Source organism: Podarcis erhardii (genome assembly GCF_964252035.2).
Source record: "Podarcis erhardii genome assembly, chromosome: 4".
In the NCBI taxonomy this organism is placed as follows: domain Eukaryota; kingdom Metazoa; phylum Chordata; class Lepidosauria; order Squamata; family Lacertidae; genus Podarcis; species Podarcis erhardii.
In genome coordinates, this window is record NC_138508.1 from 43,659,009 (window position 1) to 43,803,187 (window position 144,179).

Genomic DNA, 144,179 nt, shown 5'->3' on the forward strand with positions numbered 1-144,179 from the left:
AGTTTTCCAAACTTGCTGGCATATTGAGTGTAGCACCTTAACAGCATCATCTTTTAAAATTTTAAATAGTTCAGCTGGAATACCATCACTTCCACTGGCCTTGCTATTTGCAGTGCTTTCTAAGGCCCACTCTCCAGGATGTCTGGCTCAAGGTCAGCAACCACACTACCTGGGGTGTACGAGACATCTATATCTTTCTGGTATAATTCCTCTGTGTATTCTTGCCACGTCTTCTTGATGTCTTCTGCTTCTGTTAGGTCCTTACCACTTTTGTCCTTTATTATGGTAATCTTTGAACGAAATGTTCCTTTCATATCTCCAATTTTCTTGAACAGATCTCTGGTTCTTCCCATTCTGTTGTTTTCCTCTATTTCTTTTTATTATTATTATTATTTTTTAAAAAAATTCTTTTACAAATTGTTCAAACACAACCATATTCAACAATTTGCAAGTTTTTGACTTCCACAGCTCCTCCCACAATCCTCATGTTTTTATATTTGTTCCGCATTTCCTTTATAATATATTGCCAGTTTATAATATCCTTACATCTCATTTTCTCTTTACAATACCCTTTCTCATCACAAAGCCTCTTTAAATCCAACTAGCGTTGTCTCTTCATCACAAATATTTTCCAGATAAATTGTAAACTTTCTCCAGTCCTGAGTGAACTTGTGATCTTTCTGGTATCTAATTTTCCCAGTCATTTTATCTAATTCTGCAAAGTCCATAAGTTTCAGCCTCCACTCTTCCAATGTCGGTAATTCCTCTTGTTTCCATTTTTGGGCCATTAGGATTCTTGCCGCAGTCACTGCATATTGAAAAAGTTTATAATCACTTTTGTTAATTTCTCTTCCTGTAATTCCTAACAGAAAAGCTTCTGGTTTCTTCACAAATGTATAAAACGACCCTACCTTTTCTTTACATTTCCAACACTTGTTACATGTTTTATACATTTTTGCAAGTTTAACTGGGGTAATGTACCATCTGTATACGATTTTCATAATATTTTCCTTTATCGTCATACATGCAGTGAATTTCATATTTTCATTCCATACTTTTTCCCAATCTGCTAATTGTATATTATAACCAAAATCCCTGGCCCAATGTATCATAACCGATTTAACTTCTTGGTCCTTTGTTTGCCACTCCAATAACATTTTATACATTTTTGACAATATTTTACAATCTTTGTTTATTATCTCTTTTTGAAATCTAGACTCTCCTTCGATATATCCCCTCTCTTTAAAATCCTTTTTAAACATTTCATTTGTTTGAAGATAGTGCAACCAATCATATACATATTTTTTAACTTGTTCGTATGGCTTCATTTTCCATTTTCCCCCTTCTTTAATAACTATATCTCCATAAGTCATCCAATGCTCTCTCATATTTGTCTTTTTAACACTCATGACCTCCAGTGGGAACAACCAATGTGGTACTTTAGGTTCCAAAATATTTTGGTACCTATCCCATATTTCTATTAGGGAACCCCTAAAAATATGATTCTCAAAACCTTTGTGGACTTTCTTCTTTCCCAACCATAAATAGGCGTGCCAACCAAATCTATTATCAAAACCTTCAAGGTCCAACAACTTATTATTTTTTAATGTTATCCAATCCTTTAACCAACAGAGACAAGATGCTTCATAATATAGCTTCAAATCTGGCAGGGCGAAGCCACCTCTTTCCTTCGCATCCGTTAGTAACTTAAATTGTATTTTTTGGCTTTTTGCCCTGCCAGATATATCTTGATATCATTCTTTGCCACTCTCTGAATATCTTTGTCCCCTTAATTATTGGGATCATTTGAAATAAGAACAACATCTTTGGAAGCACGCTCATCTTGATCGTTGAAATTCTGCCCCAAAAGGATAGTTTCATCCTGCCCCACACTTCAAGGTCTCTCTTTATACCATTCCAGATTGTTAAATAATTATTCTGATATAAGTCAATATTTTGGGGGGTTAACCATATTCCTAAATATTTTACCTTCTTAGCCACCTCCATTTCTGTTTCCTTTTGCACTTCTTCTATTAAACTTTGATCCATATTCTTCACCATTAATTTGGTTTTTCTTTTGTTTAATATAAACCCGGCCACCCTTCCAAATTGATCAATTTCCTTTATAACCTCATTTAAACTGCTTGCCGGGTCTTCCACCGTGATTACCGTTTTCCTCTATTTCTTTGCATTGCTCGTTTAAGAAGGCCTTGTCTCTCCTTGCTATTTTTTGGAAATCTGCATTCAATTTCCTGTATCTTTCTCTATCTCCCTCACATTTTGCTTGCCTTCTTTCCCCCACTATTTGTAAGGCCTCATTGGACAGCCACTTTGCTTTCTTGCATTTCCTTTTCATTGGGATGGCTTTTGTTGCTGCCTCCTGTATAATGTTGCGAGCCTCCATCCATAGTTCTTCAGGCACTCTGTCCAGCAAATCTAAATCCTTAAACCTGTTTCTCACTTCCACTGTGTATTCATAAGGGATTTGATTTAGATTGTATCTTACCGGCCCAGTGGTTTTTCCTACTTTCTTCAGTTTAAGCTTGAATTTTGCTATAAGAAGCTGATGATCTGAGCCACAGTCAGCTCCAGGTCTTGTTTTTGCTGACTGTATAGAGCTTCTCCATCTTTGGCTGCAGAGAATATAATCAATCTGATTTCGATGCTGCCCATCTGGTGATGTCCATGTGTAGAGTCGTCTCTTGTGTTGTTGGAAAAGCGTGTTTGTGATGACCAGCTTGTTCTCTTGACAGAACTCTATTAGCCTTTGCCCTGCTTCGTTTTGCTCTCTAAGGCCAAACTTGCCAGTTGTTCCTTTTATCTCTTGATTCCCTACTTTAGCATTCCAATCCCCTGTAATGAGAAGAACATCCTTCTTTGGTGTCACTTCAATAAGGTGTTGTAAGTCTTCATAGAATTGGTCAATTTCAGTTTCTTCAGCACCAGTAGTTGGTGCATAAACTTGGATTACTGTTATGTTAAAAGGTCTGCCTTGGATTCGTATCGAGATCATTCTATCATTTTTGAGATTGCATCCCAGTACAGCTTTTGCCACTCTTTTGTTGACTATGATGGCCACTCCATTTCTTTTGCGGGTTTCTTGCCCACAGTAGTAGATATGATGGTCATCCGAACTGAATTTGCCCATTCCTGTCCATTTTAGTTCACTGATGCCCAGGATGTCAATATTTATTCTTGCATCTCACTTTTGACCACATCCAACTTACCCAGGTTCATGGTTCTTACATTCCAGGTTCCTATGCAATATTTTTCTTTACAGCATTGGACTTTCCTTTCGCTTCCAGGCATATCCGCAACTGAGTGTCCTTTCGGCTTTGGCCCAGCCTCTTCATCAGCTCTGGATCTACTTGTACTTGTCCTCCGCTCTTCCCCAGTAGCATGTTGGATGCCTTCCGACCTGAGGGGCTCATCTTCCAGCATCATAACTTTTATATGCCTGTTGTCTTTGTCCATGGAGTTTTCTTGGCAGGGATACTGGAGTGGCTTGCCGGTTCCTCCTCCAGGTGGATCATGTTTGGTCAAAACTCTCCACTATGACCTGTTCATCTTGGGTGCCCTGCTCGGCATAGTTCATAGCTTCTCTGAGTTCTTCAAGCCCCTTCGCCACGGCAAAGCAGTGATCCATGAAGGGGTTTTGTGCTCGTAGTTTCTGTTAATTGCACCAGGGCCCAATGATTGAATGCAAAAGAGTTGCCATATTTGATGATGAGCATGCTAGATTTGAATGGACTCCTTTATAAATTCTATGTTAGCTGTAGGGGGGTTGTGAGCTTCTTGGCAGTTGACAGAGAAATGCTGAAGTGTCTATACTTCACACAGCAGGAGACAACTGGTTTTGATCACTGTAAATTTAATTTGTCAAAATTTAGTTTTTCTCAGTATTGCTGAGAAGCCTTCCATAATTATACCTCTGATCAAGTATAGCCAGAGACTGATGAAGTGGTATTTTAAATCTACTTGTTCAATTTTTGTGAAAGCCCTCCTTGTAGATCCCAAAATATCCCTCTGCTGCCTCTTTATTTATGCTATTCTTCAAACTCTTTTTGCATTGCTGACACAGTGGTAAATCATAATAAAGACGAATAACAAGTCAATTTTAATTATATTTTATTAGTGTCTAATTACCTAAAACAACTCTGTAGGGTTTTTGATCTCCTGTGGGCTTTGCAGTAGTTCTGCTCTCAGTGTATTAGGCTCTGATCCTAGAAGCATTTTTAAATTTCATTGTAATCAGTAGGGAACATTTATCAGCACTTTGATTCCCCCCTCTACAATAGCACATTTAATATTTACTTTGAACTTCCTATGCAGTTCTTGGAACTACTACAGAAGAAGAGGAAGAAGAAATCCTATTGTGAGACAGTCCTTTCAAACACAGGCCTTAGAAAGACCTAACATAAATGAACACTGTATTCCATACCATTTTCCATTCTTTTAGATTTCATCCAAAAAAAGAAAAAGGAAAAGGAAATATAAAATACTCAAGAGCACAAGCCTTTTGACTGAATCCAATCCAGATCTATTTACATAATAGTCTTGAAAACCTTGTATGAACATGTATTGTGATGAGCAATAACTGGGCCAAACGTGCAGTCAAATCAATGCACCTGAGAGACAATTCAGTGAAACTGGTGAGTGGCCTGGTTAGTCTGCACTAAAACCCCAAATAAGTTATTTACCACCTTTCTGGAAGACAAAAATTAAATAATCTGTTCTAGGACCTTTCCTGATACTGATGTCAAGGTGATTGATCTGTAGTGACCTGAGTCTTCTCCTGAGTCTTTTGAAGAGGTGGACAACATCTGCCCACCTCCAGTCTTCAGAGACCTCACCTATTCTCCAAGAATTCTCAAAGATTATGATCAGAGGCTCTGAGATTACATCTGCAAGGTCCTTTGGTACCCTTGGGTGCAGCTCATCAGGCCCCAGAGATTTGAATTCATTTAAAGTAGCTAGGTGTTTCCTTCCTACCTCTTTTTCTGTCTTGGGCTGTAGCTCCCTCCTTGCATCATGTATTCTGTTATCACCAGGTTGGGCACTGCTTTCCTTTTGAGTAAAGACAAACCTTCAGAATTGCATACATATTAGCAGCTACTTGCATTCATCTTCCAAGGTCCTGTTCTCAGTTTCACTGCACTCTGAGATGTGCTTGATGGAATGTGTGAGAGGTGTTCACCAGTGTTTGCACCAAGGTTGTAGAATTCCCTCACAAGACATTTGCTGGAGGGGCTAGAAATGTCCACTGCCTGAAATCCTGTAGAGCTGCTGTCAGTCAGTCTGAATGTTAATAATTATTATTTATACCCCGCCCATCTGGTTTCCCCAGCCACTCTGGGCAGCTTATGGCACATATAAAAACTTAGTAAAACATCAAACATTAAAAACTTCCCAATACACGGCTTCAGTTGTTTTCCAAAAGTTGTGTAGTTCTTTATCTCCTTGACATCTGATGGGAGGGCATTCCACAGGGAGGGCACCACTGCTGAGAAATCCCTCTACCTGATTCCTTGTAACTTCACTTCTCACAGCGAGGGAATTGCCAGAAAGTCCTTGGAGGAGGACCTCAGGGGCTGGGCTGAGCAATGGGAGTGGAGACACTCCTTCAGTATCCTGGGCCATAGTCATTTAGGGCTTTAAAGGTGAGCACCAACACTTTGAATGGTGCTTGGAAATAATAATAATAATAATAATAATAATAATAATAATAATAATAATAAATTTTATTTGTATCCCACTCTCCTCAGCCAAAGCCAGGCTCAGTGGGAGCTAGTGAAGATCCTTTAGGACTGGTGTTATATGGTCCTGGCAGCTGCTTCCAGTCACCAGTCTAGCTGCCACATTCTGTATTAGTTGTAGTTTCCGAGTCACCTTCAAAGATAGCTCCATGTACAGTGCATTGCAGTAGTCCAAGCAGGATCTGTTAAGCTAGATGGGCCAGTTGCTCGACTCAGTAGTAGGTCACTTCCTGTGTTGAACTTCCTTTCCTTTGAATAGCTTTTCTTCATCCCACATCATAAAGTGTTTATGATATTCCTTCAATATTCCCTGTGGCTTGTGGGGACACTGTTCAGGAAATGTCCAAACGTCATTCATACACATGAAACTTGCTATGCATTTGCATGGATGTGCACCACAATGCTTTTAAATAAATTGGTAGGAAGAGAAAGAACTAAAGCTTAATTTTTATCCCAGGGAACATTTCCCCCATCATAAAGCAATCACATTAAAGACTCCTGCAAAATGAAAATGGCTTGCCTTCCAAATCTCACAGCCTGTATATTTCGATGCAGTGTGGCACAGCACAGTTTTTAGATGCAGGCACACATTCTGTTTTCTCTTCCCTTTCACTGGCTCATGATAGCCATCTCCCCCTGTTTATTCACAGGCATTTTCATTAGGCTGAGAAACTCTCTTTTGTCATTGGCCTCTCCAGGATTCCTTTTATGAGTGACCTTGATGATCCTATGTTCTCTTCTTTGTTTATTGGTTTCTGCCCTACTTTAACCTTCTTTCTTAATTGGGTATTTTTCCTCTAATCACAGCTCTCATTGTGCAGCCACCAAGCAGTGCACCACTAGGGGAATATAAATAGAGTGAAAGCAGTAGCATGTTGCTTGACAAACAGCCATTTTAAAATGCACCATTTAATGTGTGTGGCTTTCCACAGGGCAGCAGGAGGAAGGCTTCAGGAAAAAGAAAGGGAAGGGCTGCTGTAAATTCTAAGCCAAGAAATTTGGTTGACAATTACTATATGGGGATTCATTTGGGATACTGGCAAAATACGTATTTGGGTTGTTTTCTTTTGTTTTTGTCTGTGAGAGTGTGTCAAGGTGAAGATTCACAAGTACTAGCCTGTTGCTGGCTTATTAGCCTTGAATGTGACTCTTAGATCTGATTTTCAGGCAACATCCTTTGCTTTGAAGTACGTTCTTCCCTGCCACAAGCTGGTCTTCAGTGAAGCAAAATGTACTGGGGATGATTGAGATAAAGCGTAATGCTACACTTTTTTATTTTCACCATCTTTTGAGAATTCATTAAAATACTATGTTATGGAATACAATGTTTATGCTACAGAATCTCTGCAGGAGGAAGAAAGAAGAGAAAAAGCAGTACTGTCCATGGTGCTGAATCCTTCTCTAACCCCTGCTTAGAGAAGAATGTTATTTGTATGTAGCCTGTCAGATAACTTTATTTGTAAATGCTGAGTGTATAAACTTGAATGGATATCTAGCTGGCTGATGGGGCAGTAATTTTGTGGCAAAGATCTGTCTCCTTTCTTGAAAACTGGAACAATGAAGTTTAATGGAATTTGGGCTGTGTTACTTTATGCGCAAATAGCCTGCCAAAATAAGTAACCACCAGCCCGACCGAGTCTCGAAGAGCTCTGGTGCCATCATGTCTTCTCCTGGGGCTTGGTTTGCTTTTAAGCTTTCAATGATATGTTTTATTTCATTTGGGGACACCTCTCACCATTTGGGTAAATCTGATGGGTCAGTGTTCGTACCCATCTTATTTGGGAGCCTTGAATGATCACTAAAAAGCTTGCTGTAGTATTCAACCCATTTCCAGGCTGGGATTATGGCATCATGTGTTGATTTCACATCTTTCATTCCTCTGGACACCAATTCCCAATATTTGTCCTCCCTTCGGTCAGCTGTCACTTGAGCCAGGTCTTGCCACTGCTGTCTTTTTTCTTTTTCTTTTTTCTTTTTAGCAGGTTCTTATATGCTGTTCTCTCTTTACTGAGTATCCCAAGAGCTAGAGCACTGGGGTTCTTTCAAAATACTCTAATAGACCCTGCCAACCTTTTATTTGCATTTCTCTACTCTGTGTCGAACCAGTTCTGCTGTTCTACCAGAGAATTTTTAGGTTCTTTGGTGTTAATCAAGTAGAGTTTGATTTCTGCTGTTATTTGTTGGTAAATCTCCACCTGGTTAGACAAGTTGCTTTCAATGGATTTGTGTAGACGCATCAGATATTCAGAGGCTAGGGTCCTTTGGATGTTGTCACTTAGTCTCAATGGCCACTTTAGTCCTTTTGCACCCACTATCTCTCCAGAAGCATTCGTTGGCTCTGGTGGAGAGGGGAGACATTCTAAGTGTAAGGGAGATGCAGAGATCTAAATAGAGACCATTATTTGTGGCACGACACCCCTTTTGCTTGTATTTATTTTTGATTCAGATTTGTCATGGCCAATTGCTAATACAATAAAGTTATTTGGATTGGAGTACTGAGATGACAAAAGTACATTTTAAAAGAACAGAAAAGCTCAAGATTCATGTTGAATCACCTTCTTCTAATAGCAGACCCTCCAAGCGTCCCTATTTTCCAGGGACAGTCCCAGATTTATAGTAATTATCCAGGTTTCTGATTTGATCCTGAAATGTCTCACTTTTCCTTAGGACATCCCTATTTTCATTGGAGAAATGTTGGAGGATATGGTAGGAAATCCTTATTTTCATCCGATAAATGTTTGAGGGTATGGAGTTATGTGACCCCCGAGCCAAGGAGATAAGTAACTATACAACCTTTAGAAGAGTTCTGAAGGCAGTTCTGTATAGGGAAGTTCTTTAATGTTTAAGAGGGTGTCCGAGAAGATGGGTTTCCAGAATTTGGCTTCCAATTACATGATGGGCGTGCAAATCATGGGAGCATTTGTACTGCCACCACCGATAAAGATTTGTTAAATGTTCAAACCGGCAGGTCAGTCCGTGTGTATTGAGGCAGGAGATGGGAAGTCAGTTAAAGCGATACAGGGGGACTTTGTGGCCCACTTTAGGAAACACTGTGTCTTGCATCAGACCTGTAGTAGCCTAGTAACTGAATTTCATCATCTTCTGTAGAAGAAGACTTGGCCAGCTGGGTTTCTTCTTCCTTGGCCAGCCTAGAGAAAACTGCACCTGTTGAATTTCTGTCTGCCCTTTGGTGCATAAAAGGAACAGGAGCCTCTGTCAAAAAGAGAAAAAAGCTGACAAATCCTACACTGTTGCATTTAGATGACAGAAGGCATCAAAGCCCTGATTTGTTTGCACAGTGTTTATTTTTGCAGGCATAAATGAGCCTGGTCTTAATAGGTTTCAGTTCTATGCCATTATTTAACCAAAATACCTAGCAGCAGCTTATTAGCTCTCAGTGTTATCTCTCTACATAAATTCATGCAGAAAGAGAACAAAAAAAGGTTTCCCTCCATGTAACCAGTGAACAAAATCCACAAGTCTGATGTGTTTTTTAAAGCATAATTAAGCCTCCCCCTTAAGTGTATGAATACTATATTGAATTAATGAATTGAGACATTACATTAAAAATCCATTTTGAAACCCTAATTCATGCAAAAAATGTAGCATCTTCCATGCACTATTTCAGAGCTGAATGGATTCTATTTTAATTATTGTTCGGATGATATTTTAATTATTATTCCTCATAGCTCGCAGGGGTTTGACCTTTGCTACTGCTCACTGTCTGAAAGAAGAACATACAATGTGTTCTCCCTTCCTATTTTTAATATATGCATCTTCAGCTATTAGCATAACTTAGTGAGCAGAAATGAAGAGGCTGGCAGATTAATAAAATTTGTTCCATTGAAACAGCCTCCTCATGTTTTCTAGTTTCATAATAGATGAATGAGTGCAGCAGGACTGCCTGCTAGGACCACACTAGATGTGACAGCAACACATCGATGGGCTTAAACACAGATTGGCCCTTATCACATTGAGAGAGGATGCGGGCAGCTGTTTTGAATAGCAAAATGGCTTCATTAGTGAGGAATACAGAACCCTTGCCATGCCTGAAGCATTTCAAAGTCAGCCTTCCCCGTGAGCTTTTCTCTTCAGCAAAGCTGCAATCTGGACACTAGCAAAACCCAGAAGGTCCAAGGCCAGTGTGTTGTTTTTGAGAAACACAACCCTCGTCATCCAGATACAAATGCCTTAATTTTGCACATTGGGTCAACACAATTTCCTTCCTCTGCCTTTTCTGTCCATTCAATTTCTCTTGGGTCTTTTCTTGCATTCATGTATAACCCTGTGTTATTATTTTATGAGTCTATTTTATGAGCCTATTAAAGTGTATGGGAGAGGGGGGGTTATTGGTCTGTTTTGGTCTTGTTTTTATTGTGTATTTTGTGTTTTTATCTTGTGAACTGCCCTAAGATCTAAAGAAGGATAGTTAATAAATAATAAAGAAATATTTTTGAATAACAAAAATCACATTCATACAATGCCAGCTACCAGCATTGTGCATTGAATTTTTGTTGCTGAGTTGATATTGTGGGAAAAAGTTGTTGTTAAATATTTTGTTCAGCTAATTTACACACTTTCAATTTTTTTTAAAAGAATGCAAATTGATTTGTTGTACATAGTATTCTTCAAAAAACTAAAGTGAAATATTTACAAAGCATAAATTACAGACTAGTACAATTCAGCATTGAAGAGTTTGCTAATATTCATGCATGTATAAACTTGAAGAAAAGAAAAGCACATTTGTATGAATAATTAATAAATATAAAATATACACCATTACATAATTTTGCAGAATATCAATATTGCAGCTGACACAAAAGGATGTCTGATTGGATTTCAGTGGGGCTTACCACCAGGTACGTGGGTTTAGGATTTTAGTCTTAAGCCCTAAAAATGCCAGGACAAACAGGTAAACCTTAAGAAATGAGCAATATATTGACGCCAACACATTTTGAAGGGGAGGACATTCCACACTTACTTCAGCAGTGGCACTGCTATGTGGTTTTAGTTGCTCTTCATTATTTACAATTAATTTTTATGGTTTATTACTGTGTTGTATGTGATTTCATAAATAATATTTAACACAAATAGTCTGAAAAGCAGGATAAAAATATAATAAGTGAATAAAGCAAACCTGTTTTTTCAGCTGGCATCTGCTGTTGTAAAAAGCAGGCCTGGCCTCGAATTAATAGAGCGCTCTCTTTTCCAGCCCTCTTAAAGTGAGTGATTTTGACATGACAGGTGTGGGCATGAATAGGCCACGCTTTTGCAGAGAAGTCTGCTTAATGCTGGCTCAGCTTTCACTCGTGGTTCACCTGATAAAAAGGTATCAGCTAGATCTCCCCCTCCCTCCTTTCCAAGTTGTGGCGACCCTCTGGTTCTTTCGTTAGCGCTGTGCTCTATTTTTGACGCTGCGAGTTCTTCATGAATGTATCTAGAGCTCTCTTCCACAAAAGAGAATTATTATTTCATCACACAAATGGTAATCCATTTGCTGGAAACCAATAATGTCTAGTGCAGCCGCATTCAGGTAGATTACAGCTCTCTTGCCATTAGGCCACTCAGACAGTAAATTGTCCCTTGCACGTTCTGTTCTCAGAAGCCCAGCTTCCATTAAAAAGGAGAAACAAAAACAAACCCCTAGCCTTCTCGGACTGGCTGCACAGATTGTATTCACTTTGTTATTATCCCCATCTTCTTCCCCAAGGAGCTGAAATAATTATTTGAGCCTCACAGACATCCTGTGGACTCCACGGAGGTTTGAACTTGGGGTTCCTACATCCGAAGCACAACCCCGAAGGGTATTCTTGCATTCTCAGAGCATTAGGCTAGGCTCATTTGCTTGAGTCACCTGAAGCAACCATGTTGCAGGACTTCAAAGATTATGTGCTGCTGGTGGGATACTGAGGTCAGGAGGATTGCATGGGCAGATTGGTGTTGCCATATGCCCTTGTACATACATGTTTATCTACAAGCAAGGAACATGTGTTGAGATCTGTTACCTACAGTCATCGTGTGCCACAGTAAGAAGGATGTTTCTAGAAGGACGCAATGAGCAAGAAGCCCCAAACCAGAGTATAAGACGGCTGAAATACCAAAATAGATGCAGGCTTGCTGCATGTGGTGCATTCCTATTAGATGAGCAGCAATTGGGTTCAAACAACAGAAGAAGCAGGCCCTTTGGCAGAGCAGGCAGGAGAGGAGACCCAGTGGTAAGTGCAGAGAAATTAGAGGAGGAAGAGGATGAAAGAACACGAATCAGAAAATCAACTGTCTCCCTCTCCCCAGGAGAGATGAGAGAGCAAGGAACGACTGAGGAGAAAAGATAGTGTGGCTGGGCAATGAACCTTCAGTGTGAGAGAAAGGCAATAAAAGACAGAAATGAGGTATTGAAGTTAAAAAGCAGGGTGAAAAATGGAAAGAGGCTCCAAGAAAAGAGAGAGAGAGAGCAATGGTGTGTTAAAGCAGCTATAGATTTGAAGTCACAGAATCATAGAATTGTAGCGCTAGAAGGTACCTCGAGGGTCATCTAGTCCAACCCCCTGCAATGCAGGAATCTCAATTAAAGCATCCATGGTGGGTAGCCGTCCAAACTCCACTTAAAAGCCTCCAAGGAAGGAGAGCCCAGCACCTTCTGAGGGAGTCCATTCCACAGTTGAACAGCTCAAAGATGATAGAGGCTCTGAGATTACACCTGCAAGCTCCTTTAGTACCCTTGGATGCCGCTCCAACAGGCCCTGGAGACTTGAATTCATTTAAAGTATCTAGATGTTCCCATACCACCTCTTACTGTCATAGCCTGACTTCACATGTAGGGGAAGTCCCTAACTCACCGAGGGTTTGAGACCCATCGGCTGCACTTACCTGAGTTAGCTGGACAGTTGGATCCCATTCCTGGGGCATGACCGCTGTCACATGCTGACAGCTTCTATGAGCCATAGGTGAGAGGTGAGTGCAGGGTGGGGACCCAAGGTGGACAAACTACCCCAGAAGGAGCATGATGTGTCTCCCACCAGAGGTACTATTCCTCTCCTAACACCCCATACACCACAGGAAGGAGCACTGTCACCATGCAAATACAGTGGTACCTTGGTACTTGAAGGGCTTGACTCCCGAACAAATTGGCTCCCGAATGCCACAAACCCAGAAGTAAGTATTCCGGTTTGCGAATGCTTTTTGGAAGCTGAACGTCTGACGCAGCTTCCGCTTGAGTGCACAAAGCTCCTGCAGCCAATTGGAAGCCGCTCCTTGGTTTTCAAATGGTTTTGGGAGTCAAATGGACTCCCAGAATGGATTAAGTTTGAGAACCAAGGTACCATTGTATTGTATACAGTAATAGATTAAGAAAGGAGTCCCCAAATGTATGGGTTAAAAGTGGGTTCTCGGTGTGAAAAGATTTATGATGTCTGATGTGCACCATCTTGAGCTCCTTGGTGGAAGGAAAGGGATATAAAGGGATATAAATTGAACAAATAAGTTAAACACAATGTACTCAAATGGAGTTCTTACTAGAACCTGACCATGTAGCCTTTCACTCCATTACCGGAAACCCTGCAAAAGGGAGAGTCCTCACTTCTGCATGCAGAGTCTCTACGCAAGCTCAGAGGTGTAGGAAGGGGTGTGTGGTGGGTGCGGTCCTCCCTGAGTGTCATGACTGAGGGGCTTGGCAAAATGGCAGGCGTGTGGGTGCCACACCTCATGCCCGGCAGCAGCAGCAGGAGAGTGAGCAGCAGCTTCCCCGCCTCTCTCATACCCTGAACTGTGGTGCATGGGAAGGCACCCTTGGGAGCATGCCCCCCCCCTCGGGAGTGCGCCCCTCCGCCCTGGACAGCGCAGGCATATGCTTCACCGCTGTTGTAGATGTGGTGGAGTTGTGTTTAGATCTCTGGATCGACATGTGGAGGTTAGGCATTGGACAGTGGGTTTAATCCCAGTTCCATTGCTCAAGCTCACTGAACTTATTCAAAGAGCCTATGTAAAAGAAGAAACTTGCAGCCTATGCTATGCTTCTTTATTTATTTGGAATTAAGTCCCACTGAATTCATTGGAGCTCTTCCCGAACTAAGTCAAAACTGAATTTCCCCTTTGAAAACTTTATAACTTTGATGAAATTGTGTTCTGTGGTTTTCTCTGTCAAACGCATTAATCTGCATAACCATAAATTATTATTTTTCAAATGGCATTGTCAAGGGTACACGCTGCTTTAAAAAGAATAAACGCTGATAAATTAATGGGACAGAGTTACAGGAAATGAAATAAAATTTACTGATATCTGTCAGATGCATCAACTCTGTATGGAACCTGATTGACTGCCAAACTAATCAAATGATCCTAATGGCCTCACAGTTAGGAGATGTTTATCTCAATATGATTTGCCATCATTTGGATAAATTAATACTATATTTCTTCCTTCCCAGCTGGAGTCACATGTTAGCAGAGAATATAGGCAATGAAATTCTAATAAAGTGGCCCACGGTTTCAACAGATGTTGACAAAGAGAACAAATGCAACCTAACAAGGTTATGCTATAATGAGTTGTGCAAAATTAGGCGTCGCCTTTATATCTATTTGGAGGTGAAAAAGTGACCCTCCTTGATAACATTACAAAACTTAACTGCAGCCCCAACAAAGTTACAGAAATTGTTCCAGTATTGAAGTAATCTGTAAATTATATATTTAGTAGAGCTTTTTTTTTTGGACAGATATGTTGCCTTAGTGACATTCCACTCACCCCTGCATATCGCCAATGACAGTCCACTCCTTCAGTTTCTGTTATATGGCTCGACATGAACACAGCTTTCAAATGAGTGGCTTTAGCTTTGACAGCTTTCTGGTTTTGATCCCTTTTTATCACATCCAGTCTGTTTGACACTAATGAGCACTAAGATGAAAGTGAAATTCAGATTACACTACAAATAAACAATGCATTAAAAGGATGTGAGCGCTGTAGATTCATAGTGCTGCAACCCATGTATCTATTTTCACCCCTCGCTTGCCAGCAACGGGCTCACTCTTGCTGTCAAGTGCCTTAAGTTCATGTAAAGGTGATCAATGATAAGCACAAGTGGGTGTATTATTATTATTCCCAAGTTGATCCAGATGAGAAGTGGATTTATGAAACCTTTTAATGTGCGTGCATTCAGGTTCCAAGATAATTGGGACACTGTTCAATGGTACACCTCCATTAACAGCATGGAATGCTTAAGCAAGAGGCTGCTTTTAAGATGATTGCTTTTGAGAAGGGAATGAATAACTACTTTTAGCACTATGGCCATTTGTTGTGGTACAAATTACAGCCAAGCACAACTTCACACAAACACAAGATCACAAAATAATCCATGTTCCCTGTGAAATGAGGAGGGGATTGAAGGCAGCCACAGCGGCAAGGGGTCTGGCAAATGGGACTGGCTTACAAATCAAGTTAGAAGTAATTTGGTCTTGTAAAGGCTTTATTTGCTTTAACAATTAGATGTCAAAATAAAATTAACCTTGACTTTTAATGGCAAATGAGATTACTTCAGAGCTCCAAAGACTCCATCAACATCCTGGAGAAGCCATATGGCAAGTATGTTAGACTATAAAGGACACTTTTTTTGGAAGTGCAAGTACAAAGGCGACACTTCGTGCTGGCCTTAGCCTCTGTAACTCTCTGCTTGGCATCATGCCATTATTCACTCTAATGAGATAGTGTAATAACACCCATTACTGGATATGTATGCAATATAGAGATTGCAGAACATGGAGGCTGCACTGCTTCTGTAAGAAACTGTGCTGCTACAGTGATGCAAACAAGGAAAAGGAAGGAGGTGAATGGTTCTATATTGATTTTGTTGGGACTGTAACATTGCCCAGCATGCTGCAAGAAGCTCTTGGCAATGGTTTCTCAATACGATGTTTAAGAAAGCCCTTTCTAATTAATATGTAATCAGCCACCTCACCTTTATATATAGTGTTGTACATACCCCAATCTTCAAGAAGTGGGAGACCCCAGGGGTGTCTGTGCTTACACAGAGTTGGATTTCCTTGAAACAAAGATCAACAGACACTGTGGTGCCTTTAGGATATATAGTGTTATATACAACCTGGAAGAGCTCAAAGGATTAACACCCCAACAGAACTTGCTTCCTTATTAGGTTTCCAGGGAAGATCCCCTAAGATGGAAAGATGATAAAGTCCCTACCAGAGAAGAATGGCAGATCAAGTTGATGGATTGTGCTGAAATGGCTAAAATGACTGGAAGAATCAGAAATCAGGAAGACCAAAATTTTAATATGGAATTAGGAAAATTTATAACTTATCGTAAAAACCATTGTAAACAGTTAAAATTGTTAGTAGGATTGGAATAACACTTGTAGTTTAATGTTGAATTTTGGATACAATGGGGAGGTAAAAGATTTGGATTATTATAAAAGATGCAGGAGGAAATGATCAACAATAGGACCCACAAAGAGGAGGAGGAATATATATATTCCAGGGAAGATCCCCACCCCACCCCAAAGCTATAGTTTTGGTTAGCCCACATAGAAAAATCAAGCTTCTCTGCCCAACTTCCAACCCAACTAAATCTCACACACTCTTTCTCATACAAACAGTTTGTTTTTATTTTTCTACTTCCTAGGAGGATTTGGCATCCAGCCAAGTGAGATAGGGAGAGACCCACCCTCTCTTCATTGGGAAGATGCTATTAGAACTGGAAATAAACAAGGATTTTACTGTGATGCTATGGAAAGAATTATAGTAGAATAACTCCCATTCCAGTCAAAAATATATATTTACCCTATTCTATACTATCTACAGTGGTACCTCGGGTTAAGTACTTAATTCGTTCCGGATGTCCATTCTTAACCTGAAACTGTTCTTAACCTGAAGCACCACTTTAGCTAATGGGGCCTTCTGCTGCTGCCGCGCCGCCGGAGCACGATTTCTGTTCTCATGCTGAAGCAAAGTTCTGAACCCGAGGTACTATTTCTGGGTTAGTGGAGTCTGTAACCTGAAGCGTATGTAACCTGAAGCGTATGTAACCCGAGGTACCACTGTATACTCTTTCCTTCTCATCGGTATCTTATCATGAACCACTTGAAACTGGACACGTCGCCTCAATATCCCATGTTCCAATTGTAGTGAGATTTTTAAAAAGAAGATACACATCCGATTGTCAGATCTGAAGTGTTTCCAGAAGGAAATAAATGGATCAGGGAGAAGCCTTCTTTAAAATTACTCTCTATATCCTTTTGTAAACTCCATTTTAAAGGGGTTTTCTGGCTTGCCTACACCAGGGCTCAAACTATATTAGAGTTATATTAGTTTTGACCTAAAATCTCTGTGGGCTGCAAAATAAGCCTTCTATGGGAGCAGAATAACTTGCTGAAGATTTGGCTGGAAAGTTGATGCCAGAGATACAATCAAATCTATCACACTTGTGGGTAAGCAGGCACAACAAATAGTTTTAAGAATCTCGCACTAGTTGTGCAGAGCACAGAAGTGCTGGCTAGCATTTCACACAGCACATAAATGATGGGATTCACTACTACAAGACGTAGTAACAGCCAGCAACTTGGTTGGCTTTAGAAAGGTGTTAATGGAGGACAATGGCTTTCAATGGCTGCAGTATTGGAGACAGTATGACTCTGAGCACCAGATGCTGGGTGTCACAAGCGGGAAGAACACTGTTGTGCTCATGTCCTGCTTGTGGGCTTCCCATGAGCATCAAGTTGACCAACAAAACATTGGGAAGAACTTTCTGGCATTAACTGCTGTTCAACTGTGGAACAGACTCCCTCAGAAGGTGGTGGAATCTCCTTCGTTGGTGGTTTTTAAGCAGAGGATGGATGGCCATCTTCAGGTATGCTTTAGTTGAGATTCCTGCATTGCAGGGGGTTGGGTTGGATTACCCTTGGGTGTCCCTTCCAATTTACATAAGCCTAGGACTAGATGTGCCTTTGGACTAATCTAGTAATGCTAAATTTTTTAATAGTTCACACTAAAAAAGCACCACACAAAAGCCTCCTTAACAATAAAGTAAATAGAGCTTCTCCACAAGAATATCAAGGGGTTTTGTCAAAAGCTTTACCAAAATCAAGATATATTACATCCACACTATTCCCCTAATCCACCAAACTTGTAACTCTATCAAAAAAAGAAATGATATTCATCTGGCACTACTTGTTTTTGAGAAACCCATGCTGCATCTTCGTATACACAGTATCCTTTTCTAAATGCTCACAGTCTGATTATTCAGTTATCTGTTCTAGGACCTTTCCTGGTATCAACGTCAAGCTGACCACTTGGTAGTTACCTGAGTAGTTTTCTCCCTTTTTTGAAGATGGTGAAGACAACATCTGCCTGTCTCTAATCTGCTTCTAAGTCACCTCCCATTGGAATCTGCAATGAGCTGATAGCTCAATTGGCTATAATCCCTAAAAGAGTGGGTTGTGAACATAATAAAATGCAACAGCCAAAAGTTATTTCCCTTTCATTTTCAGTCATTCTGTATTACCACCACTCAGCCTTGAGGAGTGCCAGGTTCATAATTACATTTCTCTGAATACCACCAGCAACACTGGCATGTATCTCTGGTGCCTATGAAAAGGAAGGTGCAGTAAGTAGAGAAGTTTAGAGAAAATTAAGAGCTTGGGCCAAACTGTCTTCTGGTTCAGATGCAATCCAAATAGCTTTTCTTTGCTTGCACCACTTCTTAGCTTGGGCCATTTTGCCTGCAATTTGATTTATGAAAAGGCAGCCTGAGAGCACAACTTATTTGCAATTCAAATTTCATCAATTCATTCTTGCTTGATTTGAATGGGCAACATGGTAAGAAGCCTGTTCTGCCCACACAACTCCGTGCACTGCAGGATAATCCTTTTCAGTGGCTGCCTTTCCCCACTCAGATGTCTATTTAGGATGTGATTGGTTTCAATTTCTGTGGGGGCCAATTTTTTCATAGGTTCAGTCCCACACAAGCACATGTATGAACATACTGGAGAAAAATCACCTAGATAATCAGAATAACTGTCTCCAAAACTGAAGACACAGCTTGAGTTTTCAGCCCCCTTTCTCTCCATGTTCCCCAAATACCTAGTTATATTTTTTTGAGAACCACAACCCATAAACCTTTGGATTATCTACCCTGGGAGCATTTTCTTAAGCTAACATCAATTTCCAGTATCTGTGGCAAGACTAAGATGCAGTTCTGCCCAACATCTTGAAGAAAGATGAACGGGGCAGGGGAAGTTCCCAGGAATAATTCTCTTAGGAATTACAGGATCAGTGATCTTGTTGTCCTCTTGTACATCCCATTATCTTGAGCGTTTCCTTGGATGAGTGGTCCTGTTCCCTCAAGAGTCCCCCTTCAAGGGTTTTCCCCATACCCTTATCAGCAGGAGTTCTGTCTCTATCCAAGGCTTCCCAAGGCTGAACCCAGGGAACTTGGCAACTTGGACTTGTTTGGAAATAGCTTAAGATGGGGGAGATAGTCAGACTTGCTTTAGGATGCCACATTGATGTCTTCTTTAAAGTCCTCATCCTTCCTGAGGCCAGCCTGCTTATGTTGGCAATCTACCCAGAAGCTATTTTAGAAAAGTGACATTGGGGGTTTCCTGTCCTCCCTAACTTTCCCAGCTTCAGCCTTCCATGGTATCAGCTCCACTGCTGCTGCAGACACTTCTCTACCTGAACTGCACACGCCAGCCACAAAGACCTTCTGACTGAAGACAACACTGTGACTGCCCTCTTACATAATTTCAGCTGGGACCCTCTGACCAATAGTTTTTGGTTACTGCAGTATCTGCCATCCCATTGGCCAATAACTAGGAGCCAATGAGATACAACAGAATGCTCATTACCTGGGTCTCTCAAACCATGACCTTTTGAATCTTTCTGTCTAAAATAAAAGCTGATAGGAGGCGTATAGCAGCTTCTTTGTAACTGGCAACTGACAGTTAACAGGCTGCAACCAAAGTCATATGCTTAGATACATTTTTTCACCTCTTTTCCACTTATAAAGGACACAGCATTAATAACCATTCTTAATTCTAATACACACACACATATTTTTACCGCAGGCTTCTTGATTCTCCACAGCCGCTGAGGAATGATGCTATTGAATAGCTTCATATAAATATATAGTACATAAATAAAGAAATAATAAAATACCAAGAGCTAGAGATAGGTAGAATCCCCTGAAAATTCTTTGGTGGTCTTCTCAAATAAAATGTTTGCTGCTTTTGAAATTCCCAGTATGCTTTTCCTGAGCAGAAACTTTGCAAGCCGCCTTGAAGAGTCACTTAAGCTAACAATTGGTGCCAGGTCTATGGCCTGCTGAGTGGTGAATTTCTACAGCAGCTCTTCACATCTACTGCTGGTAAGAGGATAAATGGACATAAATCTGACATCAGGAACCACAAGACAGAGAAACCAGTAGGAGAACACTTCTATCTCCCAGGACATTCGATACAAGATCTCAAAGTAGCCGTCTTATTACAAAAGAATTTCAGAAATAGACTGGAAAGAGAAGTTGCTGAATTGCAACTTATTACCAAACATAAACAGGATGTGGGTGGCGCTGTGGGTTAAACCACAGAGCCTAGGGCTTGGCGATCAGAAGGTCGGTGGTTCGAATCCCCGCGACGGGGTGAGCTCCTGTTGCTCGGTCCCTGCTCCTGCCAACCTAGCAGTTCGGGAGCACATCAAAGTGCAAGTAGATAAATAGGTACCGCTCCGGCAGGAAGGTAAACAGCGTTTCTGTGCACTGCTCTGGTTTGCCAGAAGCGGCTTAGTCATGCTGGCCACATGACCCAGAAGCTGTACGCCGGTTCCCTCGGCTAGTAAAGTGAGATGAGCACCGCAACATCAGAGTCATCCACGACTGGACCTAAAGGTCAGGGGTTCCTTTAGCTTTACCTTTACCAAACTTAAAACCATGGAGAGACCTGGTCTGAACAGAGACATTGGATTCTTATCTCATTATACATGATAAAGCTATTTTTAGCCATCTCACCCCTTGCTTTTTCCTGTAAGACCAATTGCAATCGTTAACAGTCATCAACAGGTTTACCACACCTATCAGCCAATCACCCATTCCCACTACCTTTCTGAGTAATACCCCTCCCCACCCTCTCACTATATATAAGGGTCTGGTGACTTCTGTTTCAGTGTATCTGAAGAAGTGTGCATGCACATGAAAGCTCAAAGCAATAACAAACTTAGTTGGTCTCTAAGGTGCTACTGGAAGGAGTTTTTTTTTTTTAAATTTTGCTGGTAAGAGGGTTAGATTAATTCCTCCACATGGGGCTCAGATAAAGACTGCAGATGCTCCTGAGAAATTATGTTAGTCTTACTGATAGTCTCTCTTTTGCTCACCTTGAAATCTTTCAGGTATAATAAGCAGGAAGGGGCAATAAATGTTGATTTAAGAGAAATTCAGTAAGAAGAATTAATTAAGCTGCTTTGCAAGTGCATAAAGAGCTACAAAACAATAAAGCAGGGAATGCCTCTAAATTTTGGCTTTAGAAATAGTCCTTAGAGAAGAATGATATTCACACCATGAGTCATAATCAATAGCTGTATTGTTGTGAGTCTGGAAGGGTTGGGGGTTAAGATGTATGCCTGAGTCTCTTTTAATTCCTAAATCTAGCAAAGATTCAGTTGTTGGAATAGTCAGCTGCTTGGTAATGGCTGTCTAAACATGGGTTGTTAAGGTAACAAAGGAAGTGGCTCTGTGCCAGAAATCAAATAGACATCTCCCCCCCCCCCAATTAGTGGTTAGTTAGAAGTACAAAATCCAGAGTTGAGGTGTGCATGTGAACTAGAGGCTAGAAGCAGGCTGGGCAGCTGAGAGACAGAGCCATGCCCAATTTATGCTGGGATCCAAGGGATCCTTCTTGAAGTGTTAATGCTGTGAATCCCTTCATTGTAGGCTCAGGTTGTATATATGTGTAAATAGACCATATATCATAAAAACACCACAGTCTCTCCTATCCCTCATTCCAAGGAAACTGAACCCTGGGTAAGTGCCTTGGAACCACTGGAACCCCTCAGAGATTGAGGGGTTAAATAACATAATCATAATTTTCTTTCCCTCTGACCTTACCCCAGCTATGTACTGTATACATACCTGTAACATTTCACAAATCTGATGAAGCGGGCTGTAATCCATGAATGTTTGTGTTAGTATTTTATTAGCAAAGTTACTTAAATTATACAGAGTTTAGAGAGAAAGGAAATCCTGATGGTATTTTCCTGAGCCAAACAGAACAAAAAACAGTGAGGTCTTGTTTTTCTGACTTCAGGCCCTGTACATACCAGGAAGACATTCAACTGAACATAGAGAGGAAAGCTCCCTACGAACTACACAGCCAATCAGGACTCAACCAACATCAAACCACTCTGCTTGCTTGGTAAGCAGAATATTCCTCTTGGATAGTTGATTTTAACACGGAAATGTTACTTGTACACAGAATGATCTCTGATTTTACACTTCCAACTTCTTTAAAGGTGCCACAAGACTCTTTGTAGCTTTTGCTGCAACAGATTGGCATGACTACCTTTCTTAAAGTTCGTGCACAATGCTTTTTGATAAAAAAGTAGATAAATTGCTATGCTTGCCAAGATGTATTAAGGATGAAATAATACAGGGCTTTCTTGGGAAGCGTGTGTGTCTTCTTGGGGGGAGGGCTGTTACAATTTAACCCATAGCCAATGTGGTGCCTACCAGATATAGTTGGACTACAACTCCCAGTAGCCTTAGTCAATATGGCCAGTGGTCAGGGATAATGAGAGGCACTGGCTACTGTGGCTAAACCATTTCATAGGGTAAAGGGGTAAAGTAGGAAGAAAGTGAAGTGTTATCAGTGCCTTTGCCAAGAGCTGTTTTGTTATGGAACGTTGAAAGATGGAACACTGTGTGTGCGACTGCATGCTAGCATAATGTTAGCACTTACAAAGCACTGTGAACTTTTTCACGTTACCAGTAAAACACCGTGCTCACAATGCTAAATTGGTAATTTCTGGTTGGTTGACTTTATGGCAAACCACTCTAAACTCATGAAAAAAGGCAGAGTTTATGGGCAAGGTATTTCTGCTCTAAATATTTGCTGGAATAGAGCCTGTTACAAAGGGCAGTAAAAAGGAAATTGGTTGGAATAAAACACTGGATCAGCCATTGTGTAAACTGTAAACCGGGGGGGGGGGGGGGAGAGAGAGAGAGAGAGAGAGAGAGAGAGAGAGAGAGAGAGAGAGAACGAATTCATCTAGCTTTGTACTGAGAATGCTAAAGTCTGTGGAATATCATGAATAGCAAATGCTGCCATCTCGTGTTCGCTGATGGCAGCAAAAGTCAAGAGTTAACCTTTGTTTTGATAACCACAGTACATACTGCAGTTCCTCTCACCAATGCAAGATTGTCTATGAAATGTAATAACTACCAAGCACACAGGTGCAAATATTTGAAAGAAAGTGCACCTCACCATCTGCAAGTTACAGTGATACCTCAGGTTACAGACGCTTCAGGTTACAGACGTTTCAGGTTACAGACTCCGCTAACCCCGAAATAGCACCTCGGGTTAAGAACTTTGCTTCAGGATGAGAACAGAAAATGCGCGGCAGCAGCAGTGGGAGGCCCCATAAGCTAAAGTGGTACCTCAGGTTAAGAACAGTTTCAGGTTAAGAACGAACCTCCAGAACGAATTAAGTTCTTAACCCAAGGTACCACTGTAATTGCTTTGGATTCAGGGAATGTTTCAAATGATGGACCAATGCTGGACTAGATTAAGGTTACCAGATGTCCCCGTTTCCTGGGGACAGTCCCCAGATTTACAAATCAGTCCTCTGACAAAATCCTATCATTCCGACTCATTTCAATGAAGTATTCCCGGATTCATTAAAAAAAAGCTGGTAACTTTAGACTAGATGGGCCAGTGGCCTGACGCAATAGGCTCTTCTGAAGTTTTTATTCTTATCTGCATTTAAGTCCAGAAACTCTAAAATTCAGAATGCAGGCGGAATGGAATTCCCCTCTATCCCTAGCTGCTTGCATCACAATCCTAGACATTTTTACTCAGAAGTCAATCCCACTGAGCTCCAAGGCACCCTACTCCCAAGTAAGTATTTATGAGATTACAACTTTAGTAGACAAGGAGAGCGAGAGAGTTCTCTTTTCCATGGTATAGAATTTGGATGTGAAACTATCTTCAAGTGAGAACAGTTAATGGAGGGGCAATTTTGTAATCCTGTGTTAACTCTTGTCTATTGGCACTGATTGATCACATGCAATAAAATATGAATAATGAATAGGAAGTAGTCTATGAGCAGTACATGAACTGCCTTCAGACTGAAAAATGTCCATACCTCCTATCTTGCAATGAGCGACTAGAGTGACAATCTCTGTGATTGGCCAGCAGAATGATTCATGACAGCAAAAGGAGAATTTGTTTGCCCAGAGTATTCCGAATGAATAATTCATCTAGCTTGACATTTCTCAATCCCTCCCCTTTTGTGTTTTTATTGCACCTAGATAAAAGTCTCACTTTGGTTTAAAAAAGGTAAAAGATATTAAGTTTTATATTTTTCTCTATAAACCTTAATAAAATGTATTATTAAAAATACATTGCTATATAGGTATTCTCTGACTTGTCTTCATCACTAGTCCAATTTCAGTTGCTTCTGCTCCTGTGACAGAAAAGCTCTAAGTTTAAAAACTTTGGTGGAAAAGTTACATACTGGAATGAGCTTCCTTATAACAAGATATTTGCAAAATATCTTGCGAGAGAAAGAGAAAGAGAGAGAGAGAGAGAGAGAGAGAGAGAAAGCAAGAAAGCAAGAAAGCAAGAAAGCAAGAAAGCAAGAAAGCAAGAAAGCAAGAAAGCAAGAAAGAAAGAAAGAAAGAAAGAAAGAAAGAAAGAAGGCATGGCCCCACCTACACCACTGGCTTAGGCAGCTTGTGGCCCATGAGATGAGGGAACACAGCCCTCAACAAATAAAAGATTTAGACAACAGCAATCTCCATTCTTGTAGCAAAACAAAAGAATGTTTCCTACTTTCAAAAAGCCACAATCCCAGTACCATTTCCATGCTTGCTTCCACTGGTCCTTCATCCAAATATTATGATTTCCTTAATCATATATCATTTTTCATCAATACTTAGCTCCATTTTCTATGATCCATGGGATTTACGTCTAAGGAACTTAATGGTACAATTGTAGAAATGGATTTGCTGCTTTTAGTTTACTGAATATGTAATCTTTTGTATTTAGCAAGGCTGGGAAGCTACAAGTGCAAGCGCTGCAGCAGCAGCCCATCTGCTGCCCAACTCTCAAAGCCAGGAAGGTAATGATGGTGTGTTTGTGCTAAACCTGCACCATTCTACAGGCAGCAAATTAGTGTGGGTAAAAGAGAAAAGGAGATATGTGATTTTGAACACCAGGGATTCTAGAGAATAAGCACAGAGATTTACCTTTCTGCCTCATTCTCTCAAGCATACTGCTTATCGTGTTGTTGATTTTTCAATGATTCCTTTGATACAGAGGCTGGGCACCTTTCCCTTGGGCCACCGACAATGTCTGAATATCATGATGAAGAAGGAACCATCCTGTGCTACTCCATCACTGGGAGATGCGATAGTCTGCATCAGCACAACAATGATATCATGTTGTGGTACAGGGTAGGGGATTGGAGCCTGTGCTGCCAACTGACAATATTACAGAAAGAGGGAATGGGGAGAGTAAGGAGGAGAGGTGGAAGAGAGAGAAGACTTGGGCTCTCATGGCTTTCCTTTCTCCAGGGATTTTGGGGGTCCACCTCCTGGAATCTCTTCTTGGACCACATTAAAGCTGTCCTCTCAGCATCTTTTGAAGAATATTATGTAGACCAGGCAGGAGCAAACACTTTCCAAAAAAGTAGAACTTTAACAATTAGAAAAGCTGTCCCCATCAGCAGCAAGGATAGCAAACCATCTCATTAATATTCAGAACAAGCTTGTAAGGTCGGCTAGTTTTATCATCCTCATATTGTAGTGGAAGGCCAGTAGGGGCTTGCTGAAGACAAGCTGGTGTCTTTGAGGTAGACCTGAACCAGAGACATATCTGAGAATCATTTATAGGCTGCTCTTGCACATCAGATGAGTTGACACACTATACCTGGGAGTGGAAGATATGAACTTCACCACACTGAAAAAAGTATGGCATCCGAGTTAGGGCATTTTGTGATATAAGCAAACGTTTGTGATAATAGATTGCAGCTGACTCTTTCACACATGCCAGTCATCACTTGATGTTGCAGTCATAATGGGATGAGCTTGCATGTTGAACCAGACCTTAGGCTGAGAGGGTTGCTCAGTTAACAGAATTTTTTTCTGGAGGTTCAGCTGTGCATATGCCCCTCTGCATCCACAGCTGAGAGTGGAAGGGAGCTGAGTCATGTGCAAATCCCAAAAATAAGCATATATTTCAGCAGAAACTGAATCATCCATAAGGCCCACTGCATTCCCATACATAGGAAGCTACATTCTATCAAGTCAGACCAGCTGTTAACCAGATGTTTGATGGTTTGTGGGACAGCTGTGGGCAGGAGTCCTGCAATGGACTAGATGACCCATGGGATCCCTCCCAACTCAACAATTCTGTGATCTTATTTTATTGTGCAACGCTGTAGTGAAGCAGCAAATAAATAAATACCTAGTACCAGTTCAAACCACTGGACCTTCTGCTGTAGAATTGCCTACAACACTGAGTAGCAATGGCTCTCCATCCTTCACTTGGAGCTGTGAAGGATTGAACCTGGTACCTTTTGCATGCAAAGCAGATGCTCTGCCATGGAGAAATGATACTTTCCCTATGTTTTGTGAACTTGGGTAGCAAAGAATCCCCACCTGAGCCATCCACATTACATCACCGAGCAGCAGCAGCAGCAGCAGAAGAAGAAGAAGAAGAAGAAGAAGTGCCACTTTCATTTCAACATTCCACCAGGACCATTTGTAAGGGTCACGCCCTCCAGGAGCTCTTGCCAGCTGTTGCTTCCTGTTGAGGAACAGATGACTGGCATGGAGAGCCTGTAGAGAGGCTGGTGGGAGTCTAACAGCATCTAGGCGGCCACAGATTCCCCACCAATAATCTAGTCGGATGAAGAGCTGTGGAGAATTCACACACACACACACACACTCTCTCTCTCTCACACACTCTCTCTCACACACACACTTTTTGTGACATTTTGGTATTGCCCTACTATGGATTTTGGATTTTCCCCCCCTTACAGGCCAGCATGGCTGCCTCAACTTGATGTGTTACTTAAATGGGTTTCATATGGATGGGTAATTCACACAACCACCAAAACCATTAGACATTGCTTTGGTAAGTTCCTAAGGAAAACTATCCTTACATCCTGGCAAATGGGTATTCAATGCTGTAAAAAGTGGTCCCGTAGGGCCCTGAAGGATATTCTTCTAGTGAAAATCTCCACTTTGCTGGTCAGTGCTGTTTGCACTTCCAGCATGTATATGAAGAGCTAAGACATTACAACATGGATTCTTGGAAATGCTTGAAATTACACAATGGCTCTTTGCCAATGACAATGAATAAGGAAGTTATGGTGGTCTCTTTAACATGAAGTACCTGCGATGCTATTAATATCCTTAAGTACTTGTCAGTAAAATCATAGTGATGAAAATTGTACATTCTTTCTTACTAAGAGTTTCTATTTTCTTTCCTGGCAGGACTGTTAAATATGATAGGAAAGCTTCATCGGTTGAATTTCTTCCTATCATCGCATCTCCATGTTGGGGAAAATTGAGCCTGTAGTGCAGCTGCTGAAGATTGAAGCACCCTGCTAGAATAAAGGTGGCAAAGCTGGTAACAAAATATGCAAATAAAATTGATGTACAATGTGTAGTTTATAGACCTGATTTTTTTCAAGTTCAAAAAATCAGCAATTTTATCATCAGCAATACAGTACCTACAGCAAACTATGTATTTGTCTGAAGTATTATGGGAATTAAGGCTGAAATACTATACCTCCTTGTTTGTGAGTGATATCCATTGAACTCAATGAGACTTACTTCTGAGGATTAGATTGCTCTCTCTCTCTCTCTCTCTCTCTCTGACTCTCTCTCTCTGGGGGTGGGTGGGTATGTATGTATGAACCACTAGAACTTGGAATATTTTCCTGAGCTGGCAGCATCCTACTAGGCAACATCCTATTAGCTGTGTGCATTTCAGTGAGACTGGGGCAAAGTAACTTACTGGTAGATTGTATCTTCCAGCTCTGGTCATGTGAAGAAGAGTCCATTCTTCGCTAAGACCCACTTACATGAAAGAATGTTGTATGGGACATAAGATCCCACATCCATCAAGAGGGTTGTGCTTGGATTCTTTTTTCCTTTGACCTTACTAGTAATTTGTCTTCAGGAGTATACAAATTCTCAAGCCCTGTAGCTTGCCTGGTGCTGCTTTTGCCCCTGTATATGAAAATATTTGCACAAAGGCCAAAAAGTATCAAATGAATTTTATAGTTGCTGACCCAGTGCTAAATACTGATTATTACATTAACCAAAACACACACACACACAGTTTGTTTGGAATTCTGTCTGGCATTTGCTGTCCTGGGCATAATTTGAATTCCAGAGCTCCTTGACTTTCAATTTTTGGTATAATTGGTTTTCTAAAACTTTGAAGTGCAGATGAGAGTTGATAGTCCATGTTATTAGCTTTACATGCCATCTGTCACATGGCACTGCCATTTTGCTTGGGGTAGGCAAATATGAAACAATACCCTAAAAGAAAGTATGATGTGGGAGAATGCATTAACATTAATGTAAAGAAGGGGGAAAAAGAAGTGCTTGACTGCAGTAAGGCAATAATAGGACAATTCATAATTCATAACCCACTGGCAGTATTTTATAATGAATGTCAATATCCATAGGGTTATCTGGATCTGCCCGAGTGCTTTCATTAAAAGATGTGGTATGATAGACAGAAGTGTTTTTTATGTGTAAGGTCAGTCTATGCTACTGTTATCCATTTATTGTAGCTGCTTATTGTAGCTGTGATCTGCAAGCCAACTGAATGGATGTACATACTGTAGCCTAGACTGTTGCTTGAAAAAAACATTTCATTTTGAGAACCTGGTTATCTGGATTGTGTCAAACACATATACCCATACCTTCAAATGGAAATGAGCATCGGTTTACATCTTCCACTGACATCCAAGAGTCTAACATTGTGTATGCCATAAAATGCCAACAGTGTCCTTCAGCTCTCTATATTGGACAAACAGGCCAGACCTTACGCCAAAGAATAAACGGACATAAATCGGACATCAGGAATCACAAGACAGAGAAACCAGTAGGAGAACACTTCAATCTCCCAGGACATTCTATACAAGATCTCAAAGTAGCTGTTTTACTACAAAGGAATTTCAGAAATAGACTGGAAAGAGAAGCTGCTGAATTACAACTTATCACCAAGCTTAAAACCATGGAGAAACCTGGTCTGAACAAAGACCTTGGATTCTTATCTCATTATACATGACAAAGCCATTTTTCACCTTTTCACCCCTTGCTTTTTCCTGTAAGACCTATTGCAGTCGTCAAGAGTCGTCAACAGGCTCATCACAGCTATCTGCCAATCACCCATTCCCACCACCCTTCTGAGTAATACCCCTCCCCACCTTCTCACTATATAGAAGGGTCTGGAAACTTCTGTTTCAGTGTATCTGAAGAAGTGTGCATGCACACGAAAGCTCATACCAAGAACTGACTTAGTTGGTCTTTAAGGTGCTACTGGAAGGAATTTGTTTTGTTTTGACTATGGCAGACCAACACGGCTACCTATCTGTAACTGGATCCAAGAGTTGTAAGTGTGTTTCCTTTTGACTGGATCATGTCCCTCATTGTTAATTCTATGTTGGCAATCCCATTCTGGATTTTAAATACTATAATTTTATGATCAGCAGGCATTTACATTCAGGAGCAGAACTTGAAATGCTGGGAGACTATTTCTCTCCAATTGCATTCTTACAACAAACAGTATTTGGAATAGCTCTACAGTCCAAGAAGAGAAGATTATCTCCAAAAGCAAAAGCAACTGTAATTAATTGATAGGAAGAAACTCAAAATGGAGTTAGAGCTAAAGGCTGATGCATGTAAATGGATTAGCTTTTAAACCTCAGATCCATAATAGCAAAGGAGAGGGAAGCACACCAACTAATATTTGTGTGATGTTGAGCCATGTGCATTTTTTTAAAAAAGCACAAGTGTGACTTATGCATCATTTATACACATGATGCCAACTCGCATACTCCTCGGCATAATTCCACTCCTGTTGTTTTTTTGCAAATCTTTTCAGAGAGGGCCAATTTAAACACAATGCCTTTTATGCGTGGCCCTGCCAAAAAGCTCTCCCTGATTGTGGCATTGCAGCCTGCCAGCATGGCAAAAGAATCAGTTCATATGCAGCACTGGCACCAGTAGGCTATGTCCAAAACATTGACCATGTTGGTAGCTAGGCGATGCTAGCTGGTAATAATGGGATGGCTGTCTACAGTAGAAAGTTCAAAGAAAGCTGTGCAAGATGCTTCACATAGGCATGAGCATCTGACAGTAGCTTCTTCATGGTTTTTCACTTTCATTGCCAATTAATTTTACAGCTATTTCCAGGCAAGGAGGGCACACCAGGCAGCCTTTAAAACTTTAAAACATTATCTTTTGACAGCGCCTTCTGTTCTTCGTCTGTCTTTCTCCTTGCTTTTGTCCTGTTTTTATTATATTTCTATGCCACTTTCTATTCAAATGAATCAGAAATGCAGCACTATATATATATAACAATTAACAAATTGTCATTAGAATAATTACAATCCATAAAACACCAGTCACTGGCCAGCACAAAGTCTTTCTCCCCCCTTAGCCTTTCCTTATGTTTCCTTTCTGGGCATTGTTGAATTTCTGGTTTTGTGGCAAGACCTCAGAGATTCTGGAAGGCAAACTTCTAAATCCAAGAGAAATAACTGCAGCTCTTAGGATATAACAACATGCAGGGGTCCAACATATTCACAAGAAACTTCACTTCTTCTAAGTCATCCTGGAGTTGAAGAGTTTGAAGGAACTCAAGACACAGAGGCATAATGACTGTGACAGGTGATGAGAGGCCACCAGAATGAAACAGGAGACTGGTATTGGGTTCAATTAGGCCACAACTTTATTGACTACAGGAAAGTGTAGGTTTGGCTAAGGTATTGGGCATGTATCCTGCATCAGGCAGCCCACCTGCTACCTGATAGGAACCTGGTTGGGTTGAACTTGTGCTGGGGAGTTGCCCCCATCATAGACTGGGTGGCACGACCCCGCACAGGTCACGACTGGGAGAGGTATATTGGCCCATCTGTCCCCCAGTGGACTCCCAGAGAGAGTTACTGCTCCTGGACTCCTCTAATAGGGTACCCCAGTGACTAAGAATCCATCCAATGCTTTATCTGCCAAAGCTGTGACGGTTGCTATGAGGTAGGCGAAAACCTGCAGGCTGGCCAATTTGCTTGCAGGAGAAAATGCCTCCCTAGCCCCAAATATGGTGACTAAATAAATCATAGCAAGGTCCATAGGCTCCACACACTTCATGTCCACTCCACACACACCCCAGACAGCCCCTAAAGACAGGGTGGGTGGGTGGAAAATCTCACAACCATCAGCCAAGAGGGCGGCCTGCTCCTGGCAACCCCCTTAATAGGCTAGGGGCAGGTTGGTTGCAGCCCCCAAGCCCCTGCCTCTGATTGGGTAGGCGGGCACTGCCCGCCCATACCTGAGAACATGACGTGACTGGAGGTGGGCAGCAACAGGTGACCATCGCCTCATCCAGCCACGCTGAAAGATGGCGGCCACCCATCATGGCCATGTCATGCGGCAACAGCCGCCCACCCAGAGTCCCAACTGAGCGGGACTTCCGGGATAGCGCGAACGGGTAATGGCGGATTCCCTCCGAGCTCTGGAGGGAATCGGCTCCGCTAAGGACGGGTCTTGCCGTGCCGGCGACACGGGGACCCTTAGAAACCGCAGGCGCTGAAGCCTGCGGACATGGAGACTCGGCGGGCACCTTAAGCGCCCTCCCCGATCCGCGAAGAGCCTTTTTAAAGGCTACGGAGGGGACCGGAGAGTGGCGTGGAGCTGAGAGTCGATCGCTGCCTTGGCGGAGCGAAGCCGCGAGCCATGACCGGAGAGCGCTATCTTTCTTCCTGAAATTTGGACTGAAAAAACAACTCGTGAGTAGAAGGAAATTTTGGCACTAAAAGTTTTATCATTGAATTTGAGTACGAGCGGGGGATGTGTTAAAAAGGAAGTCCACACTCCCCCCCCCACCAAAAGACTTAAAGCAAGGAGAGGAGCACTAAGTCGGAAAGACTTTGGTGTTGAAAGGAGAAAGAACACTTTCATAAATTGGTTGAAAAAGTTACTTGTGCTGGAGTGAAGAGAGGGGAATCCCAGAGGTTTTGCTTTTGGCGGACCCCCCCCCCGAACCCGGGCAGTGCCCTGCTTGGGAACCCGAGAGAAAAAACAAGGTGTTTGACAGCTGTCAAAAGAGCTGTCAAACGGACGTCAGCTTGGAAATTGAGTTAAAACTGTGTTATAACTATATTGTTGGGACTAAAAGTGTTACATTAAATTGACTGGAAACAAACTAATTCTGAATAACAAAGTAACGAACTGTTGGAAAAGAACTATGATGGAAATCCCCCTGGAGGGAACTAAAGACATTGCAATGGCTGCGGAAGGAAAACTACTGGCAGAGATAAAAAAAATGTTTTCCCTGATGGGAGCTCTGCAAGAGCAGAGCTTAGCCATGAGAGATCAACTGATGACCTTCAATCTTAAACTAAACAAATCTGTTGGTGGAGCTAACCGGATGGAAAAAGAATCTGCAGCTGCAGAAAAAGAGACAACTTCAGAACTGGGGGAAAAAGAAGAAAAAGAAGAAGGAGTTCAGGAGGAAGAGAGCAATCAAATATCTGTAACTTTTGGGAGGAAAAGAAGTGAAAAAGACAACCAATGGATCATAAATCTGCAAAGAGAGAGAAAGATGGAAGTCCCTGGAACAACTGAAACATTAAGCCACGAAAGAACGAATAAGTATGATGGAGACTTCTTCTTTAAGCTGCAACATGGGAGATCTGTTGATCCTGGACAAAGACTGTTTTTGTTTGGAAAATATGAGGAACTGGTGACAGAATTCCTTCGAGAAGAGAAGATCAATAAAAAGGACTATAAACAAAATTGCTGGAGAGTGATTAACGGGGGCCTAAGGGCCTCTGATGTGAGAAATCCGGGTTAAATCTGTTTTTTTTTCTTTGGGATATTAATGTGGGAAGGGGCAAATACCGGGACAGAGGGGGAGGGGAGTGCAGAGTGGTAAAAGTCTGGGGTTTAGAATAGAAATATTATTGTTTTTTGATTTAATATAAAGAGTAAGGAATTTGTGGGAGAGAAACTAGGCCGACCTTAGAGAAACAACTTAATATGTATAATGGGATTTAAAGTAAAAATGGATAAAGGATAAATTATAAGAAAAGATATGAATAATATTTAAGAGATTTGAACAAATAACTTGCTGAGATATTTAATGAAATGGGAAGGTGGCTGGGGGGGGTGGGGGGAAGTCACTGAAAGAGGGTAATGATTGTAAGGGTATGAAACTACAGATATTCTGTTTTGTGTTTTGTGTTTATGATATATGTTTGTGTTTGTTTAAAAAAATTTTGAAAATCCAATAAAAATATTAAAAAAAAAAAAAAAAAAAAAACAGAGTCCCAACTGAGCGGATATTCTGCAGGACATGACCCCACACCCAGCAGTACATACAAGTATTTATAAGTAGTGAACATGGAAAGGAGACTAGCAGAAAGTGACACGTGATCCACACACCCCTAAACACCCAAACAATTTGTCTATGACTCCAAATAGAGCAGTTTGGAGCCTGACTCTGCTGTCCCGACTTATTGGATTAGCCCCTGATCGGGTCAGCCTGAATTTACTGTTGAGATTGGTGTTGTTTGAAGGTGTCACGTGGACTATGCAAATTACAAGGGACTGCAAACACACAGAAATAATAATAATAATAATAATAATAATAATAATAATAATAATAATAATATATTTATACCCCGCCCATCTGGCTGGGTTTCCCCAGCCACTCAGGGTGGCTTCCAACAGAACACTAAAATACAATAACCTATTAAACATTAAAAGCTTCCCTAAACAGGGCTGCCTTCAGATGTCTTTTAAAAGTCTGGTAGTTGTTTTTCTCTTTGACATCTGGTGGGAGGGTGTTCCACAGGGTAGGTGCCACTACCGAGAAGGCCCTCTGCCTGGTTCCCTGTAACTTGGCTTCTTCTAGTGAGGGAACGTCTTCAGGTATACTGGACCGAGGCCATTTAGGGCTTTAAAGGTCAGCACCAATACTTTGAATTGTGCTCAGAAACGTACTGGGAGCCAATGTAGGTCTTTCAAGACCGGTGTTATATGGTCTCGGCGGCCACTCCCAGTCACCAGTCTAGCTGCCGCATTCTGGATTAGTTGTAATTTCCGGGTCACCTTCAAAGGTAGCCCCACATAGAGTGCATTGCAGTAGTCCAAGCAAGAGATAACTAGAGCATGCACCACTCTGATGAGACAGTCTGTGGGCCGGTAGGGTCTCAGCCTGCATACCAGATGGAGCTGGTAAACAGCTGCCCTGGACACAGAATTGACGTTTCCGAGCACAATTCAAAGTGTTGGTGCTGACCTTTAAAGCCCTAAACGGCCTCCAGTATACCTGAAGGAGCGTCTCCACCCCCATCATTCTGCCCGGACGCTGAGGTCCAGCGCCGAGGGCCTTCTGGCGGTTCCCTCATTGCGAGAAGCAAAGCTACAGGGAACCAGGCAGAGGGCCTTCTCGGTGGTGGCGCCCGCCCTGTGGAACGCCCTTCCAGCAGATGTCAAAGCGATAAACAACTACCTGACATTCAGAAGACATCTTAAGGCAGCCCTGTTCAGGGAAGTTTTTAACGTGTGATATTTTACTGTATTTTTGCTTTCTATGGAAGCCGCCCAGAGTGGCTGGGGAGGCCCAGCCAGATGGGCGGGGTATAAATAATAAATTATTATTATTATTATTATTATTATTATTATTATTATTATTATTATTATTATTATTATTGACCTGTGCCTCCATGGACAGCTGTGAGTCCAGACCAGGCTGCGCACCTGGTCTCTGATGTGGACAAGCCTTAAGTAACAGCCTTGTGAAGTAAATTTGGTAAAGTCTCTTCAAAGGATTAGACAACTACCTCTACCCAGTCAATACAAGCGACATTTTCTTACTGCTCTAATGCAGTCAATGTATTACTTTAGCAGTATGAAGATTTTTTAGCTCTGCTGGTTCCATTTTTCTTTTTGTGTGTACATGGCCCAGTCTAGCCCTTATTTATAACAGTACTGCTCACAGTTCTATTAAAAACTCCAGGATTTTCAATCTGTCTTATACCTACCCCATCATTATCTCCCAGAATTAGCAGCATTCTGGTAACTGGGTTAAATTGGACCATTACCCGTTACTATAGCAGCCAGAATTTCTTCTCTGGGTTGGTTAAGGCTATCGTCACAGGTAGAAGAGATAACCTTGGCATGTCATATTTTGTGCTGTAATTAGTAAATAATAAAATCTCCCTTGTTGCACAGGGTTTGGCTGTTTAGGAAAGGGCCAGTATTTATCACTAGGCAGAACTATCTATAGAGATGCACACTTATTTTGATTTATCAAATATCTCCATAGATAACTTTATTGCTCTCATTCCTGCATTCGAAGGGAGTTATTTTCCTAATTTACTTGATGAAATTGTGCACAGAAGGTAATTTGGATGTGTGTTTCTTCTCAATCTAATAATTTGCTTTTGAATGGAAATAATTTCCTTCACAGCTTTGTTCTGAGGAAGGTCAGGTGATTTACCTGCTTCCCAAATAAAGATCATCAACTGAGATGAAATACAAGTCCTGCGTAGGTTAGAGAGCAAGGATATGAATGATAGTTATTGGCTAGTAGCAAAAATGTCTGTGAAACAATGAAGTATATTCGGTAGCTATGTTATCAGTCACTTCTGTATGTCTACATTTATTCTTGATAGTTTGGTTGACCAGTTAAACATGGCATTCCTTGCTTTCTTTGTGAGTGGCTTGCTAGGCCTGCAAATAGATCTGAGATGATGAGCACCCTAAAGCAAGGGCAAGCATAAAATTTACCAATCCAGTTTTTATGGCATACATTTTTTTATGGCATACAGACATGAAACACCTGGTAGTGCAATGCCGATGCAGAAACATAGTAAGATTCTCAGGGTCTTGCTATGTACACTTTGATCCTACCTATATTTACTTGCTATATTTCAGTGGTACTTACTCTGAAGTAACTGTGCACAGGACTGTAGAATTTGGTGTTAAAATAAAATCAAAATGTTAATGTAACCTGATTGTGGATTTTTTCATATGTCATTATTGCCTCTTTGATTTATTCCAGAGCTTATGGAGCAGATTTTGGCTAGACCATGTGGAAGTCGGTTTCTGTAAACTCTTCAACTTAGCTTAGTTTACATAGCTACTCCCCTCTTTTTTATAACCAGAGGAAGCCACTTACAACTTCCTTAAACATACAGTGTTCAATAGTAATAATAATAGCTTGTCTTGGCATGGAGACATCTCAAATGGAGGGGAAAATGCCGCTTCTCTAATTCAAGAAGTTAAATCCATCCTTATTTGAATTGCCAGAAATATAGGGAGCCTTGTTTGCTAACTGTTTAGCAAGTAAGCCCTGATTTAGATGTCTTTATTATTGGAATGTTCTTCAGATGCTCTGTGCTAGCAACAAGTAATCATCATCTGTCATTAAATCAGGGCTTATTTTCAGCTGGAACGCAGTTCTGTCGCCTCTCAGGTTGGCGCTGTTGCCATTATAAGAGAAAAAGGGAAGCGTTTATGGTGAGTTCCGCCACCTCCTCTGTTATTTTAGCACTGTATAAAATAACAGGTTTACAATATATACAACATGCCTCTGTTAATTGTAAGAACAAGTTGGGAAGTTGCTGGAGGCTTCAGTTTGCTTAGCATTTCTTCCATGCAAGTTTCACTGGAATTGATGAGGGGAAGCAGAAGATGAGGGGAAGCAGAGAAAAAGAAATGGTTGAGTTATTGCCTCCATGTTTTAGAGATCGCTTGCATTCCTTTGGTAGCCTACAAAGCCAGTGATTACACTGGCAGAAAGTTTGAAGCTTAACTAAATGCTAATTTGTGTTCATTACTTGTGATATTTTAGGAAAGATATTTTCTTGGACTTAACTACTTATAGGAAGGGACTCCCCACCACAGGCAAAATAATCTCTGTTTCCCTTGAAGGCACACAAGCATTCACTGCCAGAATTTTAGAGTCATCCACAGTCTGTTGTCATACTGAAATAATCCATGGATGAAATGTTGAAGCAGACTCATTTAAGGGCATGACTGTCCAGCGGTAATTTCATACTAGGGATGGACAAATTTACTTCTAGTGATGTCCCAGTGTCACCCTGAGGTGGACTCATCCTTATCATCTAATTCGCATGCCACCTTTCCAGAGTTGCAAGCTCAAGGTGTCTTACAACATGAAAGGATTTACATAATTATAAACATAACAAAAGTAGCAATAAACAATAAATAAAACACATCAAAAAGTATATAATTGAACAATTTTAACAAGCATTGTAAGATCTAAAAATACAAATACAAAAAATATAAATAACAGCAGCAAAAACAATACCCTACCTTAACCCAATTGTTCCCCTCCTCTGTATGGCCCCAGGAAGGGAGAAAGGCCTCATTGTCAGAGCAGCAGACTAAAACATTTCCATGTACTCACGGTAGGTCAATAGTATTGTCCTTGCAGGGTTAGCTTGCCTAGGAGCGTTAGAAAAGTCAACTTGACTTCTCTCTTTCAAGTTCCAGACCTTGGACCAGGGATAGGAGATGCTTCAACCATGCAAGAGGTTTGCATCCATAAACCTCTGGATAGAGGAAGCTTGCTTGCTCCTGTTTTTGGTGTCCTAACATCTGTCTGTTCAAAGACTTATAAAAATACTTCCAGGATCAGACAAATATCCCCCCCTTTTTTTCAGTACCATGGGCCAAGTCAGCATTTTATACTGCACTAACCCTGGCCTTGCATGTGAGCCAGAGTGAAGAGACAGATCCTTCATAAATATGCATAGCCTTCTTCTCTAAGCCAGTGGCCCTCGCAGTCTCCAGTAATGAATTCCATAAGTGTGTTTTGCCTGATGGAATACTTCCTTTTGTTTACCTTGTCAGTCTTTTGAACACCCCCAAGCTTTAGTGATCTTGGAAGGGACAATTTCTGTCTCTTCCAACAATCTGTACCATTCATAATTTATTAATCTTCTAACATGTCTCCTATCTCTTTAAGACAGACTGAAAATCCATCACTGCACTTGAAGTTAGAACAGTTTTTCCTTAAGTTATTTTCTGTGAACCACCCTGAGACCTCTGAGTGTATTGCGGTATTCAATAAATTTAATTATTCAATAAATAATAATAATAATAATAATAATAATAATAATAATAATAATGGATTCAGTTGCCTTCCTGCAAGGAGCCAGGGGCTATTTTAATTGTTCTGTGGATTCCCTAAAAAGAGACCGTTTATTATTAAGTGTTATGGGTCAGGAGTCAGTTTCACCAGCTGAACAGCAGCCTGAAGGGGGAGAAGGGGGAGTGACTCCCCATGCAGCTGATCAGCCTTCAAGGAGACAGAGGAGAAGGCACTGATGAGAACCAGCTGGCTTCAGCCTTCTTAGGCAGAGCTTCCAGCAGCAGTCAGATACTGGTAACAACACTTGTATTTCCTGGCCCTTCCTTGCTGCTTCCTGCTTGTCTTGACCCTTGACCCCATGATATTAGGATTCCCAGATCCCTTGACCGTCCGACAACATGGATTGCTGTTCGCCTCACGCTAGGACTTGGCCTGACTTCGGATGCTGACTCTGCCTCCATCATTATCATCATCATCATTATCATCAACCTCATCATTTTATTTGCATGTTGCCTTTCCATAGTTGAAACTATGCTCAAGGGGGCTTACAGCATGACACGATTTACATAATTACAAACATAACAGAAGTCATAAACAATAAATAAAACACATCAAAAAGTACACAACCTAACGGAAACAATTTCCACATAAAACTAAAGATCTAAAGATCTAAAGATCTAAAGATTTAGTTCTAAAGAACTAAAGATCTAAAACTAAAGATACAACAATAATATCAATAACAGCAACAGCTCTCTCAATACTCCAGCCCAAGAATCTGCTCAACAGCCTCAGCTTTTGTAGCTGGAGTCAGTCAGCCCTCCACTCTCCCAGGCCAGATGGGAAAAGGCCAGTAAGGCAGGGTGCAGGTCTTCCAAGGCTCACAGCCAAGTTGGTCTCATTTAAAACAACACAGATAAAAATTAAAAACAATTTAAAAGAGGAGCCCTCAGTGTTAAGCAGCAGTCACAGTCATTGTGAAGCCTGTCAAACCCCTCTCCAAGCCAGGTGGAAAGAGGCAAGGGGGGGCCCTTCAGGGCCTCAGCAGGCAGTCCTCCTCCAGGCAAGTACACCTCAGATTCTTCTAGCTGGCTGGTCTCCCACTCCACTGAGCTCTGAACGTTGTTGCTTGGCAACGAGACTATGGTATTAAGCACAGCTAAGGCATGGGTGAATTTATCTACAGTACTTATAAGACCATAAAACTGCTGGATCAGGACAACGGCTCATCTATGAGAAACCGACAAGCAGGACTCAAGGGCAAGTGCGCTCTTGCCTCCTGCAGTTTCCTGTATCCAACCATGGAGGTAGAGCATAGCCATCATCACTGGTAGCCATTGATAGCCTCAGCCTCAATGAAAATCCCAATAAAACCAGAGTGGTCTACTGGGAAACCGTAATTGTCATGTGGAGAGATGAATCTGGACTTCCTGCTTTCTTAGAGCTGAGCCAAAAAATCTCAGGAAAGACTATTCTGATAAACACTCGGAGAATTATTGGAATGGCCGTCCACAATTTACACACACAAGTAAATGGCTAAGCCCTACACTTGGTGGAATGATTCTTCCAGGCCCTCCACCATTGAGTGAAATTGTAGATCCAACCCAATGTACTTTAATATTGTTGAGTGAAGTAACTGGCATGGTCCCCACTACTACCAATCCTCCTTTCCTAGCCGTGTACCTCCTTCACCACCAAAGATGAATGGACAAGAAAGTTTCATTTGACGCTAAGTGAGCCAACATTTCTCAGAAAGGAGTTTTCTGAGAAATTTTATTTCCCACCATCACTCAAACTGTTAGATAATTTGACCACCCCACCCTACCCCACCCCCAGTCCTCAAGAATATTCAGCAAAATTCTTATCAGCCCCATTTTGCCACCCTCAAACAGCATGGAGATTTACTGTTAATTGCACTGTAAATGACTTCATTAAATTTAAAAAAATGCCATCGGTTTATTAAACATGACCACAAAGTCCCCCGTGTGTTAAGATGATTTCCATATAAATGAGGAAATGCAAGGAATGCAGAGTGGATGAAATCAAAATGCTCCCAAGATTAATAATAATAATAATAATAATAATAATAATAATAATTTATACCCCGTCCATCTGGCTGGGTTTCCCATTCCATAAAGGTTAAACCCACTGGGCCAAAAAGGAAACCATGTGAAAATTCAATATCAATTGCACCTATGAGGTTAAACATGCATTGTTCAAATCAAAGACTTTTTATTTGCAGTTTCTCTCTTTTTTTTAATAAAGTTTTTTATTTATACAACAAGAAAAAAAACACACACACACAAATACCAAATTACACACAAATTACAAAAATAACCATAGACACATAATTTTCTTAGCAAACAATAAAACATCTATTGGTCTTAACACTAAAGACCCAACCTCCCGTCTATTACATATTTCAAATTCATATTACTTATTGCCAATACACACTTTAATCATAATTAAACTTATTCTCAATAAATCTAATTTCTTATATCTACCTTGCAACTATGCTGCAACAGAATTTAAACTACTATATTTATTTTTCAGCTATTCTTTGAAAACCTCCCATTTTGAAACAAATTCCTGTTTTGATTTATTCTTTATTTTTTCTGATAAACCATCTAATTCAGCATATTCTGTCAGCTTTTGGATCCAATCTTGTATAGAGGGGATTTCATTACTCTTCCATTTTGCTGAGATCAAAACTCTTGCTGCCATTGTCGCATTTAAAAAGATACCCTTCCTCTTTTGTGGAATATCCAAATCTGTTATTCCCAGGAGGTAGGCCTCTGGTTTTTTATTGAAAGACATCTTTAGCATTTTTTTGCAGTTCTGCATGTATACTCTCCAAGAATACCTGTATTTTCCTACATATCCACCACATATGGTAGAATGTTCCTGAGTCTCCGCATCTCCAACAATTACTTGACACATTTTTATACATTTTTGAAAGCTTCCATGGTGTTAGATACCATCGATGTTGCATTTTTCGAAAGTTCTCTCTAATCGTGTAACAATTTGCGAATTTCCAATTGATCTTCCATAAATTTTCCCATTGGGCTATGGTTATTGAATGGCCAAAATCCTGGGACCACCTCACCATTGCCACTGTTACCTCCTCCTCCTTGACTGTCCAGTCAAGGAGGAGTCGTTAAGTTTTGGAAAGAGTTTTTCTTTTAGAATTTACAAGATCAGATTCGAATCGGGAAATATCTGTTGAGAACCCCTTTTGTTTGTCAGATTTAAATTTTTCAAATAACTGATGGTATTGGAAACAGTCTGAAATGTGTTCTCTTATTTCCTCAAAGTTTTTTAATTTTATTTGGTTATCTTCATTTTTTAGAAGTATTTTATATGTTGGCCAGCTTTCCTGAATATTTCTCCGTTTTACTGCTATGGCTTCTATTGGAGAAGTCCACCACGGGACTTTAGGCTCCATCAGGTCTTTATATTTTTCCCATACAGCAAAGAGTGACTTTCTTATTATATGGTTAGTAAAAATTTTATGAATTTTCGCTTTTCCATATATCAGGTAGGCGTGCCATCCCCAACGGTTTTCAAAACCTTCCAGGTCCAGGAGGTCCAGATCCTGCAAAGTGCACCAATCTTTTAGCCAGGTGAAATAGGCTGCCTCGTAGTAAAGTTTTAGGTCGGGTAGGGAAAAGCCTCCTCTCTCTTTTATGTCTATTAAGATCAGGTGTTTAATCCTAGGTTTCTTCCCTTCCCACAGGAATTTAGAAATTTCTCTTTGCCATATCTTGAGACAACCTGCTTCGCCCAGTATTGGAATCATTTCAAATAAAAAGATTAATTTTGGAAGCACATTGATCTTTATAATGGAAATCCTACCCAGAAATGTTAATTTTAGTTTACTCCAGGCTACAAAGTTTTTTCTAATCTATAACCAAGTTTTGGTGTAATTATCCTGAAATAAGTTTATGTTCTTGGGGGTGATCCAAATACCCAAGTATTTCGCTTTTGAGGAGATTTTCAGGCCCAATATTTTTTCTAAGTCATCCTTTTCTTCTGTGGTTACATTTTTAACAAGCATTTTTGTTTTTGTTATATTCAGCTTAAAGCCCACCACTTCTCCAAATTCTTTATTTGCGGTTTCTCACTGTTCCTTACTGCTTTAATAATTATGAACTTATCTGTCAGTCAGTCTTTCATCAACTTACTACAAATTTTAAAACATGCAAAAGAAATGTATTTCCCCCCCCCAAAAAAAATGGAAGATAGAAATAAGCATAACAAAAACCAAACAAAACCAATCTCTAAAAGGAACAGTAAATTACAATAGTAACTGAGAAAGCAACCTCAGCATATAAGTTATAGAACCTGTTTTTATCAGCCAGGATGAGCAAGGATCCCACACACAGGTTGTTGCACAAATCTGGCCAGGAACCTTGTCTACATCCTCAGGCTGCATCAGTGGAAATTCATCCAACACTGGGCAAGACTGTGCAATAGACACCGCAGTGGAGTCAACTCCTGTAATAGTGAAGGCCAAGTCCTGGTGGATGCAAGCAATTTTATCCTCAAAATGCCAAAGGAAGTGTTTAATGGTATTGCTGGCAAGTGTTCTTGGTAAACCATGATAAAGTTAAGCTGCAACTCATTTCATTTTAAAAACAAGCAACGAACCAAATTCATAATTGGAAAGAAATAACTTGACAACTGTAGTTGTCCAAAGATCTCTCTCTCTCTCTCTCTTTTTTTTAAGTACACTTTCCAATTGTGCATCAGGATTGTATACAGATGTCTCAGACAAGGACAAAAGAATAATAGTCAGCCTTGGTATAAAAGCATGTTCTACAGAATGAAGGAGAGGGGAGCACAATGGGGTAACTATGGAAGCATTTATTTTAAAGCACAGCTTTGAAAAGAAATGCATTTAGCTCTTAGAATCTGAAGGCATGGCCATGGCAAGGTAGCTGGAGAAACGCACTGCCCATTTACAGTGCATCTAACATATTGCCTGCATCACAACCATAATGGAATTTTTAAACAACAACAACAACAACAACAACAACAACAACAACAACAACAACAACAACAACAACAACAACAACAAGTCTAATAACAGACCTTCTGTGCATGTATAAAATCTACATCAGGAATGGGAAACCTGTGGACCTCCAGACATTGCTGGGTTCAAAACCCCACCACTCATGACCTTAAGGCATGCTGGGTGGGGCAGATGAGAGCTGGAGCCCAACAACGTCAGGAGAATTTCTAGTCCATATACTATGGCTTGAAACAAATAATTACTTGATAAAGTACAGCTGAATTATGCAGAAAACTGTAAGTCCTCTTCCATTAACAGACCATCCATTATTCACAAGCAAGCCATACCATATTCAACAGGCTTATTTCTCAAAAGGCATGTATAAGATCAGACTTGCATGTCTTCCTTTAATTTTCACTGAAACCTTGAAAGCACTGGCTTCAGGCCAACACAACTAGATTGTGGTCATATAATCACATGGCAACCCCCTCCCCCTACCCACACATAAAGTCCACTAATAAGCAGAATCAGAAGTCTTAAAGAGTTTGTGGTTGACAGCTCGTCATCTTCTTAAAATACTATGCTCCTGGTTCCCCCATGTGATGCCCTCCAAAATACATTGCAGTTGGTGTGCTCCGTGGGAGGCAAAAGAGCTTTTGTGATGCTAATCATGTCATTAAATCATACTTAAAGGCAAGTAGCTTTTAAGTGCAGCTTACACTGTATATAGAATTTGAATGCAGTGTTTCCCACATTCTAGACACCTCAGTTAATATTTTGAAACCCTGCAGGCAGTGAGCATTTTCCCATCCATTTGACATTGCAGCAGCTTACACATGTTCCCAGAGCATCACCTGACAAGGCAGTGGCAACATGTGGAGACAATGGGTGGCACCCTCGAGACCTTCACGGTCTGCCCCTGTTGTCATGAGTTGGTGGGGGTGGGTTCCCCTTCTCTTTCTCTATTCTTTCTTAAAATAGAGAATCTCAGGCTTGAAAATATATGCAGGTGAGAAGGCACAGCTGGAGGGAGGCAACTCAGCCATATCTCCCATGACTAGGAGGTACAGATTCAGAATTAGAGTCTTCCAGTGTACACCAGTACGATATATGCAACACAGGAACCAGAAGAGAAGGGGGGAAATGGATTTCTGAAGCATAGACAACAGTGCTAATGAGGGTTATGCAGCTGCAAAGTAAGGGGTGCATTTCAGCAGTTTGGATGCTAAGTAACCAGCATGAACTCCAGTGAGGCTTGAGTAGCTCACCTCAATTTACCATTACCACATGACAGGAATGGTGAACTTGGAATCCAGGTGTTGTTGGATTCCAACTCCCATCTACCCCTGCCAGCATGGAGGGCTACAGGTTCCTTATCAGAGTTGGCCTTTAGTAACTGGGGATTCCATATCCCATATGCATAAATGTGGCTGGCTGCTTAACTGTACCATTCTATCATATGACGCTACAAGGTGGACTTGTTGCCAGTTAGTCCTGCTTGCTCCAGGAAGGCTGGTGTTGTTGCACCACTTGTGATAAAAGGTAAAGTTAAAAATAGGTGGGGATTGCTTGGCCAGGGATGAGATGCTGCTTGAACTGTGGTGGCTCAGGCTACAATTTTTTAGGTCCCCCCCCCCCAAGGAAAGGAGTGATTATCTATATTCAACCTCCAAAGTGGTCTAACTTCCATAAAAAGCCTGCCAACATCTCCCAGGCAGCATGAAATGATCCGACTATTCTACTTGCAGCAGAGGTCATTAAAGAAACAATTCTTTGCAGTGGGGAACCACCTACTATTACAAATACCGTTCTAATGAATAGGCGGATCTATAAAAAAATGCCGCCAACCCAGCTGGAAACCTAAACTCTTTTTGTAAAGGCACAGGATAGATCAATCTCTCCCTTTCTTAAAAATGAGATTCTGCATTTGATTTTTCTACTAGGCAAAGGAAGTATACAAAGGCACCTGCTTCCTTTTGCATTCTTGTACAGAGAAAATTGAACATGTGTGTGGCAGTATATATGATAAAAGCAAGTTACTAGTCTCTGTTGTGGTTTGAGCAAAAGGTTTTTTGCAGCCTGATGCAAAGCTGCAATCGAGCGAAGAGGTGGCTGTGCCATTAAGGAAACAGCAACTGCCTTCAGGTGGTGCAGTGGGTCGGTGCTTTCGGCTGTTAACCAGAAGGTTGATGGTTCAAACCATTGCAGAGGGTTGGACTAGATGACCCCCAGGGTCCCTTCCAACTCTACAGCGTTATGATTCTTTGCTAAACAAGCAACAACCCAATTTCCATTTTTAAAAAACACAATCCCAACTTTGCTGCTTCTAGTGCTAAGCAGGATTCTCTTTATGGCCTTTGAGGTCATACTTCATTCTTTTGTCTATGCATTTCTAAATGTTATATGCTGTACCTTCGGTGACAATTTTAACGTAAAAAACCAATAAAGCCCACCATATCATATAACAGTAAAAGGCAACTGCCTGTGTCGTGTGCCCCTTACCCAGCCTGCTCCACCCACTGCACCAAAGCTCAGCCTACCCTGAACCACCGCGATTGCCACCCCCCAACCCAGTGCTGTCCCCAGCTCCTCTCCTCTCAAACACATCTCCCTTCCCTCAATAAAATGATGACGACAACAAAACCCACACAAACTAAAAAGAGTTAAGCACCTAAACAACACTACAGCCCAGCTGTCAGTTCAGCTTTTGTAGCTGGAGTCAGTCAGGGCCCTGCCCTACCAGGCCAGGTGGAGAAAGGCCTGCAAGGCAGGGGGCAGGTCTTCTAGGATTCACAGCCAAGATGGCCTCTGGCCTCTTCAGCAGCCTTAACCTTCATAGCTGGACTCAGTCAGGGTTAGTCATGTTCATTAACATTGAAGAGGTGTAGCATTTGATACAGCCCATGGAGTCCACCCCCCACCCAAAGAAAGTGCTGAACATGCTAAAAGAAGCAAGAAAAGGATATGTGCACTTTGCTGTCATTCCTCCTAATATCAATAATAATGTCCTATTGATTTCAGTGGTCCTCGCTTCAAAGCAAACTCACAGCTACATGATCTATGCATTCCTCAATCCAAAAAGTTAAGCAGCTTATGTAGCATTTATAACACATGGCTGTTCCTGCTTACAGTCAGTGTCAGAGTATGTTCATGTTGATGAGTAATGCAACCCTTGCACCTAGTAGCAAATGCTGAGATGGGATAAAATACCTGTAACGGTGCCTTAGTGTGCAACTGGATGAATGGGAAACAATACCAGTTTGGACAATGAGCACTCACACTTTGCATTGTGGGTGCCCTTTGCGGGATCACACGGTGCTACAGTTCCCAGGGAACTTACTGGCAAACAGGGACTGGCCTGCCTCTCAGTGTTAATTTTTGGAGGTTCACGCCCAGCCTCAGTAGTCAAGTTTCATTGCTGGGAGGTGCCCATATATATAAGGGGAGTCCCATATATATAAGGAGGTGGAGCCAACAGTAGCCAGGCAGTCAGCTTAGGAGATTCACCCGCCCTACCCTCCCTTAGTTTAATGTTTTCTTGTTTGCAGGTTAACTTTTTTCTTTCTGTTTAGCGGGCGCTGCTATGGCCTATGACTGGTTGCTGTTGAAGGACTGAGAAGAAATTTTCCTGCATTAGAATCCTTTAGTCTTTTCTTCCCTATAAGGGGAGGGGGCGTGAAGTAGTGACTCACCCCCCTGCGGCAGTGATTCCAGGGTCGCCTCCTAAAGGGGTTATATATATGGGTGTCTCTGGCCATACACCGAAAGGTTGTCAGTGAACTACCCTGAGTGTGGGAATATGGGCTGGGCTACCTGCTACACTTACATCTCGCAGAGCACCCCTATATCCCATTTACCCTGATGTGCCACAGTTCCCCTGGCTGGGGGCCTGGGACGGATACACGCCCAAGGCCTAAGCCAAGGTCTTCCTACATTTGGAAGTTTAATAAAGTTGTGGCCTAATTTTAATTCCATAGGTGTACAGTCATTTTTTAAAAATTAGAACCTATTTTTTTCCTCATGCGATATGAATTATTAGGTATACTTACTAATAAGAATGTCTTCTTGAGTCTCAAAGCTTCCTTTTTAAAACACACAGAGTCTTCATTACTTAGACTCTCACCTTCCAGTTCTTGAATGTAGTGATCTACCCAAAGACACACAGATAAATCACCTGCATATTCAATAATGCACTGTTAGCTTTCCTGCCCCCAGCTGATTGGCTGCAATGTCTCACTAATATTTTAATTCTTCCATGCCTCATCTCATGGAATTAAATGTGGCTGATTGTAATCTGGGTAGCTGCTTAATTCACCGCTGCCACCATTTCGTAGCTCTGAAACAATTATTGTTTTTGACAGCTTAATTGCCTGATTATACATATGTTGTGGCATTTTAAGTAGCATTTGACTAAGTTAATTAAGATTTCTGGTAATTGTGTGGGTTTTGTTTAGGCCGTTTATGAGTGCAGAAATGAAATATTACCATTCAGTTATTGATTAGATTTTCTGTTAGGACTGTATATACTAACATTGTCTCTGTAAGAATGGAGTTACAGTGGTACCTCAGGTTAAGTAATTCGTTCAGGTTAAGTAACTTAATTCGTTCTGGAGGTCCGTACTTAACCTGAAACTGTTCTTAACCTGAAGCACCACTTTAGCTAATGGGGCCTCCTGCTGTCACCGCACCGCCAAGCACGATTTCTGTTCTTATCCTGAAGCAAAGTTCTGAACCTGAAGCACTATTTCTGGGTTAGCGGAGTCTGTAACCTGAAGCGTATGTAACCTGAAGCATATGTAACCTGAGGTACAACTGTATAAGAATGTTTAGTTCCTGGGTATGTGGTCTTTCCTTCTGTAAGTTATTGAAGGAAAAAAATGAGAAACATGCGGGGAGCAATGCATTATAGAAACAGGAGAGAGGTTGTAGGGCGAGATTAAACAAATTCTATGTTTTAGTTACAGGGGTAAGAACTTAAGGTACCACATTCACCTTTGTTCTTCTGTTTGGTTTCACACCACATAATTCATTGTCGTCCATTCCCACCTACCAAAATGAAGGAGATTTTTGGATGTTAGGTACATACCAGCTATTCATTTGAATTACTTGTGCTCTGCCCTTTAGTGTTGCCAGGCTGACTTCCATTAAAACAATAAAATCAAAAAACATTTTCAAAGTACATAATAGGACAATTTACAGTCATTAAAACAGTGAAAATCTATTGAAATAATTTAAAGCAGGCTGAAATTTTTTAAAAAAGTATTTGCCAGCTGACATAAAGTCACCAGAGTAGGAGACAGGTGAAAGGTTTTTTCCTTCATGGGATGAGAACTCCATAGATGGGGATGCAGTTATGGAGGAGGCCCCCATCCATCTAACCTTCAGTTGCAGAATAGGGCTCTGCTAAGAGGAAAGCTGGAAGACTGGCATGGTCAGCATTGGTGGCTTGGTCTGCTTGCACTGGCTGTGAGCTGTAGGGCCAGATGAACATTCCATTCTCTCCAACATCTAGCTTGGGAACTCCATTTATGGTACCAAAATGCCTCAATGAGCTCAGAATGCCACCCTGCAGCTTAGTCAACTGTTGTATCAGTTTATAACTTCTCCTGCAGGATCTTCTTGGATCTCCTGCTGATATATGACTCTTCTTCCTCTCCTGCTACCTTTCCATCCTTCTCCTTTCTTCTTCTGCTCTTGAACTTTTCTGTGCACATATATTTCCCATTTGTGCTTGTGAATACTGCAGGATTTGACTGTGGGATAACCAAGGCAGTGCCCATGAGATCTGCTGCTACACTGCAGTGACAAGAGTCAAGGGTTGATCTGACCACATGCATACAGCCTTGCATTACTTTAGTTTATGTGCAACACTAATGGTTCAGATAAAAGACTTCCATGCAAGGAAAGCTTTGATAATGGGCCAATACTCCTGAATGAAGGGACTCCTGAATGTTGATTACAGGCCAATTAGTGTTCGTCTGTTTTTTTGTTGTTGTTTTTTTAAATGGCATAGTAATTATGCATAGGTTCTGCATCACAGATTTCTCCTTAGCTGTAAAGTTGTCCTTGAAGGCCATGGAAATCTGCTACTATTTGGCATATTAACAGCAATATGGTAGAGACACACGTGTCAGAAATTAAATACCGGTTGCTTAGCAGTTTCATTCACCGTGTAGGAAACTTGTGTATTGAGGATATAGATCCCATTCAATTGTGGAAGTTTTCTTTATTGATACTGTCAGGGAACTGCCATCGGCTCAGGAGCAAGAGGGGAAAGGCCTGATGGATTACAGAGAGCCCCCAAAGATCGTGGGAAGCAGCACTTTCTCAGCGGAAGAAGGAAGCCATGCCTCTAGTGGAGAGGAGATGGAGGGCTCAGAGGAGGCAAGGCGGTGCCAGGACACCTTGCCTGAGCAAAGCGGGGAGGAAGGAGGTCCTCCGTTACCCACGCCCTCCCTGCGCAGTAGGCTTCCGCGCCAAGAGGGGAGGCACAGATTGGGTGTCAAGAAACTTCTCTGCTGGGGAAGGTTTAAGGACCGCCCACTCACAGATTCTGCCAGTGAATGAGCAAGCCACGGAATAGTGGCACTCTGCATGGTGAAGGGTTTTTGGCACCAATAATGAGGCTTTACAGCTGACCAGGGAGGCATTTGCCTGATTGCTCTCGAGTAACCCCCTGATATCCTTACAGATACATTTCCAAATGTTTACAGATGCTAATAAGAAATTCATCAACTGCCTTCCCATATTTTCCATGTTGGATCAAGACACAAGTGTTTAGATACATGACAACAATATGGTGGGTGATTATAACTATTTCCCAATATTGTCACAAATTAGACTATTTTTGCTAGTCAAGCGTGTTTTAGATCATCAGAACCTTGACTGCAACTGGATTCACACTGCAAATAATAAAATGCAAACTGTTTCACAGTGTTCCTTGGGTTATCTCCAGCAGTTGTTTTAAGCATGCTGCCTGCATAAACAATGAAGGAATACATTTCTGAGAAAGTGAAATTTTTGAATGATGGTGACAGTGGCCTGGAGGAAGAAATTATGCTGTTATAGAATGTTAAATGTCAGGGGGAAGATGAATGTGCCTTAGTCTTTGAAGATTTTAATTGGGCCGATAGAAAGAAAGAAGTGATTAAATGCACTGTTAGTCAGCCACCCACTTTCGTTCCAATGAACATTTAAGTAGGAACTTCAAACAGACAGAGGAACAATGGATTTTCCTATGAGCAATTGTTTGTAAATCATGCATGTGAATTATTTTTGTTGATACATTTGCGATAAGGCACCCTGAATATTCAGATTTGGACTGGCATTTTCTAAACTGGTGCCCTTCAGATGTTTTGAATTAGAACTTTATTAGCCCCAGCTAGCATGGTACTTCTGTCAGTACCAGTACTATTTTAGCACCAAACATCTGGAGGGCATCAGCTAGAGTTGTAGAAAGTTGAGCTAGATCATTGGTACATAAAAAACAAGGACAAAGTTATAATGGATGCTGGCATGGAGGAGTGAAGCAAATGTGGTTGAAAAAGATAAGTAATTGATCCTCTAACAAAAAAAGTTTAATTTTTTAAATTGTTAAGACATTTATCTGCTTGTTATTATGACAAAAATGTGGTTAAAAAAGATAATTAATTGATCCTCTAACAAAAAAGTTTAATTTCTTAAATTGTTAAGACATTTATCTGCTTGTCATTATGACAAAATTAAAATAATGTAGTCCCAATAAGATATTTAGTGTCTGAAGCAGACTGTCCAAATCACACAGTGCTGTTGGTAAAAAACATGGGAAAATTAGCAATGCCATGGTGCACCAGCATCAGCACAATTGGATGCTGTCATCTGCCCCAGCTGCAACAAAACATGTTTCTCCTGTATTGGTCTCCACAACCACAGCAGGTACTGTAACTCTCCAATGGTTTGACTTTATCTCCAAAGGCTTACTCTTCCATTATCTCCTGAGACAGATGGATGCCAACCATTCAATGCAGGGGTACAAATACCCCTAACCATTTTGTGAATCTTTGTACTTTTGTCCATTTACTGTATTTATTTTTCCAGATTTGAACTATAAAATGGTGGTTTTCTTAAGTCAAAATGAGAGTACCCCTAAACATTTTTTATTAGAAAAAAAGCACTGCTCCTTTCCCCTCCCCCCAAATCATCAACTTGAAAATATTGCTTAGGTAACTAACTGGCAGAGAGGAGACAGAAACCATGCTCACAAACCTTTTTTGTGTTTTTTGGTAAGCATTCCTACTGGATTATTGGGTGGGGTGGGGACCCTTGCTGCTTTTCCACAGGAATGCTTGAAAACCCCAATGGAATTTCAGGGCAAGCTGGAGGAGTCTTTCACATCACTAAGTGAAAAAATTGACAATTTGCTGTTCTTTAACACAAAAACTGCTTCCTGGAATGACTAGCCTCATGTTTCCTAATGGTAGATGTGCTACTTGTTTGTTGGTTCCACCCAAGGAACACATAGACTACTCAATGGACGATACTCCTTGTCCATGTGGAGCTATGCAGAGAGAAAGCTGTGAAATTCCTGAAATGTGTGCACCAATTATCTTTATCATACATTGATTATGAATGGAAGTTAAACTATTGTATTTCATTATTTATCTCCATGTTTTCTAGCCACAGTGACACAGGACTGTGAAACATTTGAATAAAGGCAAACAAACGTATTAACACTTCAGCAGAGGTAGTTGGGATTAATTACTTAATGTTGACCTCAAACAGGTTCAAAGAAAAGGCTTTGAATAAATTCCATGGTATGAATATATTGAAATTAATCTCTTCCTTGGGGATTACTTTGCATTATGCCTCTAAGATAATCACCTTGTACACATGCAGCTCCCATAAACCCATATAAAACCTCCCTCTACTTAGTAAAATAACAGCTTCCAGTTCTGTTGGTGTTAAAAGCAAAACTTTCAGTGGCTCTGTCTTGGATTTTTATGAGCTTGCAAGAATCACAAAATCTTTCTCAGGGGCTCCTATGGCTTTGTCCCCCAACAGTACCCAAGACATCTACAGATGTCATTAGCAACACAAATTATGCTCCAGCGCACTTCTAAATAGGAAATAAACATTAGGAAGTAGACATCTCCATGTCTACACAGACACAGGTGTGCGTGCACAAACAGTTTTCACGAATCATTTCCTCTTTAAAGAGTAACATTGGCAAATAAAAATCAGATAGGGATGACAGGAAACTGAATTTACCCTTCCCCCCCCTTTTGCTGCTCTTATTGGCTGGGTGGGGGGAGACCTGCAGATCTCCCCCCCTCCCCAGTGAAATCTGTGAACTCTGGAAGTTGTCAACTAAGTTCAGAATCCATAGAAAAATATAACTGAAACCTGAAGGATAATCTACATGAAGGGCTTCCATAGAATCCTGTCCTTTTGCCTGCTGGATGCAATAGGATCCCACCCAAATCTCCCTCGTACACTACGTTGCACATGCAAAGTGAATGTATGCATCATGATACTGTTGAACTTCTGGACCTCCCTCTCTCCATACTGAGCACCCTAGGGTGCATAGGCTCTGGCAGGGCTATGGCGAGTGTGTGATAGAGGCAGGGGAGATGATGGTGGGCCTGGAGAGAGGGCCACCAATTTATGGGGTTTAGTGCCACCCGCGAGGGAGGAGTTGGGGGGGGGAAGGTCTCAGCAGTGAGAGATGGAGGTGGGGGTGCAGGACAGGTCAGAAGTGGAGGAAGAGGCTGTTCAACACCTTACCTGCTGGTTCTTAGAACCAGGAGGGGCTTGAAGACGGACGCACCATGTCCGTGCAGGAGAAGTCTCAGGTTGCGTGCACACACTCCATCGGATGATGGTACATAAATGTCTGGTGGGCACAGTACAGCTTTTGCTACAACAGCTCTGCTGAGCACAAACCTGGAAATGTTTGTGCCAACTATGTAGGGTGTGTGTGTGTGTGTGTGTGTGTGTGTGTGTCGTGTGCACCTTAGGATAGGGTTGCCCAGTGCTTTTTTTCTAAAAAAAAAAAAAAATGTTTAGTGGTACTCTCATTTTGACTCAAGAAAATCACCATTTTATAGTTCAAATCAGGGAAAATAAATACAGTAAATGGACAAAGTACAAAGATTCACAAAATGTTTAGGGGTATGTGTACTCCTGCGTACCCCCCTGAAAAAAGCACTGGGGTTGCCATATTTCAAATCCCAAAGTTCTTGAGCTTTTTTAAAATAAAACACCAAAAAACCATGATTTTTTGATTGGCCTGCCTAAGATCCAGGACAAAGCGCTGCCTTTCAGAAAGTAAAGGATTAGCTACCTGCCATTTGCTTTCCTTGGCTGGGTGCACCCAGGACAATAGGCTACTCATGACCACAGGGTTTCTTAGTCTTTCCTTGGCAGAGACAGTCCCCCAAGCTGAGCAAGTGATACCTCAATTCCTTTATCTCTGCATGACAATTCCCTGAACTGGGAGCTTTTATATATGTGTTTATCATAAGGGAGGCAAGACAAGATGTGGCGGCAGCAACTTTTTGATTTTTTCCTTCTAATTATAAACTTCATTGTTCTGTCATCTCAAGCAGCAACAAAGCAATTAAATTTAAAAATGTAAGTGGAAGAGGAACTGCTGCTTTTCACTAGGTAAGTTCCTTGATTCCTGCAAATTTTATGAATTTCCCTCCCCACCCCAAAATGGCTTAAGATGCTTCTCCGCTTTTGCCACTTGTGAATGGAGCTGTGAGAGGAAGCATTTTCAGTTCAGTGATAGACCTTTTGCACTTCTGCTTTAGGAACTGTATCCTGGGGACCTGCATGGCTGAGAACTGCTTGGAAATGCTCCACTTCTATGATTTATGTTCTAAATGAACCTGTGTCTCTGATTGTCTTAGCCTCACTCTCCCCATCCTTTCTCTCTGAAGATTAAATTGTTTTATGGTTCAAGAATTCTTCACTGTGGAAAATTAACTAAGCAGGTGTAAATTGAGCAAAAACTTTAAAAGACTGAAAGGTGTTCCCAGTAGCATCTGGCTTCTTGCTTGCTTCAGTCTGGCTATGAGCCAGCTGCGAAACTAAGACAGCTGTAGCCAACATTTTGGATGACTTCCTTGTGGCATTTGGCAGAGGTGAGACAATATTTCTGAATTTATGTGACCTCCCCGTCAACTTTAATACTTGGCCATTTAGATATTCTAGTAGGAGCTGACAGGCAGATACCAGGCAGCCTCTTCTCTCCCACTGTCTATAGTCCCTTCTATGCCGGGAGCTGCTCTGTCTTCTTATTGCTTCTCTGTAGCCTCAGCCGTAACCCCTTTCTTGCAGCATGTTTTACGTCATTAAGAGATTTAATTATTTTCCACACTCAGTAAAACAACAAGAAAAAGACCCAGCAGTCACAGACCCTCTAAATGTCCCTATTTTCCATCCCTGATTTAGAGAAGCTGTCCTGGTTTCTGATTTGATTGTGGAATGTCCCACTTTTCCTTAGGAGTTATCCAACCCCCGAGCTGTCTGAAGGCAATCCTGTATAGGGAAGTTTTTTAAAAAACAATGTTTAATGTTTTATTATGTTTTTATTTATGTTGGAAGCTGCCCAGAGTGGCTGGGACAACGCAGTAAGATGTGTGGGGTATAAAGAGTAAAATTATCGTGATGGAATGGGATGTCCCTATTTTCATTGGAGAAATGTTGGATGGTCAGCAGTCATCCTCGAAGAAGGCCACGCTCCAATAGGTCTTCTTTAGAACAGCTGCAGGTGTTAACGATTTAAACTAGAGATGAAATACAGTAGCTCACAAATGGTCATTATGACAAATTTGTAGCAACAATTCAGATGCAGGTGATTGGTTCTTTTTGATGGCAGATCAAATCAAATTTGGGGAGAATGCCAAGATGGAATTCCCTACCTGTAGGTTGAGGTGGTATAGTCTGTCGTAATATCTCAGGATTCTGCTACATAAGGAGACCAGGCCTAAGCCTAACATATCTAAAACCAATACAGTCTGCTATTTAAATTTGTATCCTGCTGTTCCTCCCAAAGTTTCCCAGGAAGGCAAACCACAAAGCTAATATAATATAATATAATATAATATAATATAATATAATATAATATAATATAATATAATATAATATAATATAATATAATATAATATAATATAATATAATATAATATAATAATATTATATTATATTATATTATATTATTATATTATATTATATTATATTATATTATATTATATTATATTATATTATTATATTATATTATATTATATTATATTATATTATATTATATTATATTATATTATATTATTTATCCCTTCCTGCACCATAAGGTCCAAGAGTTGGTTACAGCAATTAAAACACAATATGAAAAACAAAGCATCTTAAATAATAGAAATGGGGGGCAGTCCTAAAAATATACATCTCTTTTTTTTTAAAAAAATAATTTTTATTGGGTTTTTACATTTTATAACAACAGACACACACACAAAGACAAAGACAAACAAACACACAAATACAATTACATACCCTAAGTTTCTTTACCCACTTTCATTGACTTCCCCCCACCCCCTCCTCTTACATCCCAATTCCAAAATTAATTCAGCAAGTTCTTACCTAACCTCTTAAAGATATTCACATTGCTTTTAAAAATTAAAATCTTTTGTTTATCTGTATTCAACTATCCAATTCTCTTATAATCATTAATTTCTTTTTTTTTAAGGTCGATCTAACTTCCCCTTCACAAATTTTCCCTTTATTATATTAATTATAGGTCACATTAACCAAGTAAAACAAAACATAACATTTTATAATTCTATTCTCTCCCCCCCCTGCCCCGGTTTCTGTCCCTTCCTAGACAAATGTCCAGAAAACAAACAAAAAATATTTCTAGCCCGGATTCCTCACGTCCGAGGCGTCTGATTCTCTGTCAGTCCCTCTCTGCCAGCTATATTGGTAGTCCTCTTTGATGGTCCTAAGACCCCGAAGGAGTTCAGTCAAAGTCAGATCATATTTTCTTTCATTCAGAATGTTGAAGAGTGTTTGCTGCGAAAGACCATCTAGTTTTCCATACTCAAGAGAAAAGTCCCAATCATATTGCTTTGTTCTTTCTAGTTTTAATATTCCAAGTACTCCAGGGGCTTCTCTCTTCTTCTTTCTCATCTTTCGCAGGTCTGTAATCCAGAGGTCTTCTTGCTCATACTCTAACGCTGCAGATTTCTGGTTGATATTTTCCACTTGTAGTGTCTGAACTCCTTCTTTTTTCTCTATCAATTCCAAAGGCATCTCTTCCTGCTCAGCTGCAGAATTTTTATCGTACATCTCCTTTGTGCATTCAGCAGAGTTGTTTGTTTCAGGACTCAAGGTCATAAAAACTTTACTCAGAGCCATACTCTGCTCCTGCAGGATTCCCACGAGAAAAAACATTTTTTCTATCTCCGCCAGTAATTTTCCCTCTGCAGCCATTGTAATGTCACTAATTCCCCCTAGGGGGCTTTCAGTTATTTAGTAGTCCTTTTCCAATAATCTGTTACTTTGTTATTATCAATACTTTGTTTCCAATCGCCTCAGTCCAAATGTATCAACTTTAATTCCAAGAGTTATTAAATAGCAAAATTCTTTACTTTGTCCACCCGTTTGACAGCTTCTTTGACAGCTGTCAAACTCCTTTCACTTCTTCCTCCGGGACCCAAATAGGACACTCCCGGGTTTTTTGGGGGGGATACACACAAAGTTCCAAATTCCCTTTCTCTCCAGCACAAAAGTCTTGTTCTATCAAATTTGTGAGAAACTTTTAAATCCTCAAAACAGTATTCATTCCGCCTTAATTCTCCGTTCCTTGCTTTGAAACGTCTATAAGTAGAGGGGGTGCGGACTTCCCTTTAACACATCCCCCGATCGTGCCGAATTCACAGGATAAAATTTTTAAAGTCCAAATTCCACTACTCACGGGTCCTTTGTTATCCAGTCCAGATTTTGGGAAGAAAGTCAGCGCTCTCCGGCCATGGCTTGCGGCTTCGCTCTACTGAGGTAGCGGTCTACTCTCAGCACCACGCCACTCTCCGTACCCTCTCCGCAGCCTTTAAAAAGGCTCTTCGTGGGTCGGGGAGGGCGCTTAAGGTGCCCACCGAGTCACCAAGTCCGCAGGCTTCCGCGCCTGCGGTTTCTGAGGGTCCCCGTGTCGCCGGCACGGCAAGACCCGTCCTCAGCAGAGCCGATTCCCTCCGGAGCTCGGAGGGAATCCGCCATTAGCCGTTCGCGCTAACCCGGAAGTCTCCCCTAAAAATATACATCTCAAGCACCAAAAGCCAAGACAGAGATGTGTGTCTTCAGCATTGACTGAAAGTGGCATCATGAAGGTGTCAGGTGCACCTCTGTGAGGAGGAAAATCTACAGCCTAGGGGTTACCTGGGAGGATGTTGTCTAGGTCACCCCACTGAGCTTCTGAAGGTAGTGAAACAACCAAGAGGAAACATCTAAAAGCAGTCACATATCCTCACAGCTAGTATCTTTCAGCTAGGAAGGTTTTAAAATTCACAGGCAGAATGAAGGATATAGACTCATTTCACCAGGGAGGGCATTCCACAAATGAGTAAGGATCCATTCCACCAAGGACAGCACTGTGCCATGAAAAGGCATAAAATGCAAGAGTCACCTATCTTTCCTGGGGCATAACCAAAACAATGTTGACATTTCACATCTACAGATATGAAATGCTACTATATTCAAGTGCTAAGGAGTTGAGGAACAGGGAGACCTCTGTCTTTTTCCTCACTTAATGGCTGCTTGCCAACACTAACTGTGCCAATGGGGACTTTCTCCCGGGGAAAGAATGCAAAGCAGGGGTAGCCAGATAGTGTTGTTCTCTAACTCTAAGGATCGGAAAGAAATTATAGTCAGTTTGCATTTAAAGGGGAAGCACCCTAATTCACACTTTTGAAAGCAATGCACAAATGAAAAACACATCTGTCTTTCAAAATTTGCACGTCTCTGAATTTTGAGGTACAGTTCACTAGCCAAGTAGTGTATACGAAAATGCAAATGCTAGGCTGAAGTGTGCACAATCATGCATATACTCATGGATGCAGCATGCAAAGATGTGTTATATTAGACAGAGCTGTTTTGCAAAAAATGTGTATATTAAACAAACTTGCATACAAGTTAATAGAGTTTGTTGAGTTAGTGAGCCTGACAGCCAAAATAAGAAATTATGATGAAAAGAAAACAAGAGGCGAGTGGGAGCATTTTGAAGAATGCTTTGAAAAGAGTGGTATTAAGGTTAACTGGCAAGTGGGATAAGCCTGTGAGCAGCAAAAGACAAGACAAAGGAATGGAAAAGGGAAATAATAAAGGGGTGGGGGAGGAAACATAAGGAGATGTAGCAAACTAAGAATATGAAATAGATGACAATGGAAGATAAGCCAGGAAGTCTATATAAGACATGAATGGATGTAATATGTAAAACAGAAAATGGATATATAAATAAATATTAGGAGAAATTCTTAAGAATTTCCATGAAGACATTTTTTAAAAAATAAATAAATCCCCAAACTGATACAGAAATGTGGAGGACGGAATTTAAGATTGGAAAATGAAAGATGGAGAGAAACCAGAATTGACAGATTTTCCATCCCTATCCAGTTCCCATCAGCCTTGGTCAGCATAACCAATGGATAGAATGATGGAAGTCATTGCCTAGCAACAACTGGAGGTCACCAGGTGTGCTACCCCAGGTACATAGGAGTGCAGCCTTAAGCAGCAGCAGGTAGCTATGTCTAACCACAGAGCTGAATCAGCACTGACGGCAATATGAGATACAAATTGCCAAAGATAATTCCAATTATATTTCAAAATTAAGAACACAAGAATTAAATAACTGAACTAGCATAGAGCAACGGAAGGCACCATTTAACAGGATTGTAGAACAAAGGGAATAATTACAAATGTTGTTTTTTTTAAAAAAAAATCTCTCCATCCATTTCAAAGCATCATATGCATCAATCTTAAAAAGAAAATATTGATGTTATAATTAAAAGCTGCCAATTCATTCTTCCTGTGACTTGTCTGCTCTCACATACTGTCCTGTTTATAGGGTTTTTGCAAGAATTAGTAGTGGTTGGTTTTAAATGGCTAGCGGTACGTTAAAAGAAAATGATTTAAGATTATTTCATATAGATGTGTGAGAGCTTCTTCTAAACAATTATGAAATGTTCCTGCTCCTGACAGGTGCTCATTTCTTTTCAGCTGCTGGAATTTTGAAATGCAGACATATTTTTTTAAAGCTGTTTTCCTTTAGAAAGAGTGGAATGGAAATAGCAACCGCTATATCAGCAAAGCTCCATATTACAGCAGAGAAAATGCAGGATTTTAATAGAGCTTCTGTTCAGCGGTACATTTATAGCACAGAGCAATGAGATTTCCATACATGATTCCGCTTGTGGTCCTTGGAAGTGTGCAATTAAAGTGGCTTTGAAAACTTCCCATGTATTCTATCAGATCAGAAGCACATCTGTTCGCACACATTTGGTTAGGAGCACCCACTTATCTTTTGAGTGGTCGCCAGGCAGATGCAGAGGGAATGTCTGTTTGACGTCGGAGTCTTTGCCACTGGCACTAAAACACAGGCTTCCTATTGCTTTTAATCCTACAACAGGACTGATTATTGATCTTTGCCACCCTTCTGTTCCCAAGGGCTCCCAGGACAGATAAAACGTGACTTCTGATAGCGAAGATACGATTGATTCTGAAATTTATACATTTAATTATAGCGTTACCCAGGAATCTTGATAAGGAATCACCTTACATACAGTGAAGCTGGCATTCAGGGATGTGGGAGAAGCGGCAGAAATATATATTTCCCTGCTTATCACTGAGCTCAGATAAAAACCTGGAGTACCTCTCTGTCCTCCTGTCAAGAGATGGGGAAACTGAGGCAGTTAGCAAATTGAAAGCTTGAAATAGCAATTGATTCCGCACCCTATCCTATAATTTTTACACATTGATTTTGCACTCCTGCAGGGGGCCCTGTGGCGCAGCCAAACTAAGCAGGGGGGTTTGGTAGCTCTCTGCTACACCCAAAACCAACAGTCTTGTTTCTCTCATCCCCATCAAGCATTGGGGAGAGGTGACACAAAGCTCCGTTTTGCAAGCAAAAGCAGCAAAGTGGAGGAACCCCCCTTGCTGCTCTCGCTTGCAAACTGCAGCCTTGCATCTCCCATCTCCATCTAGGAGCATAGACTTCTAAAGAGCTTCATGATTTTCACATGGGTTGCCAACAAACCCATGGCCTTCTTTTCTGTCCTGGGACAAAAAAATTGGACAATTTGCAGGACAATTTGCATTTTCCTGCCCACGACATCACATCTGCTTCCTCTTCCAACCACACATTGCACATGGGTGATCTGTAAAGAAAATCCATGTGTCAGGGCGCCCGTATACCTCAGTTGCCCAGAACCCCTACATACAAGCAGGGGCTCATGTGATGGAGCAGGGGTCAGTAACCTAAGGCTCATGGGCTGGAAGCAGCCCACAGAGGTCATTTGACCAGCCCCCGAGCCGCCCCTGAACCAAGTTGCCCACTCGTGCGCTGTGCTAAACCGGTGCAGCGCAGTGGAGGGACACGCTTCCACAGCGCCGGAAATTGGGTCTGTGCATGTGCGATCTGGCCCACAGAGGGATCTCCACGGGACCGATCTGGCCCAGGCAAGATAAACCTTGCTGACCCCTGTGATGGAGTCCCCTTATAAAAAAGTATGGTTGAAAGAGGAAGCAAACAAGGTGTCAGGGATGGGGCGAAAAGAGTGGATATGCATAGGGCTAAATGGTTTTTGAGGCTGAGGCAAAGAATCCCCTCTGAAGGTGTATTGGTGCTCATAGTGTGTGTGTGTGTGTGTGTGTGTTTGTGTGTTTGTGTGTGTGTGTGTGTGTGTGTGTGTGTGTGTGTGTGTGTAAATACAATTGTGGTATTTTGGGGGGGGGATACAGTTTTTTAAAATAAAATACAAATAGCATTTTTAAACTTTCCAGAATAACTCATGATTTATTCATGATTTTGCTGGTTTAAAATCTGTGTTCCTTGTTTATGATGCCATCTGCAGGTGAAAAAATAGATTTCCACTAGTTTTATTATAAAGTCAAACCTAATTGTGTGTTTGTTAGAGTCTATATGCATAAAGCATTAGGTTCCCCATTAGGATATGTCCTTAGATTTCCTACTTTTTGTACAAAACCATAAAGGGTTTGTTTGGACAAATAAAAAATTGACCTAAAATTGAAAAAAAAAACTATTAATAACACTGTGATTCTAAAGTCTAAAGCTGTTTTTTGTTTTTTTTTAACTTGCATCCTCATAAGATGAAACAGAAAAAAGTGTTAATTTAAACAAAGGTTCTCATGGGAGACCAGTTAACATAACCAAAGTGTCTATTGTAGTTTTTTAATGAGATGCATTCCCTTTTTAATTGGCAATTACTTTATTTTTCTGGGTCATGGGGCAGGTTAGGGTGGGAGATTTTTAGTGATGGGCAACGTTCAGGGTCTGCTTTGTAGTAATGCATACATTTAAAAACATTTTGCATGGAAAAATAAGTATAAGATTTTCAAAGCTATACAAGAAGATTAAGCTTCTGCTGATCATGCCGTCTTATCTCCTCTTAGGCTTTGGAAATTTAAGCCCTCCAAGCGTCCATTAAAAAAGCAGCTAATGTAGAATTGATAACATAATTAGGGCATTGGTTGAGTAAAATTCCAAGAAGTTTGGATTGGTTATTACTATTACCATTATTATTTATTAAATGCATATACCACTCTTCATCTGAAGACCGCCAGGCAGTTTACAACATAAAAACACAAATTAAACCACAAAATATATTTTTATTTTTAAAAAATGGCAAATTGCTACATTCAGAACCTTACTTGCATGTGTCTGGAGTCTTGGAAGCTTGACTACCCTACATTCTCCTACAAATGGACCTTGAGTTTGTTTGAAGGTTCTAGCAGGGGAACACAGCTATCGTATATCCTTGACCGAAGCGGAATGGTACACTCTTTTTACCTGGGATAGTCGTCCTCTTCCACCGAGCTCGCAACTTCAGGAGGGAAGCACATGGAGCAGTGAGGGAGGAAGAGGACACCTGCCTATCCAGCCACATCAGCCAAATCAACCCCGGCTATCAATGGGGTGGCAGATGTTGCAGCCAGATCACCCTCACATTTTTAAAATAAAATAAATAAATAAATAAATAATAAAATAAATAAATAACATAACATAACATAACATAACATAACATAACATAACATAACAACATAACATAACATAACATAACATAACATAACATAACATAACATCACAACACAACACAACACAACACAACACAACACAACACAACACAACACAACACAACATAACATAACATAACATAACATAACATAACATAACATAACATAACATAAAACATAACAAGACATAGATTGTTTAATGAGCCTGGTTGAAAGGCCTGGTGGGATTAAAAACACAGTTCCTCATAATACTTCACAAAGAGCTTACTGTTTCAATTGATCCATGTTTTGAAACCTTTTAATTTCTTTTCCATATGATGTGTACAGGTAAGACACAGCTATCCAGTGCAGGCAAGTAATGCAATGGGAGTACAGAGCTAAATGATGCAACAAGGTTAATCTAGCATCTATAAGAAGAAAATAACCATAGTAAGAAACATTTCCCCCTCCACTAGAATTTGCCTAGAGTCTTCCTGTATTCCTGGATTCTCCCAAATCTTTCCTCCCCTTGACTTTGTCCTTCGGCCTTCAGTAGATCTTTGGACCTGGCTTTCTTCTCAACCCTACCTTCTGGTTTGTCCTTTGTTGCATACTTACTAACATAAGAGACTGCCTTTCATTGATTCAGACCACTGGTTCATCTATCTTAGTGCTGCCTGTATTGGCTGGCACTGGATTCTCTGATTTTTCCCATCCCTATCTGGAGGTGCCAGAGATTGGACCTCGGAGATTCAGCAAGCAAAGCATGTTGCTCAGCCACCAAGACTTATTCTTGCTCCTGACTACTGGCTTATCTCCCAGCTTCTGGCTCACCTCACACAGCGGCCCTTGGCCCACTGGACAACCACACTCTGTGACAGCTTAACTGAAAGTCAGTGTGGGCTAACAAAATTCATGGTTTGCCTGGGTTGAGTGAGGCATGTAAATGGGCTCAGAAAAAGGATAGCAGCAATTTGTTTTTCTTTAGTGAGCTTCTTCTTTTTTGTATTCATCTCTGGGTTCAATTTGCAAAAAGACTGATAGGGGAAAAAGTAATTTCCAACTCTTTGAAGTGCAATAGTTTGTTGACACAGTTAATTTGCAGCTCAGTGAAGCTATATTGGCTTTGTCTAATAACTGCAAAGAGGATAGAGAAGTATCTCAAATTTCCATTGAGAAGAGTTCTTCTCCAAAGACTTTGCTTTGGTTTAGAAGATTTAGCTTGTTACAATTTAGCCCTCAATTTATTCCATATTTAAAGTTTATTTCTTAACTGAACTTCCTTTAAAATTTGTGTGTTGGGTGTTTACTGTGGGGAAAGGACATCAAAACTTCACATGACAAAAAAACCTATAGTGTAAGTAGGATGTGTTAATTTTATCTATATCAATAGTGTGCTTTTCTGGTAGTCATCCAGAACACAAAGAATTGAATTACTGTGCATTTCAACTCATTTCAGACCTAGAAAAACACATTTTTGATGTCCTTACCCCACAATAAACACACACATCCATCAATACATGAAGTTGCATTGGAACACATAGAAAACCTGTATTTGTGGATGTGTGGATTCTAATTAAACTTGGCACTGAGAAAAGAAAGAATTTGGGCTGACTATTCTGGCAGACATTTTAAAAAATTCTTATCATAGAATTGTAAAGTTGGAAGGGACCCTAAGTATCATCTAGTCCAGCCCCCTATAATGCAGGAATATGCAGCTGTCCTATATGGGGATTGAACCTGCAATCTTGGTTTTATCAGCAACTGAGCTTATCCTAATACATAACAAATATTCAATATTTTTAACTGTTTATACCTGAGGTCCCTTCCATGTGAACAAAACAAGCCTTAATTTGGGGGTGGGAGTGCATGCAGTTCTGTGCTGCCATGCAAGCCCTGTGGGCAGCATGCAGAGTTTCCCAGTGGAAAGAGCTTGCTGGTATGGCCATTTGAAATTCTCAAGTCCCTCTGCACAGCAGGCTTTGCCTTGCAGTGGGCAGCAGTTTGGCACTTTAGTCATTAGGGACTGCTTTCCTGCGAGGAACTATGAACAGGCATACAGGCTTGAGATACCTTTGCATGCTGTGATGAAGTTCTACATACCTAGCAGTGCAAAGTCTTCCGCTCCTAGTCTGTGTGTGTAACAGTTCACAGAACAGCACGAAGGAGTGAACTTGTTCTGCTCATTCTTTCTTCAACCTGACCTAGCCTGTAAAGGAGATAAAGTCCTTTTTGCCTGACATCTGTTTCCAAAACAACGTTTCAAAGACTGTCAAAAGCACATGCTGTGTCGTACTAATCTGAAAGATGCTGTGCTTGGTCAAGAAGTAGGGCAAGGATAAGTGACTCAAAATTTGTGCTGGTAGGTGGGGAGATACCCTATCACAATGGCACAAGCTGGGGAAAGAATGACACAGCAGTGAATGACCAAATGTTGTGATGTTCTGATTGCTTTCTCTTCATTTTTCTTGCAGGACTAGGTCATCTGTTCCCCGCAATGGTCTCTGCACTTCAGGTGTTCATTCCTGAAGGCCTTTCGGGGTCAGTGTACTGAGGACAGTGGACTTGTGGAGAGGGGCAAGTGGAAGTTCGTTTCTTTTGATGTAGAAATTCATATCCTGACTTTAAACACTATAACTTGTGGATATCTAGTGAAGCTGAATGTTGGAAGATTCAGGACACATAGAAGGGGGGAAGGAACTTATTCACACAGCTCATCACAGCTCCCACAAAAGGCCATGCTAGCCACCAACTTTGATGACTTTCAAAGATATTAGACTAATTCACAGAGAAGGCTACTACTACTACTACTACTACTCTGCCTCCATGTAATGCTTTTGAATACCAGTTGCTGGAAACTACATGTGAGGAGAGTGTTCTTGTGCTCAGATCCTGCAGGAATCTGGTTGGCCACTGAGAAAACAGGATACTGGACTAGATGAGCCATTGGCCTGATCCACCAGGCTCACCTTATGTACTTAAATCTGTTCTCAGGACAGAGGCAAATGTCAGGCAACCACTGAAGTATGAAGTGTAGTCTCAGGTGTGGTGACATATAGTAAGCAGGTGCATTGATGTTGATCGTCCAACCATTGGCTCTAGCTCTAGTGCTGGTCCACCCGTCCAGAGCACAAGTTGGGTGGGATACTTCAGTGACCAAATATGGTACTGATCCCTAGCACATTAGGAGGAATAAATTCCCAGTGCACCACATCCCATAATTCGAAAAGCCATAGACCAAGCACTCTCCTCCTTCATAACCGCCATGTCTTGCCTTGTGTTTAGAGACATGCCTGTCTTGTTAAACTTTTTTGTATTTGATGAAAGCATTTTCAAATCTATCTGCAATGTAAAATTTGAACTGAACTTGAAAGTCTAGTTTGATATGTCCTTCTGGATGTCCAGTAGGACTTGCAAAAAGAAACCACGTCTTTCTCTGTGGAGAGGAATCCAGATCTTGAAAGTCAAAGGCAGCATAAATTCCTTGATGAAACAAAATTGTGGCTGTGAAACTGGCAGAAATGTTGTGCGCTCGCATATGTCTATCTATCTATAATCTCACTTTGCTTATTTGGTTTCTTTCTGCAGTGTACAATTCATTTTTATGTCTATCTGTGAAGTGCAAAAGAACTCAAAATGTCATAAAATATATCAGGCTCACAAGGAATGCTGCCAACCACTTCTGTAAACCACAGGCAGATCTCATCAGAGCCATTTTTATTGCACTTTTATTGGTCAACAACTGGAAGAAAAAATAATTGAGAGATAAATTAGATTTCCTTTTGTCTTTTATCTTCTCATATCATGAAGGCTCATTATTCAAGATTCTCTACAGAGTGTATGCGAGAGTGATATGTATATAATACATTTCATTATAGCTCAGAATAGTAACTCTCTGATTTACCTCTTAACACTTTTAAAATAAATTCCTTTTGTTTTGTTTTTCAGAATTTGACTTTCTTGCCAAGCCATTCTTACTGAGGCTGGCATCAGTCTGTCTCAGAAGACAATGGAAGGGTGTGACATCAGGGGTGAAGGCAAACCATTTGAGAAATACAGCGCCTGCTGTGGCTGTAGAAACCAATATGGCAGAGACATGTCTTGTTGCAGCTGGGGTAGATGACAGCATCTGATTGTACGGATGCAGGTGTACCATAGCATTTCTTCTTTGTGAGCTCCTTCCAGCAGTCATTCCTCCTCTGGTCAATGCTATAGATACATGACCTGACGGCAAGGGATTCCCAAATGGCGGGGCTGATGTTGCCAACCTTCATGTCACATTTGAATACATCATTGTAACGCAGAGCTCCCCATAGAGCATGTTTTGGACATCCTGTCATCTTCCATTTTGTGGACTTGGCCAAGCCTGCATAGACATCGCTGAGACAGGACAGTGAACATGCTGAGAACTTGAGTTTGGGAGAGCACATCTTTGTTTGAGGCTCTGTCCTGCCACATGATGCCCAAAATTGTCCTGATACATTGAGTCTTGAGCCATTGCCAACTTACTTGACTAGCTCAGCATCAATTGAGAGGTTGCCATTCAGCTACTTGGAAATCTAGTGTATAACCTTTTAAATAATGAAATTAAGATGTCCAAATTATTTTCCTGTAGGCTCCTGTGCCTTTAACAGGTGGGCAGAAATTCAACAGGTGTGACTTTACACGTCACTCTTTCCCCTGTCACTGCAGTTTGTTGTTAGAATTTTAGCTGGTTAGGCTGCTGATAAAGGTAGAGAACCAGTATAAGAGGGGAAATATTGGCAATTCAAATAAATTTTATTATCTGGGCTGGAGGGGAATATAATTTAATGTTTCTAAAACCAAAGGTTTGATATAAGGAGAGTGTTTGATGTTTATGTCAGCATATGCGTCACTTAATGAAGACAATAGGGATTAAAAGTGTTTGGCTAGACTGAGATTCTAAGAAACATGAAGTACATAAACCCTCCAGCAACATTATCTAACAAACCGTTTTTTAAAAGTTATCTAAACAATTAAGGGCATTTCCCACCCTCATAGTGAAAATAGGGGGTGAACATGTCTCTTACAGTGCCATTTTATGCATAGCTGCTTGGAAGTAAATCCTACTGAGTTCAATGAGATTTACTCTGAAGTAAGTGTGTATAGGATTGCAGCCTTAAAGACAATCATTTGGGAATGATTATTTAAAGCTAAACAAATCTCTGACAGGTGGACACTCTACTAAGTAATATCAAACAGTTCTCCTTTCTAATATGAAATATTCATTTTATAAATTTATTTATTCTCTATATAAAGTTTGCTAACCACTCCAAAGACATGAAATGCATGGAGCTGTACACTTGGGACCAGAATGTGCAGTGCCAAGTGTACAAAGGGTGTGCTGTTGTCAGTCATTTTGGAAAGAAAGGGAAAATGGTGATGTTTAGTGGATATGAAAAGGAGACTGTTGATTGCTGGATTAAGAACCAGATTAAGGGCTGGCTTTGGAGATCTCTTCCATTCAGGTACTGTTTTTGTCATGGGTATAAGGAGCATTACTGAAAAGATACATTTCTTAGTAAAATATCTTCATGGTATTTCTAGCAAATGCAAAGCTCACTGGTCTTAAGTAACTTATAAAACATTCACCAGTAATTTATTAGACTCGCACAGCAGGGACTTAATCATGAAATAGAAGTGTTTTGCTTGATTGAATGGTCTGTCTGAGGGTTGTATAACACAACAAAAATAGCTTTTGATAACAACATGAAGCCGGTCATATTTTTTTAAAAAAAGATAGCAGTGTTCTTGGAAATCTAGTTTCTGGAGAACTGGTCATAATGCAAAGATGTATACATGGGCATGTCTTGGCTTCTTCAGAGAGATGTAAGATTTTTTTAAAAGGCTTGGAATTGGGTGTGTGTGTGAAGGATGTACTCCAATGCGAGGAGGGGATGTCAAATATTTTCCAGATTCATTATTCCCACTCCAAGTCATTTTAGACAAATCTGAAGGACCTTGCATCCATTTTTATTTTTATTTTAAGAATCCAATTCATTGTCACTGAACTTGGTTACTGCCAAATATCAAGTGTTGTGACTAATCCAACGAACAACAGCAATGTTCTGGAATTGGAACAGGAAGTTTTCAACTCCCAAAATCCTAGTGTTGTGGGTCTTTTCTGTTATTCTCTGTGAATGAATTATAAATGTTCATAGTTCTGTTCTTCCTTTCTTACATGCAAGATGGTATGCAGACAAAGGGATCCAGGGACTCCTGTATGAATGCAGGTTACTTTTGTTTGCACAAGACCCATTCTCCAAGTTCAACAAATTCTCTTCTGTTGCAGACTATCCCACACTGTTCTGGCAGCCGCCTGACACGCAGGAATGGCTTTCTTTGGGGACAGCACATAGGCAGCAAAATGGGAGAGGATGGAGGGAATTTGCATTTCAAAAACTGAGTTCTACTCAAGCTTCTTTAAATTTAGTTCAGTAAATGTAGAATATCCACATATACCTGTGTAGATACATGCAGGCATCCTTAGCTTCATCAAAGTGCTGATAAATATGGAGTCTGACAAAACATTATAATTTTGAATTAGCAATTATGTGAGTGAATCTAATATCTGATTTCCAGGGGAGCTATGAAAATGAATGATTTAATGCACTTTGTGATAGTTTGTTGAAAAACATGTTGAGAAGCATCACTTTTGTGAAAACTCTGTAGTAATTAGGATTATGTGACATTATGCAGTCGGTTTGTTTCTTTTCTGAAAGCAGGAATAGTCTTAAAGCTCATCGCGTCCAATAGCTTGCCACTTTTTACAACCGTGTCACAGCAGGGAGTTCTAGATCTTATTAGGAAGATAAATGGAAGGTAATGTATCTCCCAGTTTGGTTTCCTGCTGAGAATAAACTTTATTCAGTAACAGCTACAGTGATAAATTTTGAAGAATTATAACTGGAGATCTTGCAACAAGCTTGGTTTTCTTCCTTGTCAATTTGTGTTCCTTTCCTCTCACCTTCTCTATTTCTTGGTTTACTACCTCATAACCTAACGAACTCAGAAAATATATTTTATTATACAAATTGGTGGGAAGGTCCTCAAAATTCACCCAATTCCTGAAGATAGTGCATTTTTCACTCTGCCTGTATTCTCTTTTCTAATAATAATTTTATTGAGTTTTACATTTTTATCATAGTAACAACATATCAAATAATAAAATAAAATAAAAAATCCAAATTTCCCCCTCCCCCTCCCCTGACTTTCCTCAACTTCTTCTTCTGGTTTTTTACATACTAACTTTTCTTGCTTGCTTTATTGTATCTTAACCTTAGGTTTTTTATATTAAATATTGTTATACTCCTATCATTTTAACATCATCTTTATGATTTCTGTATTTGTTTTGTTAATTGTAAGTGTTTACTCAAACCCTGCTAGTGAGTCCATTTCTTTACATTGTCTCTGTAGATACAACACAAATGGTTCCCAGTCTTTTTTTAAGTCTTTATTATCTTGTATTCTCAATTCTATCAATCCCACGATGTGTGTGCGTGTCTTTTAGGTAAGGTTTTGTTTTAATAGATTTCTGTACAAATCCTAGCACAATGGATTATTTATTTATTCATTTAATCCCAGCTGTCCTCTGAGGAGCTCAAGCTGACACACCTAACTCTTCTCTTCACAACCATCCTGTGAGGTAAGTTAGGCTAAGAAAGTGTGACTGGCCCAAGGTGACCCTGTGAGTTTCATGACTAAAGGCATTTGAACTCTGGTCCCACACGTCCTAGTCCAACACTACGCCACACTAGGGTATATGTTTAAAATATTTTAAGACTGGCTTCTAAGGCATAGCTCTCGCAAGTTGGCTTACAAGACAATCTTCAAAATACATTAAATCCAAAAGGCCAGACCAATTTTATAAACACGTTCATAAAGCAATTTAAAACATCCCAAAGATCTCCGAAACTCAGCAGGATTAAGGTCATTCTTACAATCTCTTTTCAAAGTTAAAGGGAATCAAGAAAACATCTTCTAAATCTGATCCCGCAACACATTCAGCTGCATTTTCGGAATCCCTTAAAGGAACACATTTTAAGGATCACAGTGCACATCTATTCTCTGTCAATCTGAAGCTATTGCTCTTCAACCTGTAGAATCACAGCAGAGATCACCTTTTTATTTTGTGTTAAAGCAAAAAGGTTCCAAATTTGTATGATGTGTTTCATGTGAATGAGTACTTCTAGTCAACAAATGGCAGACTAGTCAACCAATTTCTAGTCAACCAATTTCTAGTCAACCAATGGCAGAATGGTAGAAGATGACTTCAACAGATGGTCCCTGCATAGCAAGCAAAACATTTTTTTACAAACTTCCTTTGTTCCACAAAAGGTTTAACATTTCAGGAAACCTACTGTCTTTTGTTTCTGGTCACACTAGAGAAATACATTAAATAGGTCCTATGTGGCATGTAGCATAGATTGTGGTCTTAGGTCTACTAAGATTGGCTTAGTCTTTGGCAGCTGTGAGGTGGGTGGCCAGGATAAGATGGCCTCCTTACACAGAGCACCAAAAGATCCAGGCCTCACTGAAATACTTTGTACTTGGAGCAGAATACGGCACAAAAATAATTCTAATTGAGATTTTTTTTAACAAAAAAAGAATGGCCTTCACTTGAAGAATTATTGATCATAAAGTTGCAGCTGTCTTCCTTTATTTTTATTTTTAGAAATGAATTGCATTACTCTTATAGAATTGTGGGGAGCTGAAAACAGCTTCCATTGCTGGATCAAAAGCATAACTTTCTCTTTTTTTAAAAAATGTTTGAATGACCTTCAGGAGAAGCTGGTTTGTGGCTTGAATATGCTGATGAAATCACTTTGCTTGCAAGTTGTTTTGCTTTGTAATGAAACTCTAAACGACTAGCCATGCTGAACAGATGATGTTTTCTCCCTTGTACCCTAATATTCATTATTACAATCTGGAACCAAAGTTCATGTATGAATATAGATGAAAAGTAGGATTTAAAGGATGCTCATGTGATAATCTCCATTTGATTTTCTTTCCAAAGCCATCACGACCTTTTCTTTATATTGCTGTTGGAAAGAGAAAGCAGTATCTCACTATTCACTGTTATACGTTTGTGTGCGTGCAAACACATCTGGAAGCACTTTGAACATTCACTCATTATGGTCAATTTTCCTTTAAATAAATAAATAAAAGATGGGCTCATTTTCCAAACTTTATTTAAACCTGATAATATTTCATGATTTTCTCCTGTTTGAGTTCCTAGAATCATAGAGATGGAAATGACCTCAAAGGGCTTCTAGTCCAAACCTTGTCAGTGCAGGAAGCCGACTGCAGCATCCCTAATGCCCAGCCACTTTCTCACCTAACATCTTCTGAGGCAATCTCTTCCAGTCCATCAGACCACCTATATCATTAGGAAGTTCTTCCTCATTTTTAGTCTAAATTTTTCTTGTATTTTGGACATACTGGACCTACCCTCAGAATGACAGGATATAAATTTGATCCATAGTTTATGTGACAGCCCTTCAAATGTTTTTAAATGCCTTTCATGTTGCTTCTTACTCAACTTCTTCACCCTTTCCTCATAGGAAATTTTGAAAGAGTGCTGTGGATACCTCATCCAGTTTCTGTTGTTTGCTTTTCCATGTCTCTGGGTAAGAGCCAGATCCAACAGAATTAAAATGCTTTAGTTTTATGATTTTAGGTGGGGTCCCCTCCACCCCTCAAATCAAATGAAAGTTTACATTGGTAGACTGCACAGTAAATTTAATACATGGATCTTCACAAATTTTCCATAGAATGACAACAAAATCATCAACAAATCAGAGAACATAACTGTGGGCCAAGAGATGACCTGTGATATGCTGGTGGTTTTCCCTCCTACCTTTTCAGTTCCCCTACTTTCTGTTCAGGTGCTGATCAGAGCTTTACAAGGAAATAGAATTGGAACAGGAAGTGCAAGAGAGCATGGTTTTTCTAATTTCCTCTTTTGGCTTTATGTACCACCTTCACCCACCAGGGCACACTGAGAGTGAGGCAGTCAGGGTTTGTGGGTACCATGAGAAGTCAAACACTCCATGATAACCAAGGGCACCATGTTGGTGACCTCAGGTTTAAGACTGGCATCTTGACCTGCCAACAAGACAAAGCAAGCATTTATTAAACTTCCAACCAATACCAGAGGTGTTTCATTTCAAGTGAACCAAAGCACCCACTTTTCATAATCAGCAACATTGCCATCAACCAATGTTATGGCAGACACTAGATCTAAGCATGCTATTAGCATTCTAAGGAGTATGTAAGATCAAATTCAAATATGAAAAACACTGTTAGAGTCTTTTATATTTTACTGATTAAAAATATTTCGTGCTCAAAAACTTTTGGTTTTTTGGGGTATGCACTGTGTCCAAACACACAGAATTTGGGGGAACTAATATTTTTCCCTTACGGACACACCCCTCATTTTAGCTGTGCATTGAGAACCGTGGGAGCACCCTATACCAAATCACATAAGCAATCTGTGATACACAGGCAGAGGTTGTTTTTCAGCGATCTAGTGTGAGGACAGGTGCCCCAGGAAAACAAATTATCTTAACTTTTATCCTTTATCAAGTAGGCCCATTTCCCCCATCGGTTGGGCTTTAAGACTATTGTCAGCCATAATGCAATTATGCCTGGTCTTAGTCCAAACCCAATGAACCAGAGCTTGGCAACAGGAGCTAATGCGCCTTCTATATATTTTAAAAAGTGATCAGTGCATGGGAAAGTGTCTTCCGCTGAAATCTCTTAATCCTTTCTTTTTATCAGGTGTTTTTGCTACACTGTATGTGTCCATCTATGATACAGATTGTCAAAGGAATCGTTCCATTTGTCCAGTCATGCAAACTGTTAATTATGGTTTTCTTAATAAGTATAACAACCTAGGGAGTCAACGCATGCTTTATATTTTGCAAGGTTTCAGGTGGTTCATTGTGACAACTGATTTGCTATTGCTTTGCCCAGGACTGTATATTGTCTCCCTGCTTATTTAACTTATATGCAGAATTCATCATGCAAAAGGCTGGGCTGGATGAATCCCAAGCCGGAATTAAGATTGCCGGAAGAAATATCAACAACCTCAGATATGCAGATGACACAACTTTTATGGCAGAAAGTGAGGAGGAATTAAAGAACCTCTTAATGAGGGTGAAAGAAGAAAGCACAAAATATTGTCTGAAGCTCAACATCAAAAAAACTAAGATCATGGCCACTGGGCCCATCACCTCCTGGCAAATAGAAGGGGGAAGAAATGGAGGCAGTGAGAGATTTTACTTTCTTGGGCTCCATGATCACTGCAGATGGTGACAGCAGTCAGGAAATTAAAAGACGCCTGCTTCTTGGGAGAAAAGCGATAAGAAACCTTGACAGTATCTTAAAAAGCAGAGACATCACAATACCGACAAAGGTCCATATAGTTAAAGCTATGATTTTCCCAGTAGTGATGTATGGAAGTGAGAGCTGGACCATAAAGAAGGCTGAATTGATGCTTTTGAATTATGGTGCTGGAGGAGACTCTTGAGAGTCCCATGGACTGCAAGAAGATCAAACCTATCCATTCTGAAGGAAATCAGCCCTGCTCACTGGAAAGACAGTTCCTGAAGCTGAGGCTCCAATACTTTGGCCACCTCATGAGAAGAGAAGACTCCCTAGAAAAGACCCTGGTGCTGGGAAAGATGAAGAGCACAAGGAGAAGGGGACAACAGAGGACAAGATGGTTGGGCAGTGTTCTCAAAGCCACCAACATGAGTTTGACCAAACTGTGGGAGGCAGTGGAAGACAAGAGTGCCTGGCGTGCTCTGGTCCATGGGGTCACGAAGAGTTGGACATGACTAAATGACTAAACAACAACAACAACAACCAACAGAATCTTCTGGGCCCAGAACACTATTTGCATTCAATCTTCTCAGTGGGGTGTGATCCTTGCCCAAATGACAGCCACCTTGAGTTATCCCCTTTGGAGCTCTGGGCTCCCACAATAGTAATAATCTCCCTCCCTTCCACTCATATGCCCCATTTGCAACCCTAGTTTTGTCCATATTCATATAACCAGACTGATGCAATTATTTCATATTAACGTTGATTTTTATCCATGCAACATGCTAGGAAATGAATATTATGAGTAATTCCATTCAGTTTTACTGGGAAATTTCTTACATTGTAGAAGGAAACTTTTTTATACAGACCCCATAGGATTCAGTTCAAATAAATTTCAGTATGCTCTCATTACTAACTCAGCTCATTAAATTCAATTGTGACTGCCTTGCTCTAGATCAGAGAAGAGAAAACCTTCCCTGTGCAGAATGTCTGGTGCAATCCTACATTTGCAGCGTGACAGTAGTCATGCGGAATGCATATAATTCTCTTGGAAAAAATTGGGAGGGACCTATCAAATGTGGAACCAGAACTGTATAGGTAATTGCAGTGACAATATCTGTGAGTTATCAGTCGATATGAATGACACTTTTTAAGTGTTGCTTTGAATTCAATACAGGATGCAGCAGAAATGGTTAGCTCAAAAACTCAAGTAGCATGCGAGGTTTTCTGCTTGTGGAAAAGCCCTATCTTCTCTCAAACAAAGCTCTTCCAATTGGTGGCAATGACTATTCTTGTGCCTTATGCTTCTACAGCTAGTATCATGTCTTCCAAAAGCCTGGACAGCAGACTGTACCCACTTTGGGCTTACCGGTATATTGTAGATGGAAACTTATTCATGTTCGTCCTGCTACAATTAGTACGTTTGATCAACCGTGCATCTCAGAATCCGTTGCTGATTGGTGGATACATAACACTGCTTTTTTAGGATGATACGTATGCCTTAAATGTATTAATGACTTCAAAGTAGGGTGAATGTTTATCTGATCTTATATCTTATATTTGGTTTTATCAGAAGCTATGTTTATTACAATGCCTTTTCAATGTGAGTCTCTGAAATTTTTTTTAAAACAGCAACATTTAAAAGCAAAAGGTTATAAAATGCAACTTATTCCCATAGGACCTTAAAACAACACATCTTTCATGTATTTTCCAAGTCTGACTAGTCTCAATAAACACTCAGTACTTCCTATCATGCAGAGTAGTATGTTTGAAGCCTTGTTCATGAAATAACATCTGTTTACAGATTTCTTCATATCATCCAAAAATTAAGAACCAAATCTCATTTCTATAGTTTTTGATTTTAATTTACATATATAACTTTTGGATTTTTTTTGGTGTTTTTTGGTAATATTTTGGTTTTTCAACCTTTTGCTTTGTGCGGTGGGGATCTCTGTGTGATTTGAGTGTTTGTTTTTTGGCTTTTGGGGCAGGTGTTCATACGGTTGGATAACACTGAGGAGGTTTCCGCAACTACCATATGAGCAGAAATTGGGGTAAAAAGACTCCCTCCTGCAGCCTTATCCAATATTGTTCCTTCACAAAAGAACCTGGGGAAAAATTGGGTCTCTGGTTTCCCCTCATTAATTGGGTGTCTGTTGCATTTGGGTGGGGAGGAAGGAGGTTCCTAAGTGATCAGGCAACTTGGCCAGGCAAAGCACATTAAAATGGATAAAGGGATTTCCTGACAGTATAAATACCTGCACACGACTTCCCTGTGCACCATAACCCATGTTATGTATATATGCAAGGGAAAGTGGTACAATCGAATCCGGACTGCTGGGAACTGCATAGGGTAGACTTGGGAGAAAAGCAAGGCAAGGCATCTCTTCGTTCTTCCTTTTCTGTTTGCTTGTGGGAATGAGTTGTCAAGCCTTTCCTTCAGCTGACACCTTCATCCCTTTGAATTCAGACTCGTCACCCTCTCTGCCTCTGATAATGCATCACAGTGCTGCAGAGTGCTTACCCGTCTCCAATCATGCCACCAATGTGGTCTCAACAGGTACTTTTTTTATTCTATCAGTGTTGCTCTTCTCAATCTGCCATGCCTTGGCATCTTTCAAGGGCTACGCAAGCCCTTAAAGGGAAAGCTTTTTAAAGAGATTAGGTTCTCTGAGCAAATGATTCAAACTAAAACTACCAGCGTGCCAGGTTTAATTGTGTATGGTGTAGTCGTTGTTTTTTTAATTGCCACATTAGCTTTCCGGTAAAATCTTCACAATGGAGAAGCTGGATCATCATAATGCATCATCAAAAGGCTGGTGTCTTATTTATTTATCTGATGTCGTATTTCTTTAAAGTGTTTCTTAAATGTTTCAACAGACGATTCCAGGATGGTGTACAAATGTGTGAATAAAATCAATTCACACAATGTACAAAATTTAAAACCATTTAAAAACAAGACGAAACATAAATCCAAAATGGTAAAAGCGTATCACAATTCCTAAAACCATTTACAATCTAAAATGTCTTATTTCCTACTTCTCAAAAACTCATACTAAAGAATGGGAAGATGCATTATATGAAGTGGAAAATAAAACCAACCAGTTTGCACATATGCAAGCACTAAAAATCTAAGGTGATACAAATATTAACCAAGCTAATAAATCCTGTTTTCAGTTGCATGTCTAAGTATGGCATTATTAACAATTAATTTTCATTTGGACTCTTCCATATGACATTTTATTTTTGTTGTTGCTGCTGCTCTAGGTGGTGGTATATTCTGCAACATGTAACTGACTCGTTTATACTGAATTTGTGGTGGTTTATATTGGAGCATCCACACATCCTTCTGCTTTATTAGATGTTCTGCAATGCTTCTCCAGTGTTACTGCATTATTGTCATCTGGAGCTACACATCTTGAACAAGAGTGCTATAAAAGCTATCTGGGAGTGAAAAACAAAAAATAACTTGGAATGTTTGTGGTATAAAAAATTGAAGGATTTTAGCAGGAACATGCACTGTTTGGGAACAGAAGAGTTTGTCTGCCTCCAAAAGCTTTGCAAACACAAACAGTATTGAAAGTGGGATTGTATGTATAACCTCCCTGATACCAAATAATCATGAAAGCACAATAAAAAGGTTGCTTGGAAGGGCCTTTAGAGTTGATCAAAAGTATCAATTTATTCCAAGTGGCATGAAATGACAATTTCAATCTTAAATAAAATCATTTGTATGCCCATTTTTTTCAAACTCCAGTATGTGTGTTTAAGCAGAAGGGAAAATAGAATCAGAAGAATTTGCAACCTAACACCCAGGGAGGGGCACAGGGAGTGGGAATTAATCTATACTGAAGGTACATCAAAAAGAGGTTTCACCAACCAATAAAAGTTTGATAAGGAAGGAGCCAACAAGCCACCTAGAGGGAATTCCATAGTCTGGGCTGCAACCATAGATACTCTGTCCCATTTTCCTACCACCAGCATGTCTGAACCCAGCTGGAAATGGCCTCAAAGATCTCAGAAATTGGGTATGATTGCACGATAATCCTTAAAACACCTTGGTCCTAAATCTTTAAATGCACTATTTGGCACTTTGAACTGGGATTGGAAACACAGCCGTATCCAAGGTCAGTCTAAACTGGAAAAGTGGGCCATGGCTTCTGAACTTTCTGCCACATCTGCATTTGTCTCAAGTCATACTTTCAAACACTTGCAAGGTTTTATATAACCTGCCAGAGAGTTCACAGTTTTAGAATATTTTTTTCCAAAATAAGAATTGTTTCAAGAAGCGCCAGAATTAGGTTTGAGGGCTACCTTGGCAACGTTCTACCTGGTCAACCTCGACTTCACCAATGTCTCCCCACTAACACTACCACCCCCCTCCAAATAATCTTCTGGTAGTTGTGGACTCACAACTAAATGCTGCACTATGGTCCCAGTGACTGGCCATGCCACATCAACAACAATAAGACAGACCACTCAGAAGGAGGCAGAAGATGCCTTGTGCTGGTTTAGAATAATAGATGCTCCTTGGGAAGGCAGGGAAATATGATTTTTTAAGGTAGAGATCCATGTCCCATTGACAGAGGCTTTTGTGTGGCGTTCCTTCATCGCTCCACATCTGGTTTCTCCCAAATGAGTTATATCAGTGATGCATGAAAGTCATTGTGCTCAGAAACTGCTACTCTCTCCTCTGCCCTGCAGGCAATTTAAGCCAAGCTCTTTTCAGTTCCTTAGGTTTCCTGTGACTTCAAGAGCTCTCCGTTTTTAATTTCAGAGAAGCATCAAGATGTGTATTAAAGCAGATGACCCTGAAAGTATATTATACTGTATCCAACTATTTCAAAGATCATTAAGTTAAAACTTTTTTCTGTTACATGGGAGAAAACCAATTTATGGATTCAAAAGAAATGAAGAAAGAAGCAGAACGCTGCACTGCCGTTTTAATTTAATGTGAAATAGAATCCTTCCAGGAATATAATTCATTTCTATTTCAATGCCTTAAAACAAGAACTGTGGCTGAAAGAATGAAAATCAAAAACGGCTTGGCACACAGTGATTTATTTGCAGTGCATAACCCCCCTGCCACACACATAAACACACTTGCTTTTTAAAAATTTTGTGAATAGTTCATACTGTGGACTTTTGACCAGCCTGCCAGATAAGGATTGGCCTGTGATTAGTACAGAACTATATTGAAACTTGCATGTGTGATCTTTAACAAACAGCTCTGTTTTGAAGTAAAACTGGATGCACTGATTTGCGGGCAGGGGAGTTCCTTCTGTGTAAAATGGAATCAAACCAAAGAACAATGGGTTTATTTGACTAACGCAGAAGCCATTCATAGTTCAAGAAGTAGTCAAATGTTCCTTTGATTCCTTTATCATCAGCCCACATCAGACATGGCTATTTTTTTAAAAAAAGGTTTTATTTTGTAAAATTTACACAATAAAATAAAATCTCATAAGCATAATTTACATTTTATGTGTCAAGCTTTTCAGTAATCACTATAACTAGCACACAATGGCCTACATTTACTAGACTTCTGCTCCACTTGCTTTCAACAACTTTGTCATACATGGTAAATGTAAGGTGCGTTGAAAGCTGGGTGCATGCAGTTGCTTTTCCTGAATGTACAGCTCAAATTTACACACTTTCTTAAGATGCTCTCCAAAAGGTAGAGTATAGACTCAAGACAGATCCAAAATGTGAATATAATATATTATTTATTTCCCTTTTTATCTCATAACATTTGTACACGATTGTAAAAAAAAAGAAAAGAACAACCCTCAGAGCAGTTTAGAAAAAGATAAAACAATAAAATAAAGGGAAAAAATTACAACCATACTTTTAAAGCATACAAATAGAAGGTAAAATACTAAAGCTGAGTAAAATTACCTCCACTTTCTTAGTGTCTGGGTAGGCTTGTCTAAATAGGAATTTGTTTAGCAGGCACCAAACATAGAACAGTGAAGGCACCTGCTTCATCTCAGCAGGCAGGAAAGTGTAGATGCTGCCACACTAAACGGGTCTTCTGTGACACCTGTAGTGGTGCTAATTCTTCAACTGAAGAGGTCAAATGAACACATGTGGGGCAAGACAATTCTAGTACACTGGTCCCAGTTTGCATTTCTTGGTGCAGAAAGTATTGATCTGATGTGTAGAGATCTTTCCCATTCTAATTAATTCAAGAGGGTTCTGGAAGCTTCTCTGTGTGGAAGAAACAAGCAGGAGTTCCTGATATTCTGGGTTATTCCTTCAGAGAAGCTGAGTATAGCTGGCTTAAACTTGGTTCTCTTATCTTTTCGGTCAAGGTCATGCTGACGATAAAAGTAGGCCCAGAAGGAGCCTGGGTTTCACTTTCTCTTTCTATATCTTTTCCTTCTGGTGTGGTGTTCTGTACATAGCATGCTTAGCGTTAAGGTTTTAGACTTATTATAAGTTATTAAAGTTAAGTCTGCTGCAGCTGGATTTCTTACGGACAGCGCCAATCCTGAATGTATTGGATTTGTGACCATTATGCTCATTTGCCTTCAGTAGCAGTAAAGCTCGGCTGGATGAAATATTAATTGCCTCTGGTCTATTTTGGGGGGTAATCCTGCAACGTGTTTAAGGTTTTACTCTGCTAACTATACATTGGAATCTATTCTGGGTCAATATTGAGTAGAATTTCAATGACATACAGTGATACCTTAGGTTAAGTACTTAATTCGTTCCGAAGGTCCGTACTTAACCTGAAACTGTTCTTAACCTGAAGCACCACTTTAGCTAATGGGGCCTCCTGCTGCTGCCATGCCGCCAGAGCATGATTTCTGTTCTCATCCTGAAGCAAAGTTCTTAACCAGAAGCACTATTTCTGGGTTAGCGGAGTCTGTAACCTGAAGTGTATGTAACCTGAGGTACCACTGTGGAATACTTTGGTTGGGTTGAAAGGATGATCTTCGGGTCCTTATGCATGTTCTTACTGTTATCCTCTGTTTTGTTAACCCCAACCCCTAAATCTTCCTCCATATGCCTCTCCATGCCGACACTGAGGAATGTTCTACCAGGTCTGCATTATTCCATCCCTTCCTGCCATTATGGAAACCAGCAAGCTGCCTACGGCGTGATGGCAGGTAAGAAATGTTCCCTTAAAACCAGTGGGCCCATAAAGCGGGTGGGGGGGGGAATACATCTGTAACTAATTCAGTTTGTCTCAACTGAAATGGTCTTACTGCACTCTCAACTTCCCCCTCCCCCTTTTTACCCAGGTATCAAGCCTGCAGGTCCAGATATGCTGGCAGCCAGCCTCTCTCAAAGCCGCATTTTGCAGACCTGCAGTATGCCCCATCCCAACATTGTGAATGGTGTTGGCACATTGCAAGGCAAGTCTGTCTGTTTCATTTTGTTTTGTTTCCCCTAACTGATTAACCTTATTACATAAAAGGTTTCAGCGCCCGAGAGGCATTCCTGTAACAGCAGTAGTTCAAAATCAAAAGGAGCAGGGTTTAAATCTTAATTGCCATTTAAAAACGATGAAAAGCCATACGGAATAGGGATGACTAAAAGGGACCTTGTGGTTGGAGCTAGTCATCATCGTTGGGAATGAATGAATGAATGAATCTTTATTTGCATCAGCCATCGGCCATAGCAATAAAACAACAATACGATATACAAAGAATGAAAATAAACAGACAATTATATAAAATGCATTCTAGGGTTTATAATCAATAGTCAAATAGTGGATCTTATTCTGATTGCCCCAGCTAAAAACCTTGCAACCTTTGCTGTCACCTGCTCATCTTGATCTGCCAAGAGAAAGGACACTGTAGCAGTGGTTGGGCGACCCAGAATGGACAATAAAAGAGGGGTGATGATCTCATTCCTCAAGTCTTTATAAAGAGTGCAAGCCAGAAGGGCATGCGCCACCGATTCGGCACTGCCATCTCCACAGGGACATAAGTGTTTTTTGTGTGGAATCTGTTGTAATTGTCCCTCAAGTACAGCCATTTAGAAACGATGAAGAGCCACACAGAATGATGACGACTAAAAGGGACCTTACTGTATCTTCATTGGGAGGGAATTCTGCAAACTCAGGAGCTGCCCCAGAAAAGGCCCCTTCTTGTCTATTCACTAACCAAATCTATTTTTCTGGTGGGAGATACAAAAGGACTTCTTAGCCTGTGGAAAGGATCATATGGGAAGAGATAGTGTTTCAGATAGCCTGGCCCTCAGCTTTTTAGGGTTTTAGTACCTTTACTGGGCTTGGAAGCAAACTGGGAAGCCAGCACAGTCTATTTGTTTATTCATTTCCAATATTTATAGGCCACTTTTCACCACAGAGGGCCGCAGCACAGTTTACAGAACAATCAATAAGACCAGTGGACATAAGACCTGGGTAATATGAAACGAGAACAAGCTATTAAGACTTCAATCCCATGCCACTTACCTGGGAGTGAGTCCCATTGATCTTGATGAGGCTTACTTCTGAGTAAAAGTCTGCCTAGGATTGCACTGCTGCTAAATGATGTGAGCTAGGAAATTATAGCATTTGTTTTTGTTCTCCAACAGGTAGCCTCACCCCTTGCCTTTATAAATTCCCTGACCATGCGCTGAGCGCCAGTTCATGTGCTCTGGGCCACAGCTTTCCTTCCATGCACCCCTCTATCCTTGGAGATGACTCGGTCACTGATTTTAAGCAGGAATTCCGCAAGAAGAACAAGTCAATCGAAGAACCAATAGACATGGATTCTCCTGAAATCAGGGAACTAGAAAAGTTTGCCAACGAGTTCAAGCTGAGAAGAATTAAGCTGGGTATGTGACTCATTTAACTAAAAATGTTAGGATATATATATTTAATCTTTTGCTTATGCTAAAGCGACAAATGCATGGATTGTGGCATACTGATAATGATAAAATGGTCAGCAGCAAAGGGCAGTGTGAAAGGTCCATGTCTAAGTACTATTGTAAATGAACTGGGTTTTTACCCAATACTGGAGCTTTTCAAGCCTCCCACATTCTTCAAAAATGGTGCACTGATATAAATAATCCTATGCAGAAAATCTAAATGTGAATGTCTTTTCTGAGTAGTAGGAAATGTATAGCTCAAGCCTAGAATAGTGCAAGGATAAGTCCCAGGCTCCCTTTTTGGTTTGTCTGCTTCTGTGTTAAAATTAAAACATTTTATTTTGTACAAGCAACAGGGAGTCTTGTGACAGCTTAAAAACAAAGAAATTTACTTTGGCATAACTTTTGTGGCATGTGGTGCATAAAGTGGCTGTAGATGCAGTAAGTGTTATCCATAGATGCAGAATCATCCTCTCTACCAATCTCACTGAGGTCAGAAGAAAAAAAAAAATGCAGAGAAGTGCAGGGCATGTAAATTATGGCATTACCAGTGGCCATTCATGCAAAGTTGATAATTTGGACAGCCTGGCATTGGTTAGCTAATTAGCAAATGCAGTCTTCAAGGCGACACAGGATTCTTTGTTATTTTTGCAACCATGGATTAATGGCTTCCCCATTGGAAAACCTTTTCTGTGCCTGATTGTTGTGAAATCAAAATCAGATTTGTTTTATTAGATGAAAGAAAAATTCCGGAAGAGCTTCAAAATCATCAGTGTATGCATATATATAGGTGGGTGGGTGGGTGGGTGGGTGAGTGTGTAGACTGATAAATAGATAGAGAGATAAAGTGTTCCCATGCCAGCATCTTTCCCTGAGCTTGTAGGATTGTTTTCTTTTGCAGGTTATACCCAAACTAACGTTGGAGAGGCTTTGGCTGCTGTGCATGGCTCTGAGTTCAGCCAAACAACTATTTGCCGGTTTGAAAACTTGCAGCTGAGCTTCAAGAATGCTTGCAAACTAAAATCCATCCTAACCAAGTGGCTGGAGGAAGCAGAACAAGTAGGAGGTATAACCCAAAATTCTACGGCTCTTCTTAAGGGAGATTTCCTTGCTTGTGTGCATTGAAACGGATGCGGAGCAGAGAACAATTTTCAGAAAGCACAGGCCTGCTCCAGCAACCCCTTTAGCACATTTAGTCAAGGGAGGAAGCAGGATTGTTCCCACTAGCACTGTCCCAGGTGCCAATGAACCAGGTGGCAAAGCGCCCCCTGGGTCTTAGGTGTGGGTCCTATTTTGAAATCACTGAAATTTGAGTGTTTAGTTCACAGGAATTGCAGGTCGCAGTAGCTTTTGATACTGTGCATGTTATCGTTGGAAGTCGCTTTCTCTCACAATGTTCTGTTCTGCAGCTTTATACAATGAAAAGGTTGGAGTGAATGAGCGGAAAAGGAAACGCAGAACAACCATAAGGTAATGCGGCTGGATGCTGGACTGAGCTTTTCAGCTTTGGGAAACGCAGACAGTTAGCACTTGAGTATTCCCATCTGTATGAATAGCCTCCTGAGGCTGCCATCCTACATACCAGGGGTTAGGGACTTTGGGTCCAGGGGCAAAAGGCAGCCTACCTGGTCTTTCTAGCCAGCCCTCAAGACTTTCCCCACATGTCCCCTAGGATGAACCCCCAATGGCCCTGCTCTATGCCACCCATGGGTGCTTTTGCGCATCTTACTCATCTGGATGGATGATGGAGGGGTGTGTAAACTTCTGACTCTTGTGTGGCTAGAATATAGCCTCCTATGGAAAGGTAAGTGTCAGGGCTGCCTCTAGGTCCCAGCTCACAGAGAACCAACGCCAGGCTGATATTATGTACAAAAGTCTTTATTGAAGTATAGTTTCCATTTTAAAGCCAGAGCGTGCAACCCTACGTCTAGACTCTAGATCGGCGAAGTCCTATCTGAATCACTTCCCCTTCTGCACCAGTTTAAGATCCTAGCCCTGCTCCACCTTCTGCGCTGCTCTCTCCTCCTCTGGGTCCTCCTGCCCTTCCTGGACTCTTCCGACGCTGAGTCGCTTAGCTCCTCCCCCTGCCTCCGGCGTGCTTTAGGACCCGGTTCCCAATCCTCACTCTCTGCTGTCCCGCGCTCCTGTACATTTGAACTTGCTTCTCGCGCCAACCCAGTGACCTTTCTCCTAACCGTTACACTGCTTCTATCACTGCTTCCCTCTTCCGTGACACTGGCCGGATCTGACCTCCCCTCCGTTGTACGACTCTCCGAGGAAGGCGTGGTCAGCTCTGCCTCGTCTTCTCTCCCTGGTGGGGAAAGCACTGGCCCCGATGCCTGGGACCCTTCCCCCCCACTCTGCTCTGGTGGGGAAGCTGGTCCTGATCTCCAACTACTACTCTGGGAGTCCCTGCTCCCCCCTTGCTCCTGGGGCGTTCCCCTTGGGACCCCCCTACCCCTGGCCACTGGCGCTCCCTTCTGTGAATCTTCCGATTCGCTGGAGAGGCTTATGGAATCCCTCGGACCACTGTCTCCTCCTACACTGCCCTCTGATTCCTCGCCCTCACTCTCCATCTCCCATCTTCCATGTGCCTCTGCTCCTGAGCCCCTGACAGTAAGAGTCTTCCCATTGGCCCACTATTGCCTCAGGCCCGGCCCACTAATGCAATGCAGCCCTTAGGCACAAAGAGGGGACCCTTCCCTGCTATAAAACACTTGTCTGAGGCTAAGAGCCTAGAATCATAGAATTGTATAGTTGGAAAGCCCCCCACCCCTGCTTAGCTTTTTTCCCTTTAGTTGTTTTGTTAGTAAGTGTTTTATAGAAGATGGTTGCTTTGCTGATGATTTGCAATTGTTTTACTGGTGATCTGTTAATTATTCTTTGTGATTTATATTGTAATTGTGATGGTCTGTTATGTTGTTTATTGTTGGAAGCCACTTTGTGTCTCACATAAGTGAAAAGTGGCATAGAAATATAAGGACTGAATGACCCTGAGGGTCATCTAGTGCAACTGAATCCTGCCCACAGCCTTCCCTGGCTGGGCTTGAACCACCAACATTCTGGTTAATAGCCAGATGCCCTGACCCATTGCACCACTTCCAAATACACATGTATAGGATTGCCTTGTTAATTACATATATGGCCCTTGTATTTGTTGGGGGGGGGGGGCGAGGTCCAAAACATCACATTATTTTCCTCCATAAATCTAGTTACAGGTAGGTAGCCGTGTTGGTCTGCCATAGTCAAAACAAAATAAAAAAATTCCTTCCAGTAGCACCATAGAGACCAACTAAGTTTGTTATTGGTATGAGCTTTCGTGTGCATCTGAAGAAGTGTGCGTGCCCATGAGAGCTCATACCAATAACAAACTTAGTTGGTCTCTAAGGAGCTACTGGAAGGAACTTTTTTATTTTGTTCCTCCATATAGGTACTTACAGTTGAGTTCATGGTCCCTTTAAAAGACCGGTGCTAATTCAATCTTCTACGATTATGAATCGATAAAAATCACAATGTTTTGTATTACCCCACCACCCTGCCGATGCTGATACACCCACCCACCCATTACTGGCTTGTTTAACCTCAGCAACACAAATACATTGCAAAGTACAACTTCTCTAAAAAGAAACCCTGAAAAGGGAACGTACCGTCCCAGCTGTTTTGCATCAGAATCCTACCTGCTTTGCACAGCCCCTTTCATGTCAAACACAAAGTATAATGCTGCCCCCTTGTGGTCAAAATGAAAATTTGTTCCACTACGGAGGGAATTGTTTTTTGTTATCCCACTTGGCTTTGGAAGAAATATACCACATATCTGAATATTTTCACAATATTTCAGTTTGGGCTGAAAAGCACAACAAGCAGCTTGGAGGCAATTTCAGCATTCGTTTGTAATTTCCCCCCAAAATGAGGCAATATCTTAATATCGTAACAAGGTTTCCAACTTGTTTTTAAACGTTACGCTCTCAGATTGGACCCCAAATTTAAGCCAATTTAAAAAGTGATTTGGTAAAACACATACTTTTGTGTTAACTGGTACAGATTACCTTTTTTTGCTCAAGTGTTGTCATTTTTATTTTTTATTATGGCAAGGGGCCTTCCAAGGTGGAAGTGGCCGAGGCCTCTTTGGACACATGAGAGATATTCCGAAGGAAGGTTTTCACTAAAACACCTTTGGCAATGTACCGTCCATTTTTAAAGCACCACTTTGAGCCTTGCTTTTCTCTTCGCTCTCTTGAATTTGGTGCTGCTCTCTTTTTCTCTGCTAGTATTGAAAGCACAGGGATAAATATGGATAATGCTTCCTGTTTACATCACACAACCCAGGCCACAAATGACATGTGGATGTCATACTTTTTTTCCTGTTAAGTATGTGAAACGCCTTGCATGAACTGGCCCATAGTTTCCATGCAGCCTGAGATACCAAGGATATGATCGAATTGTTATGGTTCTCCTTTCTAGCATTGCAGCCAAAGAAGCTCTCGAGAGCCATTTTGCAGAACAAAGCAAGCCTTCATCTCAGGAGATCATGAGGATGGCTGAGGGGCTCAATCTGGAGAAAGAAGTGGTGAGGGTCTGGTTCTGCAACAGAAGGCAAAGAGAGAAGAGAGTGAAGACCAGTTTGCACCAGAACACCTTCAATTCCATGATTAAGGACCACCAAGAGTGCCACTAGACTTTCTTAGAGTGAAGCAGGGTTTTTAGACAGCAACACTTTGAAAACTGGACTCCCTCCTCCTTCCCCTGGAAAAGAAATGGGCGTAAATGCAGGGCATGTAATGCTTACCACTTTTACAAGTTTGTCAAGCTGAATGATAAATAATTTTAGGGATGCTTCATTTAAATACTGTGTGGTTAATACAGCCTAGTGCAGTAGCACCTTGTGCAATTTAGTAATGCCAGAATTCAAAAATAGGCAAAGCAGGAATGAAGACTGCTTGGCCTATTTTAATACCACTATCTATAGTGTCGGAGGGTGATGATGACTCCTTTGGGTGCAGAATGCAGAAGTTAGGTGGTTAGATATTCACCTTTAAAGGGTGGCCTGCTATGGTGAACACTGCTTGCATATTTTGGAGGGGGTGTTCTCACACATCCAAGTGCTTTGCTTTCTTTATTTTAGGCTAAAATCTTTTACTTAGTTGTTCACTGCTGCCACCATGTAGCTAAATATCAAGTCAATTATATATCCCACCAGTAGCTAGCTATGGATCAGCGTGGTACAAAACAGCACCAGCTCCATTTCAAAGTAAAAGGGCAGAGTAACATTATTTATTTTAAGAATAAACAGCTCAGGATCTTAGCTTGTGTAGATACTATATGTTGATCTGTACATTAGGGTTACCAGATGTCCCCGTTTCCCAGGGACAGTCCCTGGATTTGCGGATAAGTCCCCAGACAAATTCCATCCCCGGAATGTCCCCGGATTTCATCTAATGTCCCCAGGAAATGCAGCAGCGGCAGTCTCAGCAACCCAGAGCAGTCGGCTCTGGCTGGCTTCAGGAGCTGCTCAGAAGTCCCCATATGATGGTGGTGCAGGGGCTCTAAGATGCAACTTCCGGGCTGCCTCTGAAAGACAGTGTGAAGCCTCGCTTCCCAGCTGAGGGATCCCCACCCCCTCCTGCTTGCACGCAAGTAGGAATGGGATTGGGGATGCTCCGATGGAAAGGGAGGCATTGCGCTGCCCGAGCCTTGCTGCTGCTGCCACTCTCGGCCCTCCTTCTCCACCTCGTATGCCTGACCCACTGCACACTGCTTCCCCACCACCACCGAAGAACGAACAACTCAGGGGCTGCCCAGGCTCATGGAGAAAGGAGATAGAAGCCTCAGAGGAAGGGGAAATGTGGCGGCTGAGGTCAAGGCAGCGGCCACCCCTCTGCCATCGTTGCAGCATCAATGTCCTGAATATGTAGTAATTAATTAATTAAAGTGTCCCTGGATTCATTGGGGGAAAAACTGGTAACCTTACTGTACATGGTTTATTGTTTAACTCAGAATGGTTACAGCTAAAGTTACTGCTTCTTTAAGAAGAAGAAACTGAGAGATTCAATTTATCCCCTATGGTCAGTTTCCCTGAACCACTCCTACCCAGTTAATATTCATCCATCTAGGAGTGGAGAACTACACTTGCAGTCAAAACACCAAGGCTGCAGGCCCCATCCACATGGCTGCTCTTCAAATTTGTGCCTCCAATAATCCCTTGTCTGTTAAAACAGGCAGGTGGGGAGGGGGTTTCTGTCCCTTGTAATCTGCATTTCAGAAATTCCCTAGATCCTTAAGTCTAAGCTCCGAAACTTACATTGAGATCCACAGACTAGAAAAACGCCATTTAACTTATACAAGCCTAATCAATTTGGACAGAGATTGAGATGGAAGGGATATTTAAAAGCCTGAGGTTATGGGGAAATTCTGCTGACATCTATATGCTGTAGTCCTTTAATCCAAATACTCTCATTAGCACCCTAGACATTAATTGAACTAGCTAAATAAGTTACAGCATGAAGCCTTTTCCTCTGCAAGAATGAGATTTCATAGGAGGGGAGGAAAAGATGACAGGAATCAAGGGATTTCAGAGGGGGGATGAAAAAAACTGTCAGCTCCGACTGGGGCAGGCTTATCGGTGGCATTGATGAGGACTCTCCTAGTTGACAGGATCCTTAAACCTAAAAGCTCCTTAAAGCAGCTGTCGCCTAATGAGCAGTTTTAGCAAACAGTGAGGGGCCTGCTGGTTAAAATATATGCCAAGAACTTTTGATATGGGAAAGGCTTATAGGGAGGCATTATCTAACATCTGCATTCTGTACATTCATCTTTAAAGCTACTTCACTCTACCTTTGCATTTTGATTTTTTGCTTTATGAAGTCCAGCCAGGATTAAAAGCTTGCTGTTACCAAAAGGAAGTTGGCCCAACGAGAGGTATTCCTTAAACTACATTGGAATAAACATGGCAATTACCTCTATCCTGGCTTATACAGGGAAGCCAGTAATGTATTAGTTTAGAGGCCTCATCCTAAAAATGAAAGGATTGTGCTAAAGTACCATATACTATAGGGGGTCTCTAACTGGGACCTTTATTAATAAGCTAGACGCCATGTGACCCACATCTTGGAAATGACCATAGCACGGAATGGGAAACGCACATGGCTAGGTATAAACAAGCATTTGGCAATCAACAAAAAACACAATTTTTTATTTCGATGCATTTAGATCCCACATTCTTCTCAAAGGAGCACAAGGTAAAGTCATAGAATTGTAGAGTGGGTGGGTCATTCAGTCCAACCCCCTGCAATGCAGGAATCTGTTGCCCAACATGGGTCTCAAGCCTATGACCCTGAGATTAAGAGTCTCATGCTCTTATCGACTGAATGGGTTCTCCCCATTCTCCTTTAATAATGGCCTGGTTCACGTCACATCAAACCATAGTTTAAAACAGGCATAGGCAAACCTGGACCTTCAGATGTTTTGGGACTACAACTCCCATCACCCCTGACCACTGGTCCTGTTAGCTAGGGATGATGGGAGTTGTAGTCCTAAAACATCTGGAGGGCTGAGTTTGCCTATGCCTGGTTTAAAATAATTGCGGTGGAAAACAGCATCCAGACAAGGTTAAGGGAAAGATTCTGATCATCCACCACAGGCCATTTTGACAGGAGGGTGGAGCCTTCCACTTGTCAATCCCCAGACATCACAATCACAAGGTGACCCTGTCTCTCGCTCTCTCTATCATTGGAGGCATGGCTTGAGTTGTGCCTGCAGAGGCAGATGCTTTGCATCACCAACTTCAAGCCAGCATTGCAAATGAATGTGTGTGCTCATAGCAAGCTGTTTTGGAGCTTGCTATTAAGTGCCAATCCCAGCTGGCTTGCTGAAAGCGCCAATCAGCTGGTTGGTGCTGACAGCAAGGCTTGCTTGCCAAGGAACAGCAAGGAGTGCACTTTAAAGAGCTCACCTGTTCCTTTGCAGCTGTGTCTCCACACCCTGATAGTAGGTGTCGTTGGGCGTGGTTCGAGGAAAACTGCTTTTCAAGCCAAATTGGGGCCTGGCAAACTTGCAGTTCTTCAGCCCTAGTTTAATGTGATGTGTGAACCACCTCAATGTGAATTAAAACAAAAGTTGTGTTTTCTGGATATTGTTCAATGGATAAACAAGCATCAGGAATTGTTGGAAAACACAGCATCATTGCCAAGCTGCATAATGTTTATTTTGCTGTGTAATTTCTTCTGTAGTATATCAGCCAGTTTAAAACTTTCAGCATTGCATACTTATACATTTTTGTCATTTGACAGGGTGGAAGCCTAAGATAAAACACGTTTTTGGCAAGAACAGGAATTGCAATATACATGTTTTGATATCTATCACTTCTGTTGTCCTGGTATTATTTATCTAGTGTTTTTTTCTTTCAAAATTGCAGTACAGCTACACTTCTAGATGCTATGAATGATGCTAGATGAATGAATTTGATGCTCCAGCTTCCATTTTATGGTGATCAACACACTATTCAGAAATAAAATTCTGCTAAGGAACCCATACTTTTAACAGCTGCATGACACACATGCATAGTAGCAGCCTTCTTCCCAAAAACAATGACAACTGTGAAGGAATTAGATAATAGCATTGTGAAACTAAAACGAAGGAGGCACTCAGTTAACTAGTACCTCATTTAGGAGGCATTCCTTCATTCCATTCCCTCCCTCAAATGTTTTTATTCAGCAACCACCATTGGCAAAACATTTTCAAGTATTGTTTGATTGTCCAGCTTTAGTTGGGCAGCATTTGTAATACTTTAACTTTCCCACTAGAGCAGAATTACTTTTTCACTGGTCATTAGCATTAGCATAACTTTCTCTACAAAAACACAAGAATTCTTGGCTACATTTACATTTTGAGTAATATCAAAGCTATGAATGCATATTGGTTAGATTTCTTTATGCCTCTTTCACAGCTCAAGTCCTAACCCTCTCCTTTTCAATTCAGCAGGGTTTACTCTCAGGTAAGTGGGATTAGGGTTGCAGCCACAGCCATTCAGGGCAATCCAAACCCAAGCTGGGCAGCAGCAGAACATGATGGAGCCGTGAAGCCACCATCTCTGTGGCCCTGTCACTCATTCTGGTGGACACCTGCTGGCTACACAAGTCCTGGATTGGACTCAATGCTGCTAAGAGATGTGAGTGGGGTTGAATTGGAATCCAGTGGATCCTCAGCTGCTGCCTCACATTTAAGGTGCATTTCAGAGCTTTCCACAGGCTACCGCTGGCAGGAAATCACAAGCAATCCAAAAAGTAGTGTTGTCATCACCCTGCTGGCAGAACAAGGAAGCGGGAAACCTCTGCCCCATCCAATGCACACACCCCAGTTCAGCACTTTGGGGGTTTGTATTGCATCCTTAATCACTGACTAGTGGATGCTTTTAGTATTTTTAAAAAACTATTTTCTTAAAAAATCAAACAGAAAAATGGCACGCAATGGAGCTAAAAGCTTTTATTTGATTTTTACAAAATCCATAAAAAGGAGATCTTGCTGAAGGTAGCCACATAGAGTCTATTTTATGTAATTACAAAACCAAATTGTAAACCAAATTGTGTATGTACTTGATTGCTTTGATCTTATGTTTAACCAGAAAAATCATAATTCTATACTGAAATGAAGACCTAGGCTGCTGTTGCCTTATTCCTATGGCATATCTTGTGAGTTGATAGTCACAGTAATTGCTTTCTTTTTCTGTTCTTCATAAACAATCAGCAGACATTTTCTTGTTAATTTACATTCTCACAATTAGTACCAGGGCCACGAAGAAGTTCAGGAACAGAAATCCCCTTTCACAACTGGCAGTAATTCACAATGTGAATTATGTTCCCTATAATACATCAAATTACCCACTGTTTAACTATATTAGGCGCAATTTTATAGCCAAGTGAACCTATTTCCTTCAAATAGTCAAGCATACATAATTCCAATTAGTGTATAACAACTGGATATAAAACAGAACAAACATACTATATGGACAATAAAGTATATTTTCAAAGGTAACACTTGTTCAATGAAAAAATGCATAGCAATATATACAATGCTATTCAATGAAAAATATGTAATTTCAGGTGTTGGTAGTAGATTACATACTTTGTAGCAGCGGTTGCAGTTGAGTTCACATAACTCTTTCAGTGCTATGTAAGTTGAGATAATGGCTTTAACATTACATTATTTCCACAATTCTAAGCTTAATTAAAATAAACCAAACACGATGGGCAACATCCAATGATGTTCACCTCCTTGTGCAATGGAAATCCACTTGTGCAACTGAACTTCCTGCTTCTCTTTTCACCCTCTAGCCCCCTTGTGCACCCCAGAACAGATTTTGGGGGCACACAGGAGGCTGCAGGGAGAGTAAGGGAAAGGAGGAACCTCAGTGCACAAAGATCTCACCCTATGTACACAAAGGCACAGAATTCCTTCAAGTTAGCTGTGTTACAGTACAATGGAAGTTATTTAGTACGTTCCTTACAAACCATTTTCCTAGCATAACATATCATTAGACCACAACCTTGATTCCAAGAAGATAATTATATATCAGTATTGTTCTAAAGTCTTGGGACAATATTGGAAATGTATATTTTAAAACAAGGCTGAATCAAAAATGATTTCCTAGAAAGGCGCTTAATGAAAAACCCACTATACTTTTAAATACATCTTCTGCTTGAAGAATACAACAGCCACCTTCCAAATGAAAGAAAAAGTGAGGTTTTATTTAATACCATAAATTAAGAAGTCTCTTGGTGTGCTTGCAACAGATATGCCTCCAGAAAGGCTGCTTGCAATAGCCTCAGAAAGGTTAGAAACCTGAATGAAAAATGGAGTGTTGGTGCTTTTTGGAGAAAAAGCTAATTGTACCCAATCCAAATTTAGATCATATGTAACGGTTGTTCCTGTTTACAGCAGAATCCAATTTGGTCAAATGTATACACATTCTGCATTATTTGCATGTTGTGATGTTCTGTCTCAACTGATTCCAACTAATTGTTCCAACTGCTTCTAGAATTCATTGTCACCAAAGATGGCTCGGGCAAGATCTTGCAAAGGAATTTGGTTTTTATTGATACTGGTCTTGCACATTCATGTGCATGCGAGCACTGGAGCAATTGCAGAAGGCAGGCTGCTCGTCACCATGGGGTTAATCTACTCCCAGGGCTTTGAGCTGCCGCTCAATCTCTTCATCAGAAATTGTGGCACTTTGGGATGCTGATGCAGATGGCATGCCTCTGGCAGCTGAAGGAGCCTTGGCCATCTATTAGAAAGAAAAATGAGTAAAAGTTACATTTAGGCAAGCAAGATGAGACACAGTAATCAAAACGATAGAACATAGAGACAAAAAGGAAGGCACTACAAAAGTCAATAAAAATGTAAGGACGGGGGCAGATTACTTTCCAAGAGCAATGGGAAATAATTTCTTCATACCTTTCCAGATATTTCAATACCAATTTCATCCAGGACTTGGTTCACAATATCCTGACTTTCCTGTTCTTCATCAGAATCATTGAAAATATCATCCAGGGTATCATTGACTTAAAGACAAAGGAAAACAAAAGCTTCATTAGAACTGTAATAGTACAGTTCTAGTACAGTGGTCTTTCATACCACTTTTACACCCCAGCACACATTAACATCTTTATTTTGAAGAAAAGTGAAAGAAAATAATGTAAGCAATAATATATGTGGGTTTATACTGTTATACTGCTGTTCAAATGTGATTTTGGCCCTCAAGGCAGCTTACAAGTTTAAACATATACAATACAAAAAAATGGCCAAAAAGCAAATCCATTAGCAGGGAGAATTTATAATTTTACAAAGCTAGCTCTGAAAGCCAATGTGCTTTTAGTTGGGGATTTAATGCTCGTTTGACCATGAATGCTCCCAAAATAAGCCAAGCTATTTCCCCCAAAGTCAAAAAATAGCTTGGCTATTCGTGACAATTTCACTAATGTTCCCTATTCTCCTGCAACCCACCAAGCTCCCTTCCATCCCACCAACCCTTCACCTGCCCCAGCAGTAGTAATAAAACCATCTGTGTACTGTCAGGAATAATGGAAGTTAACAGGCCTCCACAATCCTTGGCTTGTTTCCCAATATTTAGCATCACCAGCAGACACCCTAGTCAGCAAATCAGGACATCAAAGCCATGATTTGAACCTGGTTTCTTTTTAACAATCATAACTTGAACCAGCCACTGTTTCCAGATCTTGATGAACTTCTAAAGTAAGAGCACAGCCTTCTATTGTATGTGAAGATATCATGAAGAGTGAAGAATGAAAGCATAAGCTTGTGTAGGTTAAACCATGGGTTTGAATTGAATCCGAATCAAACATTTTAAAAAAATTCTGTACTGGCAGATAAGCACTTACGAGGGGGCACAATAGACTTGCATCAGCATGCCATCACTAGTATGCACATTGTACTCAGGCATCCAGCTAAGACAGTGTCATGGTGCAACAAGATATGGCTTCGTTATGGTGCTGGGAATAGCAGCCATTGCTAGTGCAGCATAGCAACTTCACACAGTGTTATTCTAACATAAAGGTGGGGCGAGAACAACCCAAGAATTGTCAGTTTCCCCATTCCATTATCCTCAAAGGATTTTGGCTTCCAGAGAATCAGCCATGTGAAAAACCAAGTTACCTATTTTACATATTGTGGACATCTACATTATGATATTGGATCAGGCAGAGCACAGCTGGAAAGATTTACCTCACACAAGACTTTGGAATAGTTTGCAGAAAGCAGCTCTTTGTGCTATTAAAGCAGTTTCATTTTTAAGGTTGCAGTTTTGATAGCGTAATTGGGACAATGTCCCCCATGATGTATGCATATTCTGCACCTAATGGTTCACTTTTTAAGTGTGGGATTTCACTTAAAAAGCATCACTGGTTAATGTTTCAGCAATGTAATGCGTCATATGCCCTCCTGAAATCTGAATAGGATGAGCAGGCCAAGGCTTTAGTGTTCCACATGGCTCTTCCCATGACATTAACATTGCCCCTCTATTTCTGGCCATCCATTTTCATGTTTCCTTGCTTCTATTATCGAAGTAATAAGGAAGTAATAAGGAAGACTATGAAAATGGATGTTCCTGCAATTAATAATTTCAACAAACATAGGTTAAGCACAAGCTCATGAACCAATTATTAGCTTGATTTGGTGGTCTTGCCAACCCAACAAGGAAGCAGGGAACAGTTTTAATCATTGTATGGAAAAGCATAACTTACTCATTTCTTCAGTCATTTCCATTTTCATGTTTTCTTTCTGGAAGTTCTGCATAGTTTGCAGTGTCTTTTGTGGATCCATCTTTTTATTAACAGCTTGCATTGTCTAGCAATAAACAATAACCTTTATGAATACAGTATATACCAACATACCAACATACAGTACAGTAAAACTGCTGAACACATCATCATAATATTTGAATACTTTTAAGGTGTTAGAAGAAAATAAATTCCAAGAAATACAAGTTCCCATGTAACGTCGGGTATACAACTAAATCTTTAGTCTTTGCACATCTAGAACTATCAGAAAAAGAGTAGAAGGCACTATTGCGTAGCAGTCAGTTCTTCTGTAAGTCCATCTGATGTATACATTTTCCAAAATCTAATCTGCTGGTGGGTCTTCCTGATATTGACCTGGTTTGGATGTAATACCAAATTATAATTTAGCATTACATTAACAACATCTCCGCTGGTGTTCTTCTCCCTCGAGTGCTGCCTTCATTTGTTTTCAATTAACTGCAGGTCAGTGTCAAATTCAAATCCTAAACTCTGCTTAATATTAATTATGGTTTTATTGGAACAATCATACACCCTGATTTAGAATTGGCTTGTTTCTGTGAGCTACAGTTAAGACCATCAACAGTTTGTTTAAAATGGAAGTGAAAGCTTCTACCATGGCTGTGCCAGATAAGGGAAGAAGGGAGGCATGGGATGAGTCACATTGTTCATGTAACACTAAGGTATTGTTTAGCATTATGGCTGAACACAGCTATTGTGAGAAGGGTGAACCCTGTATGATTGGCGTAAAACCTCTACTCTTATGCCTACACAACTTACAATTTAGAAAACCTCTTCCTGGCCCTATAAAACTTTTTCCTTCATCAAGCATGTAGTAAACCACTTGCCTCACATGAAGCTGACTTATATCAAGTCAGGCCATTAGTGTGTCTACCCCAGCGCTGCCTATTTTGACTAGCAGTCAGGCAGTGGATCAGGAACAGCAACAAAACAGGTTTTTGTTCCCAGCCTACCACAGGGTCACCCACTGCCCATCAATTCCTCTCCTGCTGCTCCAATGACTCACTGTGAGGAAGGGTTTTCAACTTTAGACAGCATCTGCTGCTGCAGCTAAGCAGCCGATGGCTTTCCTCTGGGGCTCTCTTGAGGTCATTTTGCCTCAAAATCTCAAAAGCGCTTAAAGAAAGGGTAGGAGGAGGAAGATGTGTCAGTGATTAGCATTTACTGAGCTGCCTCAGGAGGTTTAATGCCGGTCAGCCCTTACTGCTAACTGACAGTGGCTCTCTAGTGTTGTTGGCAATAGGTTTTAATCAGCACTGCCAACTTTTAACTGGAAATGTTGCAGATGAAACATGGCATCGTCCACATGCAAGGAATACATACTACCAGAAAGCTATGTCACCTCTCTGCGTATGAACTGGTTGGAATGCTTTTATAAACTGGAAGAAAGGGGTTCCACCAGTCCTTTAATACCACTTCACATGCCCCAGAATCAATTGGTAAAATTTTGAATTGTACAACAAACTGTATAACTTCAGAATGTGAGTGGAGAATAACTTTTTTCTTTCCCCCCACATATGCCCTAAACTATCTGTAAGCGTATCAGGTAGAAACCATTTATTCCAGCCCACTTCCTACTGTACTAGGTTTTCAGCTGCAGAGTTTTGTTTTGGTTTTTAATGCAGTAGAGCATTCAAAAGCCACTTAGACCCAGTGATGAAAGCCAATAAACTGAAGCTCAATTCTGATAAGGAGGTATTGAAGGTGGATAGTTTGGGTCTAGTCTGGGTCGATGATGTACAAAATAGTTACAGACTTATTTGCAAGGTTGCCCTTCTCTACATGCTATTATGATACCCTCATTTAATCATACATTCACAAAATTAGATCTAAGATTATTTGACAGCACAGAGAAATCAGAGTTTGAGGTAGAGTTTTCATTTTAAAATAGTGTAACAGAACATAATGGCTATGCATTTCTACCAGGAGCTGTGGAGATACTATGCTGGCACTGTTTCAAACAAGAGATGATTACATGAATGAGGTTTCTGTCTTTATAAAAAGGAGCCAAGGCATCAGAATCCAGTAGACTCTAACTGGTGAGTTTGCTGACATTCTGCTTTGTCCTATTGGATCAGTTATAGGCCAATGAGAGGGCACAATTCTACTCAAATTGAAATGATTGGCTATGGGGTGGGCGGGCTCTGACTGGAGCGAATAAAAGGCCAGGCTCTAGTCATTGAGACAGCAGACTAGGCTAGGCTCTGACTGTTGGTCAGTTGATGGAAGAGCTGAAAGTTGAGGCCAGACAGGGCATATCAAGGGGCTTAAGAAGCCAAAGAGAAGCCAGGAGCTAATGCTACTAATCTAGACCTGATGTTAGGTTTGTGGAGAAGGGCATGTGACTCTAGCAGTAGCCTTCAGGGGAGTTCAGCTGTCAAGCATCAGTAGGATTGCTGAGAACTTGAGGTGACAGGGATTGATGGACTCTGGCAGAAGTCCTGAGAGAAGACTGAAGAGTCAACTTAGAGGAAGAACTCAAGGACCTGACAGAAGAGTGCAAGTATAGACCTCAGTCCCTAGTTCCTAAGTGTTAACTGATAAAGACTATTATAGTGAAATAGATTTAGGTTTGGATTTGGGGTGGTGTGGGGATGGGACTGAAGTTTGCATAACTTTCCTCTTAAAAGTGGCAGGAATCCTACTATGTTTCATACATACCGTATTTTTCGCCCCATAGGACACACTTTTTCCCCTCCCAAAATGAAGGGGAAATCTGGGTGCGTCCTATGGGGCGAATGCAGGCTTTCGCTGAAGCTTGGAGAGCGGGAGGGGTCGGTGCGCACCGACCCCTCTCGCTCTCCAGGCTTCAGGAAGACATCCGCAGGCTAGGCAGCCCTGCAGGAGGTCCGGCAGGGATGTCTAGGCTGCGGATAGCAGCCTGCTTCCCAGAGCGTCGGGCGCCCTGAAAGCAGAGCGCCCGGCGCTTCGGGAACACATCCGCAGCCTAGGCAGCCCTGTGGGAGTTCTCCACAGGGCTCCCCACGCTGCGGATAGCAGCCTGCCACCCAGTGGGTGGGGCGCCCTGAAGCAGAGCGCCCCACGCACCAGGCAGACATCTGCAGTGTGGGGAGCCCTGCAGGAGTTCCCCGCAGGGCTCCCCACGCTGCGGATAGCAGTCTGCCGCCTTAGGCAGACATCGGCCAGCCCCACAAGCTCGGGGGACAGCAGGGAGGCGCAGCGCCGTTCCTCGACCTGGTTCGGTTTCCCCGACCTGCTTTTGGGGGGGAAATAAAGGGAAATTTTTTTCCCTTTATTTCCCCCCCAAAAAACTAGGTGCGTCCTATGGGACGGAGCGTCCTATGGGACGAAAAATACAGTAATTTTGAGTGACTAAAAACTAACAGTGTATACATTTTTAAGGTAACAGTAACAAAGTAAAGTTAATCACCTAGTTTAAGTATGTAGGGATGAATATACACATGCTTATTAATGTAACAGTTTTAAGTAAGATATACTATACTTTGTTTTTACTTTATATTTTGAGCTCTGTGATGTTTTGCCCTATACTTAACCATAGCTATTGTTGGGTAAACCAAAGAAAATAAATGGTATTCATAATAAAGGATTAAGGATTAAGAAAAATGAAATATAAGTCACAGCAAAGAAGTGTGAAAATGTTTAGGGGTACTCTCATTTTCTTACTCATATTGAAATACTGCCCCTCAGTGAGGCCAAACTTAGATTCACAAAATGTTCAGGAGTATGCGTCCCCCCAGGAAAAAGCACTGGAGATGATGATAATAAAGGTTTTGCTACAGACATCCTTACTCCTAAATTGTCACTTGAACTTAAAATATTGTAACAAAAATGAAAAATTAACTGTTTATTTGTACTTTTAGTAATATTTTTCTATAAGTTGATAACTACATAAATATTTAAGATACCAAAATATACAAAAAAGAGAAATTTACCTTCTATTTGAAGTTCTAAATTGCTTCCAAATTCATTTAGAAGCAGCAGAAGGACCATTGCTTAGTCACAAATTTTCACTAAGTGATTTCACACACAAGTCGCTCTCTCACTAGAATATCAGGCTGTAATCACAACGTGAATTTGCAAAGCTAAAATGAAACATCCCTGTGTACTCTGCTCTAATTCCTCATATGAGCTATGGGATGCATATGTGCCAATATTCTGCACAAGTCTGTGAATCCATATAGATACAAACAAGCAATTTAGAGACTGACAGCTCAGCTGGGGGAGCAAAAGCTCTTGGATCAGCATGAGTCAAAACAGAACATCCGTAAGCTTAGTCATCCACTTTACTACTCATTAACACTGCTTCCATACGTACACAACTCAATATAGCACTACAGTGTACTTGCCCAGCTGCAAAATGAGAGTGAGGGATTGGGTCAGGATAGGAGCCACAGGCAAAAGACTCCCTAAACATTTAATTACATGCCTTCAGCGTGTCACATATTGACCTTTTTTCTTTTGTGAGAAGGTATTTGCCAGCTAATCAGTTTAGCTTCTTTAGACATGCATACTCTATAAAAGCCTTGACTATTTTCATCATAAATTGCAGACTACAGTGGTACCTCTAGTTATGAACTTTATTCGTTCAGGAGGTCCATTCTTAACCTGAAACTGTTCTTAACTAGAGGCGTGCTTTCGCTAATGGGGCCTCTTGCTGCCACTGCACCACTGGCAAACGATTTCCATTCGCATCCTGGGGCAAAGTTCTCAAGTCGAGGTAACTCTTCCAGGTTAGTGGAGTTTGTAACCTGAGGAGTTTGTAACTCAAAGTACCACTGTACTTTATTGTCAGATTTTTGCAGAGTACTTGTTGTAACTCAACCTGGGACCTGCTGATGAAGGGCAGGTAGTAGGCCTGGGTAATATATCAATATATCACCCAGGACCAGTATGAGGAGCAGACCGTGATGTTAGCTTCACTCAGAAGTATATTACTGGTGAAAATGCTGCTATGTTTTAGACATCACAATAGATTGTGGTTTATCTCAACAGGAACAATCCTAGGCTGACATGAACCACCCTCAAGTGAAGCTACAAGACAGAATTTAGAAGCTTTCACACACACCCACACACCCATTTAACTGCAGCTTGTTGTTGTCGAAACCCAGCAAATTGTGGTTAATCTTACATAGTTTGTTTAAAACAAGACAACTCTGACCAGGGTTTATGACCTTGGCTTGCTTCAACAAGCCATAGCTGAGATTAAATTTCAGAGGATAATGCTAAACTGCAGTTAATTAAAAACATAAGTGAAAGTTTCTCATCTCCCACTTACTGCAGTGCCAGAGGAGGGGGAAATGCACAAGCCTAGATTTGTTCCCATCATGATAAACCACAGTTGAAACACAGATTTTTGTAAATTAAAACCAGAATCCTATGAACAATATTTGGGATACTTAAGTTTGATTGCTTACCTTTGCTGTTGTTGACATTGCTCCTGCCATTTTCATCTGTGAGTTCATCAGTTTTGTTTGTGTTGACATGGATGTAACTTTTGAACTAACAGCATAGGTTCGAGTTTTCTGTTTTCGCAGTTGCACAAGCTGTTTTGCTAGAACCTTACAGGCTTCTTTGTTTCCAGTTTTAGCCATTTTCTTTATTTCCAATTCCTATTTATTAAAACGAAAACTGTTTTTAGCTTGTATTCACTTTTTATCTTCCAACATAAATACTACAATAGTTTAATGAGTAAAAGGTGCTTTTTTTTTCCAAACAAATTCCTATTAGACATGCAAGAAAGCTATCTAAAGAAAAAAATACAATGTTTCCAAAATTAAAAGCTAGGAGTACAGGTGGAAAATGGTGTTAAGGAAATGGACAAGCTATCATTTACCATAACCAGTTTGGGCACTGATTGTGAAAGATGAACTAAGATTCTCCAGTTACTTACCAGTTGCTTTTCCTGTCTCTCCAAAGCTACTCGATCTCTTACTATTGCCCTCTGGGTGCCTCTTAGCTCCTTATTTTGTTCTTTAATTATATCTAAGAAACAAAATATTTACAGTTAGTATAATGGATAAGGAAGTATGGTGAAGATATGTATGGTGAAAACATAAGTTTTAGGTGAAAGGTGTTTCATTCCTAATAGCAGTATCACTGATGTCTCAAAAATAGACTACTGGAATAACTGGAAAACAGACAACTAGAATAGTGTGAAGGATGGAGGCCCAGAAGACTGCATTCTCTGTGGCAGGCCCTCATTTGTGCAACTCTCACTTCACAGAAGTGCATCTAGCATTTTCATTGTACTGCTTATGCTGAACCTTTGAATGCAACCTCTTTACCCTAGCCTTTTGACCATTAAGGTATTTCGTTTAGTGGGACCCACCTCTTTTATGCAGTTTCTGGTGTTTGTTCCATTTGGAATAGTTGTACTTGTTTTATCATTGTATATTACCTGGGACCTTACTGTAAAGGGCAGATAAGGTAATACAGTGGTACCTCTGGATGCAAATGGGATCCGTTTTGGAGCCCCTTTCGCATCCAGAAGTGAATGCAACCCACGTTTGCAGGTCGTGATTCACTGCTTTCGCGCATACGTGTGACGTCATTTTGACCGTCTGCACATGCGCGAGCGGCGAAACCCAGAAGTAACACGCTGCGCTACTTCCAGGTCGCTGCAGCGTGCCACCCGAAAATACTTATCCCGAAGCTACTTCAACCCGAGGTATGACTGTACTTGATAGAAATACTATAGTCTTCAGTTGCAGGTAACCAATTACATATGGGGAACAGAATCATATGCTGTCCTGACTCCACAACCTACTTGTGTCCATTTGAAGGCCTGCACAGACAATATGTGTTTAAAATCCTCCTAAAAGGGTTGTTTCACATGATTGGGTATCCTGCTTTTTTAGGGTCTCAGTCAGAAGGAGAGTGTTATACACACACAGCTGCTATGCAGGCCTTCCATTTAATGCACATGGGTCATTGGGTCACCTGAGACTGAAGTTGTGAATATGACTCAAACATGAATGCCCCATCTTTATTTTATAAAGACTGAAAAAAGCTTACAATGTTTTCACCATAAAATGCATAAAACCACAATAAAACCAATTCATTCTCCCTGTGGATAATTAATATGAAAGCATTCACCAAAGAAACAGGGAGATAAAACTTAACCCACACGAAAAGCTTGGCAAAGTTAAAAAGGGCTTAGCAGTTTGATTTCTGTGAACACACAAACTCCAAATGATATCACACATTTTCTGTACACGTAATTTTAAAAACAGCCATACTGTTTTGAATCCACAGGAAAGCAGAGGCTTCCTCTGGATCCAACCCTGAGGAATTTTATATTTGAATTATGTATGCCTTGGAGGAAAGGCACCTTTGGATTCAACCTACTACGTTACTATTTTGACACTATCATTATTGCTTGAACATAAATTCATACTGTTGGTATTATTTGTTATCTCCATTATTGCATTTTTTCCTTTTTCAAAGATGTTCACTGTACATATAATCATAGCCAGATACATTATTAAATAAGTTATATATCAACTTAAGAAAACTGCTACTGTCTCAATGCAGTATAAATAGACTAGAGATAAACCCATCTTCTGTGCCCAAGTATCAGCACTTGATTGTTCTCATTTTTCTATCCTTCTGATGTTATAGAAAGTGTGCTCTCCACATCACAATTTTTTGGGGGAAAATTTCCCTTTAATTTCCCTATCAAAGAAATTGTAACACAGCATAAACAAAATACCACCTGCAGCACAAATATTTTCTAGCCTTTTAATAAACCAGCACTTTCTTCCACATAGAAAGAGTGCAAGAATCTGAACCTTATGGAATCATAACATTCAAGCTTTCAGTGGCCTACTTTGTAAGTATATATATATGTATTGAAATACTATTTGCAAACAGAGTTGGAATTCTCATTTCAATAAGAGGGTTGTTCCCTTAGCTATAAATTGAGAAGTTGTGTTTTATCAGATGAGAATACTTGTAAAGACTTTCTAAAAGTCTTTTTAGACCACAAAGATATGACACTTTGCAGGCTGGGAGTGTTTATCCTCTTTTACTCAAAGAGAAGCAAGTGACATTCCCATGAACTAGTGGCTATGGCTTCTAGAGGGGAATGAAGTTTTTAAATTATAGGACTGCCAGTCAAGGATTACATTTATCTATTTCTTCATAATAAAAAAGTATGTTTTGTGGGGGTTTTTATGCCTGAGGCCATTTCAAAGTAGCACACAATAAAGTCAAAATAATTTATTTGGAGTTGTTCAGAAGAGAGTCAACCCCCCACCCCCGCGCTTTTACAGAGATGACTTGTCTTATTCTATTAAAAATCCCATTTCTTTTGAAAATGAAGCATTCCCAAAAGTAAGTTTCCATCTTGCTTTCACAATCTAAAAAAATCATCTAACAATAATGATAGGATTTTGTTGCTGTTGCTTCCCACAATATAGACTGTCAAAAATGAATAAAGCATGAACTGCAGCCATAGATTTATTTTACATTAATCCTTTCTTCAAAGACTCTTCTTTCCTAGATACAGTTCCAAGACATGCCAGGATGAAATGATTTCAGCATTAAGAAGTCCTGGCAGGAAACATTTTCATATATGTTGAGGCATCTATACTGCCCTTATTAACTTATACACAATTAGTCTCATGTAAGTACTAAATACAATGGAATGATTACCATAGGGAAAAATCAAGAGTGTTGCATGAAGAAGTTTGTACAGTAATACCTTGGTTTATGAACTTAATATGTTCTGGAAGTCTGTTCTTAAACCAAGGCATGCTTTCCCATAGCAGCGGGGGACTCAATTTACAAATAGAACACACTCAAAAGGAAGCAGATCATGTTCTGCTTCCAAGGCAAAGTTCACAAACCAAAACACCTACTTCTGGGTTTGCAGCGTTCTTAATCCAAGTTGTTCATAAACTAAGCTGTTCTTAAACCAAGGTACCACTGTACTGTACAATTGGGCTTGATTTGGATTGAAATTCATACTTAAGAGTCAACATTATGGGAACATGAGAAGTCTCAGTTGACACTCTAAGAATTACCCTGAACTTGGGTTTGTTGGTTTTTTTGTTTTTGTTTTGTTTTGTTTTGTTTTGGACAAGAGAATGTGATCTGGGAATTGGGGGTTGTCAAAAAACATTTTAAGTTTTAGATTTGCAGGACTCCTGACGCAGGTATGGGGGTGTTGTGTTACAGAAGATCTTCCTTCAGAACAAAATGGGCTCAAACAGTTTCCTGACTGCCCTGGGAAAGTTTTCTGTTGCTCCAGTCAGTGATCCTGTTGAATACCTGGTCAATATTGGGATAGGGAACTAATCAAGTGGATAGTATTCTGAACCAGCACGAGGAATCAGCAGCAGGTGATGAGGGGTAACAAACTGAGGTTCAAACCAGACAAAACAAATGTACTCTTGGTGGGGGAAGGGGAGGGGGAGAGATAAAAATCTGGAATAGGGATTAAATGAAGTTTACAGGTTGGGACTATTCTGGATGCAGCTTTACATCTAGATGACCTCGTGGTAACGATGGCCAGATGAAACTCAATCCTAATGAATGGGTCTACAAAATGGACGTCACACAAAAACACTAAATGTGTTTTTACACCGACAAAACTTTTCATTCAATATCCTGTGATAATGCAAAAATTTAAGTTCCTTGTTATTTACTCAAAAGCACCTCTTCACAGATCAGAGGTAAGGAGGTGGCACTTATCTGCTTACATCAGACAGTAAATCTAGTGCCCTCTAGATGCCCATTATCCCTATTAAACATGTCTTGGGGTAACTGGAGTTGTAGTTCAACATTTGGAAGACACTATGCTAGCTAACTCTGATTAAACAAAAGGATACCAGAGACAGAGCAGCTTCCAGGGTATAAATACTGAGAGTCTGAAACTATATATTTACTTCTGAATTTGTCAAAGAATGCCAACTTTCCAGTCCTTATGACCACGCACTCACACTTACAAGTTTTTGTCTCAGCTTATACTTTTTATGTTTTCTTCCTTAAAGGTTGAACCTTGAGGTTTCAGGTGGGAACCTCTACCACAAGTAGGAAGCTGACTTACGCCATTATTGGTATCTAGCTCAGTGCTATCTGCACTGTCTAACAGTAGCTCTCCATGGTCTCTCCCAGGCCTACTTGGAGATGTAGGGATTGAACAAGATCTTTGAATGCAAAGGTTGCTATCTACCCAAGCCATGGCCCTTCCCATGAGCCCTGCTCTTTATAATGAACTCCCCACTGAGAACCATAGTGCTACACCTCATTGGCCTTCCAGAAGTGGAGCAGAACATATATCTTCCATTGAGTCCAGTTCAATTGTTCAGCTTTAATCACTACTGTTTTTCTGCTTTTAATGGGGTGGTTTATTTGGGGCAGGGTGTTTTGTTTGTTACTGCACTCGGCCATGAGCACAACAAAGGCAGAAAATAAATTATTTCAATTAATAAATATGGAATAGCTTTACTACCAGATATATTCACCACACATGAAAATAAGTGACAGAAAAGAAATTATACCACATTTGTAGTAATAGATTATCAAGTGGTCGTGTGATAGAAAACCAAACCATATGGTAACCTCATTATCTATTCACCCTATAGCAGTCCTGTGTGACAAAAGGCTTCACAAAAGAAGCAACTCCTTCAAATTTATATCAGTGGAAAGCTGAGAAAGCCAGCTGTGCCATCAAATTTTGTACTCAAACTCTTTACCAGGCAAGTTATAGAAAATACTAAATTTATGTTTGATGCACTGCAATTACTGAGTAGTAATTCAGTGAGGCAGCAAAGCTGGCAGGACTGGGGATAAAAATTTTATACATCACTAGACTACTCAGTGCCTTCAAGAGCTAATGACTGTGAGAGTTCTGAGTGCTGGGAGTCGTTCATCTTATCTGCTCAGAGATGTACAAACAGGAGGAACAGGAGAGGACTCTGAAGAATATATGCCCTCCTCCCAGCCATCAACACCTTTCAGGGAAGAAGAACCAGAAGCCACAAGACCATAACCTGGTATTTCAGATTTGTCATTGGGGTAGAACTATCATCCAACTATAGGTCTAATTTTAATATTGTGAACCACTTTGATAACCATTATGGTTGTAAAACAATATACATATAAGATAAATAAAAATGTCACCTTTTTCTTGAGAACCCAGTTCTAAAGAAAATGAATGTCCATGTTTTGACTCATGAATGGATGACATAGCCAACAGTAAAATACAGAGGTGGGAGATACGTAATAGTGCATGACACATACAGAAAATTCACTTAGCAGCAATGATCACACAACATTATGCTGCAATAGTCACAAAATATGCTCTTTCCCTCCCAAATATGCCAGATGCTTCAATGTAATTCAAAGCATTCCTTTGAAGTGTCTTTCTCTAAACTAAGGAAGACTTAACTCATACTTCTTTAGAAATCAGCAGTAGGTGGAATTTTTGTCTACACACATCACACAAATATAATCCCTAGGAAATATTGAAGGAACACTTTTTAATATCAACCAGCACTGCAGCAATAGTAATAAAGGGCATCATTTTGAAGAGGACACTAAGAGCTTTTGTTACATCAAGGAAACAGCTCTCTGGCAACACTGAAGAACCCTGGCAGTTCCTGATAGGAAAGAATGCTCTTGTTTTAATAAAACAATGCATCTTGTTTCCTTGGGGTTTTTAGGGCTATTGAAATTGATACAGATAATACAGATAATTATTTATTTTTATTACATTCCTATACTGCCCTTCATCCAAGGGTCACAGGGCAGACTAAAAACACAAAAATACATAACAGAGTAACCAACAAAAACAATAATCCGACACAAAGTATTTATTTATTAAATAAATAGGTGGCCTCATGTAGTCATCTATTGTAACAATTTCTCAAAATTACTGCAAAAAAAAAACAGTTCTTAAGAACCTTGCCCTACTTCTAAGGCATTCTCTGCAGTAGCTCTTTCTCCATTTGAGCAGTGCAATCTCCACTGTGTGTTCAACATGGCTTACTCCCAGGTAAGCGTGCATGTGCTCACAGCCACAATCCCTCAATAACCTGGTGCTGGCAGTTCCACAAGGTGTTTTTGTGTGTGCTGTGCTTATTAACATTGTAGGTAACACTTCCACACATGATCAGGAGATGAGTCATGCATGTTCTCTCTCCCTCTCTCTCTCAATGCACAAACAACCACCACTGCCACCCAACAGCACACACGGATTGTGCCCAAGCCTACATTCTGAGCTGCATCATAATTTTTTATTTGTATTATTAAAATTCAAGCCTGATGGTCCATTTAAGGCAAAGGGCAAAGAACGCAGCGCAGGAGGCACCACGACAGCTATAGGGCAATCAGAAAGGAGAGGGAGGGAGACTTCCATGGGGGGAGGCGAAGTCGTATTCTAGGGGCAAACTAGGCTGGATCTCTTCAGCTCAGGGGCGAAGCGAGGAGCCCACAGGGGCGACCACTCCCTGAAGTATCGGGAAATACCTCTCCAAAGGGGCGGGGGGAGCCTTGGGGCGAAGGGAAATCCCCCCCCCCCCGTTTGCTAGGGTGCGGTGTCGTCAGAGGGCGAATAGGGGGGAGGGCTGCCCACCCCCAAGGAAGGAAAAAGGACCCCCCCCCGCCCCACCATAGCGACCACCACAGCACGAGATTTCCTTCGCCCGTCACTCACCGTCCACCGTCTTCTTCTTGAAGAGCGACGCCATGGCGGCGGCGGCGGCGGCGGCGGCCCAGGAACCGAGGCAGGAGAGCGGGGCCACCGGGGCTCCTTCCTGCTCCTCAGGTGACCGACCAGGAAGCGGAGGCTGCCGCTGTTGCTGCCGCAAGCTCAGAGACGAGCAGGAGAAAAGCCCGCCTCCCGCCTTCGGGAAGAGGCTGAGGCCGTAGCAACAGCGGCGCCCAGTGCCGCCACTGGCGCGGGGGGCGGGGCTTGCCGTGAGGGGAGGGGCTAGAGGAGGCCGTCCCTCTCGCGAGCGGAGTCGGCTCCGTGGCCGGCCGGGCAGGAGGGGGGCGGGGGGGGGGAATGAGCGGCGGTTTCTCACGTGACAGCGCGCGAGCGGTGAGGGGGCAGGAACGGTTGGTAGCCGCTGCCATGACACGACCTAGTTGAAGGGGGGAGGGGTTTTTTCCGAAGGTGGTGGCACGTCCTGAGGGTGGGAGGACGTTTGTTTTATTAAGTTATTATCCATTTATTTATCTATGTACCGTCTTTCCCCTCAGGCAGCAGGGTAGGGTTGTGCTTGGGTTTGGGGGGGGGCGAAGGTGAGCGGGTAGTATTAAGCACACACACGGGGAGGACGGGCGGATATACCTCACAGCGCCGCGCCTCACGACAACCTGTTTCCCAAGAGTGTCGCCGTTGAGGTGGCAAAGCGGCCGCGCGAGAATCCCGGGTTTGAGGAAATGTAGCGCGCGAGCCTTCTCTCCCTTTCCGTCGAAGCATTTTGGAGGGTTATTTTGAAACAGATGTTTTATTCGAGCTTTACACGCAGCACCTCCACCGATAGAAAATGGGCTGGAAAAAAGGCATTCAGGTCACGTGTAAATTCGGGTCGGTTAAATCTTCGTGTCAGAGGCGGCCACACAGCGGTGCTTCCCGACGCCTCGACACTCTGGGCGCACCTGCGTGGTCTGAGGGGGCACCAAAGGCTGCCTCGCTAAATCCGAAATGCAGGGCAGGCGCCATGCCATGCAGTGGTTTGGGGTCGCTCTTAGCATGTGGGCTGTACCGCCTCTGTGTACAGCATGTGAGCGCCTGCGTTTCCGTGTGGAAAGTAGGGGAGAGGTCGGCAAGGGTTGTACTTGAGCGCGACCTGGGACTTGCCTGACTCCTGGAATGCCAGGGAGAGGCAGCTGAGTCTGCAGGTTGGAGATGCCCCCCCCCCCCAAAGCAGGCCCCTAATAAGTCTTTTAAAGAATATTTTCAAATTGTAAGAAATAGCGACATTGTAAAGCACAACCTCTCACATCAGAGTTTTGTGTGTAATATGCAGATATTTCCGTAAGAAGCCACAAGGACACCTGGTACATGATTGCAAAGCCCTTCCTGATCATGTCAGTGTTAGGACACTGAGCACACCCAGTCTGGCTCTTGAGATTAGAGAAGTTTGTCATACCTGCCCTAATATAATGTCAGGCTCTCCGTTTGCTTAGAGAAGAATCTTACAGGGTAACATTTGGATATACAGGTTGTCAGGATGGAAGGAAATGATGTTCAGATCCCTTCCAGCCTTACAATTCAGTGTGGCATGCTTCATAAAGCTGGCAGATGCTGTGCAAAATGCCAAACAGCTATTTGCAATTGCAGCAGTAGAGCTGTTCCAGTTTTGTGTGGTGTTCGTATTTCATATTGAACATGCTGTTTTGAATGAGCAAGATTACTTGTCTGGATTTTTTAAAATTGATGCTCATTTTGAACTTGCACAGTGTCTCCTATTAGGGAATACACTGCGGATGAGGAGAGGGACCTGCCAGCCCAACAGAGGAACCTGCCAGCTTGCCACTGAGGCTCTTGTCTGCTGCCTTCTGCCGCACTCCTTGCTCCACGAGACTATACAATCAATACATTATACAACAAACCAATTGACATGGCAAACCCAGTACAGCTAATAAACCAGTGTGCAGGGCACAAAATGATGGTATGCCAAAAAGCATGATCTCTGCATATTGAAAAAGGCAGTTTGGGGGGAAACCAAAAGAAAAATTTAAAAGATGACAGCATAAATATTACATTTTTTCTTCTTGTTTAAATAAATGGTTTCTTAATAGGTAAAGAAAGTATGCAATACGTTATATGTAGTACCGGTAATTAACTAAACAAGATCCAGATCACTGCTGAAAGAGAATTATGTTTCATGCTATAATACTGGTTATAAATCTCACACAGAACTTTGCTGTTGTAATTTCCCATTGTAATCTCATTCAGTGATGTATACCATTTCCCCAAAAATGTCATGCAGTATAGTCTTGTTTACTTTTAAGCAGTATAGCATTGATTTTGTAAAAATAAAATAAAATCAAGTTTTGTTAACAAAAAATAGTAATATTTAGTATTACTAATAGTAATACAGCTGCCACATTCAAAATGTACTAAAGAATAAAAATAAATACTAATTGGTGCACAGAATGTCATAATTACCTTAAAAACTACAGATAGACTGTTAAGTAGGCATCAGTGGCTACATCTTTTTCATATTCTGTTATCTTGCTGCATTCTTAGTAAGAGTATGTTTCCGGCATTTTTGTTAGCCTGAGTGTCTGTTGTAGGAGAAAAGCTCTTTGTATCAGTGTTTTGTCTTCAGTGGAATTTAGAGAACAGACACTACTGCTCCATAGACTCCCATCTTCTGGCTGTTTTATCCGTCAGTCCTATTTTTAAGTCTCTTTCTTACACATAAAGCTTGTAGATCCATGTAGCTGCAGCCAGGCACGATGAAGTGGCATACACTGAGGTAGCTACAATGATGAGACAAGTGGGGCAGGTCCTACTGCACATCACTTGCACTCCCATTAGAACCCTTTATTGCTGTCATGTCTCAGACACGTAGAGCTACTCTGTGCTGACTGAAGTGCCTTGAGCGCATCATAGGCTATATCTGCATTTTCATGGAATTGTAACATGACTCGAGTCCCAGAATGCAGCAAACTTCACATTCAAGTGAAAAATGAGTTGCTTGCTCGTAGTTCTGCACCATCTACATTCAGTGATGCCACTCACTGCATGAGGCAGTAGAGCAGTGGGTGGACAACTTTTATTCCCTGTGAAGTAAAAGTAATCCGTAAGGATTTGTGTGCTGGCAGTGGGACCCTCCTGGGCCTCCACCCCAGAAATATCTGAGGGCAGTGGAATTTCCAAGAGGGTCTTCTGCCTAGAGCTTAACACCCATGAAATTTATGGGGAAGGAGGTGGTATTTCAGATATTTGGGGCTTGAGTCATTTATGGCTTTAAACATTACCATGGTCAATTTGAATTAGGCCCAGAAACAAACTGATTAACAATGCAGCTATTTTGAATAGGGTTTATGTGAGATCTCAGTGGAACCCCAGCCAGTATTCTGACTGCTGTATTTTGGACTACTTGACATTTCTGATCATAGGATTGTAGAGTTTGATCATAGAATCATAGAGCTGGAAGGGACCCAAGAGTTGTGTAGTCCAACCCTCTACTTAAAAATCTCCAGGGAAGGAGAGTCCACAACCTCCCGAGGGAGACTCTTCCACTGTAGAACAGTTCTCACTATAGGGAGTCACCTATCACCACCACATGTCTCTTCCTCCTCTGGGGAGTGATAGGAATTGTTCTATGCACTGTACCTTCCAAAGCCTGCTTGGAGTGCTCTTAAGTTCTGCACCACCTGCTTTTTCCTTCCCCTCTTGTCTATTAGAGCTTATATGGGTGTTGTTGGGATAGTTTACAAAGGCAGGAACCTTATGGTTTGAGTACAGTGGTACCTCTGGTTACGTACTTAATTCGTTCCGGAGGTCTGTTCTTAACCTGAAACTGTTCTTAACCTGAAGCACCACTTTAGCTTAGGGGGGGCCTCCCGCTGCTGCCGCACGATTTCTTTTCTCATCCTGAAGCAAAGTTCTTAACCCAAGGTACTATTTCTGGGTTAGCGGAGTCTGTAACCTGAAGTGTATGTAACCCGAGGTACCACTGCACTTCCTACTCCTTCCTCTCAGCTGGCCATCTCCAGGCTCTAATTCCCTTTCTCCAATACAGTGGTACCTCGCAAGACGAATGCCTCGTAAGACGAAAAACTCGCAAGACGAAAGAGTTTTTCGTTTTATGAGTTGCTTCGCAAGACGAATTTCCCTATGGGCTTGCTTCGCAAGACGAAAACTTCTTGCAAGTTTGTTTCCTTTGTCTTGCAAGTTTGTTTCCTTTTTCTTAAAACCGTGCATTCAGTGGGTGCAGTTGCGACTTGACTTCGAGGAGCAACTCATAGCACGCGGTGTGGTAGCCTTTTTTGAGGTTTTTGAAGACTTTGGTGATTTTTGAAGCTTTTCCAAAATCCGTGCTTCGCAAGACGAAAAAATCGCAAGACGAAAAAACTCGCAAAACGAATTAATTTCGTCTTGCGAGGTACCACTGTATCTCCATGGAAGGTAACAAGTGGGTTATTGGCATACACATCCACGATCAGTAGCCTTGGATCTGAAGGGGTTAGGTTAAGAATGGAAAATGACATGGTCTTTAATGTGGCTTACCATCTTCACAGTGTATAGGATTACTGGCTTAGAAATAAATCCTAAATTTAAAAAAAAAACTTATAGTAAGAAATGTAATTTAATCCTTGTGTTTTGGGGGGAAATCCAGATGTGTAGATTCTTAATTGTGATGAATTACACTTTTTAAAAACACCAGGCTGTTCATACTCCATTTTCAGATTTGCAGGCATATGAACTTTCTTTCCAAATTACCTATTGGCAGGCAACTATTTCTTTTCTTTCATCTCATGACATTAATATGCTTGTGCAGGTTTCCCTGCAGCTGTGTATCTTTATTCCAAGGTATTTTAAAGATAAACACATCATTTGAAGAAGTAAAAAAGCACATTATTTGAAGGACTGTAGATTTTATTTGTCAGAAATATGTTAGCTAGCTATTAGCAAAACAACAATAGCATTGAAAGAAATATGCTTCCATCATAGGTCCCCCCCCCATTGGTTCATTTTTCATTATCTTGTACCTGTGATATAAGCATAAGCATAAGCTATACCTATGCTTAAAAAGGTAAGGAAAAACTAAAAAGCAATTATTTCCACCATAAATTTCATCCATGTAGCTAAAGGAGAAGATTCTGTTGGTAGCAACCTGCCCCAACAAGCTGTCCTGTTCTCCAGTGATTACTGTTTCTTCATTATTATTTATGTCATTCGAAGGTCAGGGGTGGTTTACAACATACTTTTAAAAGTATTCAGAGTATCTTTGTTTAGAGCATATTGCAGTAGCAGCCTAATCTTAAAGCTATGAATGATGACTGCTAAGCATGGGGGGGGGGGGGGGCTGGAATGATCAGGTGGGACACAAATAATGAGAACACTAACAAAATTTGAACTGGGCATCTTCAAAAGACTAACTTAGAAGCTCAACATCAAAAAAACCTAAGATCATGGCCATTGGTCCCATCACCTCCTGGCAAATAGAAGGGGAAGAAATGGAGGCAGTGACAGATTTTACTTTCTTGGGCTCCATGATCTCTGCAGATGGTGACAGCAGCCACGAAATTAAAAGATGCCTGCTTCTTGGGAGAAAAGCGATGACAAACCTAGACAGTATCTTAAAAAGCAGAGACATCACCTTGCCGACAAAGGTCTGTATAGTTAAAGCTATGGTTTTCCCATAGCTTTGGAAGTGAGAGCTGGACCATAAAGAAGGCTGATCACCAAAGAATTGCTGCTTTTGAATTATGGTGCTGGAGGAGACTCTTGAGGGTCCCATGGACTGCAAGAAGATCAAACCTATCCATTCTGAAGAAAATCAGCCCTGCGTGCTCACTGGAAGGACAGATCCTGAAGGACAGATCCTCCATGGGGTCATGAAGAGTCGGACACGACTAAACAACAACAACAAACAACAAAATCTTCTGGGCCCAGAACACTATTTGCATTCAATCTTCTCAGTGGGGTGTGATCCTTGCCCAACATGACAGCCACCTTGAGTTATCCCCTTCGGTGCTCTGGGCTCCCACTATAGTAATAATCTCCCTCCTTTCCACCCTTATGCCACACACACACACACACACACACACACACACACACACTGTGTAGCAAACAAGGCATTTCATTTGGTCAGTGCTCTATAATACAAAGAGGCCTTCTGCCTTGGTTGTAGCTGTCTGTCTTGCCTCCAAGAACAACTAGAAGTGTTTCTTGCCATCTTTCTTTTTAGTGCTGCACATCACTCCAGGTTAATCTTTGTACTGTGACTGATAAGTTGAAACAAAACACTCATCAGGGAAACACAATTGAATTCTATACCGGTGACTCAGAAAATGCAATAGATCTCTTTCACATTTAGTTAAACTTTTTTTTCCTTTGACAGGGATGGCAGGCAGAGAAATTGCTTTCTACAGGTTTTCTTCGGATGCTTTTTATGCCAAGAAAGAGAATGAAAAGGAAGCTCTAACAATACTTCTTACAGGCATTCTGGCTAGGCTTTTTCTGAAATTGTTTTTTAAGAAATTAGTTGATAAAACTGAATCATAGAATCAAGTACAGTATATAAAATAACTGCTCTTTCCCGATCTTCCGCAAAGACCAGAGTATGTACTGGAGAGCACAAATGTAACAGGATAGGAACTCATTTTCTTCATGTGCTTATAATCCACCGTGCACACACAATTTGAATGTATGTCTCATTGAATATTTACATTGAAGAGAAGCAGCAAGCTATTAAAAGTGTTCTTGGTGTAACCTTTAAGCTACCTGCAAGTTTCTTTGGACCTATTTTTTAAGGCACTGCTGTTAGTCTTGAGCAAAATCTTCTGATTCTCACTGAACTGTGCAGCTGCAAGCTCCAGTGAAATAAATGGTGCCTGGCATGATGATGAGGTTGTTTGAGGCTTTCAGCCAAAGTCTAGCTTCATCAACCAAGTATAGTAGGTAAATGACTGCATTTCTTAAGGGTGGTCATAAAACTACTGCTTATATTTTGAAGTCATTTAACTTGTAAACTCTGCATCTTTAAATGACTTTGCCCAAGGTTGAGCAGATATTGGGGGTATCACCTAAAAAGCAAAGGCTTTTGGTACTTTATCATGAGCTTCAATATTTCCTTAAGGCATGAAGTTTAAAAAATATGAGAGAGATAGATTAGATGAGGGTATTTATTATTGCAAACTGCACAGTCAACTGGGATTGCTGCTAAATGCTCTTACTATCATAATAGCCAATCTTATGCTAATTCTAGCCTGAAGCTTCTTGACTTTTTATGTGCAGAGATAATGGGGGGTAAAACTACAGCTTTTTTGGTTGTACAGCAAATTCTTTCCAACCATGTCAAATAAATTATACTGGCTTGCAAACTAAAAATGGTTTGGGTATTGGAGGAATTCCCAGCAATAATATGCAAAGGTTATTACCCTTGATAGTTAGAGGGTGTTATATTTTATAGTTGATGCTATTTGAATATTTCCTTCATAGGATGCTAGCAAATCTACATTTCAACCTTGTACTTTAGCAAACTATAGGCAAATTCCTTCCTGATAGAATTCGTTTTAGTCCTTGTGCTATGTAGGTATATCATGTTTTGTTAATGAATTCTGGCATGTTTAATATACACATGTGTACATACAGTTATTAATCTTGATCTTATACATTTCCTTTAGGTGGGTGATTATTTGTTATAAAATTATATAGCTCTATTAATGCCAAATCTTTTAATCTGCTTTGCCCTTCATTATCAAAATTGCCTCTAATTACTCCCTAAGCCAAAAAAAATTTCAATAACACAATTATTTAAGTCCTGACTATTTAATTACCAGTAACCTGAACATATTAAACTGTAGAATAATTCTTAAAGAATTTGTGAAGTTAAATTAAATGCTTTCAGGAATTTTAAACAGCAGCCAGATCCCAACCACTAGAACTTCTAGGTTCCGTAGATTCCGGCGTATAAGATGACTTTTTAACCCCGAAAAAGAGGTTAAAAAGTCGGGGGTTGTCTTATACGCCGGGTATGGGCGGCGTGGAGCGGAGTCCGTCCACTGCTGCTTCCGAAGCAGCAGCAGCCGGCGGCGGGTTCTGCTCCACGCTGGGTGGCTTTCTCCCGGTGTGGAGCTGCCCAGTGTATTAGGCGACTGGGCTTATAAGATGAACCTCGAAATTGCAGCTGCAAATTTGGGGGGTCGTCTAATACACCCAGTAGCCTAATACGCCAGAATCTATGGTAGTTTTGCCTCCTTAATAAATTGAAAATAATAATAAATAAATTATAGGTATAGATATATCACTTAAGTAAAGCTGAGATCTACACTAATTGGAAAACTAATAAGTACTTTACAGAAATAAAATTCCTAGCAGGCTTAATACAGTCGAACCTCGGGTTAAGTACTTAATTCGTTCCGGAGGTCTGTACTTAACCTGAAACTGTTCTTAACCTGAGGCACCACTTTAGCTAATGTGACCACCTGCTGCTGTTGCGCCGCCAGAGCATGATTTCTGTTCTCATCCTGAAGCAAAGTTCTTAATCCAAGATACTATTTCTGGGTTAGTGGAGTCTGTAACCTGAAGCGTATGTAACCTGAAGCATATGTAACCTGAGGTACCACTGTATTTAAAACATAGCAACCAGGATTGGGTTGTTGTTTCTGTTCTTTAATTTCTTTTGTTTCCCATGTAAGCTGATGCTCGTCATTTTTACAGCCTGTCAAGTGTACAAAAAAGCTTCCTGAAGAGCTAGTCTGACAATATTATATTCCATGTCTTCCCTGAAAACTTGATGCCTAAAGTCATGGAAGTCACTAAAATTACACTCCCACGGTATGTGCAGTCAGAAAGCAGGATATATTTTAAGCTGGATTGGGCCCTAAAGTGTTATAAAAAATAGCTTTTCCTCATTTTTTTATCACTGCAAGTCCATGCAGGCAGAATCAAATTGTTTATGTGAAATCTATTGTTCATGCCTTGCAATATGGTTTCTCATTGGGCCCTTGAGTGTAGTTTACTTTTTGTAGTATCATGAAATATCTGTTACTTTGGGCTTTTTAAAAAAATCCACCCTTCCTTTGTTCTCTAGTTTGAGTTCACCTATTTTAAAATTTAATTTAAGAACTGAAATAAAACTGGAACAGATTTACCTTTATCATCAGCCATGCAATAATGTTATTTCTTAATTCTGTTTCTCTCATCTCTATATGTGTTGAAAATAAATGCATAAGTAAAATGTAAGAACTATGCTCCAATATTTCTACATATCAGTAAAGTGGGGTACTAATTTGTCCCTTCAGTTTTAAAGAAACGTTAGAAAGTATCAGGACAATTCAGATATGTTGCTTTGAAATCAATTGCCTTGTATTTTGACCTTTACAATTAATGAACATGCCTAAATTAGGTCCATTAATGTCAATACACCTACTCTAAGTAAAACTTAGAGTAAAACCTAGAGTTGAATACCACCCAGTATTGGGGATAACTACCATTGAGTAGAAGTGCATAAGATCCAGCTGCATGTCCTATTTATTTCATGGTACTTAAGTGTTCTTGCCCCTTTCAATGAGTTTTCAAATTGGTGATGGACTGTGGCCAAGGTCATATAATTTTAGCCCTTGCCCCAAGCCCATTGCAAGTCATCCTGCAGTGAACTCCATATGTATTTTCACTGCTGATTGTAATACTGTGAGTCCTCCATCATAGGCTCAGGTTGCATATATGTGTAAATAAACCATATATTATAAAGACACTACAGTCTCTGCTATGTTTTATTTCCATTGAAAGTTCCTGGAACCCCTGGAATCTGACAACCCTTGTGGAGATTTAGGTGGTGTTTGACAGTATGTCTGTTCGTTTCTAATATATGCAGGAATTCCTGTTTCTGCTGATCTGTAGCTTATGGAATTGCGAATCATTATGGCTTCACATATTAGACTTCATGTCTAAGAAAAATGTTAACCAAGTCTGGTGCTGAGTTCATTCCCCGCTAACCACAGAGATAGCTTAAGGATGGATGCCATAATGGCACAACATTCGCATTCTCTATTATAAGATGCTGTGTAAATGTTTCAGTTGAATATGTAGGCTGCCTAATTAAGATTTTTGGTCATAATGTTTTCCATGGTTGTCTTAAAACACTAGTGGAACTGAACATTTCATTCACATTTCTGCTGAGAGCAACATTTAACACAATAGTTCTCTTGTTGATAATTGCCTAATCAGCATCATTATAATTCGCTACGCTAGCAAAATCCCTGAGACTAGAGGTGGTTCAAAACAGTTAGTACTAGTTTTATTGTGGCTGATTCCCATGTTCATTCTCATCCATTCTCTTATATTAAGGATAAATGACAAGATGTTCATATATAGTTGCTGTTTAGGTCTTTCCAAATGATAGAATACAAAATTTTATCTTTAGTGGTGTATTTGCATAGGCATAATTCCAGTGCATCTATTTCATATATTGTCCCTGTGTAGCGAGTCACTTAATTTCCAGTAAGTGCCTTGGACAAGCACATTGGCTTAATATCTTGGCAAATTCACTTATTCATCTTCTTCCGGTTACCCCACTAAATGAAGTCTGGTGGGTGGTTACTAAAGAAAGGTTACCGATTGGCAGTGATGCCCCAGCTGTGGAATGCTTTCTCCAGAAAGGCTCACCTGGCACCTGTGATATGGTCTTCTTGGCACCAGGTGAAAGAGGCCTTTCCCCCCATGCATTTTAATATCATTTATTAAATTCTATCCTGCCCTTCCTCTCAAAGGAGCCCAGGGTCGTAAACAGCAAATTAATAAAAGCAGTACAATTAAAATAAAATAAAAAACATTGAAAACAACTGTGAACATCTAAAGGTATTAAAAACACCCAAAACCCTATAAAATTATTGTTATTGTTATTGTATTACTACAATTTATAACTCAATTTATAACTTTTACATAGAGTGGAGTCATTGAAATTAATGGCAATGGCTAAATTAGGTCCATTCATTTCATTGAGCCTACTCTGAGTAAATGTTATGCAAATACATCCCTATGTTTGTTTTTATGTTTGCTTTTGTTTTACTAACAATCCAGTGAACATTGTTAAGTGTGTGCTATACAAATGCACGTCATCTATATATTGGGAAACCAAGTTATTTTATTCTGTGAAGGTTTCCACTTGTCTGGTGCAAAGCACGGCATCAAGAAAAATATTTTAATTTACATATTAAGGAAGGAATATCCTATATGTACTGTAATCTACCTACTCTTCTGGAAAAGAACATCTATTCATATAATGAATTAATATTTGCAACAGAATCATTTATAAACTTTGCAGCAGTCTATCTCAACACAGAAACTCAACTATATACAGAGAAGCAATTACTGGTGCTGTTTGTGAGTCATAATGAAAGCAGGCACAGAGAATAGGCTATGAACAGGAAGCCCTTTATCCCAATTTCTGAACTGATGTATGACCTCGAGCAAGTGAGTCCAACCTTCTGTTTATCTCTACAGCTTTAAAACGCGAACATTGTTCTTCACAGGGGAATTATGAAGAGTGAAGCAGTTACTATGATTTTTTGAAGTGTGTAAGTGTTTTTAAATTGCATATTTAGATCATATTAATTGCCTGAGAAGAAACATAAGAAAGCCGTCAGTGTTAGCTTTTGGTATGTGCTAGCATCTAAATCCAAAGAGACAGGAAATAAATATAATCAAATAATTTATTAGGCACATCTGCTAAAATGCTCACAGCTAGACAACCTGTAGCTTAATTGTTCCTTGTACAGGGCTGGATTTATGGATAGGCTTTCTGGCCCCAGTATCGAAAGCAGGAAGCCCTGCCTCAGGCAATGATAGTGTCGTACAAGGAACATAGGTAGCACAATTCAGCTGTGTCAAATTAATGTTCCTATCATGGGACACGCAAGCATAATGAAGGAAGACTAAGGGCATTAAGGAGAGCTAGTCCTTCACTAGGACATCCCCTTAGATTTCATCTTGAGTGCACAGAGAAATAATTTCATTTCCCCCCAAAGTGAAAACAGTGGGTTATAGATTAGCTTTGGTGAGAAATGTGACCCAAAGGGACTTGGCACTGCATATTGTTTTTGCAGGTGTCATCTAGTTTGTAACTGGGATGATTTAATGGACATAATAATTCTCTGAAACTTAATGGCACACTAGAAATTGTAGACCAAGAATAATTCACAGTTTGTACCTCGTTTGCTAGGGCTTTCCCTCCTCTGGCCCGTGAAAACTATGTAAAGATAAAGACCGTTTAAAGAAAATACTACCTCCTTTTTTCCTGTCAGTAGATCATAATCAAAAGGATCTCTTTGTGTACTTTATTTATAAGATACAGTGATACCTCGGGTTAAGTACTTAATTCGTTCCAGAGGTCTGTTCTTAACCTGAAACTGTTCTTAACCTGAAGCACCACTTTAGCTAATGGGGCCTCCTGCTGTCGCTGTGCCTCTGGAGCACGATTTCTGTTCTCATCCTGAAGCAAAGTTCTTAACCCGAGGTACTATTTCTGGATTAGTGGAGTCTGTAACCTGAAGCGTATGTAACCTAGAATCATAGAATCATAGAATCATAGAGTTGGAAGAGACCACAAGGGCCATCGAATCCAACCCCCTGCCAAGCAGGAAACACCATCAGAGCACTCCTGACATATGGTTGTCAAACCTCTGCTTAAAGACCTCCAAAGAAGGAGACTCCACCACACTCCTTGGCAGCAAATTCCACTGTCGAACAGCTTTTACTGTCAGGAAGTTCTTCCTAATGTTTAGGTAGAATCTTCTTTCTTGTAGTTTGGAACCATTGCTCCGTGTCCGCTTCTCTGGAGCAGCAGAAAACAACCTTTCTCCCTCCTCTATGTGACATCCTTTTATATATTTGAACATGGCTATCATATCACCCCTTAACCTCCTCTTCTCCAGGCTAAACATGCCCAGCTCCCTTAGCCGTTCCTCATAAGGCATCGTTTCCAGGCCTTTGACCATTTTGGTTGCCCTCCTCTGGACACGTTCCAGTTTGTCAGTGTCCTTCTTGAACTGTGGTGCCCAGAACTGGACACAGTACTCCAGGTGAGGTCTGACCAGAACAGAATACAGTGGCACTATTACTTCCCTTGATCTAGATGCTATACTCCTATTGATGCAGCCCAGAATTGCATTGGCTTTTTTAGCTGCTACATCACACTGTTGGCTCATGTCAAGTTTGTGGTCAACCAAGACTCCTAGATCCTTTTCACATGTACTGCTCTCAAGCCAGGTGTCGCCCATCTTGTATTTGTGCCTCTCATTTTTTTTGCCCAAGTGCAATACTTTACATTTCTCCCTGTTAAAATTCATCTTGTTTGTTTTGGCCCAGTTCTCTAATCTGTCAAGGTCGTTTTGAAGTGTGATCCTGTCCTCTGGGGTGTTAGCCACCCCTCCCAGTTTGGTGTCATCTGCAAATTTGATCAGGATGCCCTTGAGTCCATCATCCAAGTCGTTGATAAAGATGTTGAATAAGACCGGGCCCAAGACAGAACCCTGTGGCACCCCACTAGTCACTCTTCTCCAGGATGAAGAGGAACCATTGATGAGCACCCTTTGGGTTCGGTCAGTCAGCCAGTTACAAATCTACTGAGTGGTAGCATAGTCAAGTCCGAATTTTACCAGCTTCATTACAAGAATATCATGGGGCACCTTGTCAAATGCCTTGCTGAAATCAAGGTAGGCTACATCCACTGCGTTCCCTTCATCTACCAGGCTTGTAATTCTGTCAAAAAATGAGATCAGGTTAGTCTGACATGACTTATTTTTCAGAAATCCATGCTGACTATTGGTGAACACAGTATTCCTTTCTAGGTGCTCACAGACTGTTTGCTTAATGATCTGCTCCAGAATCTTCCCTGGTACTGATGCCAGACTGACTGGGTGGTAATTATTTGGGTCCTCTCTTTTCCCCTTTTTGAAAATAGGGACAACATTTGCCCTCCTCCAGTCTGCCGGGACTTCGCCTGTTCTCCAGGAATTCTCAAAGATGACTGCCAGTGGTTCTGAGATCACACCTGCCAGTTCTTTTAATACTCTTGGATGCAGTTCATCTGGCCCTGGAGACTTGAATACATCTAAACTAGCCAAGTATTCTTGTACTATCTCCTTAGTTATTCTGGGCTGTGTTTCCTCTGCTGAATCATTTGCTCCAAATTCTTCAGGTCGGGCATTGTTTTCTTTATCGGAGAAGACTGAGGCAAAGAAGGCATTGAGGAGTTCAGCCCTTTCTGTGTCCCCTGTTTGCATTTCACCATCATCTCCTCTGAGTGACCCCACTGTTTCTTTGTTCTTCCTTTTGCTACGAACATACCCATAAAAGCCTTTTTTTTTTTGCTTTTAACCTCTCTAGCAAGCCTGAGTTCATTCTGTGCTTTAGCTTTTCTGACTTTGTGTCTACACGTGCTGGCTATTTGTTTGAATTCTTCTTTGGTGGTTTTCCCCCTTTTCCATTTTTTGTACACATCCTTTTTTAATCTTAACTCAGTTAAAAGTTCTTTAGATAGCCACCCTGGCTTCTTTAGGCACCTTCCATTTTTCCGTCTCATTGGTATTGCCTGAAGTTGTGCTTTTACTATCTCCCTCTTAACAAACTCCCAGCCATCATGAACTCCCTTTCCTTTTAGTATTACTGTCCATGGGATCTCACCCAGCACTTCCCTAAGTTTTATGAAGTCGGCTTTCTTAAAGTCAAGAAAGTCAACCTGAAGTGTATGTAAACCGAGGTACCACTGTATAGGCATCTGATTATTTTCTTTGATTTTGTTCTTCATAATATGATTTTTCTCTTCTGTTCTACTTACTTACATAATAATGTAATTCTCACACACATCCTGCAAATGGCCGTATTAATGCTGTACACTGGATTATCTTGGATTTGTGTGCAGATTTACCGTACCTTACAAAGTACTGATAATTGTTGTAAGGTTGTGTACATATTGCTATTCACTCCAGCTCCAATGTGCTCCCTCCTCTGGTCTTTGAAGCTGGGTACACATGACACTAGCCACCATCCATATGTATCCTGTAGTTTATTGGAAAATACTGCTGTCTGATGCATCTGATTTGAAAACAGTTAAGCTGAGGTGTGTATACTTTAGACATTCTTGATTCCTGACAGCTTGATTGAATAGCTGTTTGAGGGATTTGCAAGTGCAGCGGAAGCAAATCAGGTAATGATGCTTAAAAAGGTAAAGGGACCCCTGACCATTAGGTCCAGTCGTGACCAACTCTGGGGTTGCGGCGCTCATCTCGCTTTATTGACTAAGCCGCTTCTGGCGAACCAGAGCAGCGCACGGAAACGCTGTTTATCTTCCCGCCAGAGTGGTACCTATTTATCTACTAGCACTTCGTGCTTTCGAACTGCTAGGTTGGCAGGAGCAGGAACCGAGCAACAGGTGCTCACCCCGTCGCAGGGATTCGAACTGCTGACCTTCTGATCAGCAAGCCCTAGGGTCTGTGGTTTAACCCACAGTGACATTCTTGATTCTTGACAGCTTGATTGAATAGCTGTTTGAGGGAGTTGCAAATGCAGCAGAAGCAAATCAGGTAATGATGCTTACAGCGATGTAAAATGCAACTTGAAGTATGCAGAGGAACAATGACCTCACTGTGTGTTAAGCTGCTAAAGTGTGCATGCCCCAAGATAGCCACGTAGAACTGCCCGTATCTCCCCAAACAGTACTAAAGTTGCTATCTTAGTACTGGGCTTTGCAGATGGCAGTAGTAATCCAGGCTTGCATGCATCATACACAAAATGGACCTAATTATGACCAAATGCAAAACTATATTAGAAATTTCACACATTTGAATTCCATCCATCTATGGCCTTTCCCAGGATACTCCCTTCCTAGTTTTCCATTCTCCCACAACAGTGAGTTGTTACAGTGGATGCTCAGGTTGCGAATGTGATCTGTGCGGGAGGCACGTTCACAACCTGCAGCGGCCACAACCCACTGTGCCGTGTCTGCGCACGCACGGTATGAGATTTGGCACTTCTGCGCTTGTGCAAAGCGTGATTTAGCACTTCTCTGCATGCACGAGCACCAAACCTAGATGTAACCCATTCCGGTACTTCCAGGTTTCAGCGCATTCATAACCCCAAAACGCGCAACCTGAAGTGTCTGTAACCCGAGGTATGACTGTATTCCATTGTTCACTAGTAGAGCCGGCCCAATATATTTTTCTGCCTGAGGTAGAGCAGTAAATAGCATCTCACCATCATAAAAAGCATACTACCCAAGGCAACCAAGTTAGTGTGATCCCTGAAGTAGAAAAATGTCACAGGCACCTGTCCTCGTTCTTGACAATAAAAATACAAACATGATGAATTCAATAACTAACAATTTTCTGCTATTCCATGATACCCAAAATCAGCTGCCTAAAGTGGTCATCTTCCTCTGCTTAATAGTAGAGGCAGACCTACCACTAAGCACGCTCCGTCTGCGCCCAGTTTCCTCACTCGCCCCACCTCACCTCCCTGTCTCTGGTGCTTCCTTCACTCTGGAGCATGCTCACAGTGTATCAACAGTGTGATGACAGACTAGTACAAAGAGAAAATTCTGTCAAAATTCAGGTTGAGTTTTATATTGGTACCACTCCATAGACTTTTCCAGAGGTACTCTTGTTGTATCATCATGGCCCAATATGAAAGGACAATTTATGTGGAAGAAATTAAACAAGCAGCTCTCTTCCAAGCAAACCAGAGAAAATTCGGGGGGGGGGGGAGGGAGTAGCTGTAGGGAATAAACTTGCACTACAAGGGAGATAGGACTACATGATTTCCTGCTGCTGATGAATGATTACAAAAATAATGCCATTTTCTGAATGTTGTAACATTTGCATCACAAATGCAGGAAATAGACTTAGGGAAGAGCTAACAGATTGTCATTGCCCGAAGCACTGTTGTACCAGTGATTGCTCCAAAATAGCATATTTAAATATATTTTTTTCTTAACCCTTCTTATGCTTTCAATACAACTTGGTCAAAAACCAGCTTCATGGACTGTGAAGAAGTGTACTTTGGATAGAGACCATCATAATTTGAACCAGTTATATCACTCAGTTTTCTTTCTTTAGTTGGGAGTGGTATATGGAGATACGTGGTATTTTCAGACTCACTTTATGCATGAGTTTTATGTTGATCACTTAATTCTCCACACTGTAACAGCATTCAGGTAAACACTTTCACATGTGTAACTATCTATACCAGCCTTTCTCAACCTGTGGTTCCCCAGATGTTGTTGAACTACAACTCCCATCACCCCTAGCTAGCAAGGTCAGAGCTCAGGGATGATGGGAGTTGTAGTCCAACAACATCTGGGGACCCGCAGGTTGAGAACCACTTATTTATACCATAGCTGAGTTAACGACAAATCCAAAGCCCCTTACCTGTGAGGGGAGCTATGGTAAGCATCTGATCCATTTGTATCCTTTTTTTAATTATTATTTGCACTTGCAACAGTTTTTGTGACATATAGTTGGCTGGGGATTTGCTGTGTTATGGGCATGGTTGGTGGGAATGCCTAAGAGTGAGGTTGTATGTGAGAGAGTGCTATGGATATGTTTGGGAGATGATTTTGTGAGAAGTAAGTAAGTAACTAAGTAAGTTACTTTGTCTAACTGCCAATGATGCTTTAATATGTGGATTTTTTAATTGTATTTCTGTATTTTACTTTTACTAGTACTGTTTTTGATGTTCAAGAGAATGTTTTGCTTTGCTGTTAATTATACTACTTTAAATGTGAATATTTATTGCAGTTTTGTATTTGATTTTATTTCTAATGTAAATTTCACTTGATAGTTATAATGTACATGTGAAAAGAAAATAATTTCTATATAATTTTTTTTTAATTTTCTAATATTTATCCAATATTACCACAGTTTTGCCAATTATACAGATTCAAATTAATATCAAAATAATTCCAGTTATTCCCAAATTTATACAATTTAATCAAAGTGGTTTCCTGCGCTCCTTGATCACTTTTATTTGTGCAGCTCTTATATTGCTGTGGTTCATATTTTTATATCAGTTGATATATTAATCATTAAGATAACAGCTGCATTTTTAGCAATTACTATTCATGTTAATACCTCATCTAACTTTCCATAGGATTTCAAATTAGGTGCTCTAATTATTTTCCTTTCTCTGCGTGTATCAGTCTGAATATGTCCAATTATAAAGTCCTTGGCCTTTGTCTGCTGTCCTATTCTTGAAATTCCTCCAATTGCTGTTGTCTCTCAGAGTAGCTGGGGTGGGGCTATAATCCTGGATATAATCCTCATTAGCTCCCTCCCATCGTGCTCTCATCTTGCTTGGTGTTTCTGGACAACAACATACTCCCAACAGTCCACTATTTTTCACTACTCGGTCAACATCTAAAAATTTCCACAGCCCAGGAAAGAGGGACCCAGCTTCCGCTGCCAGGGATCTTGGAGTACTTTCATTTTAATTACTCGCCGTCAAAGTTTCCATGCCTCCCTTGTCCACAGCTCCAAATTCCTTTCATCTTTATGACTGCATTTTGACCAAAGTCCACTTAAGTTGTATTTCTTCTCTGTTGTTTTTAAGGTGGGTAGAGATGGTATCCACTCTAATTTCCCCAGATAATTCATTCCAACATTAGAGCTCTCCCCCATCTCTTTTTTAGCCACACACAGCTAACTGTTCTTTTATCACAAATTTTATTCCATACTGCAATCCAACCTCATTTTGTATCTTTAAAATGCTGCATCTGGAGAGGATTGCTGAATCATTAATAAAGAAACTAAAAGTCAACAGGAAAGCGGAGGCTCCCCTTTCTGCCATCCACTACCCACATCGGATAAAATCTTTTTCTGCGTTCCAAACCTCAGATCAATGCAGCTGGGTAATTCTACCGTTCTGGTGACAACATCTCTCAGAGCATGCCTGACTTCAAAACAAATTAAAAATCCATTTAACAGTAGAACCTCTGCTTCTTAATGGCGGTGTAGGAGGGTTTTTGCGAGGCGAAGTGCTTTTGCACTCAGTGCCTCTCTGCCCCCTGCATTCCTTGCAGGAGCAAGAGCCAGGTACCGAGACAGACTGTGAGTGAAGCCTGTTCCTCCCTTCCCTGGGAGGAATTTCCAATACAGTGGTACCTCGGGTTACAGACACTTCAGGTTACAGACTCCACTAATCCAGAAATAGTACCTCAGGTAAAGAACTTTGCTTCAGGATGAGAACAGAAATCGTGCAGCAGTGGCAGCGGGAGGCCCCATTAGCTAAAGTGGTGCTTCAGGTTAAGAACAATTTCAGGTTAAGAACGGACCTCCAGAACGAATTAAGTTCTTAACCCGAGGTACCACTGTAATAATTTACCCTCTATCATTCTTGGTTTTCTCCACCTTCAATCCCTGCGATGTCATGGGGGCTACATCCATTAAGGCAGATAGGAACTGGAAACCCAAAGGACAGGAATTTCTGACTGAAGTTCCCTGCAGTTGTTGGGTTGCTATTCGTTATTTGTCTTCACTGTGGCTGTATAAAGTTTGTTGTGCGCTTTTGTGGGAATTTCAATGGCATGGCTTTGTGTTTTGCCTAGAATTGTCTAAGGTGGAGGTTGAATTTAATGAGAAAACCATTTTACTTTTACACCTGTCCCCGTACCCTCAAAGCAATTGTGACATTTCTACCATTTTTACTGATCAGAATAATTATTTATTGATATACATATGATGAGATGTGGTACACCCTTGTAGAGTCAAGTAGAAATGAAGAACAATACAAATAGATTGTGGGAAGGATGCTTTCTCATGGCATCCCCCTAAAATATGAAACACAGAGCAAAATAACAGCAGAAATTTCATAAGTAGGTCAAAGAAGGGAAGAGTTAGAATTGTTGTTCCCCTTTTCAACTGTGAAATGTGAATTCATGTGCATAGATAACAGGATTGTTGTTAGCTGGCTCTGTGGAACTGGTGAAGAAAAAAAGGACACCACCCTCCAAACAGTTTTCTCAGCTATGTGAATACTAATTCATCAATGGACATAATTTTGGATGTGGTAGATACTGAAGCTTGTGACACCACATGCTCCCCTCTCTTTGCAGAATTATATCACCTTTAGGGGAAGACTATAGGTCAGTAGTAGAAGATCCGGGTTAATTTCCCAGCATCTTGAGGTAGAACTCTCTGAAACCCTGAAGAGCCAATACAGTGGTACCTCGGGTTAAGTACTTAATTCATTCCAGAGGTCCGTTCTTAACCTGAAACTGTTCTTAACATGAAGCACCACTTTAGCTAATGGGGCCTCCTGCTGCCGCCGTGCCCCCGGAGCACAATTTCTGTTCTTATCCTGAAGCAAAGTTCTTAACCTGAGGTACTATTTCTGGGTTAGCGGAGTCTGTAACTTGAAGTGTATGTAACCTGAAGCGTATGTAACCTGAGGTACCACTGTACCAGTCAGTGTAAAGAATACTGAGCTAGACTGCCCAATGGTCTGACATAGCATAAAGACAGCTTCCTGTGTTCCTACATTCCTCTACTACTCACTTCCTGCAAATCTTTGGGAACCCAAAACTGATTTAGCTCATATAGTTCATAGGAAGAGCCCTGATGGTTTGGTCTGTGGCTCCATCTAACCATCCTGTTTCCATTTCCTGTTTCCAGCCACGGCCAGGCAAGTGTTGAAGCAGAGCATGGAGGTAATAATTGCCTTCTTCACTGACTTGGAAACATATTGAAATCTGTACTCTGTAGCTTAAATAGCAGCACTCTAAAAACAAATTTCCTTGCTAGAATGGACACAATACAAAAAATGTGTGTGGGCATTATTTTCCTCCTTAAATCTCATACTGAGGGTCTCTTTGTATGTTTTGAAATGCTGACATAACAGCCTCTGAACTCAGCTTAACTTCTGATTTGTTCACATATTGATGTGGTGAATCAGAATTGGGAGTAAACATCCACCAGGAAGTTCAAGATGTGAGTTTGAAATGGATGGGAGTTTCTTAAAGGTGAAATATTGAAGCACAAAGGCAGACAATTTCAGTAAGAAAGAAAAGTGGGAGGCACCTAAATAAGTCATTGTGGCTGCATGAGGAACTTACAGATAAAGATATATTTTTGTAGTGGACCTTTAAGTGAGTCACCCCAACACCTGCTGTAAAAACTTTAGGAGGTGGAATGCATAGAGAATAATTACAAAGCAATCTTCAAAAGGACAGCACCTATGTTCACAGGACATCAGACTTGAAATAAAAAGTTTTTTCACAGCAATTAATTTGTAGTTATTCCAGTATGCTTTAGAGCACAAAAACAACCTATTTGGGCTCTGTGGGTTTATTAAGAAACCTCAATCATTAAAAAATTCTTCACTAAGTCCGATTAAACTACTCCAGAATAGTTTGGACAAAACAGGAATTTCAAAACTGGCCATTTTCTTCGGGCTGTTCTATGATTCCAACGGCTCATCAAGAATTGCAATCCAGACCCAGTTCCTTGAATCAGCTGCTGAAAAATTCCCATGTCTCACTCACAGGTAGAAAATAATTCCCTCTATTTCTGATGTTCTGGTGCTGTCACTTATGTAGCTAAAAGAGGACGGTGGCAGCAGGGTTGGAGGAACCCTGAGGTTTGTCAAAGAGCAGGAAAGAACATTTGGGGGGAAACCAAGATGCTGATCAACAGGGGAATGGCTGTAGCTCAGTGCTAGAGCATCTTCCCTGCATGTAGAAGTTCCCAGGTTCAGTCTCCAGCATCTCCAGGTAGGACTGAGAAAGATTCCCTGCATGAAAGCCTGGAGAGCCACAGCCAATCAGTGTTAAACAGTACTGACCTAGATGGACCAATGGACTGACTCAGTGTAGGGCAACTTCTTATGTTCTGAAACACGGACCAAGGATAGTCAGTGGCCAGAGAATGCTGACTGTCGTGGGTGCAAGCGGGTGGACAAGAGAATGGAATGAGGTCTAGCAGAGAAGGTCTTGGCTGGCAAACAGGAAGAGCAAATGGGAGCACAACACACTGCAATGTTTTATTGCCTCTCCTACTTGTATGAAATTCCAAACTCACCAGGAAAGTAAATATCTGTTTGACAGGACACTAGACTAAAATGCTATGAGTGGAAATAAACAAAGCTTTCAATCATCTGCATCTCCTCCCTACAACCATTAAATTATGGCCATTTTAAATTGACCGATAGATGGCAGTATCATACCCCTTTTTGTCCTACCAGACACATTCTCCGTTCAACAGTTGCACTAGAACCCTTTGCTATGTATCTTCTTTACTCATTAATCTTTTGTTACAACTGTCCAATCTTCATTTTTGTCCAGCTTGTGCTTCTGCACTCTCGATTCTTTATATCATTTTTTAAAGGCCTCTGAATTACTGGGAGTTTGGATAAACACAAGCAACCCCTGTAACATTATCACAATGGCATCACATTAAAAAGGGGCCTTTAAGCCTACCTATGCTACATTTATCCACGTGGGGTATATTCATGTGTTATCTACATGGGATCCTGCATAGGAGAGAAACCTGGAGAGTGCCAGTTGTTACTCAAAGGGTGGTTTCTGTCGAACAAAAGCCAGGCATTCAAATTCAAGATGCTGTAAGTACAAATAATGGTTAAGCCATCACATTTCAAACAGCCTTAAATGTATGTTTGTGCGTGTGCTCACAGCTGGTTGCTTTTACACAGAATAAAGCACATGTGTCTTTGGGTAGCATTATGGAAGGTAGGATACAAATGTAATGAAACCTTTTTAAAAGGTACAAAGGTATTTATATATGTGTGCATGAATCAAGGCACATCCTTGATTCTTTGTTGTTGCCCCACAACTGCATTCGTCAACTACACAGGCCAATCAGAAGGGAGTATCAGGACAAGACTGAACCATGCCTTGTATGGATTGGATAAATACACATAATAAGCCCAAACGGACCTTGAGTGGACATGTCCTAAAAGCTGATTCAAACAGCCACTTTTAAAAAATGATGTTTTTCCTGAAAATATTTTCCTGCATTTTTCTGAGAAAAGAAATTAACAAAAGAGAACAGAAACATGATAGGAAGAATACAAGGTCAGTATATCACTACAGGGGAATGTGGTTTTGCAATTTAATCATAAACAAATGGCACTACACAGTTAAGTCAGTCTGATCGGAATGAAGTGCTTCATTATCCACGAATGAGACAAGTGGATATCAATCATCTATACAAGAGTTCAAGTCTATAGTTTCTACCTACTGATTGTTTTCTTGTGTATTGAACTCATTAAGTCCATTTTGTGACTGACTCAGAATGCATCTGTGCTGGAAAGAGCCTACTCAAAAGGGGTGGTGAATACCAGCTTTTGCCACATGAGGGCTCATTCAGCATATCCACATTACACAGGGCCGGCTCAGCCAATTTTGCAGCCTGAGGCGAAATAAGAAGGTACTGTTCCACCCACTCCTGGCCCAAGCCTTGCTTACTGAGGTTACACAGCTGTGGTGGCTTACCGCTGTCACACGACCCTGACATGGGCACTGCCCTGCGGGACTCTGCTGCCCATAATGGCTGCTTCAGTCTGCCTCATGGGTGGTCCTGACTATGCCCAATTAATGTGGGAGGAAGATAGCACCACTGTACCCATCACTAATATGAACATCCGGTCTCAGTGTAAAGCCCTCCTCCCCAATTTAGAAATGGCACACTGTGCTCAAGTACATTTTGCATGCAAGCCCCCTTGGTGTATGTGCATCTGGAGTAATAATAACAATTTCATTATTTATACCCCACTCATATGACAGGGTTGCCTCAGCCTGTGAATTCTGTAAGGGCTCTTGGAGTGGGTCAGTGTGTGCACCCCTTAAAGTCCTCTTTGACTGAGTCAGCTGTTTGGGAGGATGAGGATGCTGAATTCAGGGCCCTATTTTCCTTCTGCCCTGGCAGGTGATGGGCACCATTAGAGCTTACCGGCAGAGATAATAATAATAATAATAATAATAATAATAATAATAATAATAATAATAATAATAATAATTTATTATTTGTACCCCGCCCATCTGGCTGGGTTTCCCCAGCCACTCTGGGCGGCTTCCATAAAAGATCTGTGTGCACAGCAGAATGTGAATAGCTGATGCTGTACACAAGGATATATGGATTGGAGCCCTGAACTACTGAGAATTTGTCTTTTCAGCCAAGATCCAATCAGGTGTTTCTCCTCATGATTTACATACACTACTTGAAACTCTATAAGTGTCTATATTTGTGAGTGGAGCCTCCTGTAAATTTATTGCTCTAGGCATCCTCCTGCCAGAATTAAATTGTATTTGCTAGTTTTTATTGCCTGTTCTGGTCATAAATCTGTGGCCTAGTCATTCTGGGCATTGTCTATCACTGTTGCTCACACTTTTATTACAGGTTGGGGATTATTATTATTATTATTTCTTTACAGTAATTCTGACAGAGCCTTAACTTGTGCAGGCTTGCACCTATAAAATTTATATCTTTGATATAAAAACCTGTACTTAATAAGCTTGTTACACATTGACAGTCTTATTGCAATCTCTCTCTGCCAATATATTCTATTGCAGCCCTTCTTGTTTCTAGAAGTGTATTTTATTTTCAAGCAGTATAGCTCCAGTAGTATTAATGGGGGTACATGTATGAATTCTGTGTGGCTTTATAACTGGCAGGGCACTGGCCAGCTCCAAGGATGTGCAGTGCTGTAAATGGTGCTTCTCTGGCTCAGAGGCAGTGGCAAAGCTCAAAGCCCCCTGCATCCTCATTACTAAGTCTATTTGGCGGCCTTCTTGAACGCAGCCATCTAATCACTTGGTAGCACAAACCATTCTTTTTATATGGGTTATAAAGGCAGGAAACATCTGTGAAAAAGCAAGTGATGGATCTGCCGATAAACAGAAGAGCAAGCTTCAAGTACTAGAATTAAAATGCGCAATTGAGGCATTCCATGGTGTAAAATGTAATTTGTGGGATGTAACAGTTGGGCCACAACACCATTAACTTGAGCAAGCATCAGGTTTTGAAGATTGAAGCGATACCTAATTTTATTATGAGTCTGGGTAGATAAAGCAACTATCGCAGTTGGTACTTGCAAATAGAGGATACCAGATTGGAATATATTCCTCCTCTTGTTTTTTTTTTTTAAATTTTCATTGTCTCAGTTCTGGATTTGGAAGGGATTTCATTTAGGCAACCCAAGAAAAAATGGGTTGTGTTCAACTAAGTGTTACTCAGCATAGACCCATTGCAATTAATGCACCATGACTACTCAACACCATTAATTTCAATTGGTCCAGTTTGAGTGATACTTAATTGAATACAACCCAACATTTGGATTGTTTGCATTCCTGCATCTCTTTAATATAAGAAAGAGTGGAGGGGTCAGTATAGTCAGCACACATGATATCACAATCTGTGCATTAATTTTTGATTTCCTCATACAGAACTATACATGAAGCCTCATTAGACGGGTACAAGTGTTGTTGTTTTTTGCAGTTACACAGAAATGTTGTTGTGTCTGTTGATAGATACAGGTCACATTCGCTCCATACATTTAAAGCACACAGCTTCCTGCAAAGAATCCTGGGAACTGTAGTTTCTTAAGGGTGCTGGAGTTATAGCTCTGTGAGGGGTATACTACAGCCACATGGGAAACTGCTAGTTATCTATAGCATATTCCCATATGTCGGAATAATTTTACCAGACTCCATCCCCAATCATAAATCTGGAGAAGCAGAGGCATGATAAACATCTCACCATATGGGTGGCTACTGCAGGCAACAAACTTCCTGTCCACAGCAGGTAGTCTCCATCTGGCAAACAGTCAAGAGACCGCCACTATCCTTGTGTGGACCTGCCACAGCTCCAGAATAAATGAAAGCTGCATGCCTCCAATCATCGACATTGCATTCATTTGGCTCCACTGGCATCCAGAATCGCCAAATTCCATAGCACAACATTGCTCTTTGTCCCCGCTACTTTCCTGCTACTTCCTTGCATATCGGTCCCATGTACGAAATCATTTAGCACGCAAACAAAGTGCTGAATATAATTAAGCATGGATTTCTGTGAGTAGTTTTAAACAAGCCTACTTGTGGCTTTATCTGCTCCATTCTTAAGCTTGTCGGCATTAGCATCTGTCATTTTTATACTCATTTATAAGGAATTTCCTTGTTGTACATCTATCTGGCTGCATCCGTACGATTAGAGTAGGAAATGAAGTGAAATTTGCATTTGTTTTTACACAAAAAAAGGCTTCTTCCAAAAAAAATAAAAATGATTTTAATAAACTGCAAATGTGCAAATACACGAGCCGTGTTGTTTTCTTTATCCAAACATACATTCTTGGCCCAGAAAATCAATGCTGAAAATTATTTTGAGTTCTTCAAACATCCATGTGCTTATTATTAATATATATGCAATGCATATCGTACAGATTAGTAACAGGCTGAGTGCTGAGTGAGTGAACAAGGGTGTTAAGTTAAAACTACACAGCAGAAGATTGGCAAGAACAGGTGCGTCCTTGAATGGATTACAATGAAGTAAGTCTGCAAACAAAATCTCTTTTCTTAAAGCCTCGTGTTGATCCTGTAGTGGACCCTTCACAGTTCTCCCAATATCCAAATAGTCTGAAAGGACACTGAGTGCAATGGAGCTTATTTGTGTTTCTGTTATTTTTAAAAACCATTTTTGCTCTGCCTTTCTCATTGTTCAAGGGCAAGGTAAAGGTAAAGGTATCCCTGACTGTTAGGTCCAGTTGCAGACGACTCTGGGGTTGCGGCACTCATCTCGTTTTACTGGCCGAAGGAGCCAGACTTTGTCTGCAGACAGCTTCCGAGTCATATGGCCAGCATGACTAAGCTGCTTCTGGCGAATCAGAACAGCGCATGGAAACGCCATTTACCTTCCCACCGGAGCAGTACCTATTTATCTACTTGCACTTTGACATGCTTTCGAACTGCTAGGTGGGCAGGAGCTGGGACCGAGCAACGGGAGCTCACCCCGTCGTGGGGATTCGAACCGCTGACCTTCTGATCGGCAAGCCCTAGGCTCTGTGGTTTAGACCACAGCACCACCTACATCAAGGGCAAAGGGCAGAGCAAAAAATGGTCCTCTTCTCACCACCCCATTTGCAGGAGATAAAAAACTGGAATGGGATATGAAATTGAATACAGTGGTACCTCGGGTTACATATGCTTCAGGTTACAGATGCTTCAGGTTGCAGACTCCGTTCACCCAGAAATAGTACCTCAGGTTAAGAACTTAGCTTCAGGATGAGAACATGTGGTGGCAGCAGGAGGCCCCATTAGCTAAAGTGGTGCTTCAGGTTAAGAACAGTTTCAGGTTAAGAATGGACCTCCAGAACGAATTAAGTACGTAACCAGAAGTACCACTGTATTCTCCAGTGGGATTTTTTTTTTGGGGGGGGGGGTTTCTTTGTCACAACCTCAAGTGATAGCAATGACAAAGGTGTTGGTGGACTGGTGCCATTTTGTATCCCATACAATGCTACAGAGGTAGCATTTTCCCAGGGCATCATGGGAAATAATTGTAATTCTGTGGCGGTTGCCAGTTTCCCCCACAATGCTGCTGAATGGCATTAAGAGTTGTATCCAATGAAGTTGTACAATTAACACAAAGACTTTTGCCTACGCAGTGGCATGTATTCTTCCTCTCCTCTCCTGTGTGTCCCCTAAAATCTGTTCTGGATTTCCTTCCAACTATCTGGAGCAGATTTGGGTGGGCAATGGGGGGTGCACAAGGAGACAGATGAAGTTGCATAGTCTGAGGTATTGTGAGAGGATACAAAATGATGCTGTCCCTCCTGTCAAATGAGGAAGAAAAGCCACATAGCTCCTGCTAGTTGTGACCGCCCCCCCGAACCCCACCATATAAGATTTTTTGGTGAAAAAACTTTTCATGTGTGTGTCCATGGGTGGGGGGGTGGTATTGTTGGCCCCTCACTCGTCTGAGAATTTTGAGCTTATTTCTGATATAATGCTTCTCTGCTTGGTGTAAATCAAAGATAACTGTGGGCTGGTTTCATACTAACATTTGTCATCTGCAAATTTGCAGGTGAGAGAACATAAGAAGCTTGTTTCGTTTCATTTTTTGCTATGCAGGTTCTCTCTTGTTCAGATTTCTTCAGCAGTTTTGTTGAAGATGTTTTTACTGCTGATGCAATGTTACTGTATTTCAGTCAGAAAATTCAGGGATGTATAACTGATTTTGCAACTTGCCTTGCGTGGTTCCATGTTTAAATTATAAAGGTAAGATCTAAATGATTTTAATAAAGAAATATATATACATAAACACATCCCCTGGGAATTTAGGCACACCTATGCTCTGAAATGAGATAAAATGGTTAATGATTGGCATAGGCCTCTCACTTTATTCTGCCAATGCATTCGCCTTTTGACAGGGTTTCTCAAGCTGTCCACCATCTGGGTTCTACTCAGCCATCTTGGCTGTCCAGAATTCCAAATGAATGAAGGCCCACCTACAACCAAATGTCCACACATTTTGCAACTCCAGTATGATTCATTATTGTATAGGAAATTTGTTACAATATCTGTATGATCAGACAATGATTTCTATTTTAATTCCAACTTTCGCTATGGTATCTCAGCTGCTTGAATTTGCCATGTGAAAGATTCTGAAAACTGAGTATGATATATGTATACACACACACACATTTCCACAATCTTTATGATTTCCCAGTTATTGCTGTTGGGTTTTTTATGATTCTGGGTAATACACAGCCTGGAGTATGACGTTAGTTTGTGACTCATGCCTTTGCTTGTTTTCTTCTGCTCTCCGGGGGTTGTATTGGTGATGCACAGTTAAGGTAGGAGGTTGAGCTTTTCATCATTAGCACACCCAACCTGTTTATTTTATTTTATTTTATTTTTTAAAGATGAATAAACTTGCCAGCATCAATATCCAGCAACATTTCAGATCTGCCAAATTGGAGGTAGAGAATCCAAAACAGCAGATGCAGGTAGTGTTGGTCACTGTGACAACTGGACCATCCTGGTATGGAGGTGAACCAAGAATAGTCCATATTTTGCTGTGAGTAGGAATGATGACTCCTCAATTCCTATCACAGTTCTGGTGAGCTGATTTTGGCAAGTCTCCATCTTCATCCTGAAGGCAGAGTGGGGACTTGGGTGGTGTTTTGCCAAATGCAAGGTGGTTCTTTTAAATTGAGATTCAGAAGTAATACAAAACACAAGTGAGTGAGAAGATTAAAGGTTTTGTTCTAAACAGCAAGCAATATATATACCAAGCAAGCACTTCAATCTGTCACTTGGAAGCCCTCAAGAAGTGGCGAAGTGACACCCCCAAGTAGCCTCAGTTTGCAAGGCCGTCAGTCCATGCACTAGCTTCTCAAAAACTCTGCCCACAACCATCTGATTTATAGTTAGCTAGCCTGTGTGGCTTGCCTGACTGGCTACGTGCAGATCATTCATTGGCCACACCTTCCCAATGCCTCACATTCTCAAAATAATGTCCAACATCAAAGAAGGTGTTCCTCCCAATTGATTAGGACATTAAAGGTGTTCTCATGCCATCAAAGAACTTAAAAGTGCTCAGGGAGGGGAAAGGAACAGAGGCAGGAAGAGTAATCATGTCAGATCACCAATTCCTCAAAATATAATTTATCTTCCAAGTAGATTGCCCATACTGGTGGTAGTATTGGATGGTCAGCAGCAGCAGCAGGATGGAAGGATGGAAGGAAGGAAGGAAACTACAGTAGCCCTGAAACTGAAGAACACTTTTTAAATTCATTGCAGCCTCTAGGAGCTTGTGACCAGGATTTGTAATCAGAGGCGTTCACGAGGGCATTTTGAGGAAGAGGCCAGGAGTGCTGTCTCACAGTGTATGTTGGACCAAGATACATGGACAGTGAGGGAGCTGCTGCAGTGACCTCTAAAACTCATGCCATGTTTGTCTTCCTGCCTGAGATAGTGCAAAACTAGACCTGCAGCAATTGCAAGCTGGCTGCCTTGCTGCAAAAGACAGTGCAGCAACTTGAGGCCAGACTATCCACGCTTTATGCTACTTGATAAAGCCTAGTGGACTGTCCTGGAACAGCCACACAGGTAGGTGCCCCTAGGGAGGAGGAAGATCTCCCATTACCGGAGATGAACCCCTGGAGGAACGTGACACACAGAGGCAGGACTGTCAGGAGCCCTGCTGTGTCACTGGAGTTGCAGAATCGATCCCCTGCCTTCACCTTGAGCACTGATTCTGGACCAGAGGAGCAAGGACAGCAGTTGTAGACCTCAAAATACACCAAGGTGACTATGGAAGCTATGGTATACAGAACTATTCCTGCCACTCCTCAGATGAGGAAGAGATATCTAGTGGTGGTAGGTGACTCTTTACTGAGGGGGACAGAGGCAGCAGTGTGTGTTAGCATTCTCTAACACTGTGACATTCCTAATAATAATAATAATAATAATAATAATTTATTACTTATACCCCACCTCCCCAGCCAATCTGGGTGGCTTACAACAGGATATTAAAAACACAATAAAGGATCAGACATTAAAAACTTCATTAAACAGGGGTGCCTTCAGATGTCTTCTAAAAGTCAGATACAGCGGACACTCGGGTTGCAGACATGATCCATGCAGGAGGCACGTTTGCAACCCACAGCGTCCGCAACCCACAGTGCCACGTCTGCACATGCACAAAACACGATTTAGTGCTTCTGCGCATGTGCAAAGCGTGATTTGGTGTTTTTGCGCATGCGCGAGCGCAGAAACCCAGAAGTAACCCATTCCTGTACTTCTGGGTTTTGGTGCATCTGTATCCCGAAAACATGCAACCTGAAGCATCTGTAACCCGAGGTATGACTGTAGTTGTTTATTTCCCTGACATCTGATGGGAGGGCACCACAACCGAAAAAGCCTTCTGCTTGGATCCCTGTAACCTCACTTCTCACAGTGAGGGAACCGCCAGAAGGTCCTCGGTGCTGGACCTCAGTGTCCGGGCAGAATGATGGGGGTGGAGACGCTCCTTCAGATATACAGGACCGAGGCAGTTTAGGGCTTTAAAGGTCAGCACCAACACTTTGAATTTTGCTAAGAAATGTACTGGGAGTAGCCAGATCCGAATGAACCCATTTGTGTTCACTTTTCACAAAGTGGGCAACATGTGAGAAAAAGAGCTGGTATAAATAAATGCAGTTTAGTATGCATCTGAACAGAACAATTAGGTCAGTGATTCAGAATACAGGAACTGTAAAGTTCAGGCAATAAATAAATAAATAACATTCAGTTTACAAGACATTAGCCACACCATTTTATCAGCAATGAATCACATATTCTATGATAAAGAAAAAGTCATCCAGTCATCTGTTGTGCACTATCTTTTGCTGACGTTTGGACCCACCACATTCAAGGTTGTGCTGACAATGTCCAGCAGAATCAGTAGCCCTAGAAATAATGAGCCTGTCTGAAAAGTGTGTGTCATCGCCCTGGCCCCGAGTCCCTCATGCTTCTCATACATCTTCATCTCTCTTCTTTGTGAGAACAAAGGTGACCAGATGGATTGAAGGACGAATCTCTTCTATCTTTAACAGCAGAACTATGTGCAGATGTGACTTTTGCCAAGAGAAAAGCTTATCAGGAAAGCTGCTTTTCATAATTCAAAACTGGCTTGTTTGCTCAGCCATGTATGTGCATGGTTTCCCTCCTATGTGCGTAAAAGTTTTATAGAATTAGATCATTTGTCTCTAAATGTCATATATAATCATTTGCTACAGTTTCGAGTTAGAAATCTGGTCCAGGAAGATAACCGACTCAAAAGCAATCTCTCTATTTCTCTCTCACACTCTAGCTTGGAGTTAAAACATGCTTGGACCACCATGGCACCCTTGACATTTGAGTAGCTTTATTCTGCCATATGGTAACATCTAGCTCAGTGATGCCATCCATATATTTGCTGTACTACAACTCCCACCATCCCCGACCACTGGCTATGCTGGCTAGGGCTTATGGGAGCTGGTGTCCAAAACACCTAGCCAACAACACATTGGCTACCCCAGATCTACCCCAGTTCCATTAAGCTGGCAAATTTGTTGCCTAGTGGAACGTTAGATCCAGAACCTTGTTTTAATTATTCAGCCTCAGTCAACGCAAGCATCATATTCATTTGTCTTCCTCTATAGCTTTGGAATTATCTCCATCAATTCTGAGGTTATCAAATGGGAATTTGAAGCTTTCAAACATATGCTCAGAGATCAGCTCTTTAAGCTATGCAATAACTCAAGGATGTCATCATCATATCTAAGCACCCTGAGCATAATTTCTGATAGAAACATCATCAAGGTGCCAGAAAGCCTTTGGCAACTGAATACAATTAAAGTATTTTAAGCAGTCGATCCAATTAGCAACAAACAACTTGCTAGATCCAGTGATCTCGGAGGACTAGGAACTGTGTTGTATGCTTGAGAGTAGAAAAGGAACACTCACTTTGAATGAAATATGCTCTGGGGATAAAACCAGATGTGATGTTGGAAGATGGCGCATGAGCAGATCTCCCTGAAGGTTTTGAAAAGGTAAAAAACTACAGTGCCCCCTGAATTAATTCAGGGCTGCAATATTTGGAAGGAGGGTTAAGCATATTCACCAACACCATTTCTTCAGTTCAAATTGTCCAACCCTCCCCAAAGTTGCTGTCACATCTGCAGAGGAAAACATACAGGTTCTATATATTGATAACAGTATGTTTTCTCCAATGAGACAAATTAAAACTCCGCAGAGAATTTAACCTGGGGAAAGGGTGTGATTCGGATTCCTTATCAGGATCTAGCCTCACAGGCCAAATTGGACAGGTGGATGAGACTGCTCATCTGTAGTCATCTGATGTCACAATGATGTACAGGTAACTCAGATCGTACACAGGCATTGCATTCCTGGTCATCGTGCGTATATGCAAAATCTCATAAAAGCCAGAACACCCCATATTATTATTTATATGTGTTGGAAGCTCCCCACAGTGGCTGGGGCAACCCAGCCTGATGGGCGTGGTATAAATAATAAATTATTATTATTATTATTATATCATAAAAATCCTAGGAAACCTTAACAAACCATTTTTTAAAATTGTGCACTTACCAGTGAAGGAGGAATGGGACTTTCAGTCTTCATCTTCATCTTCATCTTCCTCCCCCTTCTCCTTGCTGGATGCTACTGCTGTGGTACCTCTGGTTACACACGCTTCAGGTTACATACGCTTCAGGTTACAGACTCCGCTAACCCAGAAATAGTACCTCAGGTTAAGAACTTTGCTTCAGGATGAGAACAGAAATCGTGTGGCAGCAGCGCGGCAACAGCGGGAGGCCCCATTAGCTAAAGTGGTGCTTCAGGTTAAGAAGAGTTTCAGGTTAAGAACAGACCTCCGGAATGAATTAAGTACTTAACCTGAGGTACCACTGTACAGATTATATGAGGCCCAGGGGTTTTGACCTGTAGCCAGAAGAAATGTTTGGATGTGGTTCAGATCCAGAGGTAGGTTGCCTGGGCACATCTGCTGCTGGTGGTGGTATCTTTGTGAGGAATATGATGATTGCCAGCTGCTGCTATTGTCTCTTGAGCTCATCAAACATTTCCTTGTATGGTCTCAGAGTGTCTGCAGTCCCACAGATGATTTTGAGGCTGCATTTCATGTGTTGGTATTAAGTTTTGGTTTAAACTAAAATAGTAGGTATTTTAAAAAAGAGAGTTCTCTGGATGACAAGATCCAGGTTTGGGGCAAGTACTCTTGGTAAGAGAACCCCAGCAGAGATTTAAAATCACAAAATATACAGTAAAGTAAAGCCTTGAAATATATGCTATTGAACCTTTAAAATATGCCCTTCTAACTTGTTTCCAAAGTTCCCCTCTTCCTTTAGAATAGAAAGAGACAACACATTAGGTAAGTTAAAAATGGTTTGCTTACAAACTCTTCAAAGGTCAGATTCATGTGCTTTTCCACACAGCTTTCAGAAAACACAGGCAGTAAAGCTTAGGTTGCAAAGTGGTTAATGTTTCTAAATTATTTGTATAGAAACACAAAGCTGGCTTTGTAGAAAAGCTAAGTGGTCTGAGTTTGGAGTAACCAGCCCCGACCACTTTACATGTTGGAGTTCACATGGTAAACTGGGGAAACAATAGATTCCCTCCCAAGGTGAGGGGGGAGTGACCTAGCTAAGCCTGGCAGAACAGTTTACTCTATGGCATTAACCCCTTCATGCAGTAATTAGACTTCAGCATGCTGGTTATATAAGGCTGTTTATTTCACACCATGGAGGGGGGGCAGTTCATTTGTGCACTTTATGACTTGGAAGAGTTGAGAATATTTGTGCAGCTTCCTTACCATTAATTTACCACCTCCCAAAATCATCATCAGCATCAGCATCAGGATTGTTTTTCTTCCTATACAAATAAGTATTCTTACATCTCGTCTCTTGTCTCCTCTCGACTTGGAATCAGTACAAGTTGTGAAATGAATCAATAGCCCTGAATACAGATTTACCTGCTGCTGAGCACCATAAAATGTTCACTATATGCTCCAGAAATACGTACTGGTGGTACTCCACATTAATTTCCTCCTTTCTCCTTTCTCCTCTCCTCATACTAGTAAGAATGGAAACTTCAGCATCTTTCAGGCTTTTAGTATAAGAACCCCTAGAATAGAATATCATTATACTTAATAACATCCTGCAAACCACTTTGGAAGCTGGTCTTGTTTCATAACATGATGCGTCAGTGCCCAGGCACCATGGTGATGGTAAGTGCCTAGGTCTGACCTTTATGGTATTATTTGTGGGTAAAAATGCATTTATGTCAGTGGAACTGGTTTTGAGTTGCAGTGGTTATCAACATAGAAAAAATGTTTTCATCAGCATTTCAACCAGTGTTTCTAATTTCTAAACTAAGAGCCCATTGCAGAAGACCTTGGATATTTTGTTGAATAGTCACACACACAAATATGTACACATCTGCTGGAGGATTCTAGGTATATTAATAACTTTGGGGAGCACATGGGAAGGTTTGTTTTTGGTTTTTTTTACTGTGGTGACTCACTAACCTTTTCATGGTGCTGTGCCTTGGCACTGAAAAATATGAATTCTCCACAGCTCAGAGGGACATCTGAACCCCCTGGGGTCTCTCTATTGCCTCAGAAAGAGCTGGCGTAGCTGGCACATTAACAGCATTTGATTCCCACATGAGAATGGGTGGATCAGCTGTTGTCCATTGACACAAGATGGTTCTCCTCATTGCCAGATTTAGGGAGGTGTGGGCAGTTCCCCCACACAGGGTGCCGAGCTGACAGGGTGCAATTTGTTGTTGTTGTTGTTGTTGTTGTTGTTGTTGTTACAGTCAAACCTCAGTTGTCAAACGTAATTCATTCCAGAAGCCCATTCGGCTTCCGAAATGTTCGACACAGCTTCTGAT

General features: G+C 41.0%; 2 protein-coding genes and 1 long non-coding RNA gene across 4 annotated transcripts; 2 read left to right on the forward strand and 1 right to left on the reverse strand.

Moving 5' to 3' along the window:
- Positions 1–23,365: 23,365 nt before the first annotated feature.
- POU1F1 (POU class 1 homeobox 1) lies at positions 23,366–87,554 on the forward strand (the record flags this gene model as incomplete). Of its 2 annotated transcripts, XM_081858545.1 has the most annotated exons (9): positions 23,366–23,854; positions 25,007–25,079; positions 27,460–27,595; positions 80,995–81,060; positions 81,196–81,313; positions 82,500–82,738; positions 83,673–83,837; positions 84,181–84,241; positions 87,233–87,554. In XM_081858545.1, the coding sequence occupies 6 exons, from the start codon at positions 81,054–81,056 to the stop codon at positions 87,444–87,446; spliced, it is 804 nt and encodes a 267-aa protein (XP_081714671.1). In that variant the 3' UTR covers positions 87,447–87,554. The 2 variants fall into 2 exon arrangements, with proteins under 2 accessions (XP_081714671.1, XP_081714670.1); XM_081858544.1 differs by lacking the exons at positions 23,366–23,854; positions 25,007–25,079; positions 27,460–27,595 and adding an exon at positions 76,364–76,505.
- Positions 87,555–90,144: 2,590 nt separating this feature from the next.
- Positions 90,145–93,757, forward strand: LOC309340067. The gene is made up of 2 exons (XR_014155791.1): positions 90,145–90,614; positions 90,674–93,757. It is a non-coding gene; the product is annotated as an uncharacterized lncRNA (long non-coding RNA).
- Positions 93,758–93,835: 78 nt separating this feature from the next.
- Positions 93,836–108,996, reverse strand: CHMP2B (charged multivesicular body protein 2B). Its single transcript, XM_081858555.1, has 6 exons — positions 108,743–108,996; positions 101,972–102,063; positions 101,496–101,690; positions 96,025–96,127; positions 94,220–94,326; positions 93,836–94,049 (listed from the first exon to the last, which is right to left on the reverse strand). Exons 1-6 carry the CDS (start codon positions 108,774–108,776, stop codon positions 93,936–93,938), a joined length of 645 nt encoding a protein of 214 aa, XP_081714681.1. The 5' UTR covers positions 108,777–108,996; the 3' UTR covers positions 93,836–93,935.
- Between the last annotated feature and the right edge of the window lie 35,183 nt (positions 108,997–144,179).

What these genes read in the sequence shown, in the direction of transcription:
- CHMP2B (XM_081858555.1), bottom strand. Translation starts at nt 108,776, where the DNA reads ATGGCGTCGCTCTTCAAGAAGAAGACGGTGGACG. An exon ending in AGAGACAGGAAAAGCAACTG is followed by an intron (nt 101,691 to 101,971) that starts GTAAGTAACTGG and finishes TTTAATAAATAG; the next exon opens with GAATTGGAAATAAAGAAAAT. An exon ending in GTATTGAAATATCTGGAAAG is followed by an intron (nt 94,050 to 94,219) that starts GTATGAAGAAAT and finishes TCTTTCTAATAG; the next exon opens with ATGGCCAAGGCTCCTTCAGC.